Source organism: Schistocerca americana, unplaced genomic scaffold, assembly GCF_021461395.2.
Source record: "Schistocerca americana isolate TAMUIC-IGC-003095 unplaced genomic scaffold, iqSchAmer2.1 HiC_scaffold_52, whole genome shotgun sequence".
Classification (NCBI taxonomy): domain Eukaryota; kingdom Metazoa; phylum Arthropoda; class Insecta; order Orthoptera; family Acrididae; genus Schistocerca; species Schistocerca americana.
In genome coordinates, this window is record NW_025726258.1 from 1,218,201 (window position 1) to 1,362,379 (window position 144,179).

The following is a 144,179-nucleotide window of genomic DNA, read 5'->3' on the forward strand; positions in this document are numbered from 1 at the left end:
GCCCAGCGCGCCCGCCGCCCCCCTATATAGACTCTGGCCCGCCCTCCCCCCACCACGCGCAACCGAGGGCATATAAGCGCAGCACGGAGGCGCGCGGGCCCGTTGTCAAGGCAGCACCGGACGCCGCGCCGCACCTAACCTCCACGCACGCCGCTCCGCTACCGCTACCGCCATGGCCCGCACAAAGCAAACGGCCCGCAAGTCCACCGGCGGAAAGGCGCCGCGCAAACAGCTCGCCACCAAGGCGGCGAGGAAGAGCGCGCCCGCCACCGGAGGCGTCAAGAAGCCCCACCGCTACAGGCCGGGCACCGTCGCCCTGCGAGAAATCAGGCGCTACCAGAAGAGCACAGAGCTGCTCATCCGCAAGCTGCCATTCCAGCGCCTAGTGCGCGAGATCGCCCAGGACTTCAAGACCGACCTGCGCTTCCAGAGCTCCGCAGTCATGGCCCTGCAGGAGGCCAGCGAGGCCTACCTCGTCGGCCTCTTCGAAGACACCAACCTGTGCGCAATCCACGCCAAGCGCGTCACCATCATGCCCAAGGACATCCAGCTCGCGCGCCGCATCCGCGGCGAGCGCGCCTAAACCGCGCCGCGGCACCGCACCGCACAAACAAAAACGGCCCTTTTCAGGGCCACTAACATCTCTCCGTCGCGAGCAAACTTTGTCGGTCGCCTGCCTCTCGCCCCGCAACCCAAAAACAAAAACCACCACTTCCCGTCCGTCCGCCACACCCGCTCACTCTGCCTGCCTGCTAGCAGCGCGCAACAATCACACATCATCCCTCCCCGGCGCTCAAAGCGCACAATACCCAACGGCCGACGTCACACCGCACGGGTGGCTGGCCGGCCGCCGCTTTCGTTTCGAAAACAAAAAAACCCGCACTCCACTCCGACGGCCAACGGCCAGGCAGGCGCGCTCGCTCGCTCTACACGCCACCGAAATCCCCGCCGACTCCTTCCACATCTCAACGTGCCCCCCGTTGCAAAACATAACACACACACACACAAAGGAACAAAACAAAACAAAGACCAGACACGACTCGACTCGACAAGACAGACATCCGAGAAGAACGAACGCAGGCAAGCCAACCAACGTATTCAAACAAAACAACGTGACAGAAAACCAACCGTCGGCCGCCGCCACAAACACGGCGACAATCAACCACGACAACAACAACAACAACAACAACACCGCTTACCGCTACCGCCGCCCACACCCGCCACCGACCCCCGCAATCCAACCACCACGGCACGCAAACAGCATCCCCACGGGCATACAGAAACGCCAGACAGACACCCACACCAAACGCAACACGACAATCAAAACCTTCCCCGACGTGCTTTGATGGCCCTGAGAAGGGCCGTTTTGGGCCGCGCGTCTCTTGCGCGCCACTAGACGACGACGGGGGGTGGGGACGACGGAGTCAAGCGCCAAACCCTTCCTTTCTCCCATCTCTTTCTCCTCTACTCTACTTCTTCTTCTTGGGCGAAGCCTTCGCCTTAGACGGCGTCGTCGCCTTCTTCGGGCGCGGCGCCTTCGGCTTCTTCGTCGGAACCTTGGCGGCCTTCTTCGCCTTCGACGGCGACTTGGCCTTGGCCGGCTTGGCCGCAGCCGCCTTCTTCGCACCCGCGGGAGCGGCCGACGCCGCAGACGCCTTCTTGGCGGCGCCCGCCTTCCGACCGGTCGCCGCCTTCACGCCACCAGCCTTCTTTGCGCCGGCCGCACGGGCGCCCTTCTTCTCCTTGCTGGCCGGAGCGGCGCGCTTCTTCTTGGCACCGCCAGCACGAGCCTTGCCGCCCTCGGCCGCCCCCCCGCCGCCGGCGCCGGCAAGCTTGAACGAGCCGGACGCGCCCTTCCCCTTCGTCTGCACCAGCTCGCCCGCCACGACGGCCGACTTGAGGTACTTCTTGATAAACGGCGCCAGCTTCTCCGCGTCCAGCTTGTAGTGCGCGGCTATGTACTTCTTGATCGCCTGCAGCGACGACCCGCCGCGCTCCTTCAGACTCTTGATGGCGGCCGTCACCATCTCAGAGGTGCGCGGGTGCGCAGGCTTGGCGCGCGGCTTCTTCGCAGACGACGCAGACTTGGCCTTCTTCGTAGTGCCGGTGGCGGCGGGTGCCGCAGCAGTCTCGTTCGTAGCCGCCTGATCTGCCATTTCGACGACGCGCGTAACACACAGCGAGAGCGAGCGGGACGGCAGGCACGCAAGCACAGCACAGCAGCAGAGCAGAGAATCACAAGGCCCAGCCAGTGTCGCGGGCGGGCGCGGACGGCCGAGAGAGCGGCCGCCACTCTGCGCGCCGCCGCGCCGCGCCTCCCGCGCTTGCTACCGCCCAACGTCCGACAGCCTGTGCGGAGCAGCCCCAAACCTGCGCCACAACCGCCCGCGCCTTTCAAACCACCGAGGATGGGGCTACACACAGCCACACCACAGTCGCCAACCAGTCGCCACGGCAGCGCCGCAAACCACGGCCAAACTGCAGCTACCGCGCGCTACAGCCTGCGTCGGCCCGCCGAGAATCGCCGCCCCCGCCCAAATGCCGCCCCCACAGCCCCAGCCGACGACCCGCCACAATGGCCAAACCTTCGGCAAAACTCCCACACCGTCGCCGCGGCAGCCCGGCCAGCGCGGCCGGCGCCACAGCCACACAAGCCGAGGCGTGCGGCGATGACGGCCGTGCAAACGCGCCTCCGCCGCCCCATCGCCTTCCGTCGCCCTCCCGCCGTTTCCCGATCGGCCCGCAGCCGTCGGGCCACATCGCGCGCCGTCCTCCTCCTCTCGCCCGCCAACATTCACAGCCGTTTCTCAACAATTGCCCGCCGCAAACGGACGCCGCCTGCGCAACAGGCGCCGCCGCCCCTCGCCGCTTCCGACCCAACCCCTCGACCGAGGCAAACCGCAATCCGAATCTACAGACCAACCCAATCTGCCGTCAAGCACACACGACAGCCGACCTTACACGTTACGCGTTACACATTACGTTTACACGTCTACGTTAGGTTAGGTTAGGTGGACGTGGGTTAGGTTAAGGGGACTTGGGTTAGGTTAAGCGTCAAACTTAGGTTAAGCATTCAAACACGTCAGGCGTCAGAGGTTAGGTTAGGTTAGGTTAGGTTAGGTTAGGTTAGGTTAGGTTAGTGCTAGGTTGAGAAGCGTCAAACGTAGGTTAAAAAGGCGTTCAAACGTGAGGCGTGAGCCGGACAGCTTACCTTACGTAGACGTTAGGGGCTCACAGGCTGAGCTCACCTCGCCACACCACAGGTTCGGTTCGGTTCGCTCGGCTCAGCGTAAAGCGCCGAGGTCAGGGTTACGTTCGTTCACCTTCGGGCGCCACACTTTCGGTTGAAAGGTCGCGACGGGACGACGTCGGCAGGCACGCCGCAAACGAACAAAAACGTACAGACGACGTCGGAAACCGCCGACAGACGGGGGAGCAGCACGACCACGACCAGACACCGAGCGCGAACGAGACACACGCGAACCACCCCCACCGGCCAAAGGGCACCACACAACAACCCAGAGCACCACGTGTCGACACCAGAGCAACCCGCCGCTCACGCGACATGGCTGGCACCGAAGGGCAACCGCCCGCAACTGCGCTTTCCGCGCCGGCCCGGATGCACGTCGTGCTACAACAACACCACTACCGTACACAGCCGCTGTTCACAACATCACTATCAATGGCGCGCCCGCGGCTCGCCGCCGTCGCAGTCGCAGCCCCAACGCCAGCACTTTTGCACCACCATTCACACGCACCGCAACACAGCTCGCCGACACAGCCGAACAAAACAAACACCACACAACAACAGCAACAACGTCGCCGCCTCTACTTGTGCCGGCGACCCACCCCGCCGATGGCGCACCTTTCGCCAGCCGGCAATCGACACACACGCACCCACCCACCGGGGCCCAGTGCAAAAAACAAAAAACACACAAAAACAAAAAAACCAAACAACACAAACGACACGGGAAGCGCACACCGCCACTTCGCGCGCACGCCACCAACCAGTCGTCGTCTCAAAATAACAAACACAAACAAAATAAACTAACAACTAGGGCAACACAAAACAAAAAAAAAAACGCCTCGCACGAACCGCCCACAAAAAGGACAAGCACACGCACAGCCTCTGCTGACGACCACGACGCAGCGGCACGCTGCTCCTGTCCCGCGCCCCGCGCCCCACTCGATTCACAACTCACGCGACACCGTCAACGACGGGCTCGCTTCCCGCAACCTACCACCTTTCCGCCACGACGCACAGCCCCAGCCCCACCCGACGACGCCCGTGGCAACGACTGCACTTTCACCACCGCCTCCCCCTTCCCCCCCAAAAACACACACACACACACACACACAGCCAGCCAAAAACGCACTCGCGACCCACACATGCACGTGCATCGGCACACGCCAACCAGTCAACGTCGACAACCACACGCAAGGCTCGAAACGAAACCGGCGTCCTTCCACGTTGCCATCAAGCTACGCGACACAAGACACAAGGAACCAACACAACAGCCGGCCCCACTAATTCCCACTCTCACGCCGCAAAAAGCACACCGAAACCGCCAAACGCACGCACATTCCCCTTCGCACTGACACCACCGACCGGCTCGCTACCACACACCTCTCGGCAGCCGTTTCACGCCAATTCGCCACACCGCCCACACAGTCGACAAGCGCCCGCCCTGTACGGCACACGCAACGACGCAGCGCAGCAAAGGGCGCCCGCAACACATACCTCTCCGCCGCCCGACGCGCCAACCGCCACACCACACCGCCAGCCACTCGCAAATTGTGCACTGCCACCAGCCACACGTCCAACACGCCGCGCCGCCTCCGGCCACCCGCCAGGGGGCGCTCACGTCCGCGACAACAGCGCGGCCCGCCGGGCCGGGCCGGGCCGAACCGAACCGAGCCGCCGCTGCTCTGCACTCGGCACGGCCACACCCTGCTGCAGACCGGGCTCGTCCCTCTGTACGCGTCTGCCTGCGCATCAACACAACACGACCTTTTTTTTTTTTTTTTTTTTTTTTTTCTCTCTACCGCCATCCCTCCTTCTCGCGTTTTACTCGTTGTTGCAGCAGCGGCGCACACCTACACATCCACAGCCCCAGCCCCAGCCGAGCCGGCCTCACCTCAGGGCCCGCCGCCAGCGTCTCCTCCTCGGGCACAGGTGCGGTGCTGTGGCCGCCCATCCAACCGCATTGCTGGCCGTCCAGCCACCAGGCGTTCCCACTGCCGCGAGCCACGCCGCGCACCGACCCTGCTGCAGAAAACGAAGCATAGCCAGAGACCGACCGATACACAAAGCAAGCCGTCGCCTCGCCTCTTGTCCTTCCTGCCTTCCTTCCGCCCCCGCCCTTCTCACACCACCGCCTCTCCACTTTCGCCCCCCCCTCCTTTTTTTGTTTTTTTTTTTTTGTTTTCTTCTTTCTTTCTTTCTTTCTTTCTTTGGCCCTCTCTCCTTCCCGCCATGGCGGTTACGGCACCGCCTGCAGCGGCAGATTTTTTGCGCCCACACGCCTACTCCTACCACCATTAACCTTGCCCTGCCCTGCCCTGCCCTGCCCATCAACGTCGCAGTCGAACCGACGCTTGCCAACACACTGCCCACGTTCCTTTCTCTTTTCGGCCTACGCCCATTACGCGCCGCCGCCACAGCACCTTCCCTTCCCACAACACACCGACGTCATCACACGCACCCAAAACAGGGGCCACGACCGTGTTCCTCGCCCACTCCCATCCCGCACGGTACGCACATTCCCAACTACTAACCGCGCACCCTCCCTTTCCAATCTGTGTGTCTCTGTGTCTGTGTCCTGTCCGCGCGTGACGCCTCTCAACATCCGCCGTCCCCCGTCCCGTTTTCGCCCCCATGCCGTCGTCGCGCCGCCTCCTCCCCGTCCACCGCCGCCCCTGTCCGCCCCGCACCACACCATACACCGCTGCTTGTCCCGGCCGTTGCCACCAAAGGCGCCGACCGCAAACGCGCCACGCCGCAGCCCCCGTGCGTCTCGCGCTCGCTTGCATCTCCGTGCCGACGCTGCCTCTCTTCCCACTCGCACTCGACCTCGACAACACAGTCTTTGGCTCCGCCACTGCGTGTTCCGGTGGTACGCACGCTGCAACACGTATGTATTCATTACCAGAGCGATGGCGAGGCATGACAGCATCTCTGTCTGACCAGAGAGTTCTTTCTCGCTGCTAGTCGGCGCTTGGACCGCGCCAGACGACAGTAGTGGCACGCACCGGGTCGCCAGGAACAGTTGTTATATATATTGTAGCGCGAGTCGGGAGAGGTAGTAGTCGGTCGACAGTAGTAGCGGGTGGACGGTTGTACTGAGCGGGCGTCGGCGGCGTGCTCTGCTCGTCTCGCGACTCTGGTCACGGTTCGGGACGATGTATAGTATATTGTGTTACAATCAAAAGGTGGTGTGACGCTGCATTGCGCAAATCTGATAACGTATGTTCATTGTACTTATTTTGTTCAACAACAAAAGCCCCACTATTACTTTTTTTCTAAAGTAACTTTTGTCTCTTAACGAAAAACATTCACGTTTTAAAGACTACTTCCTATGGCATTTCCCTCCAAGGAGTGCAATTAATTACCAGCCAGCACTCATTCATTGCACACAGCTGTGTAAGGGGTATCTACAATTGAGGAGCGGATATAAATGCAATTTTTTGTTTTTTTTGTTTTTTTTTTGTGTGTGTGTTGTAACCTCCCAGCAAAATTTAAAACAATGGACAATGTTATTTACGGATGCTAATGGACATTGCGCTAATTGTAACCTCGCCCACAATGAGAGGTATTGAAAATGGCAACAAAAATGTGAAATTCGCAATCTGACTCAAATATAAAGTCTTCACACAACATTTAAAAAAGTCCGTTCAGTGACAAGAAACTTCAATTAAACCGAAATATCGGTCTTTGGCCCTGTGCAAAACAATCAGAATTAAAGTCTTACCTCCGAATAAATGGATGTCACATTTCTGCTCTGGTTGTTGCGCAGCGCTTGAAGGAACTGCATTGCAAATAATAATATTCTCTTTTTTTGTGATTTTAGTGGCATTTTTCTTCAAAGAAGTGGAATGAAATGTGAAGTGCAACGAACTCTTTAGTTCAATACAAAATTAAATGTTTGAAAAATGCTTTTGAAATAAAACCTATTATTGGGGAACTTGTTGGAGAATAATTACAATAAATACAATTTTTCATTATCTAATGATTATATTAATTAACAGTATACCTTATTCACCATCTTGACCAGTGTTGCCGACCGCCTACATCACACAACCGCACTCGGCTGCTACTACTGACCGACCGCTCTGCATGACGACTATTAGCGTACTGCACGCGACGACTACTGACAGAGTACAGCCCTCAACTACACAGAGCTACGGACTCGCAACGACTACTGACAGACTGACTGACTGACTGACTGACTGACTGAGAACCGCTCGCAACACTCGCGCAGTCCAGCGCAAACTCTCTGGTCACAGATGCTACAATGTCTCGCCATCGCTACTATGTTACATACGTGTTTCAGTGTCTTTTTCATTGGGGTAACGATCTTTGGCTCTTTTTATTCTGAATACAGGGCCAAAGGTCAACGCTGCTGCCCTTATACAATTTATCAGGTTTCATTATGTCTGTTGCAATGTTACATACGGTTCACTCTTTCATTAATATTATCGTTGGGTTTGTTTTGTAGGGACGTTAACATTCTGGCACATTTTTATTATCATCGGACTCTCTGCTATTTGTGCAGGGAGGTTATACCTGGGTCCATTTCCATTTCCATTTACATTTTAATATTGATAGACTTTTTGTTTTCTTTTTTGTTTCTTGTTGTTTTTCCTTCTTTTTTTTTGTTGTTTTTTTTTTTTTTTTTTTTTGTTGTTTTGTTTTTCCCGCTCTCACCACCACCGCCGCATCACGCCTTCCGTTTTCTTGGTTTCCTTTCTGTTCTTCAACTGCTTCAACATCACCGCGCCCCATTTCCACACCACAGCCATCAGCCTCCGAGACGGGCGGGCGCAGTGTGCCATTTCCGGCGCACAAGCACACCCGTACGGTACTCTCCTCGCCCCCACGCCACCAACAACACAGCGACCACGCGGCTTTCAGGCATGGCATGGCACGGCACGGCACCGGCGAAATGCGCCGCCCCCGCCCCTCCGCGCATCCGTCCGTCTCGCCACGTTCACTGACAGCCGCGTCTGCGGCTACAACACAACACCGCTCCCCTCCCTGGCAACTCACATTGTTTTTCTCCTCCTCTTTTGCACAAACCACAACGCCGAGCACAGGCGCAAGCCACCCACACCGCGCCCCTCCCCGTCCCGTCTTTGGCCGCCGCTCCTCGTTTCCTCGTTTGCCCCCTCCCATCTCCCGAAATGCCATGCCAGCAGCGTTACGCATGCCCCTCCCCTGTCCACACAACACTACCGCCTAACGAACAGCCTTTTCCGGGCCACATCCAGGGCACGCCCACCTCCAAACACTGCCAATTCACGGACGCACACACACACACACACACACACACACTCACTCACTTTCTCGACACCTTTCTGTACGGAGGGTGCGTCATCTCGACCGTGACAGAGTGACGGCAACTATCGACGATCCATTTCCCCCCACTGGTAAAACATGTCCACTAACACCTACATACATCATTCAAGTACACAGACAATAGCATACACACAATGGGAGGGCACACGAACATGGACGGCACGGCACTGTCATACACTCTTCCTCAGAACCATATCAACAAACGTTACGTACATCCGGGAAAGCGAAAGCGAACGCGAAAGCGAAAGCGAAAGCAAAGGCAAAGGCAAAGCCCAATGCAGCCGTCAAAGGTAACGTTCACCACGGCAGACACTTGCAGCCGCGCCGCCGTTAAACGCATTTCAGTGCGGCTCCAATACGCCTCCGACACGGGAACGTTCCGTTGCTCTACGAATGCGTTTCTCCCCTTTTTCCCTTCCTCTCTCTTTTGCCCCCCCTCCTTGCACTCTTGCCTCATTCCTCACGTTCTGCCCAGACATTCGACCGATCAAAGTCAACCTTTCGTTACCGTTCTCAGCGCGACGGTGTACAACAGTATGACGGGTGTGCCCAAGACTTCGGTTCAGTTGCGTGACGCCGGTCTATCGCGCCGATCGACAGTTACTCAGGGGGCGACGGATCGGACCACGTCACCGACACACAAAACACTTTCAAACAAACAAATACATACCGGATGGACACAGACAAACACGTGTACAGACATTCGCCAAACAAACGACCGCCGCCGTCGTCGTCTAGCGTGCATCTTGAATGACGACATCGGTGTGCGTGCGTCGTACGCAATCAGTCAGACACGGCTATCAAACATCAGAGTCGAATGGTACATCATCGTGCGTGTCGCCGTACACGTACAGTACAATACAACAACAATGCGTCTTAATGGCACGTTCATTTCAACGTCACTCACACACCTCCACGCTGCAGTTACGTCGCACCATTGTCAAACTCGGCGTACAGCAAAGGGAATAGTGGGCGGCAAAAAAAAAACCAAACAAAAACATTTCACATTTCACCCTCGCCATGTATGATGTGCAAAAAAAACAAACCCGCAAACGGCCGTCGTTACGGTGACACAAAAGTCGCCGATCGCACTGTCCCCCCTCGCAGACGGGTAACACACACACACACACACACACACCAACAACACCAATGGGTCAAAAACCACGCCAACGAGGCGTGCCACCATTCCACGCCACGGCGACCAACCTCGTGGCCGTACCCCGCGCAACACGCTTTGACGCGCCCCCCCACCCACAATCAAAATGCACACATACATCACAGCCGTCCACACAAACAACAACAACAACAATTCCGCCCTTCCCGCAAAAGGCAAGTTGGTGGCCCTGAAAAGGGCCGTTTTGCCGCTCTCGCAACGGAGGAGCCTTCTCCATCCTTCCTTCCATTCCAGAGCCACCTCCTTACTTGGAGCTCGTGTACTTGGTCACCGCCTTCGTGCCCTCGCTCACGGCGTGCTTGGCCAGCTCGCCAGGCAGCAACAGCCGCACAGCGGTCTGGATCTCGCGGGACGTGATGGTCGAGCGCTTGTTGTAGTGCGCCAGGCGAGAAGCCTCGGCCGCATTGCGCTCGAAAATGTCGTTCACGAAGCTGTTCATGATGCTCATCGCCTTCGACGAGATGCCCGTGTCAGGGTGCACCTGCTTCAGCACCTTGTAGATGTAGATGGCATAGCTCTCCTTCCTCTTGCGCTTCTTCTTCTTGTCGCCCTTCGAAATGTTCTTCTGCGCCTTGCCAGCCTTCTTGGCGGCCTTCCCGCTAGTCTTGGGCGGCATCTCGAACCAACGTACGGCAGCAGCAACACCAGTAGCAAGCGCTCCGCTCTAGTCAGCGTCTCCCCACACAGTGGCACCCGCCGCCAGCCGCCGCCGCACCTTTACCAGCTCGCCCTGTTGCGGCCGCCGACCAATGGGGCGCGCGCGCAACCGGCCGCCGCACCCGAGCCCATAAAGCACCCCCACCCCGGCTGCGCCGGCATTCGCTGCGTGGCAGTCTGGCGTCGAGCATCGTCTCCGTCAGTCTGTGAATAAAAGCGACAGTCCCCAACTATGTTACCTATCGCAAAGACAGGCCAACCCAAGGCGGAGGAGTGGCCATATACATAAAAAGAGGGATCCCCCACCACCAGGTATTCTTACCAGCTACCAATAAAATCGAAGCAGTGGCGGTGGAAGTAGCCACTGCCACTGGACCCCTAACTATCGTTGCAATCTACCGACCCCCACAAGACCAGATAGATGAGGGAGACATAGCTACTCTAGGGCAAATTGAAGGCAAACTCATAATAGGGGGCGACTTCAATGCCAAACATCCTGATTGGAATTCTAGAGTAACCTCCAGAGCAGGCGTCAGATTGCAACAACTAGCGCGCAACCACCACTTCGAAACCTGGGGTCCAGTCGAGCCCACACATTTTCCAAAAAATGGAAGCAGGCCCGACGTGTTGGACATAGCTCTCACTAGGAGGATTACGGGGTTTGTGACCGCGAGGACGATCAACAGAATGTCCTCCGACCACAACCCAGTGATCCTAGAGGTCGACGTGGGAGAATGGGTAGCACTCCCACGGTACCAGACGTCTTACAAACGTACAAACTGGGAGCGATATCGAGAAACTGTCGCCTCTGATATCGCTCGCGCCCCGCCACCTACTGCCGAAACAGTAGAACAAGCGCTACAAGACCTAACAGGCACCATCTTGCAGGCAGCGGAAGAAGCCACCCCTCCACAAAGGGATGGCCCGCCGCCGCAAATACAGCTCCCGGAACACTTGCTAGCTCAAATTCGACATAAGAACAGAGTGGCAAAAGAGTGGAAGATAACCAGAAACCAGGCCACAAGGAGGCTGCTCAATCGTCTACAGAGAGAACTGAAGGTAGCGCTCAATGAGCACAGAAACCAGCAATGGCAAAACCGCCTCTCAGCCCTCAAAGTAGACGATCACACACTTTGGCAAGCAACCAAACAATTCACAAGAAGACGCGCTAGGATGCCGCCACTGCATGGCGAGCGGGGTATGGCCTACAGCCATGCTGAAAAGGCCAACGCCCTCGCCGACACTTTCGAGAAGCAGTTCCAAGCGGCTGAACCCCAGGATGATGATCATGAAAGAGTGGTCCGTCGTCAACTGGCTGTCTTCCTCAATGCTGAGGAGGACCCAGAAGACGAACCCACAGTTTTTGCCCCCGAAGACGTGGCAAAAGTAATTAGGTACCTCCCCTCCAAAAAGGCGCCAGGACATGACAATGTCACCAACCAGTTGGTCAAAAACCTCCCACCCACGGCGATCGAACACCTCGCGAACGTCTTCAACGAGATTACTCGTACCCGCGAGTTCCCAGCTTGCTGGAAACACGCGGAAGTGGTCGCAATACACAAACCAGGGAAAGACCCTCTGTTCCCGCAGCACTACAGGCCGATTAGCCTCTTGCCAACTCTCAGCAAGATCTACGAGCGCCTCCTGCTAAGACCTATACAAGAACACATCACCAGAGAGCAAATTCTGCCGGATTTCCAATTCGGATTCCGGCAGAACCACTCTGCCCCACAACAGATCATGAGAGTGGTTGAAGCAGCCACTGAGGGCTTCAACCACAGAGGCTACTGCGGGATAGTGCTACTTGACGTAGCCAAGGCCTTTGACTCAGTATGGCATAGAGGGCTACTCTACAAGTTGTACACCCAAGGGTTCCCCGGGAGTATAGTTAAACAGATTAAAAGCTATCTCTCGAACAGAACTTTCTCTGTCAAAGTAGAAACGTCCACCTCCACCAGAAGGCGTATTCGTGCTGGGGTGCCACAGGGATCGGTCCTGGGGCCCGTTTTGTACAGTCTGTACACTGCGGACACACCAACGGCCCCCCTGGTGCACACTGCACAGTACGCTGACGATACAGCCTTCTACACAAGAAACGCGAACAAGGATCTGGTCATCCGTAGGCTACAAAGGGTTTTAGATGACACAGAAACTTGGGCCCGTCGCTGGCGAATCACCATCAATTCTGAAAAGACGCAGGCGATGCTGATCACCCGTAGGCTCGGAAGGCGCGAACCTCCTCAACGGCCCCCCCTCCACCTTCACCTAAACGGAACCCAACTCCCCTGGCGCAGAACCGCCAAGTACCTTGGCGTAACCTTGGACTCTCGTCTTACGTGGAAACCCCACATAGACGAGGTCCATAGGAAGGTCTGCGCCAGAATGTCCATCCTGTACCCAATCCTCAACTCATCCAGCTCCCTTTCCTGCTCAGTAGGAGTGAACGTGTACCAGGCCCTGATCCGGCCAGTCATGGAATACGCGTGTCCTGTCTGGGGATACGCGGCGAAGCAGCACCTGGACAAACTCCAGAGGCTGCAGAACCGCGCCCTCAGGAGGGCACTGCGTTTACCCCTTGGATTCCCTATCGACGATTTGCATGCCGCTGCGGAAATCCCACTACTGAGAGAGCGTTTTCAAGACTTGGCAAGGGCCTTCTATGAAGGTACTTCCAGGTCGGGAAACGCTCTCATCCACTCCCTAGGTCGGTATGACATGTCCCGCGATAAACACAATCGCCCCATGACGATCTTCGACGACTAAGTCGAAGAGAAAAAATCCCAATACCCATTCCCAAATCCTACTCCTACCCAAAATGCTACAACTATCTCGCCAAACCTCAGGCAAGTACCAGACTCACACAGAACAAACATCACATCTCACAGACATCAAAAAAGTACAGAAATAATCACACACACAAGTACACAGGGGAGTAAAAGCCGAAAGGCTACAAACTCCCCCTCACACTTCCCCAAAGAGGGGAAAGTATTAGATGTAAGCAGCAGCAGGCTGCGCCGGCACGCCCCCACATACAGGAGGCAAAGGGTAGGGCTGCAGGGCGTCTTCGTGTCCTGTACCCTCTACTCAACCCGACTTCGACGCTTCCCCCTCGCCACGGCATCACCCTATACCTGGCACTGGTTCGCCCGGTGCTGGAGTACGCTGCCGTGGTGTGGGGAAATGCGGCCGAAACCCACATTGTTGAGCTCCAGAGGGTGCAGAACCGAGCACTTCGGCTCGCCCTCCGTCTACCCTGGCGCTACCCAACTGCCCAGCTACACCAACAAACTGGTATACCTCTGCTGAGAGATCGCTTCCGACAATCAGCGCGACAGTTTTATCAAGAGGCCCACAGGTCTCACAATAGGCTCATCCAGGCACTGGGCCACCAAATCCACCACAGGCCGACCACACGTTGGCCCGACCTGTTGCAAGCATAAAAACCTTGCAACAACCAATGGATGCAACGCATCCGATAGGCCAGCCCGAAATAAGTCAGTTCCCTCCCACATCTTATAAGTAAATATTTGCAGGAATAGCACCCGATGCTCACCCTGCCCCTTCACGAGCAAAGGATCGCTCGCAAGTAAAAGTGAGTGAGTGAGTGCGCCGGCACGCACTCCGCTGCTCGACTCGCTGCCGCTCGCACCGGTCGTTTTCGTTTCCGTTTCGTGTGCACCGTCGCTAGCCCATCGCCATGTCCGGACGCGGAAAGGGAGGCAAAGTCAAGGGCAAGTCAAAGTCCCGCTCAAGCAGGGCTGGGCTCCAGTTCCCGGTCGGCAGAATCCACCGCCTCCTGCGCAAGGGAAACTACGCAGAGCGCGTCGGCGCCGGGGCGCCCGTCTACCTCGCCGCCGTCATGGAGTACCTCGCGGCTGAGGTGCTCGAGCTGGCCGGAAACGCGGCCCGCGACAACAAGAAGACGCGCATCATCCCGCGCCACCTGCAGCTTGCCATCCGCAACGACGAGGAGCTCAACAAGCTCCTGTCGGGCGTCACCATCGCACAGGGTGGTGTCCTGCCCAACATCCAGGCCGTCCTGCTGCCAAAGAAGACCGAGAAGAAGGCCTAAAGGAGGCCAGGCAATCGCAGCGCCGCGTGCTCCCCTGCACGCAACGCGCTTTGCCGGCTCGGCCCACAACAATCGGCCCTTTTCAGGGCCACCACACAAACCTACGTCCAAAGCAAAATTTCAGTCGTCCTCGCCGCACCTTGTTTTGTTTTAACTTTGCACTGTCACAGCACAGCCGCCGCCGGCGCACGTCCGCCATCTTGTCGTCCACACAGCCCGTGTGGCCCAACACACACACACACACACACATTTTGCACGGTCGCAGTCGCCTTCCAAACCGACAACGGCAGCAATAATGACCATTGTTAAAGGGAGGCGTGTCGACACACCGCCCTCCACTCCCGCGCGCAACGGCCGTCGACACGAACGAAACAGCTGATCCGGCCGCCTATGCCCACACGCCTTGCCTCGGAAACCCCAACGCCGCCGCAAACAAACACACAGAGCCAAACCACGCAAGCAAATAATCACCGCCTCTCGCACAACAACACACAGCCCGCCATCTCCGTCGCGATCGATACAAAGACACACAATAACAAACACACAAACGAAGCAGCTCCACACACAGCCAGCCACATGACACGTTTCCTTTCCTTCTCCCCTCCCAGTCACATCACGTCGCTCAAAACGGAAAGAAAGAAAGAAACAAACAAACAAACAAACAACACAGCGCACACACGCAGCAACAACACAGACTCTTTCGCACTTTTCAACTTCCGAACAGTGTGGTGGCCCTGAAAAGGGCCGTTTTCTAGTCTCTCCCACCCACAAGCACGGCCGCGGGAAGGCCAGCGCCCGCTGCGACGCAGCCTAACCGCCGAAACCGTACAGGGTGCGCCCCTGCCTCTTCAGGGCGTACACCACGTCCATGGCCGTCACAGTCTTGCGCTTGGCGTGCTCAGTGTACGTCACCGCGTCGCGGATCACGTTCTCCAGGAACACCTTCAGCACCCCGCGGGTCTCCTCGTAGATCAGACCAGAGATGCGCTTCACGCCGCCCCTGCGAGCCAGGCGGCGGATGGCGGGCTTCGTGATGCCCTGGATGTTGTCGCGCAACACCTTGCGGTGCCGCTTGGCGCCACCCTTGCCGGGCCCCTTTCCTCCCTTGCCGCGGCCTGTCATCCTTCCTTCCTCGGGCAAAGCAAAACGTGCACAAACAGCAGCTGCAGCGGCTGGCGAGTCGGCTACGGTCTGCGCCCAGCGCGCCCGCCGCCCCCCTATATAGACTCTGGCCCGCCCTCCCCCCACCACGCGCAACCGAGGGCATATAAGCGCAGCACGGAGGCGCGCGGGCCCGTTGTCAAGGCAGCACCGGACGCCGCGCCGCACCTAACCTCCACGCACGCCGCTCCGCTACCGCTACCGCCATGGCCCGCACAAAGCAAACGGCCCGCAAGTCCACCGGCGGAAAGGCGCCGCGCAAACAGCTCGCCACCAAGGCGGCGAGGAAGAGCGCGCCCGCCACCGGAGGCGTCAAGAAGCCCCACCGCTACAGGCCGGGCACCGTCGCCCTGCGAGAAATCAGGCGCTACCAGAAGAGCACAGAGCTGCTCATCCGCAAGCTGCCATTCCAGCGCCTAGTGCGCGAGATCGCCCAGGACTTCAAGACCGACCTGCGCTTCCAGAGCTCCGCAGTCATGGCCCTGCAGGAGGCCAGCGAGGCCTACCTCGTCGGCCTCTTCGAAGACACCAACCTGTGCGCAATCCACGCCAAGCGCGTCACCATCATGCCCAAGGACATCCAGCTCGCGCGCCGCATCCGCGGCGAGCGCGCCTAAACCGCGCCGCGGCACCGCACCGCACAAACAAAAACGGCCCTTTTCAGGGCCACTAACATCTCTCCGTCGCGAGCAAACTTTGTCGGTCGCCTGCCTCTCGCCCCGCAACCCAAAAACAAAAACCACCACTTCCCGTCCGTCCGCCACACCCGCTCACTCTGCCTGCCTGCTAGCAGCGCGCAACAATCACACATCATCCCTCCCCGGCGCTCAAAGCGCACAATACCCAACGGCCGACGTCACACCGCACGGGTGGCTGGCCGGCCGCCGCTTTCGTTTCGAAAACAAAAAAACCCGCACTCCACTCCGACGGCCAACGGCCAGGCAGGCGCGCTCGCTCGCTCTACACGCCACCGAAATCCCCGCCGACTCCTTCCACATCTCAACGTGCCCCCCGTTGCAAAACATAACACACACACACACAAAGGAACAAAACAAAACAAAGACCAGACACGACTCGACTCGACAAGACAGACATCCGAGAAGAACGAACGCAGGCAAGCCAACCAACGTATTCAAACAAAACAACGTGACAGAAAACCAACCGTCGGCCGCCGCCACAAACACGGCGACAATCAACCACGACAACAACAACAACAACAACAACAACACCGCTTACCGCTACCGCCGCCCACACCCGCCACCGACCCCCGCAATCCAACCACCACGGCACGCAAACAGCATCCCCACGGGCATACAGAAACGCCAGACAGACACCCACACCAAACGCAACACGACAATCAAAACCTTCCCCGACGTGCTTTGATGGCCCTGAGAAGGGCCGTTTTGGGCCGCGCGTCTCTTGCGCGCCACTAGACGACGACGGGGGGTGGGGACGACGGAGTCAAGCGCCAAACCCTTCCTTTCTCCCATCTCTTTCTCCTCTACTCTACTTCTTCTTCTTGGGCGAAGCCTTCGCCTTAGACGGCGTCGTCGCCTTCTTCGGGCGCGGCGCCTTCGGCTTCTTCGTCGGAACCTTGGCGGCCTTCTTCGCCTTCGACGGCGACTTGGCCTTGGCCGGCTTGGCCGCAGCCGCCTTCTTCGCACCCGCGGGAGCGGCCGACGCCGCAGACGCCTTCTTGGCGGCGCCCGCCTTCCGACCGGTCGCCGCCTTCACGCCACCAGCCTTCTTTGCGCCGGCCGCACGGGCGCCCTTCTTCTCCTTGCTGGCCGGAGCGGCGCGCTTCTTCTTGGCACCGCCAGCACGAGCCTTGCCGCCCTCGGCCGCCCCCCCGCCGCCGGCGCCGGCAAGCTTGAACGAGCCGGACGCGCCCTTCCCCTTCGTCTGCACCAGCTCGCCCGCCACGACGGCCGACTTGAGGTACTTCTTGATAAACGGCGCCAGCTTCTCCGCGTCCAGCTTGTAGTGCGCGGCTATGTACTTCTTGATCGCCTGCAGCGACGACCCGCCGCGCTCCTTCAGACTCTTGATGGCGGCCGTCACCATCTCAGAGGTGCGCGGGTGCGCAGGCTTGGCGCGCGGCTTCTTCGCAGACGACGCAGACTTGGCCTTCTTCGTAGTGCCGGTGGCGGCGGGTGCCGCAGCAGTCTCGTTCGTAGCCGCCTGATCTGCCATTTCGACGACGCGCGTAACACACAGCGAGAGCGAGCGGGACGGCAGGCACGCAAGCACAGCACAGCAGCAGAGCAGAGAATCACAAGGCCCAGCCAGTGTCGCGGGCGGGCGCGGACGGCCGAGAGAGCGGCCGCCACTCTGCGCGCCGCCGCGCCGCGCCTCCCGCGCTTGCTACCGCCCAACGTCCGACAGCCTGTGCGGAGCAGCCCCAAACCTGCGCCACAACCGCCCGCGCCTTTCAAACCACCGAGGATGGGGCTACACACAGCCACACCACAGTCGCCAACCAGTCGCCACGGCAGCGCCGCAAACCACGGCCAAACTGCAGCTACCGCGCGCTACAGCCTGCGTCGGCCCGCCGAGAATCGCCGCCCCCGCCCAAATGCCGCCCCCACAGCCCCAGCCGACGACCCGCCACAATGGCCAAACCTTCGGCAAAACTCCCACACCGTCGCCGCGGCAGCCCGGCCAGCGCGGCCGGCGCCACAGCCACACAAGCCGAGGCGTGCGGCGATGACGGCCGTGCAAACGCGCCTCCGCCGCCCCATCGCCTTCCGTCGCCCTCCCGCCGTTTCCCGATCGGCCCGCAGCCGTCGGGCCACATCGCGCGCCGTCCTCCTCCTCTCGCCCGCCAACATTCACAGCCGTTTCTCAACAATTGCCCGCCGCAAACGGACGCCGCCTGCGCAACAGGCGCCGCCGCCCCTCGCCGCTTCCGACCCAACCCCTCGACCGAGGCAAACCGCAATCCGAATCTACAGACCAACCCAATCTGCCGTCAAGCACACACGACAGCCGACCTTACACGTTACGCGTTACACATTACGTTTACACGTCTACGTTAGGTTAGGTTAGGTGGACGTGGGTTAGGTTAAGGGGACTTGGGTTAGGTTAAGCGTCAAACTTAGGTTAAGCATTCAAACACGTCAGGCGTCAGAGGTTAGGTTAGGTTAGGTTAGGTTAGGTTAGGTTAGGTTAGGTTAGTGCTAGGTTGAGAAGCGTCAAACGTAGGTTAAAAAGGCGTTCAAACGTGAGGCGTGAGCCGGACAGCTTACCTTACGTAGACGTTAGGGGCTCACAGGCTGAGCTCACCTCGCCACACCACAGGTTCGGTTCGGTTCGCTCGGCTCAGCGTAAAGCGCCGAGGTCAGGGTTACGTTCGTTCACCTTCGGGCGCCACACTTTCGGTTGAAAGGTCGCGACGGGACGACGTCGGCAGGCACGCCGCAAACGAACAAAAACGTACAGACGACGTCGGAAACCGCCGACAGACGGGGGAGCAGCACGACCACGACCAGACACCGAGCGCGAACGAGACACACGCGAACCACCCCCACCGGCCAAAGGGCACCACACAACAACCCAGAGCACCACGTGTCGACACCAGAGCAACCCGCCGCTCACGCGACATGGCTGGCACCGAAGGGCAACCGCCCGCAACTGCGCTTTCCGCGCCGGCCCGGATGCACGTCGTGCTACAACAACACCACTACCGTACACAGCCGCTGTTCACAACATCACTATCAATGGCGCGCCCGCGGCTCGCCGCCGTCGCAGTCGCAGCCCCAACGCCAGCACTTTTGCACCACCATTCACACGCACCGCAACACAGCTCGCCGACACAGCCGAACAAAACAAACACCACACAACAACAGCAACAACGCCGCCGCCTCTACTTGTGCCGGCGACCCACCCCGCCGATGGCGCACCTTTCGCCAGCCGGCAATCGACACACACGCACCCACCCACCGGGGCCCAGTGCAAAAAACAAAAAACACACAAAAACAAAAAAACCAAACAACACAAACGACACGGGAAGCGCACACCGCCACTTCGCGCGCACGCCACCAACCAGTCGTCGTCTCAAAATAACAAACACAAACAAAATAAACTAACAACTAGGGCAACACAAAACAAAAAAAAAAACGCCTCGCACGAACCGCCCACAAAAAGGACAAGCACACGCACAGCCTCTGCTGACGACCACGACGCAGCGGCACGCTGCTCCTGTCCCGCGCCCCGCGCCCCACTCGATTCACAACTCACGCGACACCGTCAACGACGGGCTCGCTTCCCGCAACCTACCACCTTTCCGCCACGACGCACAGCCCCAGCCCCACCCGACGACGCCCGTGGCAACGACTGCACTTTCACCACCGCCTCCCCCTTCCCCCCCAAAAACACACACACACACACACACACAGCCAGCCAAAAACGCACTCGCGACCCACACATGCACGTGCATCGGCACACGCCAACCAGTCAACGTCGACAACCACACGCAAGGCTCGAAACGAAACCGGCGTCCTTCCACGTTGCCATCAAGCTACGCGACACAAGACACAAGGAACCAACACAACAGCCGGCCCCACTAATTCCCACTCTCACGCCGCAAAAAGCACACCGAAACCGCCAAACGCACGCACATTCCCCTTCGCACTGACACCACCGACCGGCTCGCTACCACACACCTCTCGGCAGCCGTTTCACGCCAATTCGCCACACCGCCCACACAGTCGACAAGCGCCCGCCCTGTACGGCACACGCAACGACGCAGCGCAGCAAAGGGCGCCCGCAACACATACCTCTCCGCCGCCCGACGCGCCAACCGCCACACCACACCGCCAGCCACTCGCAAATTGTGCACTGCCACCAGCCACACGTCCAACACGCCGCGCCGCCTCCGGCCACCCGCCAGGGGGCGCTCACGTCCGCGACAACAGCGCGGCCCGCCGGGCCGGGCCGGGCCGAACCGAACCGAGCCGCCGCTGCTCTGCACTCGGCACGGCCACACCCTGCTGCAGACCGGGCTCGTCCCTCTGTACGCGTCTGCCTGCGCATCAACACAACACGACCTTTTTTTTTTTTTTTTTTTTTTTCTCTCTACCGCCATCCCTCCTTCTCGCGTTTTACTCGTTGTTGCAGCAGCGGCGCACACCTACACATCCACAGCCCCAGCCCCAGCCGAGCCGGCCTCACCTCAGGGCCCGCCGCCAGCGTCTCCTCCTCGGGCACAGGTGCGGTGCTGTGGCCGCCCATCCAACCGCATTGCTGGCCGTCCAGCCACCAGGCGTTCCCACTGCCGCGAGCCACGCCGCGCACCGACCCTGCTGCAGAAAACGAAGCATAGCCAGAGACCGACCGATACACAAAGCAAGCCGTCGCCTCGCCTCTTGTCCTTCCTGCCTTCCTTCCGCCCCCGCCCTTCTCACACCACCGCCTCTCCACTTTCGCCCCCCCCTCCTTTTTTTGTTTTTTTTTTTTTGTTTTCTTCTTTCTTTCTTTCTTTCTTTCTTTGGCCCTCTCTCCTTCCCGCCATGGCGGTTACGGCACCGCCTGCAGCGGCAGATTTTTTGCGCCCACACGCCTACTCCTACCACCATTAACCTTGCCCTGCCCTGCCCTGCCCTGCCCATCAACGTCGCAGTCGAACCGACGCTTGCCAACACACTGCCCACGTTCCTTTCTCTTTTCGGCCTACGCCCATTACGCGCCGAGGCCACAGCACCTTCCCTTCCCACAACACACCGACGTCATCACACGCACCCAAAACAGGGGCCACGACCGTGTTCCTCGCCCACTCCCATCCCGCACGGTACGCACATTCCCAACTACTAACCGCGCACCCTCCCTTTCCAATCTGTGTGTCTCTGTGTCTGTGTCCTGTCCGCGCGTGACGCCTCTCAACATCCGCCGTCCCCCGTCCCGTTTTCGCCCCCATGCCGTCGTCGCGCCGCCTCCTCCCCGTCCACCGCCGCCCCTGTCCGCCCCGCACCACACCATACACCGCTGCTTGTCCCGGCCGTTGCCACCAAAGGCGCCGACCGCAAACGCGCCACGCCGCAGCCCCCGTGCGTCTCGCGCTCGCTTGCATCTCCGTGCCGACGCTGCCTCTCTTCCCACTCGCACTCGACCTCGACAACACAGTCTTTGGCTCCGCCACTGCGTGTTCCGGTGGTACGCACGCTGCAACACGTATGTATTCATTACCAGAGCGATGGCGAGGCATGACAGCATCTCTGTCTGACCAGAGAGTTCTTTCTCGCTGCTAGTCGGCGCTTGGACCGCGCCAGACGACAGTAGTGGCACGCACCGGGTCGCCAGGAACAGTTGTTATATATATTGTAGCGCGAGTCGGGAGAGGTAGTAGTCGGTCGACAGTAGTAGCGGGTGGACGGTTGTACTGAGCGGGCGTCGGCGGCGTGCTCTGCTCGTCTCGCGACTCTGGTCACGGTTCGGGACGATGTATAGTATATTGTGTTACAATCAAAAGGTGGTGTGACGCTGCATTGCGCAAATCTGATAACGTATGTTCATTGTACTTATTTTGTTCAACAACAAAAGCCCCACTATTACTTTTTTTCTAAAGTAACTTTTGTCTCTTAACGAAAAACATTCACGTTTTAAAGACTACTTCCTATGGCATTTCCCTCCAAGGAGTGCAATTAATTACCAGCCAGCACTCATTCATTGCACACAGCTGTGTAAGGGGTATCTACAATTGAGGAGCGGATATAAATGCAATTTTTTGTTTTTTTTGTTTTTTTTTTTGTGTGTGTGTTGTAACCTCCCAGCAAAATTTAAAACAATGGACAATGTTATTTACGGATGCTAATGGACATTGCGCTAATTGTAACCTCGCCCACAATGAGAGGTATTGAAAATGGCAACAAAAATGTGAAATTCGCAATCTGACTCAAATATAAAGTCTTCACACAACATTTAAAAAAGTCCGTTCAGTGACAAGAAACTTCAATTAAACCGAAATATCGGTCTTTGGCCCTGTGCAAAACAATCAGAATTAAAGTCTTACCTCCGAATAAATGGATGTCACATTTCTGCTCTGGTTGTTGCGCAGCGCTTGAAGGAACTGCATTGCAAATAATAATATTCTCTTTTTTTGTGATTTTAGTGGCATTTTTCTTCAAAGAAGTGGAATGAAATGTGAAGTGCAACGAACTCTTTAGTTCAATACAAAATTAAATGTTTGAAAAATGCTTTTGAAATAAAACCTATTATTGGGGAACTTGTTGGAGAATAATTACAATAAATACAATTTTTCATTATCTAATGATTATATTAATTAACAGTATACCTTATTCACCATCTTGACCAGTGTTGCCGACCGCCTACATCACACAACCGCACTCGGCTGCTACTACTGACCGACCGCTCTGCATGACGACTATTAGCGTACTGCACGCGACGACTACTGACAGAGTACAGCCCTCAACTACACAGAGCTACGGACTCGCAACGACTACTGACAGACTGACTGACTGACTGACTGACTGACTGAGAACCGCTCGCAACACTCGCGCAGTCCAGCGCAAACTCTCTGGTCACAGATGCTACAATGTCTCGCCATCGCTACTATGTTACATACGTGTTTCAGTGTCTTTTTCATTGGGGTAACGATCTTTGGCTCTTTTTATTCTGAATACAGGGCCAAAGGTCAACGCTGCTGCCCTTATACAATTTATCAGGTTTCATTATGTCTGTTGCAATGTTACATACGGTTCACTCTTTCATTAATATTATCGTTGGGTTTGTTTTGTAGGGACGTTAACATTCTGGCACATTTTTATTATCATCGGACTCTCTGCTATTTGTGCAGGGAGGTTATACCTGGGTCCATTTCCATTTCCATTTACATTTTAATATTGATAGACTTTTTGTTTTCTTTTTTGTTTCTTGTTGTTTTTCCTTCTTTTTTTTTGTTGTTTTTTTTTTTTTTTTTTTTGTTGTTTTGTTTTTCCCGCTCTCACCACCACCGCCGCATCACGCCTTCCGTTTTCTTGGTTTCTTTTCTGTTCTTCAACTGCTTCAACATCACCGCGCCCCATTTCCACACCACAGCCATCAGCCTCCGAGACGGGCGGGCGCAGTGTGCCATTTCCGGCGCACAAGCACACCCGTACGGTACTCTCCTCGCCCCCACGCCACCAACAACACAGCGACCACGCGGCTTTCAGGCATGGCATGGCACGGCACGGCACCGGCGAAATGCGCCGCCCCCGCCCCTCCGCGCATCCGTCCGTCTCGCCACGTTCACTGACAGCCGCGTCTGCGGCTACACCACGACAACCACAACACCGCTCCCCTCCCTGGCAACTCACATTGTTTTTCTCCTCCTCTTTTGCACAAACCACAACGCCGAGCACAGGCGCAAGCCACCCACACCGCGCCCCTCCCCGTCCCGTCTTTGGCCGCCGCTCCTCGTTTCCTCGTTTGCCCCCTCCCATCTCCCGAAATGCCATGCCAGCAGCGTTACGCATGCCCCTCCCCTGTCCACACAACACTACCGCCTAACGAACAGCCTTTTCCGGGCCACATCCAGGGCACGCCCACCTCCAAACACTGCCGATTCACGGACGCACACACACACACACACACACACACACTCACTCACTTTCTCGACACCTTTCTGTACGGAGGGTGCGTCATCTCGACCGTGACAGAGTGACGGCAACTATCGACGATCCATTTCCCCCCACTGGTAAAACATGTCCACTAACACCTACATACATCATTCAAGTACACAGACAATAGCATACACACAATGGGAGGGCACACGAACATGGACGGCACGGCACTGTCATACACTCTTCCTCAGAACCATATCAACAAACGTTACGTACATCCGGGAAAGCGAAAGCGAACGCGAACGCGAAAGCGAAAGCGAAAGCAAAGGCAAAGGCAAAGCCCAATGCAGCCGTCAAAGGTAACGTTCACCACGGCAGACACTTGCAGCCGCGCCGCCGTTAAACGCATTTCAGTGCGGCTCCAATACGCCTCCGACACGGGAACGTTCCGTTGCTCTACGAATGCGTTTCTCCCCTTTTTCCCTTCCTCTCTCTTTTGCCCCCCCTCCTTGCACTCTTGCCTCATTCCTCACGTTCTGCCCAGACATTCGACCGATCAAAGTCAACCTTTCGTTACCGTTCTCAGCGCGACGGTGTACAACAGTATGACGGGTGTGCCCAAGACTTCGGTTCAGTTGCGTGACGCCGGTCTATCGCGCCGATCGACAGTTACTCAGGGGGCGACGGATCGGACCACGTCACCGACACACAAAACACTTTCAAACAAACAAATACATACCGGATGGACACAGACAAACACGTGTACAGACATTCGCCAAACAAACGACCGCCGCCGTCGTCGTCTAGCGTGCATCTTGAATGACGACATCGGTGTGCGTGCGTCGTACGCAATCAGTCAGACACGGCTATCAAACATCAGAGTCGAATGGTACATCATCGTGCGTGTCGCCGTACACGTACAGTACAATACAACAACAATGCGTCTTAATGGCACGTTCATTTCAACGTCACTCACACACCTCCACGCTGCAGTTACGTCGCACCATTGTCAAACTCGGCGTACAGCAAAGGGAATAGTGGGCGGCAAAAAAAAAACCAAACAAAAACATTTCACATTTCACCCTCGCCATGTATGATGTGCAAAAAAAACAAACCCGCAAACGGCCGTCGTTACGGTGACACAAAAGTCGCCGATCGCACTGTCCCCCCTCGCAGACGGGTAACACACACACACACACACACCAACAACACCAATGGGTCAAAAACCACGCCAACGAGGCGTGCCACCATTCCACGCCACGGCGACCAACCTCGTGGCCGTACCCCGCGCAACACGCTTTGACGCGCCCCCCCACCCACAATCAAAATGCACACATACATCACAGCCGTCCACACAAACAACAACAACAACAATTCCGCCCTTCCCGCAAAAGGCAAGTTGGTGGCCCTGAAAAGGGCCGTTTTGCCGCTCTCGCAACGGAGGAGCCTTCTCCATCCTTCCTTCCATTCCAGAGCCACCTCCTTACTTGGAGCTCGTGTACTTGGTCACCGCCTTCGTGCCCTCGCTCACGGCGTGCTTGGCCAGCTCGCCAGGCAGCAACAGCCGCACAGCGGTCTGGATCTCGCGGGACGTGATGGTCGAGCGCTTGTTGTAGTGCGCCAGGCGAGAAGCCTCGGCCGCAATGCGCTCGAAAATGTCGTTCACGAAGCTGTTCATGATGCTCATCGCCTTCGACGAGATGCCCGTGTCAGGGTGCACCTGCTTCAGCACCTTGTAGATGTAGATGGCATAGCTCTCCTTCCTCTTGCGCTTCTTCTTCTTGTCGCCCTTCGAAATGTTCTTCTGCGCCTTGCCAGCCTTCTTGGCGGCCTTCCCGCTAGTCTTGGGCGGCATCTCGAACCAACGTACGGCAGCAGCAACACCAGTAGCAAGCGCTCCGCTCTAGTCAGCGTCTCCCCACACAGTGGCACCCGCCGCCAGCCGCCGCCGCACCTTTACCAGCTCGCCCTGTTGCGGCCGCCGACCAATGGGGCGCGCGCGCAACCGGCCGCCGCACCCGAGCCCATAAAGCACCCCCACCCCGGCTGCGCCGGCATTCGCTGCGTGGCAGTCTGGCGTCGAGCATCGTCTCCGTCAGTCTGTGACACAAAGCCACAGGCCCCCGCTTGTACGGGAGACAAACAAGGGGTGATCTCGGATGCGTTTTTATTAAAACGTAGACGGGCACTCATTACGATCTGGCACCAGCACCTAAGACGGCGTCTGGTGGGCAATACTCGTCGTTGTGTTTAGCGGGCTGTTGTTGGCGCGGTTTGGTGCGCGCCTTTCTGTTGTCGCGCGCCGTTTTTCCGGCCACGTCGAGCGCCTCAGCCGCACAGGTACTCCTGCTGCCGCAGAGAATAGCTCTGCTCCTCCTAAGTTAGGGCAAACTGCACGCCAGGGCCTGGTCGATGGCCAGTTACCCGCGCGTGATAGGCTTGTTAGGGTCAGAACAACCTGCTGGAAACCTAACGGTGCCAACCAAGGCGGTGACTGACATTCCCTTGGCAGCCTCCCGTTTACGTCCGGACATGGAGCAAATGACACAGTCCCCAGTGGTCTTAACGGTCACAAGAAACACAGAGACGCCTGGCAGCTACGCGGTCCAAAGGACTGACCACACGGACTGCCAGGTCGAGATCAGCCCGAAGTCCAAGCTTTTGCTTGCTAACGCTATCGCGGGACTTACGGGAAAAGATAGGAAGAAATACGAACGGCGCCTCGAAAGAGCGCTGAAACCAAAAACAGCTAAAGAACAAACACCAACACCCACACGACCTCCGAAATCGAACAGTGGACCGCGGCAAATAAAGACCTCCACAAAAAAACCGCGCGGCTCGCCAAAAAGCAGAAAACAGAAGCAGACAGATACACGGACTCGCAAACGTAAAATCTCACACCTGCCAGCAGACCCGAGCGCGGAGCAGCAGGTAGCACAAGCGAGCGCTGGACTACACCAAACAAAGGCGGCCGCCCACCCCGGCGGCGGGGAGGGCGACCGCCCGCGCGAACAAAGCCCTCAGGTATGCGGCCGGCAGCCCGAGCCAGCTGAGTCACCCGACCACGTGCAGGAGCGGAGCTGCACAGAACGCGAGCCGCGTGGCGACGCGCCGACCGTGGCGGCGCGGGCGACCAGTGGGCCGCGGCACGATGAAGTGGCCGCGGCCGGCGGGCCGCAACGAGCCGTCACGACGGGCGTCGAAGAACTCGACCACGCCGACGTGAACACAACAACAGACGCAGACGAGGATGGCTTCATACTCGCCAGAAAAACAGCCAGTCGACTCACCACCCCCGTCACACACACACCAGTCACAACACACAATAGGTACGACACAATAGATGAACAAAACACAGAGACAACGGCACCGGACGACACACAAACTAACAACACAAAAACAACAGAGGAAGAGGTGACAAAATATCGAATCCCCCCACTAGTAGTTCAGTACGACCAATCGTATAAAACCATCCATGACCTGATTAAACAAACCGTAGGAGACGGAAAATTTACGGTAAAAACTACAGGGGAAGATAAAATAAAAGTAACACTACACACAGTAGACGAATACAAGAACGTCAAAACAATGTTACAAAACCACAAAGTCCACTACTATACGTTTCCAATAGCGGCTAAGAAACCCATTAAGGTAGTGTTCCGCGGCATGCCGCATAAAACTAACACAGCTGACATCAAAACATTCCTCGAGGAACAAGGCTTCGAGGTAAGCACGGTGGTAAAAACCCACCCAAAGAGGCCATGGCCCCTACACACTGTCACCCTCCCAGACTCCTCACAGAACAGAAAGATTTGGGAGGTGGAGAGAATCCTGGCAGTGGAAGTAACTCCCGAAAAACTGAAGAAGAAATCAGGGCCGGGTAGATGCTTCAACTGCCAGGAAATAGGACACCTAGCAAGGGACTGTGGCATGCCAATGAGATGCGTCAGATGCGGAGATGCCCACACATATGACGAATGCAGGGTGCCTAGGGGGGAAGGCAAGGAATCGTGCTGCAACTGCAGAGGAGCACACCCTGCCAGCTACCTAGGGTGCCCTGCATATCGGCACGCCAGGGATCGCCACAGGGGAAAACAAACCTACGGTGGCCGCTCTCAAAGACCGGCAAATAAAACGGCACCCCAACAACCGCCCCCTTACCGACAATTTAGGCAGACAACAACGAGAGTGTACGCATCGCGTACATACGCAGCAACCGTAGGCGATCCCAACAAACCACCCGACCCAAACCAGGTTCCTGGAAACGGAGAACTGCCTAGGGAAGCCCCTCAGCGCCCCCCCAAGCCCAGTCTGCATCAATCAACCGAGGACGCCACTGTACAGGGACTCGCCTCGTCGATCAAAATGCTGCAAGAACAGATGACCCACTTGGTCAACGTTCTTGCCAGCATCACGCGCCTTCCAGCCGAACTCGCTACGGCAGCTAAGCAGTCGCAACCTACAGCGACTACCACAGGAAACCCCACACCCCACCATGGATAGACGACCAAATATACAAGGTCTCAAAATCTGCGTCTTCAACGCAGACGGTCTATTCAATCAAGCCCTCGAATTTAGAGAATTCATAAAAGAGGAAAACATTGACGTATGCCTAGTAGCCGAAACACACCTTAAACCAGGGGTAAGGGCATCTGTACCAAATTACAATTGCTACAGACGCGATCGGCCCACTGCAGGAGGCGGGGTCGCAGTATACGTCAAACGAGGCATAGAGCACCACCAGGTGTACCCACCAGCAACCCAACAGGTAGAAACGGTCGCAATACAAATAGCCACCGTAACAGGACCCCTCACAGTCGTTGCAGCCTACCGCCCCCCTTCCCCAACGCTTGAAGAGGACGACATAGCTGCATTAAGCCAAATAAGAGGCAAGCTCCTAATAGGAGGAGACCTCAATGCCAAACACGCAGACTGGCACTCAAGAGTAAGTAATAGAGCTGGTCGACAACTGCAACGACTCGCGCGCACGCATCAGTTCCAAGTGTGGGGCCCAGAGGAACCCACCCACTTCCCGAAAAACGGGAACAGGGCAGACGTCCTCGACATTGCGCTCACAAAACACATCATGGGTTTTGTGTCCGCAAGTTCAATGAATAGAATGTCGTCGGACCACAACCCTGTCATTCTCGAGGTCGATATGGGAGAATGGCTCTCTATCCCACAGCTAAGAACCTCACACAAACACACAAATTGGGAACAGTTCCGCGCCAATATAGCTACAGAACTGACCCAAGCCCCGCCTCCAACAGCAGACACTGTCGAGCAAACGCTGGAAGACCTCACGAAAGCGATCCTGCAAGCAGCTGAGGAAGCCACGCCTGTGCCAGCGGGTCCCCCCCGCCCCAGGCAGCTTCCCCAGCACCTGCTTGCACAAATAAGACACAAAAACAGGATCGCCAAAGAGTGGAAACTCACAGGCAACAGAAACACAAGGAGGCTGCTCAACAGACTACAAAGAGAGTTGAAAGTTGCGCTCACTGAGCACCGCAACCAGCAATGGTCCGAAAGACTATCAACTCTCAACTTAGAAGACCACAGTCTATGGCAAGCCACAAAACAGTTCACGAAAAGACGCGCTAGAATGCCGCCTCTGCACGGCGAACGTGGACTGCAGTTCAGCGCCGTAGACAAAGCAAACGCGCTAGCCGACGTGTTCGAGAAGCAATTCACGCCAGCAGAGGCACAGGACAGGGAACACGTCGAAACAGTTCGCAGACAACTGGCCACCTTTTTAGCAGCAGAAGACGAAGATGAATACACGCCACTCTTCAGCCCTGAAGACGTGGCAGGAGCCATCAAGTCACTGCCAATAAAAAAGGCACCAGGCCACGACCAGCTCACCAACGAACTCCTAAAACATATCCCGCCACTGGCAATAACCCACTTAGCTGATATCTTCAATGAAATTACGCGATCACAAAAATTCCCGACCCAGTGGAAACATGCAGAAGTAGTCGCGATCGCAAAACCAGGGAAAGACCCGGTGTTCCCGCAGCACTACAGACCAATTAGTCTCCTGCCCACCCTCAGCAAACTGTACGAGCGCCTCCTCTTAACTCCGATTCAAGATCACATCAGAAGAGAGCAAATTATGCCAAAATTTCAATTCGGTTTCCAGCAACAACACTCCGCCCCCCAACAAATAATGAGGGTAGTTGAAGCAGCTACAGAAAGCTTCAACCGAAAGGGCTACTGCGGGATCGTCTTATTAGACGTCGCCAAGGCTTTTGATTCAGTCTGGCACACCGGAATCTTGCACAAAATGTACACCCAAGGCTTCCCAGGGACGATAGTAAAACTTATACAGAGCTATCTAACCAGTAGGACATTCTCCGTTAAGATCAATCGATCACAGTCGAGCAGGAGAAGAATACGCGCTGGAGTGCCCCAAGGGTCCGTACTGGGTCCTACCCTGTACAACCTTTACACAGCCGACATCCCTGTAACGCAGCACGTCCAAACAGCACAATATGCAGACGACACCGCCTTCTTCTCCTGCTCCACGAACAGGAACCTGGTAACGAGAAGACTACAAACGGCACTAAACAGGACTGACTCATGGGCCAAGAAATGGCGCATCTCATTGAATACTGAAAAGACCCAGGCACTTATGATAACAAGACGCATCGGGAAACGCCGCCCCCTAAGAAGACCCATCCAACTGCTGCAGCTACAAGGGCAAAATCTCCCCTGGAGAAACACGGCGAGATACCTCGGTGTGACACTGGACAAGCGACTAACTTGGAAGTGCCACATCGAGGAACTCCGCAAGAAAGCCCTTGGAAGGATGCAAGTCCTCTACCCTATATTGAATGAACGCAGTTCACTAGACCCCAGCACCGGAGTAGCGGTCTATAGAAGCCTTATTAGGCCGATACTGGAATACGCATGCCCCGTATGGGGCTATGCAGCCAGATCGACAATAGGCCGCCTACAAAAAATTCAAAACAGAGCTCTCCGGAGAGCCTTACACTTACCTCCACGATTCCCCACAGCAGATCTACATGCTGCGGCGGATATCGATACACTACAAACACGGTTCCGAAACCTGGCAGAACAGTTCTATGCCACAGCCGGTACCGCACATAATGAACTCATCAACACACTTGGCCAATACGACCAAACAAATGATAAATACAAGCGACCCAAATCAATACTCTCCTGAGTAAAACAACAGAACCACACACCTCTTACGAGTAAAACAACAGAACCACACACCTCTCACCACAACAGATAAAAACAAGAGAACAGTACATCCACAACACACAGCCACAGTGAAGGAAATGTCCCCAAGGGACAATAACCTTCCCAGCAACACCTTCCAATAAGAGGAAGAAATTAGAGAGGAGCGCGCGCGCTGCACCGGCACGCACTCCGCTGCTCGACTCGCTGCCGCTCGCACCGGTCGTTTTCGTTTCCGTTTCGTGTGCACCGTCGCTAGCCCATCGCCATGTCCGGACGCGGAAAGGGAGGCAAAGTCAAGGGCAAGTCAAAGTCCCGCTCAAGCAGGGCTGGGCTCCAGTTCCCGGTCGGCAGAATCCACCGCCTCCTGCGCAAGGGAAACTACGCAGAGCGCGTCGGCGCCGGGGCGCCCGTCTACCTCGCCGCCGTCATGGAGTACCTCGCGGCTGAGGTGCTCGAGCTGGCCGGAAACGCGGCCCGCGACAACAAGAAGACGCGCATCATCCCGCGCCACCTGCAGCTTGCCATCCGCAACGACGAGGAGCTCAACAAGCTCCTGTCGGGCGTCACCATCGCACAGGGTGGTGTCCTGCCCAACATCCAGGCCGTCCTGCTGCCAAAGAAGACCGAGAAGAAGGCCTAAAGGAGGCCAGGCAATCGCAGCGCCGCGTGCTCCCCTGCACGCAACGCGCTTTGCCGGCTCGGCCCACAACAATCGGCCCTTTTCAGGGCCACCACACAAACCTACGTCCAAAGCAAAATTTCAGTCGTCCTCGCCGCACCTTGTTTTGTTTTAACTTTGCACTGTCACAGCACAGCCGCCGCCGGCGCACGTCCGCCATCTTGTCGTCCACACAGCCCGTGTGGCCCAACACACACACACACACACACACATTTTGCACGGTCGCAGTCGCCTTCCAAACCGACAACGGCAGCAATAATGACCATTGTTAAAGGGAGGCGTGTCGACACACCGCCCTCCACTCCCGCGCGCAACGGCCGTCGACACGAACGAAACAGCTGATCCGGCCGCCTATGCCCACACGCCTTGCCTCGGAAACCCCAACGCCGCCGCAAACAAACACACAGAGCCAAACCACGCAAGCAAATAATCACCGCCTCTCGCACAACAACACACAGCCCGCCATCTCCGTCGCGATCGATACAAAGACACACAATAACAAACACACAAACGAAGCAGCTCCACACACAGCCAGCCACATGACACGTTTCCTTTCCTTCTCCCCTCCCAGTCACATCACGTCGCTCAAAACGGAAAGAAAGAAAGAAAGAAACAAACAAACAAACAACACAGCGCACACACGCAGCAACAACACAGACTCTTTCGCACTTTTCAACTTCCGAACAGTGTGGTGGCCCTGAAAAGGGCCGTTTTCTAGTCTCTCCCACCCACAAGCACGGCCGCGGGAAGGCCAGCGCCCGCTGCGACGCAGCCTAACCGCCGAAACCGTACAGGGTGCGCCCCTGCCTCTTCAGGGCGTACACCACGTCCATGGCCGTCACAGTCTTGCGCTTGGCGTGCTCAGTGTACGTCACCGCGTCGCGGATCACGTTCTCCAGGAACACCTTCAGCACCCCGCGGGTCTCCTCGTAGATCAGACCAGAGATGCGCTTCACGCCGCCCCTGCGAGCCAGGCGGCGGATGGCGGGCTTCGTGATGCCCTGGATGTTGTCGCGCAACACCTTGCGGTGCCGCTTGGCGCCACCCTTGCCGAGCCCCTTTCCTCCCTTGCCGCGGCCTGTCATCCTTCCTTCCTCGGGCAAAGCAAAACGTGCACAAACAGCAGCTGCAGCGGCTGGCGAGTCGGCTACGGTCTGCGCCCAGCGCGCCCGCCGCCCCCCTATATAGACTCTGGCCCGCCCTCCCCCCACCACGCGCAACCGAGGGCATATAAGCGCAGCACGGAGGCGCGCGGGCCCGTTGTCAAGGCAGCACCGGACGCCGCGCCGCACCTAACCTCCACGCACGCCGCTCCGCTACCGCTACCGCCATGGCCCGCACAAAGCAAACGGCCCGCAAGTCCACCGGCGGAAAGGCGCCGCGCAAACAGCTCGCCACCAAGGCGGCGAGGAAGAGCGCGCCCGCCACCGGAGGCGTCAAGAAGCCCCACCGCTACAGGCCGGGCACCGTCGCCCTGCGAGAAATCAGGCGCTACCAGAAGAGCACAGAGCTGCTCATCCGCAAGCTGCCATTCCAGCGCCTAGTGCGCGAGATCGCCCAGGACTTCAAGACCGACCTGCGCTTCCAGAGCTCCGCAGTCATGGCCCTGCAGGAGGCCAGCGAGGCCTACCTCGTCGGCCTCTTCGAAGACACCAACCTGTGCGCAATCCACGCCAAGCGCGTCACCATCATGCCCAAGGACATCCAGCTCGCGCGCCGCATCCGCGGCGAGCGCGCCTAAACCGCGCCGCGGCACCGCACCGCACAAACAAAAACGGCCCTTTTCAGGGCCACTAACATCTCTCCGTCGCGAGCAAACTTTGTCGGTCGCCTGCCTCTCGCCCCGCAACCCAAAAACAAAAACCACCACTTCCCGTCCGTCCGCCACACCCGCTCACTCTGCCTGCCTGCTAGCAGCGCGCAACAATCACACATCATCCCTCCCCGGCGCTCAAAGCGCACAATACCCAACGGCCGACGTCACACCGCACGGGTGGCTGGCCGGCCGCCGCTTTCGTTTCGAAAACAAAAAAACCCGCACTCCACTCCGACGGCCAACGGCCAGGCAGGCGCGCTCGCTCGCTCTACACGCCACCGAAATCCCCGCCGACTCCTTCCACATCTCAACGTGCCCCCCGTTGCAAAACATAACACACACACACACAAAGGAACAAAACAAAACAAAGACCAGACACGACTCGACTCGACAAGACAGACATCCGAGAAGAACGAACGCAGGCAAGCCAACCAACGTATTCAAACAAAACAACGTGACAGAAAACCAACCGTCGGCCGCCGCCACAAACACGGCGACAATCAACCACGACAACAACAACAACAACAACAACACCGCTTACCGCTACCGCCGCCCACACCCGCCACCGACCCCCGCAATCCAACCACCACGGCACGCAAACAGCATCCCCACGGGCATACAGAAACGCCAGACAGACACCCACACCAAACGCAACACGACAATCAAAACCTTCCCCGACGTGCTTTGATGGCCCTGAGAAGGGCCGTTTTGGGCCGCGCGTCTCTTGCGCGCCACTAGACGACGACGGGGGGTGGGGACGACGGAGTCAAGCGCCAAACCCTTCCTTTCTCCCATCTCTTTCTCCTCTACTCTACTTCTTCTTCTTGGGCGAAGCCTTCGCCTTAGACGGCGTCGTCGCCTTCTTCGGGCGCGGCGCCTTCGGCTTCTTCGTCGGAACCTTGGCGGCCTTCTTCGCCTTCGACGGCGACTTGGCCTTGGCCGGCTTGGCCGCAGCCGCCTTCTTCGCACCCGCGGGAGCGGCCGACGCCGCAGACGCCTTCTTGGCGGCGCCCGCCTTCCGACCGGTCGCCGCCTTCACGCCACCAGCCTTCTTTGCGCCGGCCGCACGGGCGCCCTTCTTCTCCTTGCTGGCCGGAGCGGCGCGCTTCTTCTTGGCACCGCCAGCACGAGCCTTGCCGCCCTCGGCCGCCCCCCCGCCGCCGGCGCCGGCAAGCTTGAACGAGCCGGACGCGCCCTTCCCCTTCGTCTGCACCAGCTCGCCCGCCACGACGGCCGACTTGAGGTACTTCTTGATAAACGGCGCCAGCTTCTCCGCGTCCAGCTTGTAGTGCGCGGCTATGTACTTCTTGATCGCCTGCAGCGACGACCCGCCGCGCTCCTTCAGACTCTTGATGGCGGCCGTCACCATCTCAGAGGTGCGCGGGTGCGCAGGCTTGGCGCGCGGCTTCTTCGCAGACGACGCAGACTTGGCCTTCTTCGTAGTGCCGGTGGCGGCGGGTGCCGCAGCAGTCTCGTTCGTAGCCGCCTGATCTGCCATTTCGACGACGCGCGTAACACACAGCGAGAGCGAGCGGGACGGCAGGCACGCAAGCACAGCACAGCAGCAGAGCAGAGAATCACAAGGCCCAGCCAGTGTCGCGGGCGGGCGCGGACGGCCGAGAGAGCGGCCGCCACTCTGCGCGCCGCCGCGCCGCGCCTCCCGCGCTTGCTACCGCCCAACGTCCGACAGCCTGTGCGGAGCAGCCCCAAACCTGCGCCACAACCGCCCGCGCCTTTCAAACCACCGAGGATGGGGCTACACACAGCCACACCACAGTCGCCAACCAGTCGCCACGGCAGCGCCGCAAACCACGGCCAAACTGCAGCTACCGCGCGCTACAGCCTGCGTCGGCCCGCCGAGAATCGCCGCCCCCGCCCAAATGCCGCCCCCACAGCCCCAGCCGACGACCCGCCACAATGGCCAAACCTTCGGCAAAACTCCCACACCGTCGCCGCGGCAGCCCGGCCAGCGCGGCCGGCGCCACAGCCACACAAGCCGAGGCGTGCGGCGATGACGGCCGTGCAAACGCGCCTCCGCCGCCCCATCGCCTTCCGTCGCCCTCCCGCCGTTTCCCGATCGGCCCGCAGCCGTCGGGCCACATCGCGCGCCGTCCTCCTCCTCTCGCCCGCCAACATTCACAGCCGTTTCTCAACAATTGCCCGCCGCAAACGGACGCCGCCTGCGCAACAGGCGCCGCCGCCCCTCGCCGCTTCCGACCCAACCCCTCGACCGAGGCAAACCGCAATCCGAATCTACAGACCAACCCAATCTGCCGTCAAGCACACACGACAGCCGACCTTACACGTTACGCGTTACACATTACGTTTACACGTCTACGTTAGGTTAGGTTAGGTGGACGTGGGTTAGGTTAAGGGGACTTGGGTTAGGTTAAGCGTCAAACTTAGGTTAAGCATTCAAACACGTCAGGCGTCAGAGGTTAGGTTAGGTTAGGTTAGGTTAGGTTAGGTTAGGTTAGGTTAGTGCTAGGTTGAGAAGCGTCAAACGTAGGTTAAAAAGGCGTTCAAACGTGAGGCGTGAGCCGGACAGCTTACCTTACGTAGACGTTAGGGGCTCACAGGCTGAGCTCACCTCGCCACACCACAGGTTCGGTTCGGTTCGCTCGGCTCAGCGTAAAGCGCCGAGGTCAGGGTTACGTTCGTTCACCTTCGGGCGCCACACTTTCGGTTGAAAGGTCGCGACGGGACGACGTCGGCAGGCACGCCGCAAACGAACAAAAACGTACAGACGACGTCGGAAACCGCCGACAGACGGGGGAGCAGCACGACCACGACCAGACACCGAGCGCGAACGAGACACACGCGAACCACCCCCACCGGCCAAAGGGCACCACACAACAACCCAGAGCACCACGTGTCGACACCAGAGCAACCCGCCGCTCACGCGACATGGCTGGCACCGAAGGGCAACCGCCCGCAACTGCGCTTTCCGCGCCGGCCCGGATGCACGTCGTGCTACAACAACACCACTACCGTACACAGCCGCTGTTCACAACATCACTATCAATGGCGCGCCCGCGGCTCGCCGCCGTCGCAGTCGCAGCCCCAACGCCAGCACTTTTGCACCACCATTCACACGCACCGCAACACAGCTCGCCGACACAGCCGAACAAAACAAACACCACACAACAACAGCAACAACGCCGCCGCCTCTACTTGTGCCGGCGACCCACCCCGCCGATGGCGCACCTTTCGCCAGCCGGCAATCGACACACACGCACCCACCCACCGGGGCCCAGTGCAAAAAACAAAAAACACACAAAAACAAAAAAACCAAACAACACAAACGACACGGGAAGCGCACACCGCCACTTCGCGCGCACGCCACCAACCAGTCGTCGTCTCAAAATAACAAACACAAACAAAATAAACTAACAACTAGGGCAACACAAAACAAAAAAAAAAACGCCTCGCACGAACCGCCCACAAAAAGGACAAGCACACGCACAGCCTCTGCTGACGACCACGACGCAGCGGCACGCTGCTCCTGTCCCGCGCCCCGCGCCCCACTCGATTCACAACTCACGCGACACCGTCAACGACGGGCTCGCTTCCCGCAACCTACCACCTTTCCGCCACGACGCACAGCCCCAGCCCCACCCGACGACGCCCGTGGCAACGACTGCACTTTCACCACCGCCTCCCCCTTCCCCCCCAAAAACACACACACACACACACACACAGCCAGCCAAAAACGCACTCGCGACCCACACATGCACGTGCATCGGCACACGCCAACCAGTCAACGTCGACAACCACACGCAAGGCTCGAAACGAAACCGGCGTCCTTCCACGTTGCCATCAAGCTACGCGACACAAGACACAAGGAACCAACACAACAGCCGGCCCCACTAATTCCCACTCTCACGCCGCAAAAAGCACACCGAAACCGCCAAACGCACGCACATTCCCCTTCGCACTGACACCACCGACCGGCTCGCTACCACACACCTCTCGGCAGCCGTTTCACGCCAATTCGCCACACCGCCCACACAGTCGACAAGCGCCCGCCCTGTACGGCACACGCAACGACGCAGCGCAGCAAAGGGCGCCCGCAACACATACCTCTCCGCCGCCCGACGCGCCAACCGCCACACCACACCGCCAGCCACTCGCAAATTGTGCACTGCCACCAGCCACACGTCCAACACGCCGCGCCGCCTCCGGCCACCCGCCAGGGGGCGCTCACGTCCGCGACAACAGCGCGGCCCGCCGGGCCGGGCCGGGCCGAACCGAACCGAGCCGCCGCTGCTCTGCACTCGGCACGGCCACACCCTGCTGCAGACCGGGCTCGTCCCTCTGTACGCGTCTGCCTGCGCATCAACACAACACGACCTTTTTTTTTTTTTTTTTTTTTTTCCTCTCTACCGCCATCCCTCCTTCTCGCGTTTTACTCGTTGTTGCAGCAGCGGCGCACACCTACACATCCACAGCCCCAGCCCCAGCCGAGCCGGCCTCACCTCAGGGCCCGCCGCCAGCGTCTCCTCCTCGGGCACAGGTGCGGTGCTGTGGCCGCCCATCCAACCGCATTGCTGGCCGTCCAGCCACCAGGCGTTCCCACTGCCGCGAGCCACGCCGCGCACCGACCCTGCTGCAGAAAACGAAGCATAGCCAGAGACCGACCGATACACAAAGCAAGCCGTCGCCTCGCCTCTTGTCCTTCCTGCCTTCCTTCCGCCCCCGCCCTTCTCACACCACCGCCTCTCCACTTTCGCCCCCCCCTCCTTTTTTTGTTTTTTTTTTTTTTGTTTTCTTCTTTCTTTCTTTCTTTCTTTCTTTGGCCCTCTCTCCTTCCCGCCATGGCGGTTACGGCACCGCCTGCAGCGGCAGATTTTTTGCGCCCACACGCCTACTCCTACCACCATTAACCTTGCCCTGCCCTGCCCTGCCCTGCCCATCAACGTCGCAGTCGAACCGACGCTTGCCAACACACTGCCCACGTTCCTTTCTCTTTTCGGCCTACGCCCATTACGCGCCGCCGCCACAGCACCTTCCCTTCCCACAACACACCGACGTCATCACACGCACCCAAAACAGGGGCCACGACCGTGTTCCTCGCCCACTCCCATCCCGCACGGTACGCACATTCCCAACTACTAACCGCGCACCCTCCCTTTCCAATCTGTGTGTCTCTGTGTCTGTGTCCTGTCCGCGCGTGACGCCTCTCAACATCCGCCGTCCCCCGTCCCGTTTTCGCCCCCATGCCGTCGTCGCGCCGCCTCCTCCCCGTCCACCGCCGCCCCTGTCCGCCCCGCACCACACCATACACCGCTGCTTGTCCCGGCCGTTGCCACCAAAGGCGCCGACCGCAAACGCGCCACGCCGCAGCCCCCGTGCGTCTCGCGCTCGCTTGCATCTCCGTGCCGACGCTGCCTCTCTTCCCACTCGCACTCGACCTCGACAACACAGTCTTTGGCTCCGCCACTGCGTGTTCCGGTGGTACGCACGCTGCAACACGTATGTATTCATTACCAGAGCGATGGCGAGGCATGACAGCATCTCTGTCTGACCAGAGAGTTCTTTCTCGCTGCTAGTCGGCGCTTGGACCGCGCCAGACGACAGTAGTGGCACGCACCGGGTCGCCAGGAACAGTTGTTATATATATTGTAGCGCGAGTCGGGAGAGGTAGTAGTCGGTCGACAGTAGTAGCGGGTGGACGGTTGTACTGAGCGGGCGTCGGCGGCGTGCTCTGCTCGTCTCGCGACTCTGGTCACGGTTCGGGACGATGTATAGTATATTGTGTTACAATCAAAAGGTGGTGTGACGCTGCATTGCGCAAATCTGATAACGTATGTTCATTGTACTTATTTTGTTCAACAACAAAAGCCCCACTATTACTTTTTTTCTAAAGTAACTTTTGTCTCTTAACGAAAAACATTCACGTTTTAAAGACTACTTCCTATGGCATTTCCCTCCAAGGAGTGCAATTAATTACCAGCCAGCACTCATTCATTGCACACAGCTGTGTAAGGGGTATCTACAATTGAGGAGCGGATATAAATGCAATTTTTTGTTTTTTTTGTTTTTTTTTGTGTGTGTGTTGTAACCTCCCAGCAAAATTTAAAACAATGGACAATGTTATTTACGGATGCGAATGGACATTGCGCTAATTGTAACCTCGCCCACAATGAGAGGTATTGAAAATGGCAACAAAAATGTGAAATTCGCAATCTGACTCAAATATAAAGTCTTCACACAACATTTAAAAAAGTCCGTTCAGTGACAAGAAACTTCAATTAAACCGAAATATCGGTCTTTGGCCCTGTGCAAAACAATCAGAATTAAAGTCTTACCTCCGAATAAATGGATGTCACATTTCTGCTCTGGTTGTTGCGCAGCGCTTGAAGGAACTGCATTGCAAATAATAATATTCTCTTTTTTTGTGATTTTAGTGGCATTTTTCTTCAAAGAAGTGGAATGAAATGTGAAGTGCAACGAACTCTTTAGTTCAATACAAAATTAAATGTTTGAAAAATGCTTTTGAAATAAAACCTATTATTGGGGAACTTGTTGGAGAATAATTACAATAAATACAATTTTTCATTATCTAATGATTATATTAATTAACAGTATACCTTATTCACCATCTTGACCAGTGTTGCCGACCGCCTACATCACACAACCGCACTCGGCTGCTACTACTGACCGACCGCTCTGCATGACGACTATTAGCGTACTGCACGCGACGACTACTGACAGAGTACAGCCCTCAACTACACAGAGCTCGGACTCGCAACGACTACTGACAGACTGACTGACTGACTGACTGACTGACTGAGAACCGCTCGCAACACTCGCGCAGTCCAGCGCAAACTCTCTGGTCACAGATGCTACAATGTCTCGCCATCGCTACTATGTTACATACGTGTTTCAGTGTCTTTTTCATTGGGGTAACGATCTTTGGCTCTTTTTATTCTGAATACAGGGCCAAAGGTCAACGCTGCTGCCCTTATACAATTTATCAGGTTTCATTATGTCTGTTGCAATGTTACATACGGTTCACTCTTTCATTAATATTATCGTTGGGTTTGTTTTGTAGGGACGTTAACATTCTGGCACATTTTTATTATCATCGGACTCTCTGCTATTTGTGCAGGGAGGTTATACCTGGGTCCATTTCCATTTCCATTTACATTTTAATATTGATAGACTTTTTGTTTTCTTTTTTGTTTCTTGTTGTTTTTCCTTCTTTTTTTTTGTTGTTTTTTTTTTTTTTTTTTTTTTTGTTGTTTTGTTTTTCCCGCTCTCACCACCACCGCCGCATCACGCCTTCCGTTTTCTTGGTTTCTTTTCTGTTCTTCAACTGCTTCAACATCACCGCGCCCCATTTCCACACCACAGCCATCAGCCTCCGAGACGGGCGGGCGCAGTGTGCCATTTCCGGCGCACAAGCACACCCGTACGGTACTCTCCTCGCCCCCACGCCACCAACAACACAGCGACCACGCGGCTTTCAGGCATGGCATGGCACGGCACGGCACCGGCGAAATGCGCCGCCCCCGCCCCTCCGCGCATCCGTCCGTCTCGCCACGTTCACTGACAGCCGCGTCTGCGGCTACACCACGACAACCACAACACCGCTCCCCTCCCTGGCAACTCACATTGTTTTTCTCCTCCTCTTTTGCACAAACCACAACGCCGAGCACAGGCGCAAGCCACCCACACCGCGCCCCTCCCCGTCCCGTCTTTGGCCGCCGCTCCTCGTTTCCTCGTTTGCCCCCTCCCATCTCCCGAAATGCCATGCCAGCAGCGTTACGCATGCCCCTCCCCTGTCCACACAACACTACCGCCTAACGAACAGCCTTTTCCGGGCCACATCCAGGGCACGCCCACCTCCAAACACTGCCAATTCACGGACGCACACACACACACACACACACACACTCACTCACTTTCTCGACACCTTTCTGTACGGAGGGTGCGTCATCTCGACCGTGACAGAGTGACGGCAACTATCGACGATCCATTTCCCCCCACTGGTAAAACATGTCCACTAACACCTACATACATCATTCAAGTACACAGACAATAGCATACACACAATGGGAGGGCACACGAACATGGACGGCACGGCACTGTCATACACTCTTCCTCAGAACCATATCAACAAACGTTACGTACATCCGGGAAAGCGAAAGCGAACGCGAACGCGAAAGCGAAAGCGAAAGCAAAGGCAAAGGCAAAGCCCAATGCAGCCGTCAAAGGTAACGTTCACCACGGCAGACACTTGCAGCCGCGCCGCCGTTAAACGCATTTCAGTGCGGCTCCAATACGCCTCCGACACGGGAACGTTCCGTTGCTCTACGAATGCGTTTCTCCCCTTTTTCCCTTCCTCTCTCTTTTGCCCCCCCTCCTTGCACTCTTGCCTCATTCCTCACGTTCTGCCCAGACATTCGACCGATCAAAGTCAACCTTTCGTTACCGTTCTCAGCGCGACGGTGTACAACAGTATGACGGGTGTGCCCAAGACTTCGGTTCAGTTGCGTGACGCCGGTCTATCGCGCCGATCGACAGTTACTCAGGGGGCGACGGATCGGACCACGTCACCGACACACAAAACACTTTCAAACAAACAAATACATACCGGATGGACACAGACAAACACGTGTACAGACATTCGCCAAACAAACGACCGCCGCCGTCGTCGTCTAGCGTGCATCTTGAATGACGACATCGGTGTGCGTGCGTCGTACGCAATCAGTCAGACACGGCTATCAAACATCAGAGTCGAATGGTACATCATCGTGCGTGTCGCCGTACACGTACAGTACAATACAACAACAATGCGTCTTAATGGCACGTTCATTTCAACGTCACTCACACACCTCCACGCTGCAGTTACGTCGCACCATTGTCAAACTCGGCGTACAGCAAAGGGAATAGTGGGCGGCAAAAAAAAAACCAAACAAAAACATTTCACATTTCACCCTCGCCATGTATGATGTGCAAAAAAAACAAACCCGCAAACGGCCGTCGTTACGGTGACACAAAAGTCGCCGATCGCACTGTCCCCCCTCGCAGACGGGTAACACACACACACACACACACCAACAACACCAATGGGTCAAAAACCACGCCAACGAGGCGTGCCACCATTCCACGCCACGGCGACCAACCTCGTGGCCGTACCCCGCGCAACACGCTTTGACGCGCCCCCCCACCCACAATCAAAATGCACACATACATCACAGCCGTCCACACAAACAACAACAACAACAATTCCGCCCTTCCCGCAAAAGGCAAGTTGGTGGCCCTGAAAAGGGCCGTTTTGCCGCTCTCGCAACGGAGGAGCCTTCTCCATCCTTCCTTCCATTCCAGAGCCACCTCCTTACTTGGAGCTCGTGTACTTGGTCACCGCCTTCGTGCCCTCGCTCACGGCGTGCTTGGCCAGCTCGCCAGGCAGCAACAGCCGCACAGCGGTCTGGATCTCGCGGGACGTGATGGTCGAGCGCTTGTTGTAGTGCGCCAGGCGAGAAGCCTCGGCCGCAATGCGCTCGAAAATGTCGTTCACGAAGCTGTTCATGATGCTCATCGCCTTCGACGAGATGCCCGTGTCAGGGTGCACCTGCTTCAGCACCTTGTAGATGTAGATGGCATAGCTCTCCTTCCTCTTGCGCTTCTTCTTCTTGTCGCCCTTCGAAATGTTCTTCTGCGCCTTGCCAGCCTTCTTGGCGGCCTTCCCGCTAGTCTTGGGCGGCATCTCGAACCAACGTACGGCAGCAGCAACACCAGTAGCAAGCGCTCCGCTCTAGTCAGCGTCTCCCCACACAGTGGCACCCGCCGCACCACCACCACCACCACCACCGCAAACTTGACGGGACTTTCGTCCACTTATGTGCCGAAGGATCGCCTTAGGCCTGCCTTCAGATTGAGTATTAGGTTCGAAATGGCTTTGTTATGTGTCTAGGTCGATAGAAATGATAAAGTTTGACAGATTAAAAAGATCGGTAGATACGCAACTGCAGTGAAACCGTCAGTTGGGACGGTACCGGCGCTGGAGTATCAGCGTCGGATGAGCGTAAGGTGTGTCTCCAACAGCACGACTAAGAACTGTGAGGTGATCATGAGGTGAGTTTTGTAGGAAGGTAAGGGTATTTGAGGCGCGAAGGCGGATTTGATGGACAAGGGGTGGAATGTGGAGAAGACGGCGGATGTCGTAGTTGGAGACATAACGTGGAGCGTTTAATATGATCCTGAGTGATTTGCTTTGCACTATTTGGACCTGGAGTACGTGAGTGTCAGCAGCTAGTCCCCATAGTTCACATCCATATAGCAGGAGTGACAGGACACAGGACGTCCAGATAAGCAACTTGGATTGTATCGAAAGGCCGGGGCTCTTCAGCAGAGGGTAGAGTTTGTGTATCATTCCGTAAGCCTTGTGGCAGGCGCCATCAACGTGGGGTTTCCACGTGAGGCGGCTGTCGAAGGTGAGACCTAGGTAGGTTACTGTCTGTGACCAAGGAATGTGTCGGCCTTCGAGTTCCACCAGGCGAGCTGGCGGAGTTCGTTTGTTTGTAAAGAGGATGGCCTGTGTCTTGTCTGCGTTAATTTTTATTTTCCATATGTTGCTCCATTGAGTGATCTGTTCTAGGTGGCGTGTAAGGTTCAGAGCGATAAACTGGAGGTTTCGGTGTGAAGTGAAGACGGCAGTATCGTCAGCATAGAGGGCCAGATGGTTGGGGACACGGGAGGGGATATCATTTGTGTAGATAGCGTACAAAATCGGGGAGAGGAGAGACCCCTGGGGCACACCAGCTTCCACGGCCCGGATTGAGCTTCGGCTTCGGCCTTGCATGACATAAAATGTGCGCCCAGTTAAGAAGCGTCGGAGAATGTGAATGATGTGGAGAGGGCAACCATATTCGTCGAGCTTATATAGTAAGCCCTCGTGCCACACTCGGTCAAATGCTTTTTCAATGTCTAGTAAGACCATGCCTGTGCTTTGTCGCTCCAGTTGCGCTCTGCGGATGGTGTCGTGGAGGCGGATGAGTTGGTGGACCGTGCCATGGCCCGCCCGAAACCCAAACTGTTGGGGAATGAGGGTAGAATGAGAATCGAGGAAGGATTGAAGGTGGGAGAGGATGATGCGTTCTAGAATCTTGCCGAGGAAGTTGAGGAGGGAGATGGGACGGTAGTTCTGTGGGAAGAGTGGATCTTTGCGAGGTTTCGGGAGGGCAATGACACGGGCCAGTTTCCATACGGGAGGGAAGTAGTTGTAGGAAAGGCAGCTATTGTAAAGATTAACCAGGTACGAAAGCGCAGCTGGAGAGAGGTGATGAAGAAGGGTCGGCCGGATACCGTCGGGACCAGGGGCCTTTCGGGCTGGAATACTACTAATGTAAGTCGCCACCACCGGGAGAGTGACCGGTGGAAAGGTGGTGTCTGTACGACGGCGAAGAAGCTGACGGACCCGACGATGAACGCGGGTCTCGTGGGCGTCAGCCTCGTCGTCGTCGACTTCGTTGAGGCGAAATTGCCGCTCAAGGCTGTGTGCGAGGGCCTCCGCCTTGTCTTGAGGCGAGTAAACCAGGCCTTGGGGACCATGGAGGGGCTGAGAAGGAGGGGGAGTGGTTGTAGTCTCCTTGACTATGCGCCACAGTCGGTCAGGACGGTCTGCGGCCTCTCGAAGGCGTTGGTTCCATGCCTGATCATGGACCTCTTGTAAGCGTACCCGAAGCTCTTGAGCCAGTGACTTCCAAATTCGCTTGTCGATTGGGTCGCGGAGGCGTTGCCACCGGCGACGAAATCGACGTTTGGTACGAATTAGTTCCTGGACGTCTGGCGGAAGGTCCAGGCGACGAGGAGGCTGGAGGACTCGTCGGGAAGAGGTGCGGTAGCATTCGGTGAGGATTTTTGCAAAACGGTCCGCCGACGGATCGATGTGGCTGCGGCGGGTAATGGGCGGAAGCTCGAGGACATGAAGGTCAACAAGTTGTTGGTAGCGCTCCCAGTCTGTGTTGATAACGTAAGCCGGACGGAGCTGGTCTTGTGGGCGAGCGTCTAGGAACTCGAGGGTCACCGGATTGTGGTCGGAATCAAGTTCCGAAATCACAGAGATCCGGTGGACCCACGGAATGTCCCGCGCCAGGAAAATGTCGAGGATGTCAGGACGGTAAAGACCGGTTTTGTGATAGTGTGTGGGAGAGTCTGGTGCAATAACACGGATAGCGGCGTTCAGTTCTAGGTACTGGAATAGCCGACGTCCATTTGCATTTGTGGTACGGCATCCCCACGTCCCGTGCTTGGAATTGAAGTCCCCTCCCACGAGGACCTTGGGGCCCAGGTGGAAGAGGATATCCAAGTCGGCCGGGAGTATAGCTCGAGCGGGGGAGTTGTAAGCTGCGGCGAGAGTCAACGACTGTCCATATATCTGTATATCTATAGCTGTGGCCTCCAAGTGTTGTAGTTGCGGTATCTGTCGAAGTCTGTGCGTATGGCACTGTTTGACTAGGACAAGAGTACCTCCATGTGGCCGATCCGCGCGGTCGGATCGGTATGCGTAATAATTAGGAACGGAAAACTGTTGATGTGGTTTTAAGTGCGTTTCGCAAATAAGGGCAATGTCGATCCCCCTGTCATCGAGAAAGCCCTCAAGAGAATGGCGTTGGCGGAGAACACCATCGGCGTTCCAACTGAATATACGAAATGGGCGGTGTAGATTACGGTCCATCGGAGAAGTAAGAGATGAAGGCAGACAGAATTATCATTAATTTACTGAACGGATCAGAAGCTGAATTGAGTTGTTGGATAGTTGAACGGAGTGTAGAAATGATTTTGCGGATGTTGAACTGCTGCAGTAAGGCAGCAAGATCTGCAAGATGGTTTGAAAATGGGAAGGAGAAGGTAGGGGGCGGGGGTGTAGAAGGCTCTGGGGATGGGTTTGTTTTTCCCCAAGCAGAGTGGGAAGCTGTCTCTGGGCGTGAAGCTGGACGACGCGGAGGCAAGGGCCCCGGGCCGGCAGCAGAGGAAGAAGGTGAGGGAGGGGCACGACGTGCTCGCAGGTTTGGAAAGTTGGTAGTATCAGCTGGTGGAGCAGCTGGCGTCGAAGGCGCCGAGGCTGCCGGAGTGGAAGAACTGCGAGAGTTCGCTAGTGCTTTTTGATATGCAGAGCATTTACGATAATTAGCTGGGTGAGCCTGACCGCAATTACAGCATTTGGGCGGTTCATTAGTCTTCTTTTGGCAGAGTCGTGTGAGATGGTCTCCGGCACACTTGACGCAACGCGGCAGACGGCCGCAGTTGCGGGAGCCGTGACCAAAACGCTGGCAATTAAAGCATTGTGTCAAGCCAGATTCATTTCGGTAGGATTCTACATCCACTTTCATGTGCAGAAGGAATTTAATTTTGTAGACGTCGTAGACATTCGGTGTACAATGCAGTACAGCGACGAATAGAGGCCACTTGACGTCGGTCAGTTTTCCCTGTGCGTCTGGCACTTGCTGGTGCATAACAGCGACAGATTGCACAGTGAAGCCCAGCTCCTCCAGCGCTTCCTTAACGTCAGCGGGAGGGGTGGTGGGCTCAAGGTGCCTGACGACGACCTTCAAAACTTTGAAAGGGTCGAGATCATATGTGTGGTACTGAATGGCACGAGTCTTGAGATAATCGATCATGTATCGATAATCTGATGGGTGTTCAAACTCGTAACGGATATTACCTCTTTTATATTGGCAGGAAAAGGAACCCTTCAGGTGCCCCTTCAGTTCCCTGACGCGATCGAGGTAGTTGACCGTGTCGTGAACTATAATAGGTGGCACCTTGGGGGCCTTGACTGGAGTAGGAGCCGGCATATTGTCTGGATTGTCTTGGTCAGCTGATGTGACATCATCTAAACTTTCAAATCTGTTCGACGTTGGAACTGTGACCTCGTAGTCAGTCGCCATGTCGACCAGACTGGAGTCGGTCGCCGCATTGGAAGCGGAGGCGTTCTGAGGCGAAACAGGGTCCTGACGGTCGGTTGATTGCTTCTTCCTGTCAGGCGCCCTGGATTCAGCTGATTCAGAGTCGGTGTGCGAAGGGGGATGCGCATGCTTACGTGAAGCATGCGAGTATGGAGCATCCCGCGCCTTCGTGGATTTCGTCGATTTTCGACGCGTTACAGGCGGTGCAGCGTCAGCGGAGCCGGGTGTAGGGGCGGCCAGGACGGCATCGTTGTCACCGTTAGGTATCCCGCCGGAGCCTGGCCCCACGCTACTCGGCCCTGGGCCGGATGAACCCAGCTCAACGCTGTCCTGCTGCATCTGATCGGTCGCCTGATTGACTTGTTCTGACGTAAACTGAATTGTAGGATCCGACAGCCGACGGTGGACTGATCGAGAGATAGGCAGACAAGACTCTGATGAATACGACAGCAATTCAGCGCATGACATGATATTCTTGCCAGACGAGGGAAACAAACCTCGAGAACCGGCTGAAGAACTGGCCATCGTGGCCTTTGACTCCGCCGCGAACGACGAAATCAACGCGCGCGACGACCAACACCAACGCAGAAATTAACCGCTCCGACTGAAAGACGACGCGGCAAAACGTAGAAAAAGAACGTTCGACTAACGCCGAATACACAGAATCGCGCGGAAAACACACTAAACTATCGCGACGGCAGCAACACCAGTAGCAAGCGCTCCGCTCTAGTCAGCGTCTCCCCACACAGTGGCACCCGCCGCCAGCCGCCGCCGCACCTTTATCAGCTCGCCCTGTTGCGGCCGCCGACCAATGGGGCGCGCGCGCAACCGGCCGCCGCACCCGAGCCCATAAAGCACCCCCACCCCGGCTGCGCCGGCACGCACTCCGCTGCTCGACTCGCTGCCGCTCGCACCGGTCGTTTTCGTTTCCGTTTCGTGTGCACCGTCGCTAGCCCATCGCCATGTCCGGACGCGGAAAGGGAGGCAAAGTCAAGGGCAAGTCAAAGTCCCGCTCAAGCAGGGCTGGGCTCCAGTTCCCGGTCGGCAGAATCCACCGCCTCCTGCGCAAGGGAAACTACGCAGAGCGCGTCGGCGCCGGGGCGCCCGTCTACCTCGCCGCCGTCATGGAGTACCTCGCGGCTGAGGTGCTCGAGCTGGCCGGAAACGCGGCCCGCGACAACAAGAAGACGCGCATCATCCCGCGCCACCTGCAGCTTGCCATCCGCAACGACGAGGAGCTCAACAAGCTCCTGTCGGGCGTCACCATCGCACAGGGTGGTGTCCTGCCCAACATCCAGGCCGTCCTGCTGCCAAAGAAGACCGAGAAGAAGGCCTAAAGGAGGCCAGGCAATCGCAGCGCCGCGTGCTCCCCTGCACGCAACGCGCTTTGCCGGCTCGGCCCACAACAATCGGCCCTTTTCAGGGCCACCACACAAACCTACGTCCAAAGCAAAATTTCAGTCGTCCTCGCCGCACCTTGTTTTGTTTTAACTTTGCACTGTCACAGCACAGCCGCCGCCGGCGCACGTCCGCCATCTTGTCGTCCACACAGCCCGTGTGGCCCAACACACACACACACACACACACACACACACATTTTGCACGGTCGCAGTCGCCTTCCAAACCGACAACGGCAGCAATAATGACCATTGTTAAAGGGAGGCGTGTCGACACACCGCCCTCCACTCCCGCGCGCAACGGCCGTCGACACGAACGAAACAGCTGATCCGGCCGCCTATGCCCACACGCCTTGCCTCGGAAACCCCAACGCCGCCGCAAACAAACACACAGAGCCAAACCACGCAAGCAAATAATCACCGCCTCTCGCACAACAACACACAGCCCGCCATCTCCGTCGCGATCGATACAAAGACACACAATAACAAACACACAAACGAAGCAGCTCCACACACAGCCAGCCACATGACACGTTTCCTTTCCTTCTCCCCTCCCAGTCACATCACGTCGCTCAAAACGGAAAGAAAGAAAGAAACAAACAAACAAACAAACAACACAGCGCACACACGCAGCAACAACACAGACTCTTTCGCACTTTTCAACTTCCGAACAGTGTGGTGGCCCTGAAAAGGGCCGTTTTCTAGTCTCTCCCACCCACAAGCACGGCCGCGGGAAGGCCAGCGCCCGCTGCGACGCAGCCTAACCGCCGAAACCGTACAGGGTGCGCCCCTGCCTCTTCAGGGCGTACACCACGTCCATGGCCGTCACAGTCTTGCGCTTGGCGTGCTCAGTGTACGTCACCGCGTCGCGGATCACGTTCTCCAGGAACACCTTCAGCACCCCGCGGGTCTCCTCGTAGATCAGACCAGAGATGCGCTTCACGCCGCCCCTGCGAGCCAGGCGGCGGATGGCGGGCTTCGTGATGCCCTGGATGTTGTCGCGCAACACCTTGCGGTGCCGCTTGGCGCCACCCTTGCCGAGCCCCTTTCCTCCCTTGCCGCGGCCTGTCATCCTTCCTTCCTCGGGCAAAGCAAAACGTGCACAAACAGCAGCTGCAGCGGCTGGCGAGTCGGCTACGGTCTGCGCCCAGCCAGCTAGAGCATCTTCTACAGGGTTCGCCCTCTAACCCTGGTTGCCGGAGTATTTGCAGGCTTCCCCTGCATTGCCTCCATATCATCTCTCGACTAGTAGTTTCTTGCTTCTTCACTTTTTGTTAGTGTCTTCTTGTTGCCCTTTTCAGGTTTTGTTGTCTTCTGTGCTGACCGCGTTTGCGGGCAGCGGTGTTGGCCCATGTCGAGCCGACTGCACTTCTCCCGGCGCGGACGGCGCAGGAAGCGCCTCACTTCGGCTGCTGTTTAGCGGCCGCTTGTGTGGCCGTCAGCATGGCCTCCGCAACTCGCTGTAGCGTGTCGGCAAGGCTTGCCACCTTGTCGATTGCCACAGACAGTGCGGAGACGGCTGCTGCCAGGATGTCTTCATTTGCTGCAGGTGCAGCGTCCCGCCTTGGCGCAGCAGACTGACGGGCGGTGGCAGTCGTGTTGCCACTCTTGCCACCGTCCGTTGTAGTGGCGTCCTCTTTGCGCAGTTTCCCCTTGTGGGGGGAAACGCGCTCAGCTTCTGGCGTGCCCTCTCGGGCACGTTTGTTGGCGCGGATGCGCCTTCTTCTGTTCCCCACCGTGGTGGGGGCGTTTGTAGCGCCTGCGGCTGTCCTCTGCGTAGTGGCTGTTGCCGGCCGCCTCGACGGTTTTGCGCCTGGGCGCGGACGGCCGAGGGAGCGGCCGGCAGACTTCTGTGCTGGCTGCCCACGCTGGCGAGCAATCGCGGCTTTGAAGACTTCACAGCCGCGATAACTCGCCACATGTGGGCCGCCGCAGTTTGCACACTTGGGAGTGTGCGTCCTCGGAAGTGGGCAGAGCCCACTTGCGTGGGGGCCTGCGCACTTCACGCATGCCTCGGGAAAGGAACAGTGGCGAGCCACGTGTCCCATCCCCTGGCAGCGGAAGCACTGGACGAGCCCCCTCTTCTGCTTGAGGCCCTCCGCGGTGACCGATGTGTTGGCCACCTTCTTCAGCTCGAAGAGCCGCCTGTTCTCCGGTGTATCGGTGGCAATCACCAGCAGGGAAGGCGACTCCTTGTGGCTGACGTGGGACTTGACCCGCGTCACGTTCCTGACGTGGAAGTCAAGGTCCGCCAGCTCCTCCTTCAACAGGTCAGGTTCTGCCGCCATGGGGAAACCCTTGACGACTACCTTCAGTAGCCTCTCGGGGACGGCGGCGTGCGTGTACCAGTGCAGGCCCTGGTTCGACGCCTCCGACGTCACCTTTACGTAATCCTGCGTGTTGCTGACTTGCAGCCGCACAAGGTTTCCAGAAGCAGCTCGCAGGGTGAAATCGGCAGTCGTCCACTGCCTGACGAGCTGCAGGAAGCCCTTGTAGTCCTTGGCCACCTCAAAGACTATCGGCGGCGGCCGTCGATGAGACAGCCCGGTGGTGGGGGCCATCTCTACTTCGTCGTCTGAGCAGCCAGCCCGTGCAGCGGTCGTGGGCACCGTCTGCGAGGTCGTTGGCCGCTCTGGCCTCTCGTCGTCTGCAAGCGCGCCGAAGCGGTTTGCAGTCGATGTAGGAGGCGGGGAAGGCGTCGCCCTGGGCCTGGCCGCCCGTCGGGACGAAACGGTCGTCCAGGTGGCGCCTGCCACGCTGTCGTCACGGATGGCGCGTCTTCTGCCTCACGTGGTAGAGACAGTCGGCTGCCTCTTCTTCTTAGCTGCCTTTCTGGCGCCTACTTGAGCAGCGGACATCGGCCGTTTGCGCCGCCCGCCATCTGCGAGGTGCGGTGCGCTGGCTGCCGTCCTTTGCCCGTTCTTCGTGGGCAGGAAATCTGCCAAGTTGACGATGACATCGTCATCTTCTCCTGACTCGAGGTCCGGGTCCCGTGGCCGAGTCGTCGTAGACGGTGGGTCAGACGGGGCCGCCGAGGGAGCACGCTCCTCCGGACGGCGGTCTGCCACACCAACTTCTCCAGTCGTCGTATTTGGGGGGCCGGATGGGGCCGTCGACCGAGCGGGCTCGGCCGAACGGCGATCCGCCACACCCATAGCTCTGCTCAGCGATCCTCGAAACTCCGGGCGCGCCCACGACATCTCTGCGTGCTGCCGGAGCGACGACTGAACGGGGAGGTCTGCGCCCAGCGCGCCTGCCGCCCCCCTATATAGACTCTGGCCCGCCCTCCCCCCACCACGCGCAACCGAGGGCATATAAGCGCAGCACGGAGGCGCGCGGGCCCGTTGTCAAGGCAGCACCGGACGCCGCGCCGCACCTAACCTCCACGCACGCCGCTCCGCTACCGCTACCGCCATGGCCCGCACAAAGCAAACGGCCCGCAAGTCCACCGGCGGAAAGGCGCCGCGCAAACAGCTCGCCACCAAGGCGGCGAGGAAGAGCGCGCCCGCCACCGGAGGCGTCAAGAAGCCCCACCGCTACAGGCCGGGCACCGTCGCCCTGCGAGAAATCAGGCGCTACCAGAAGAGCACAGAGCTGCTCATCCGCAAGCTGCCATTCCAGCGCCTAGTGCGCGAGATCGCCCAGGACTTCAAGACCGACCTGCGCTTCCAGAGCTCCGCAGTCATGGCCCTGCAGGAGGCCAGCGAGGCCTACCTCGTCGGCCTCTTCGAAGACACCAACCTGTGCGCAATCCACGCCAAGCGCGTCACCATCATGCCCAAGGACATCCAGCTCGCGCGCCGCATCCGCGGCGAGCGCGCCTAAACCGCGCCGCGGCACCGCACCGCACAAACAAAAACGGCCCTTTTCAGGGCCACTAACATCTCTCCGTCGCGAGCAAACTTTGTCGGTCGCCTGCCTCTCGCCCCGCAACCCAAAAACAAAAACCACCACTTCCCGTCCGTCCGCCACACCCGCTCACTCTGCCTGCCTGCTAGCAGCGCGCAACAATCACACATCATCCCTCCCCGGCGCTCAAAGCGCACAATACCCAACGGCCGACGTCACACCGCACGGGTGGCTGGCCGGCCGCCGCTTTCGTTTCGAAAACAAAAAAACCCGCACTCCACTCCGACGGCCAACGGCCAGGCAGGCGCGCTCGCTCGCTCTACACGCCACCGAAATCCCCGCCGACTCCTTCCACATCTCAACGTGCCCCCCGTTGCAAAACATAACACACACACACACAAAGGAACAAAACAAAACAAAGACCAGACACGACTCGACTCGACAAGACAGACATCCGAGAAGAACGAACGCAGGCAAGCCAACCAACGTATTCAAACAAAACAACGTGACAGAAAACCAACCGTCGGCCGCCGCCACAAACACGGCGACAATCAACCACGACAACAACAACAACAACAACAACACCGCTTACCGCTACCGCCGCCCACACCCGCCACCGACCCCCGCAATCCAACCACCACGGCACGCAAACAGCATCCCCACGGGCATACAGAAACGCCAGACAGACACCCACACCAAACGCAACACGACAATCAAAACCTTCCCCGACGTGCTTTGATGGCCCTGAGAAGGGCCGTTTTGGGCCGCGCGTCTCTTGCGCGCCACTAGACGACGACGGGGGGTGGGGACGACGGAGTCAAGCGCCAAACCCTTCCTTTCTCCCATCTCTTTCTCCTCTACTCTACTTCTTCTTCTTGGGCGAAGCCTTCGCCTTAGACGGCGTCGTCGCCTTCTTCGGGCGCGGCGCCTTCGGCTTCTTCGTCGGAACCTTGGCGGCCTTCTTCGCCTTCGACGGCGACTTGGCCTTGGCCGGCTTGGCCGCAGCCGCCTTCTTCGCACCCGCGGGAGCGGCCGACGCCGCAGACGCCTTCTTGGCGGCGCCCGCCTTCCGACCGGTCGCCGCCTTCACGCCACCAGCCTTCTTTGCGCCGGCCGCACGGGCGCCCTTCTTCTCCTTGCTGGCCGGAGCGGCGCGCTTCTTCTTGGCACCGCCAGCACGAGCCTTGCCGCCCTCGGCCGCCCCCCCGCCGCCGGCGCCGGCAAGCTTGAACGAGCCGGACGCGCCCTTCCCCTTCGTCTGCACCAGCTCGCCCGCCACGACGGCCGACTTGAGGTACTTCTTGATAAACGGCGCCAGCTTCTCCGCGTCCAGCTTGTAGTGCGCGGCTATGTACTTCTTGATCGCCTGCAGCGACGACCCGCCGCGCTCCTTCAGACTCTTGATGGCGGCCGTCACCATCTCAGAGGTGCGCGGGTGCGCAGGCTTGGCGCGCGGCTTCTTCGCAGACGACGCAGACTTGGCCTTCTTCGTAGTGCCGGTGGCGGCGGGTGCCGCAGCAGTCTCGTTCGTAGCCGCCTGATCTGCCATTTCGACGACGCGCGTAACACACAGCGAGAGCGAGCGGGACGGCAGGCACGCAAGCACAGCACAGCAGCAGAGCAGAGAATGAATGCCTTCTGTTTGCACTTTTGTAATGAAGTACCACTGGGCTGTGCCCGTCTGACTTCTAGGAATGCGCTAGAGGGTTCATGAAGTTGGTGGTTTGGTTTGTGTGCGTGTTTTTTTGAGTAAATGTTTGTTCTGGGTGTGTGTTTGTGTGTTTTAAATGTCCCTAAAGTGGCGCGTGAGGGTTAATTTAGGTCTCTTATGTTGAAGGTTTGGGTGTTCGCAGCCTAAATTTTGAATGAGGTGATGGGGCGATGCTTGTGTTCTCTCATAAAGTTTGGCAGATTTTTCCTTTATGAGGGAATAGATGGTGGGCTGTTCTAGGAATTCTCTGATATGTGTGTTCCGGACGTATCTGTCAGCACCTGAGATTACCCGGAAGGTTTTATTTTGTAGCCGTTGTAGCCTTAAGAGTGAGGTGTCTGACGCCATTGACCACACTTCCGAACCATACAAGATGACCGGAAGCATGAGTTGGCGCCAGAGAAGCATTTTGCATTTCAAGGTGAGTCCTTCACCCTTCAGAAGAGGGTATAGTTGGGACAGGAGCGCGCACCCTTTGTTTGCCGCTTTCTTAATGTGTTGCCTCCATGTGAGGCGGCTGTCGATCTCCATCCCGAGATATGTGATGCAATTTCGCCAGGCTAGGTCCCGACCCCCAATTGTTAGTTGCTGGTCAGGGAGTTTTAGCCTGGTTGTGAAGTATATGGCCTGGGTTTTGTTTGGATTGATTTTAATTTTCCATAAATTGCACCACTGCGTTATGGAGTCGAGGTGGGCTTGCAGCTTTCGTCGTATGAATTCAAGGTTGCGGCTACTCCTGTAGATGGCTGTGTCGTCGGCGTAGAGAGCGATCTCCCCGCCGACCTGCTTCGGTATGTCGGTCGTGTAAATGGAGTATAGGACTGGACCTAAAACCGAACCCTGGGGAACTCCGGCCGCAATCGGTCGCATCTGACTCAATCCCGTCCCATTTCTTACGAAGAAGTGACGCTCCGCAAGAAATGAGTCAATGATCTTTATTATATGTTCTGGGCACCCTATGTGATCTAGTTTAAATATTAGGCCATCGTGCCAGACGCGGTCGAATGCTTTCTCTATGTCCAGGAATACTGCTCCTGTGGATTCTCTCTTTGCCCTGGCCAGACAAGCGTGTTCAACCAAGCGCAGGCATTGTTGGACTGTGGAGTGCTCAGCGCGGAATCCAAACTGCTCAGGCAACAGGATGTTGTTGTCAGTAAGGAATTTCTGGAGGGTTGTGAGTATAAGCAGCTCAAGGATTTTACTCATGCCAGTGAGTAAGGAAATTGGTCTGTAACTTTCAGGTAGGAGAAGGTTTTTGTTAGGTTTGGGGAGGGTGATTACCTTAGCAGTTTTCCACGCTGAGGGGAAGTAGGTGAGTTTTAGGCAAGCGTTGAAGACGCTTACCAGAAATGTTATGGCGGGAGGCGGAAGGTGCTTTAGGAGTGGGGTGCGGATGCGGTCAGGGCCAGGAGCCTTGTGGTTTCCCTGTCGCTTGATGAGTGCACTTATTGTCGGTTCGTTAACGGGCACGAATTCTGTGTTTGGGCGCGAATTTCTTATCTGAGTCACTCGTCCGATGACTATTCTTTCCTGCCTCTTACTCTCGTCATCATCGATGACGTGAGTTCGGAATTGTGACTCTAGTGATTTTGCCATTATTTCCGCCTTTTCTTGGTCTTCATAAGCTAGTCCGTTCTCGCCGTGGAGTGGCCTGTTCTCTCTGGTGGGGGCTTTCCGCTGCCGGGCTATTTGCCAGATCTTGCGTTTACTGTTCTCTGTTTCGGCGGTTTGTAACATCTCCTCCCAGCAGCGGCTCCTGTGCTCCTGCAGTCGGAGTTTCACCTGGTCCTCAAGCCTCCGCAGCAGGCGGCGGTCAGTGGGGTCGCGGTGACGCTGCCACTGCTTACGCAGCCTGCGTTTGGCGACTATGAGGTCCCAGATGTCAGGGGGCAGGTCCCTGGCGCCCGGCTCTGTAGTGAGTCTGACGCTAGTAGCACGAGCACAGGCGTGGAGGACGTCTGTGAAGTTCGCTATTGCGTCGTCAATTTCTCCTGTTGTCTCCATCTGCGGGATTTCCTCCACGTGCTCACCCACCAGGTATTTATATCGGTCCCAGTTTGTTATAACTTCTGTTCTTGCCATCCTCCCGGCATCGTCTTCGACACTGGCTATGTCCAGAACGACCGGATTATGATCGGAGTTCAGCTCGTGGTGCACAGTGACCGTCGCATCGAGAGCAAAGTTTTTAACGACAAAAATATCCAGGATATCCGGGTTTTTTGTCGGGTCCGCAGGGATATGCGTAGGCTCGTCGGGTGCGATGACGCTGAGGGCGGCACGCCTCTCGACGAGTCTATGCAACCTCACGCCACTACTGTTCTCGGCGCGGCAGCCAAAGGCCCTATGCTTCGAGTTGAGGTCCCCCCCCACAATTACACGATCGCCAGTACCGAGCAGTGCCTGAAGGTCCTGTTGCAGTATAGTGGTGGCTGGGGGGTGGTACGCGGAAATTACAATGTATGTTGAGTTTCTGATTTTTATTTCTATACCGGCCGCCTCGATGCTGGGTGTCTGAGGTAAGTCCACGGTGCGAAAGCACCGCCTGCCTTTCACGAGGATCGCCACTCCGCCACGTGCGCGGCCTACGCGGTCGGCTCTATGTATGACATAGTTACGGACGGAGAAGCGGTCCTCGGGCTTAAGGTGGGTCTCTGTCAGGCACACAACATCGATGTCATGCCGGTCGAGAAATTCTTCTAGCAGCTGTTTTTGAGGTTTTACGCCATTGGCGTTAAAGTTTAATATTGTGACTTTTCTGGATCTAGGGGGATCCATTAAAAGATTCAAATAATGTCATAGCACCCTCAGCGAGGGCCATGAATTTGCTGAGGCCATCAGGCGCCGCCCGCACGCGCGCCATGGTGTCCCTAATTGTGTACATTAAGTTTGCTAGGCTGAAACCCGCAAACAGTTGGCGCAGCTCGTCAAAGACGCCGAGCGGCGTCCCTGGTTGCTGGCCAGCAGCCCACTGAGGCGGCGCGGCAGCCGCGGGCGCCTGAGTGCGCTGGTGGCGTGGAGGGGGTGGCCAGGCGGCGGCAGCCGTCGGGGCGCGTGGTGGGGGTAGCGAGGGAAAGGCCTCTCGCCCCGGCGCAGTCGCTCCGCGACTGCTGGTGGCGGCAGAGCTAGCTGTCGGCGCCTTGGCCGCAGAGGCAGGCTGCGCCGACCCCGCAGAAGCGCCCCGCGTCAGCGCCACGCCGTTTGCCGACCGGGGTGGACGGGTAGCCATTAGCTGTATGCGTGCGGGGCAGCGGCTGTAGTTCGCCGGGTGATCGCCCTCGCACAGCGCGCATTTTGCTGGGGTCTTTCGGCTCTTTTTGCACGCGTTTGTCAAGTGCGGCCCGGCGCACTTGACGCATTTTGGGGGGTGGTGGCATTGTTCCGCAGTGTGGAACAGCTGTTGGCATTGGTGGCACTGTACAGGGCCTTCAGGCTGTTGGTATTTTTCAATGGTGACTTTACAATTCATGAAGAGCTCGGTCCTTAAGAGCTCTCTATTCTTCTCGTCTGGGTGAAGGATCACCTTGAATTGCGCACGCTTTCTACGTCCCTCACCGGGGTTGTTGGGGTCAGAGGCGCGCGTTTCCTGCTTTACCTCAATAACTTTGAACTTGCGCTCAATGAGCAGTTCTTTTATTTCGGCGGGATCGGTGTCTCGCGGGAGACCCTTAATCACCGCCTTATATGCGTTTTTTTCCGTTACCGGAAATGTGTGGAAGGGGATTTTCTTTTGTGTGAAATACTCCACAAGAAATCTGAAGTCAGGAGGTGTCGACGGCTGAAATTTCACCGACGACCCTTTGCATGACGTATTGAGTCCCCCTTTTAATTGTGGGGCGACCTCTTTTATCAGTTTCATGGTCCCATTTTGGATAGTGGCAATAATGGGAGGCACTTTCTCCCGTCTCTGTTTTTGTTGCGCTTGCGCGCCAGAGGTCGAGGGACGGGCTGGCGTCGCTTCGACCGCTTCCACGCCGTCGGAAGCGATCGGCGCGAAGCTGTTTGAGGTGGGGATGTTGGCTACAACGGTTTCCCCCCCTACTTCCATGTCATCGCTGTTTGGGGTCTCGTTTTCCTCAGCGAGCCGGCTTGGGGCCGGACGCTTAGGTGCTGGCATTACGTCCGTATCTTGTAATCGTGTTTTTGCCTTGGTTATGCTTGTGGAGGATTGGCCGCGGGTACCCAGGGCCTGGGTGCCGCAGCGGACTGGGACTTTGGGCTTACCCAATATGTCTGATCTAGCGGTCCTAGAAGCCTGACATGCACTGCCAAGGGGCACTGGTTGCTCGCTCGTTGGCACCGTTAGGTTTCCCTGAGCAGTGCCAGCCCTAACATTGACTACGCGCGGGTTACCGGGTAGCACCACGGGCCCTGACGTAGGAATTTCCCTACTCTCGGGGGAGCAGGGAGGATGCCCTGCGGCAGTGTCTGAACGAATCACTACGGAGGCAGATCAGACGACGATTGAACAAGAAATCCACGGCCCTCGCCGCCACCGCGCCGCCAGTAGACCGGCGGCAGCTGCACGACAAAGGGACCAGGCCCGTGTCACCACACGACAATAATGCGACGCAATCGCTAAGCGTGCGCACCCACACACACGACAATTTTGCTTGCGTTACGCATGCGCAACGCACACAACAATTTTGCCCCGCTACGGCAAGCGTAGCGCGCTCGAAGTATCGTCCGGCAGCGTGCGGCAGCAACGCGTCCGCACTCGACCGGTCGTCCCCCTCGAATGGCAGAGAATCACAAGGCCCAGCCAGTGTCGCGGGCGGGCGCGGACGGCCGAGAGAGCGGCCGCCACTCTGCGCGCCGCCGCGCCGCGCCTCCCGCGCTTGCTACCGCCCAACGTCCGACAGCCTGTGCGGAGCAGCCCCAAACCTGCGCCACAACCGCCCGCGCCTTTCAAACCACCGAGGATGGGGCTACACACAGCCACACCACAGTCGCCAACCAGTCGCCACGGCAGCGCCGCAAACCACGGCCAAACTGCAGCTACCGCGCGCTACAGCCTGCGTCGGCCCGCCGAGAATCGCCGCCCCCGCCCAAATGCCGCCCCCACAGCCCCAGCCGACGACCCGCCACAATGGCCAAACCTTCGGCAAAACTCCCACACCGTCGCCGCGGCAGCCCGGCCAGCGCGGCCGGCGCCACAGCCACACAAGCCGAGGCGTGCGGCGATGACGGCCGTGCAAACGCGCCTCCGCCGCCCCATCGCCTTCCGTCGCCCTCCCGCCGTTTCCCGATCGGCCCGCAGCCGTCGGGCCACATCGCGCGCCGTCCTCCTCCTCTCGCCCGCCAACATTCACAGCCGTTTCTCAACAATTGCCCGCCGCAAACGGACGCCGCCTGCGCAACAGGCGCCGCCGCCCCTCGCCGCTTCCGACCCAACCCCTCGACCGAGGCAAACCGCAATCCGAATCTACAGACCAACCCAATCTGCCGTCAAGCACACACGACAGCCGACCTTACACGTTACGCGTTACACATTACGTTTACACGTCTACGTTAGGTTAGGTTAGGTGGACGTGGGTTAGGTTAAGGGGACTTGGGTTAGGTTAAGCGTCAAACTTAGGTTAAGCATTCAAACACGTCAGGCGTCAGAGGTTAGGTTAGGTTAGGTTAGGTTAGGTTAGGTTAGGTTAGGTTAGTGCTAGGTTGAGAAGCGTCAAACGTAGGTTAAAAAGGCGTTCAAACGTGAGGCGTGAGCCGGACAGCTTACCTTACGTAGACGTTAGGGGCTCACAGGCTGAGCTCACCTCGCCACACCACAGGTTCGGTTCGGTTCGCTCGGCTCAGCGTAAAGCGCCGAGGTCAGGGTTACGTTCGTTCACCTTCGGGCGCCACACTTTCGGTTGAAAGGTCGCGACGGGACGACGTCGGCAGGCACGCCGCAAACGAACAAAAACGTACAGACGACGTCGGAAACCGCCGACAGACGGGGGAGCAGCACGACCACGACCAGACACCGAGCGCGAACGAGACACACGCGAACCACCCCCACCGGCCAAAGGGCACCACACAACAACCCAGAGCACCACGTGTCGACACCAGAGCAACCCGCCGCTCACGCGACATGGCTGGCACCGAAGGGCAACCGCCCGCAACTGCGCTTTCCGCGCCGGCCCGGATGCACGTCGTGCTACAACAACACCACTACCGTACACAGCCGCTGTTCACAACATCACTATCAATGGCGCGCCCGCGGCTCGCCGCCGTCGCAGTCGCAGCCCCAACGCCAGCACTTTTGCACCACCATTCACACGCACCGCAACACAGCTCGCCGACACAGCCGAACAAAACAAACACCACACAACAACAGCAACAACGCCGCCGCCTCTACTTGTGCCGGCGACCCACCCCGCCGATGGCGCACCTTTCGCCAGCCGGCAATCGACACACACGCACCCACCCACCGGGGCCCAGTGCAAAAAACAAAAAACACACAAAAACAAAAAAACCAAACAACACAAACGACACGGGAAGCGCACACCGCCACTTCGCGCGCACGCCACCAACCAGTCGTCGTCTCAAAATAACAAACACAAACAAAATAAACTAACAACTAGGGCAACACAAAACAAAAAAAAAAACGCCTCGCACGAACCGCCCACAAAAAGGACAAGCACACGCACAGCCTCTGCTGACGACCACGACGCAGCGGCACGCTGCTCCTGTCCCGCGCCCCGCGCCCCACTCGATTCACAACTCACGCGACACCGTCAACGACGGGCTCGCTTCCCGCAACCTACCACCTTTCCGCCACGACGCACAGCCCCAGCCCCACCCGACGACGCCCGTGGCAACGACTGCACTTTCACCACCGCCTCCCCCTTCCCCCCCAAAAACACACACACACACACACACAGCCAGCCAAAAACGCACTCGCGACCCACACATGCACGTGCATCGGCACACGCCAACCAGTCAACGTCGACAACCACACGCAAGGCTCGAAACGAAACCGGCGTCCTTCCACGTTGCCATCAAGCTACGCGACACAAGACACAAGGAACCAACACAACAGCCGGCCCCACTAATTCCCACTCTCACGCCGCAAAAAGCACACCGAAACCGCCAAACGCACGCACATTCCCCTTCGCACTGACACCACCGACCGGCTCGCTTCCACACACCTCTCGGCAGCCGTTTCACGCCAATTCGCCACACCGCCCACACAGTCGACAAGCGCCCGCCCTGTACGGCACACGCAACGACGCAGCGCAGCAAAGGGCGCCCGCAACACATACCTCTCCGCCGCCCGACGCGCCAACCGCCACACCACACCGCCAGCCACTCGCAAATTGTGCACTGCCACCAGCCACACGTCCAACACGCCGCGCCGCCTCCGGCCACCCGCCAGGGGGCGCTCACGTCCGCGACAACAGCGCGGCCCGCCGGGCCGGGCCGGGCCGAACCGAACCGAGCCGCCGCTGCTCTGCACTCGGCACGGCCACACCCTGCTGCAGACCGGGCTCGTCCCTCTGTACGCGTCTGCCTGCGCATCAACACAACACGACCTTTTTTTTTTTTTTTTTTTTTTTCTCTCTACCGCCATCCCTCCTTCTCGCGTTTTACTCGTTGTTGCAGCAGCGGCGCACACCTACACATCCACAGCCCCAGCCCCAGCCGAGCCGGCCTCACCTCAGGGCCCGCCGCCAGCGTCTCCTCCTCGGGCACAGGTGCAGTGCTGTGGCCGCCCATCCAACCACATTGCTGGCCGTCCAGCCACCAGGCGTTCCCACTGCCGCGAGCCACGCCGCGCACCGACCCTGCTGCAGAAAACGAAGCATAGCCAGAGACCGACCGATACACAAAGCAAGCCGTCGCCTCGCCTCTTGTCCTTCCTGCCTTCCTTCCGCCCCCGCCCTTCTCACACCACCGCCTCTCCACTTTCGCCCCCCCCTCCTTTTTTTGTTTTTTTTTTTTTGTTTTCTTCTTTCTTTCTTTCTTTCTTTCTTTGGCCCTCTCTCCTTCCCGCCATGGCGGTTACGGCACCGCCTGCAGCGGCAGATTTTTTGCGCCCACACGCCTACTCCTACCACCATTAACCTTGCCCTGCCCTGCCCTGCCCTGCCCATCAACGTCGCAGTCGAACCGACGCTTGCCAACACACTGCCCACGTTCCTTTCTCTTTTCGGCCTACGCCCATTACGCGCCGCCGCCACAGCACCTTCCCTTCCCACAACACACCGACGTCATCACACGCACCCAAAACAGGGGCCACGACCGTGTTCCTCGCCCACTCCCATCCCGCACGGTACGCACATTCCCAACTACTACCGCGCACCCTCCCTTTCCAATCTGTGTGTCTCTGTGTCTGTGTCCTGTCCGCGCGTGACGCCTCTCAACATCCGCCGTCCCCCGTCCCGTTTTCGCCCCCATGCCGTCGTCGCGCCGCCTCCTCCCCGTCCACCGCCGCCCCTGTCCGCCCCGCACCACACCATACACCGCTGCTTGTCCCGGCCGTTGCCACCAAAGGCGCCGACCGCAAACGCGCCACGCCGCAGCCCCCGTGCGTCTCGCGCTCGCTTGCATCTCCGTGCCGACGCTGCCTCTCTTCCCACTCGCACTCGACCTCGACAACACAGTCTTTGGCTCCGCCACTGCGTGTTCCGGTGGTACGCACGCTGCAACACGTATGTATTCATTACCAGAGCGATGGCGAGGCATGACAGCATCTCTGTCTGACCAGAGAGTTCTTTCTCGCTGCTAGTCGGCGCTTGGACCGCGCCAGACGACAGTAGTGGCACGCACCGGGTCGCCAGGAACAGTTGTTATATATATTGTAGCGCGAGTCGGGAGAGGTAGTAGTCGGTCGACAGTAGTAGCGGGTGGACGGTTGTACTGAGCGGGCGTCGGCGGCGTGCTCTGCTCGTCTCGCGACTCTGGTCACGGTTCGGGACGATGTATAGTATATTGTGTTACAATCAAAAGGTGGTGTGACGCTGCATTGCGCAAATCTGATAACGTATGTTCATTGTACTTATTTTGTTCAACAACAAAAGCCCCACTATTACTTTTTTTCTAAAGTAACTTTTGTCTCTTAACGAAAAACATTCACGTTTTAAAGACTACTTCCTATGGCATTTCCCTCCAAGGAGTGCAATTAATTACCAGCCAGCACTCATTCATTGCACACAGCTGTGTAAGGGGTATCTACAATTGAGGAGCGGATATAAATGCAATTTTTTGTTTTTTTTGTTTTTTTTTGTGTGTGTGTTGTAACCTCCCAGCAAAATTTAAAACAATGGACAATGTTATTTACGGATGCTAATGGACATTGCGCTAATTGTAACCTCGCCCACAATGAGAGGTATTGAAAATGGCAACAAAAATGTGAAATTCGCAATCTGACTCAAATATAAAGTCTTCACACAACATTTAAAAAAGTCCGTTCAGTGACAAGAAACTTCAATTAAACCGAAATATCGGTCTTTGGCCCTGTGCAAAACAATCAGAATTAAAGTCTTACCTCCGAATAAATGGATGTCACATTTCTGCTCTGGTTGTTGCGCAGCGCTTGAAGGAACTGCATTGCAAATAATAATATTCTCTTTTTTTGTGATTTTAGTGGCATTTTTCTTCAAAGAAGTGGAATGAAATGTGAAGTGCAACGAACTCTTTAGTTCAATACAAAATTAAATGTTTGAAAAATGCTTTTGAAATAAAACCTATTATTGGGGAACTTGTTGGAGAATAATTACAATAAATACAATTTTTCATTATCTAATGATTATATTAATTAACAGTATACCTTATTCACCATCTTGACCAGTGTTGCCGACCGCCTACATCACACAACCGCACTCGGCTGCTACTACTGACCGACCGCTCTGCATGACGACTATTAGCGTACTGCACGCGACGACTACTGACAGAGTACAGCCCTCAACTACACAGAGCTACGGACTCGCAACGACTACTGACAGACTGACTGACTGACTGACTGACTGACTGAGAACCGCTCGCAACACTCGCGCAGTCCAGCGCAAACTCTCTGGTCACAGATGCTACAATGTCTCGCCATCGCTACTATGTTACATACGTGTTTCAGTGTCTTTTTCATTGGGGTAACGATCTTTGGCTCTTTTTATTCTGAATACAGGGCCAAAGGTCAACGCTGCTGCCCTTATACAATTTATCAGGTTTCATTATGTCTGTTGCAATGTTACATACGGTTCACTCTTTCATTAATATTATCGTTGGGTTTGTTTTGTAGGGACGTTAACATTCTGGCACATTTTTATTATCATCGGACTCTCTGCTATTTGTGCAGGGAGGTTATACCTGGGTCCATTTCCATTTCCATTTACATTTTAATATTGATAGACTTTTTGTTTTCTTTTTTGTTTCTTGTTGTTTTTCCTTCTTTTTTTTTGTTGTTTTTTTTTTTTTTTTTTTGTTGTTTTGTTTTTCCCGCTCTCACCACCACCGCCGCATCACGCCTTCCGTTTTCTTGGTTTCTTTTCTGTTCTTCAACTGCTTCAACATCACCGCGCCCCATTTCCACACCACAGCCATCAGCCTCCGAGACGGGCGGGCGCAGTGTGCCATTTCCGGCGCACAAGCACACCCGTACGGTACTCTCCTCGCCCCCACGCCACCAACAACACAGCGACCACGCGGCTTTCAGGCATGGCATGGCACGGCACGGCACCGGCGAAATGCGCCGCCCCCGCCCCTCCGCGCATCCGTCCGTCTCGCCACGTTCACTGACAGCCGCGTCTGCGGCTACACCACGACAACCACAACACCGCTCCCCTCCCTGGCAACTCACATTGTTTTTCTCCTCCTCTTTTGCACAAACCACAACGCCGAGCACAGGCGCAAGCCACCCACACCGCGCCCCTCCCCGTCCCGTCTTTGGCCGCCGCTCCTCGTTTCCTCGTTTGCCCCCTCCCATCTCCCGAAATGCCATGCCAGCAGCGTTACGCATGCCCCTCCCCTGTCCACACAACACTACCGCCTAACGAACAGCCTTTTCCGGGCCACATCCAGGGCACGCCCACCTCCAAACACTGCCAATTCACGGACGCACACACACACACACACACACTCACTCACTTTCTCGACACCTTTCTGTACGGAGGGTGCGTCATCTCGACCGTGACAGAGTGACGGCAACTATCGACGATCCATTTCCCCCCACTGGTAAAACATGTCCACTAACACCTACATACATCATTCAAGTACACAGACAATAGCATACACACAATGGGAGGGCACACGAACATGGACGGCACGGCACTGTCATACACTCTTCCTCAGAACCATATCAACAAACGTTACGTACATCCGGGAAAGCGAAAGCGAACGCGAACGCGAAAGCGAAAGCGAAAGCAAAGGCAAAGGCAAAGCCCAATGCAGCCGTCAAAGGTAACGTTCACCACGGCAGACACTTGCAGCCGCGCCGCCGTTAAACGCATTTCAGTGCGGCTCCAATACGCCTCCGACACGGGAACGTTCCGTTGCTCTACGAATGCGTTTCTCCCCTTTTTCCCTTCCTCTCTCTTTTGCCCCCCCTCCTTGCACTCTTGCCTCATTCCTCACGTTCTGCCCAGACATTCGACCGATCAAAGTCAACCTTTCGTTACCGTTCTCAGCGCGACGGTGTACAACAGTATGACGGGTGTGCCCAAGACTTCGGTTCAGTTGCGTGACGCCGGTCTATCGCGCCGATCGACAGTTACTCAGGGGGCGACGGATCGGACCACGTCACCGACACACAAAACACTTTCAAACAAACAAATACATACCGGATGGACACAGACAAACACGTGTACAGACATTCGCCAAACAAACGACCGCCGCCGTCGTCGTCTAGCGTGCATCTTGAATGACGACATCGGTGTGCGTGCGTCGTACGCAATCAGTCAGACACGGCTATCAAACATCAGAGTCGAATGGTACATCATCGTGCGTGTCGCCGTACACGTACAGTACAATACAACAACAATGCGTCTTAATGGCACGTTCATTTCAACGTCACTCACACACCTCCACGCTGCAGTTACGTCGCACCATTGTCAAACTCGGCGTACAGCAAAGGGAATAGTGGGCGGCAAAAAAAAAACCAAACAAAAACATTTCACATTTCACCCTCGCCATGTATGATGTGCAAAAAAAACAAACCCGCAAACGGCCGTCGTTACGGTGACACAAAAGTCGCCGATCGCACTGTCCCCCCTCGCAGACGGGTAACACACACACACACACACACACACACCAACAACACCAATGGGTCAAAAACCACGCCAACGAGGCGTGCCACCATTCCACGCCACGGCGACCAACCTCGTGGCCGTACCCCGCGCAACACGCTTTGACGCGCCCCCCCACCCACAATCAAAATGCACACATACATCACAGCCGTCCACACAAACAACAACAACAACAATTCCGCCCTTCCCGCAAAAGGCAAGTTGGTGGCCCTGAAAAGGGCCGTTTTGCCGCTCTCGCAACGGAGGAGCCTTCTCCATCCTTCCTTCCATTCCAGAGCCACCTCCTTACTTGGAGCTCGTGTACTTGGTCACCGCCTTCGTGCCCTCGCTCACGGCGTGCTTGGCCAGCTCGCCAGGCAGCAACAGCCGCACAGCGGTCTGGATCTCGCGGGACGTGATGGTCGAGCGCTTGTTGTAGTGCGCCAGGCGAGAAGCCTCGGCCGGAATGCGCTCGAAAATGTCGTTCACGAAGCTGTTCATGATGCTCATCGCCTTCGACGAGATGCCCGTGTCAGGGTGCACCTGCTTCAGCACCTTGTAGATGTAGATGGCATAGCTCTCCTTCCTCTTGCGCTTCTTCTTCTTGTCGCCCTTCGAAATGTTCTTCTGCGCCTTGCCAGCCTTCTTGGCGGCCTTCCCGCTAGTCTTGGGCGGCATCTCGAACCAACGTACGGCAGCAGCAACACCAGTAGCAAGCGCTCCGCTCTAGTCAGCGTCTCCCCACACAGTGGCACCCGCCGCCAGCCGCCGCCGCACCTTTACCAGCTCGCCCTGTTGCGGCCGCCGACCAATGGGGCGCGCGCGCAACCGGCCGCCGCACCCGAGCCCATAAAGCACCCCCACCCCGGCTGCACCCTCCCTGACTCAGCCCAGAACAGGAAGATATGGGAGGTAGAGAGAATCCTGGCAGTGGAAGTAACTCCCGAAAAACTGAAGAAGAAATCAGGGCCAGGTAGATGCTTCAACTGCCAGGAAATAGGACACCTAGCAAGGGATTGTGGCATGCCAATGAGATGCGTCAGATGCGGAGATCCCCACACATACGACGAATGCAGGGTGCCTAGGGGGGAGGGCAAGGAATCGTGCTGCAACTGCAGAGGAGCACACCCTGCCAGCTACCTAGGGTGCCCTGCATATCGGCACGCCAGGGATCGCCACAGGGGTAAACAAACCTACGGTGACCGCTCTCAAAGACCGGTAAATAAAACGGCACCCCAACAACCGCCCCCTTACCGACAATTTAGACAGCCATCAACGAGAGTGTACGCATCGCGTACATACTCAGCAACCGTAGGCGACCCCAACAAACCACCCGACCCAAACCAGGTTCCTGGAAACGGAGAACTGCCTAGGGAAGCCCCCCAGGGCCCCCCCAAGCCCAGTCTGCATCAATCAACCGAGGACGCCACTATTCAGGGACTCGCCTCGTCGATCAAAATGCTGCAAGAACAGATGACCCACTTGGTCAACGTTCTTGCCAGCATCACGCGCCTTCCAGCCGAACTCGCTTCGGCAGTCGAGCAGTCGCAGCTTACAGCGACTACCACCGGAAACCCCAATCCCCACCATGGATAGACGACCTAATATACAAGGTCTTAAAATCTGCGTCTTCAACGCTGACGGTCTATTCAATCAAGTCCTCGAATTTAGAGAATTCATAAAAGAGGAAAACATTGACGTATGCCTAGTAGCCGAAACACACCTTAAACCAGGGGTAAGGGCATCTGTACCAAATTACAATTGTTACAGACGCGATCGGCCCACTGCAGGAGGCGGGGTCGCAGTATACGTCAAACGAGGCATAGAACACCACCGGGTGTACCCACCAGCAACCCAACAGATAGAAACAGTTGCAATACAAATAGCCACCGTAACAGGACCCCTCACAGTCGTTGCAGCCTACCGCCCCCCTTCCCCAACGCTTGAAGAGGACGATATAGCTGCGCTAAGCCAAATAAGAGGCAAGCTCCTAATAGGAGGAGACCTCAACGCCAAACACGCAGACTGGCACTCAAGAGCAAGTAATAGAGCTGGTCGACAACTGCAACGACTCGCGCGCACGCATCAGTTCCAAGTGTGGGGCCCAGAGGAACCCACCCACTTCCCGAAAAACGGGAACAGGGCGGACGTCCTCGACATTGCCCTCACAAAACACATTATGGGTTTTGTGTCCGCAAGTTCAATGAACAGAATGTCGTCGGACCACAACCCTGTCATTCTTGAGGTCGATATGGGAGAATGGCTCTCTATCCCACAGCTAAGAACCTCACACAAACACACAAATTGGGAACAGTTCCGCGCCAATATAGCTACAGAACTGGCCCAAGCCCCGCCTCCAACAGCAGACACTGTCGAGCAAACGCTGGAAGACCTCACGAAAGCGATCCTGCAAGCAGCTGAGGAAGCAACGCCTGCGCCAGCGGGTCTCCCCCGCCCCAGGCAACTTCCCCAGCACCTGCTTGCACAAATAAGGCACAAAAACAGGATCGCCAAAGAGTGGAAACTCACAGGCAACAGAAACACAAGGAGGCTGCTCAACAGACTACAAAGAGAGTTGAAAGTTGCGCTCACTGAGCACCGCAACCAGCAATGGTCCGAAAGACTATCAACTCTCAACTTAGAAGACCACAGTCTATGGCAAGCCACAAAACAGTTCACGAAAAGACGCGCAAAAATGCCGCCTCTGCACGGCGAACGTGGACTGCAGTTCAGCGCCGTAGACAAAGCAAACGCGCTAGCCGACGTGTTCGAGAAACAATTCACGCCAGCAGAGGCACAGGACAGGGAACACGTCGAAACAGTTCGCAGACAACTGGCCACCTTTTTAGCAGCAGAAGACGAAGATGAATACACGCCACTCTTCAGCCCTGAAGACGTGGCAGGAGCCATCAAGTCACTGCCAATAAAAAAGGCACCAGGCCACGACCAGCTCACCAACGAACTCCTCAAACATATCCCGCCACTGGCAATAACCCACTTAGCTGATATCTTCAATGAAATTACGCGATCACAAAAATTCCCGACCCAGTGGAAACACGCAGAAGTAGTCGCGATCGCAAAACCAGGGAAAGACCCGGTGTTCCCGCAGCACTACAGACCAATTAGTCTCCTGCCCACCCTCAGCAAACTGTACGAGCGCCTCCTCCTAACGCCGATTCAAGATCACATCAGAAGAGAGCAAATTATGCCAAAATTTCAATTCGGTTTCCAGCAACAACACTCAGCCCCCCAACAAATAATGAGGGTAGTTGAAGCAGCTACAGAAAGCTTCAACCGAAAGGGCTACTGCGGGATTGTCTTATTAGACGTCGCCAAGGCTTTTGATTCAGTCTGGCACACCGGAATCTTGCACAAAATGTACACCCAAGGCTTCCCAGGGACGATAGTAAAACTTGTACAGAGCTATCTAACCAGTAGGACATTCTCCGTTAAGATCGATAGATCACAGTCGAGCAGGAGAAGAATACGCGCTGGAGTGCCCCAAGGGTCCGTACTGGGTCCTACCCTGTACAACCTTTACACAGCCGACATCCCTGTAACGCAGCACGTTCAAACAGCGCAATATGCAGACGACACCGCTTTCTTCTCCTGCTCCACGAACAGGAACCTGGCAACGAGAAGACTGCAAACAGCACTAAATAGGACTGACTCATGGGCCAAGAAATGGCGCATCTCATTGAACACTGAAAAGACCCAGGCACTAATGATAACAAAGCGCATCGGGAAACGCCGCCCCCTAAGAAGACCCATCCAACTGCTGCAGCTACAAGGGCAAAATCTCCCCTGGAGAAACACGGCGAGATACCTCGGTGTGACACTGGACAAGCGACTAACTTGGAAGTGCCACATCGAGGAACTCCGCAAGAAAGCCCTTGCCAGGATGCAAGTCCTCTATCCCATATTGAATGAACGCAGTTCACTAGACCCCAGCACCGGAGTAGCGGTCTATAGAAGCCTTATTAGGCCGATACTGGAATACGCATGCCCCGTATGGGGCTATGCAGCCAGATCGACGATAGACCGACTACAAAAAATTCAAAATAGAGCTCTCCGGAGAGCCCTACACGTACCTCCACGATTCCCCACAGCAGATCTACATGCTGCTGCGGATATCGAAACACTCCACACACGGTTCCGACACCTGGCAGAACAGTTTTACGCCACAGCCGGCACCGCACAAAACCAGCTCATCAATACACTAGGTCAATATGACCAAAGAAATGACAAATACAAGAGACCAAGATCAATACTCTCCTGAGTAAAGAAAGAGAATTACACACCTCTCACCAAAACAGCAACACAAAAGTACAGTATATACCAACACACCAAGTCAAAGTGAAGGAAATGTCCCCAAGGGACAACAACCTTCCCCGCAACACTTCCAATAGGAGGAAGAAATTAGAGAGGAATGCGCGCTGCGCCGGCACGCACTCCGCTGCTCGACTCGCTGCCGCTCGCACCGGTCGTTTCGTTTCCGTTTCGTGTGCACCGTCGCTAGCCCATCGCCATGTCCGGACGCGGAAAGGGAGGCAAAGTCAAGGGCAAGTCAAAGTCCCGCTCAAGCAGGGCTGGGCTCCAGTTCCCGGTCGGCAGAATCCACCGCCTCCTGCGCAAGGGAAACTACGCAGAGCGCGTCGGCGCCGGGGCGCCCGTCTACCTCGCCGCCGTCATGGAGTACCTCGCGGCTGAGGTGCTCGAGCTGGCCGGAAACGCGGCCCGCGACAACAAGAAGACGCGCATCATCCCGCGCCACCTGCAGCTTGCCATCCGCAACGACGAGGAGCTCAACAAGCTCCTGTCGGGCGTCACCATCGCACAGGGTGGTGTCCTGCCCAACATCCAGGCCGTCCTGCTGCCAAAGAAGACCGAGAAGAAGGCCTAAAGGAGGCCAGGCAATCGCAGCGCCGCGTGCTCCCCTGCACGCAACGCGCTTTGCCGGCTCGGCCCACAACAATCGGCCCTTTTCAGGGCCACCACACAAACCTACGTCCAAAGCAAAATTTCAGTCGTCCTCGCCGCACCTTGTTTTGTTTTAACTTTGCACTGTCACAGCACAGCCGCCGCCGGCGCACGTCCGCCATCTTGTCGTCCACACAGCCCGTGTGGCCCAACACACACACACACACACACACACACACATTTTGCACGGTCGCAGTCGCCTTCCAAACCGACAACGGCAGCAATAATGACCATTGTTAAAGGGAGGCGTGTCGACACACCACCCTCCACTCCCGCGCGCAACGGCCGTCGACACGAACGAAACAGCTGATCCGGCCGCCTATGCCCACACGCCTTGCCTCGGAAACCCCAACGCCGCCGCAAACAAACACACAGAGCCAAACCACGCAAGCAAATAATCACCGCCTCTCGCACAACAACACACAGCCCGCCATCTCCGTCGCGATCGATACAAAGACACACAATAACAAACACACAAACGAAGCAGCTCCACACACAGCCAGCCACATGACACGTTTCCTTTCCTTCTCCCCTCCCAGTCACATCACGTCGCTCAAAACGGAAAGAAAGAAAGAAACAAACAAACAAACAAACAACACAGCGCACACACGCAGCAACAACACAGACTCTTTCGCACTTTTCAACTTCCGAACAGTGTGGTGGCCCTGAAAAGGGCCGTTTTCTAGTCTCTCCCACCCACAAGCACGGCCGCGGGAAGGCCAGCGCCCGCTGCGACGCAGCCTAACCGCCGAAACCGTACAGGGTGCGCCCCTGCCTCTTCAGGGCGTACACCACGTCCATGGCCGTCACAGTCTTGCGCTTGGCGTGCTCAGTGTACGTCACCGCGTCGCGGATCACGTTCTCCAGGAACACCTTCAGCACCCCGCGGGTCTCCTCGTAGATCAGACCAGAGATGCGCTTCACGCCGCCCCTGCGAGCCAGGCGGCGGATGGCGGGCTTCGTGATGCCCTGGATGTTGTCGCGCAACACCTTGCGGTGCCGCTTGGCGCCACCCTTGCCGAGCCCCTTTCCTCCCTTGCCGCGGCCTGTCATCCTTCCTTCCTCGGGCAAAGCAAAACGTGCACAAACAGCAGCTGCAGCGGCTGGCGAGTCGGCTACGGTCTGCGCCCAGCGCGCCCGCCGCCCCCCTATATAGACTCTGGCCCGCCCTCCCCCCACCACGCGCAACCGAGGGCATATAAGCGCAGCACGGAGGCGCGCGGGCCCGTTGTCAAGGCAGCACCGGACGCCGCGCCGCACCTAACCTCCACGCACGCCGCTCCGCTACCGCTACCGCCATGGCCCGCACAAAGCAAACGGCCCGCAAGTCCACCGGCGGAAAGGCGCCGCGCAAACAGCTCGCCACCAAGGCGGCGAGGAAGAGCGCGCCCGCCACCGGAGGCGTCAAGAAGCCCCACCGCTACAGGCCGGGCACCGTCGCCCTGCGAGAAATCAGGCGCTACCAGAAGAGCACAGAGCTGCTCATCCGCAAGCTGCCATTCCAGCGCCTAGTGCGCGAGATCGCCCAGGACTTCAAGACCGACCTGCGCTTCCAGAGCTCCGCAGTCATGGCCCTGCAGGAGGCCAGCGAGGCCTACCTCGTCGGCCTCTTCGAAGACACCAACCTGTGCGCAATCCACGCCAAGCGCGTCACCATCATGCCCAAGGACATCCAGCTCGCGCGCCGCATCCGCGGCGAGCGCGCCTAAACCGCGCCGCGGCACCGCACCGCACAAACAAAAACGGCCCTTTTCAGGGCCACTAACATCTCTCCGTCGCGAGCAAACTTTGTCGGTCGCCTGCCTCTCGCCCCGCAACCCAAAAACAAAAACCACCACTTCCCGTCCGTCCGCCACACCCGCTCACTCTGCCTGCCTGCTAGCAGCGCGCAACAATCACACATCATCCCTCCCCGGCGCTCAAAGCGCACAATACCCAACGGCCGACGTCACACCGCACGGGTGGCTGGCCGGCCGCCGCTTTCGTTTCGAAAACAAAAAAACCCGCACTCCACTCCGACGGCCAACGGCCAGGCAGGCGCGCTCGCTCGCTCTACACGCCACCGAAATCCCCGCCGACTCCTTCCACATCTCAACGTGCCCCCCGTTGCAAAACATAACACACACACACACAAAGGAACAAAACAAAACAAAGACCAGACACGACTCGACTCGACAAGACAGACATCCGAGAAGAACGAACGCAGGCAAGCCAACCAACGTATTCAAACAAAACAACGTGACAGAAAACCAACCGTCGGCCGCCGCCACAAACACGGCGACAATCAACCACGACAACAACAACAACAACAACAACACCGCTTACCGCTACCGCCGCCCACACCCGCCACCGACCCCCGCAATCCAACCACCACGGCACGCAAACAGCATCCCCACGGGCATACAGAAACGCCAGACAGACACCCACACCAAACGCAACACGACAATCAAAACCTTCCCCGACGTGCTTTGATGGCCCTGAGAAGGGCCGTTTTGGGCCGCGCGTCTCTTGCGCGCCACTAGACGACGACGGGGGGTGGGGACGACGGAGTCAAGCGCCAAACCCTTCCTTTCTCCCATCTCTTTCTCCTCTACTCTACTTCTTCTTCTTGGGCGAAGCCTTCGCCTTAGACGGCGTCGTCGCCTTCTTCGGGCGCGGCGCCTTCGGCTTCTTCGTCGGAACCTTGGCGGCCTTCTTCGCCTTCGACGGCGACTTGGCCTTGGCCGGCTTGGCCGCAGCCGCCTTCTTCGCACCCGCGGGAGCGGCCGACGCCGCAGACGCCTTCTTGGCGGCGCCCGCCTTCCGACCGGTCGCCGCCTTCACGCCACCAGCCTTCTTTGCGCCGGCCGCACGGGCGCCCTTCTTCTCCTTGCTGGCCGGAGCGGCGCGCTTCTTCTTGGCACCGCCAGCACGAGCCTTGCCGCCCTCGGCCGCCCCCCCGCCGCCGGCGCCGGCAAGCTTGAACGAGCCGGACGCGCCCTTCCCCTTCGTCTGCACCAGCTCGCCCGCCACGACGGCCGACTTGAGGTACTTCTTGATAAACGGCGCCAGCTTCTCCGCGTCCAGCTTGTAGTGCGCGGCTATGTACTTCTTGATCGCCTGCAGCGACGACCCGCCGCGCTCCTTCAGACTCTTGATGGCGGCCGTCACCATCTCAGAGGTGCGCGGGTGCGCAGGCTTGGCGCGCGGCTTCTTCGCAGACGACGCAGACTTGGCCTTCTTCGTAGTGCCGGTGGCGGCGGGTGCCGCAGCAGTCTCGTTCGTAGCCGCCTGATCTGCCATTTCGACGACGCGCGTAACACACAGCGAGAGCGAGCGGGACGGCAGGCACGCAAGCACAGCACAGCAGCAGAGCAGAGAATCACAAGGCCCAGCCAGTGTCGCGGGCGGGCGCGGACGGCCGAGAGAGCGGCCGCCACTCTGCGCGCCGCCGCGCCGCGCCTCCCGCGCTTGCTACCGCCCAACGTCCGACAGCCTGTGCGGAGCAGCCCCAAACCTGCGCCACAACCGCCCGCGCCTTTCAAACCACCGAGGATGGGGCTACACACAGCCACACCACAGTCGCCAACCAGTCGCCACGGCAGCGCCGCAAACCACGGCCAAACTGCAGCTACCGCGCGCTACAGCCTGCGTCGGCCCGCCGAGAATCGCCGCCCCCGCCCAAATGCCGCCCCCACAGCCCCAGCCGACGACCCGCCACAATGGCCAAACCTTCGGCAAAACTCCCACACCGTCGCCGCGGCAGCCCGGCCAGCGCGGCCGGCGCCACAGCCACACAAGCCGAGGCGTGCGGCGATGACGGCCGTGCAAACGCGCCTCCGCCGCCCCATCGCCTTCCGTCGCCCTCCCGCCGTTTCCCGATCGGCCCGCAGCCGTCGGGCCACATCGCGCGCCGTCCTCCTCCTCTCGCCCGCCAACATTCACAGCCGTTTCTCAACAATTGCCCGCCGCAAACGGACGCCGCCTGCGCAACAGGCGCCGCCGCCCCTCGCCGCTTCCGACCCAACCCCTCGACCGAGGCAAACCGCAATCCGAATCTACAGACCAACCCAATCTGCCGTCAAGCACACACGACAGCCGACCTTACACGTTACGCGTTACACATTACGTTTACACGTCTACGTTAGGTTAGGTTAGGTGGACGTGGGTTAGGTTAAGGGGACTTGGGTTAGGTTAAGCGTCAAACTTAGGTTAAGCATTCAAACACGTCAGGCGTCAGAGGTTAGGTTAGGTTAGGTTAGGTTAGGTTAGGTTAGGTTAGGTTAGTGCTAGGTTGAGAAGCGTCAAACGTAGGTTAAAAAGGCGTTCAAACGTGAGGCGTGAGCCGGACAGCTTACCTTACGTAGACGTTAGGGGCTCACAGGCTGAGCTCACCTCGCCACACCACAGGTTCGGTTCGGTTCTCTCGGCTCAGCGTAAAGCGCCGAGGTCAGGGTTACGTTCGTTCACCTTCGGGCGCCACACTTTCGGTTGAAAGGTCGCGACGGGACGACGTCGGCAGGCACGCCGCAAACGAACAAAAACGTACAGACGACGTCGGAAACCGCCGACAGACGGGGGAGCAGCACGACCACGACCAGACACCGAGCGCGAACGAGACACACGCGAACCACCCCCACCGGCCAAAGGGCACCACACAACAACCCAGAGCACCACGTGTCGACACCAGAGCAACCCGCCGCTCACGCGACATGGCTGGCACCGAAGGGCAACCGCCCGCAACTGCGCTTTCCGCGCCGGCCCGGATGCACGTCGTGCTACAACAACACCACTACCGTACACAGCCGCTGTTCACAACATCACTATCAATGGCGCGCCCGCGGCTCGCCGCCGTCGCAGTCGCAGCCCCAACGCCAGCACTTTTGCACCACCATTCACACGCACCGCAACACAGCTCGCCGACACAGCCGAACAAAACAAACACCACACAACAACAGCAACAACGCCGCCGCCTCTACTTGTGCCGGCGACCCACCCCGCCGATGGCGCACCTTTCGCCAGCCGGCAATCGACACACACGCACCCACCCACCGGGGCCCAGTGCAAAAAACAAAAAACACACAAAAACAAAAAAACCAAACAACACAAACGACACGGGAAGCGCACACCGCCACTTCGCGCGCACGCCACCAACCAGTCGTCGTCTCAAAATAACAAACACAAACAAAATAAACTAACAACTAGGGCAACACAAAACAAAAAAAAAAACGCCTCGCACGAACCGCCCACAAAAAGGACAAGCACACGCACAGCCTCTGCTGACGACCACGACGCAGCGGCACGCTGCTCCTGTCCCGCGCCCCGCGCCCCACTCGATTCACAACTCACGCGACACCGTCAACGACGGGCTCGCTTCCCGCAACCTACCACCTTTCCGCCACGACGCACAGCCCCAGCCCCACCCGACGACGCCCGTGGCAACGACTGCACTTTCACCACCGCCTCCCCCTTCCCCCCCAAAAACACACACACACACACACACAGCCAGCCAAAAACGCACTCGCGACCCACACATGCACGTGCATCGGCACACGCCAACCAGTCAACGTCGACAACCACACGCAAGGCTCGAAACGAAACCGGCGTCCTTCCACGTTGCCATCAAGCTACGCGACACAAGACACAAGGAACCAACACAACAGCCGGCCCCACTAATTCCCACTCTCACGCCGCAAAAAGCACACCGAAACCGCCAAACGCACGCACATTCCCCTTCGCACTGACACCACCGACCGGCTCGCTACCACACACCTCTCGGCAGCCGTTTCACGCCAATTCGCCACACCGCCCACACAGTCGACAAGCGCCCGCCCTGTACGGCACACGCAACGACGCAGCGCAGCAAAGGGCGCCCGCAACACATACCTCTCCGCCGCCCGACGCGCCAACCGCCACACCACACCGCCAGCCACTCGCAAATTGTGCACTGCCACCAGCCACACGTCCAACACGCCGCGCCGCCTCCGGCCACCCGCCAGGGGGCGCTCACGTCCGCGACAACAGCGCGGCCCGCCGGGCCGGGCCGGGCCGAACCGAACCGAGCCGCCGCTGCTCTGCACTCGGCACGGCCACACCCTGCTGCAGACCGGGCTCGTCCCTCTGTACGCGTCTGCCTGCGCATCAACACAACACGACCTTTTTTTTTTTTTTTTTTTTTTTTTTTCTCTCTACCGCCATCCCTCCTTCTCGCGTTTTACTCGTTGTTGCAGCAGCGGCGCACACCTACACATCCACAGCCCCAGCCCCAGCCGAGCCGGCCTCACCTCAGGGCCCGCCGCCAGCGTCTCCTCCTCGGGCACAGGTGCGGTGCTGTGGCCGCCCATCCAACCGCATTGCTGGCCGTCCAGCCACCAGGCGTTCCCACTGCCGCGAGCCACGCCGCGCACCGACCCTGCTGCAGAAAACGAAGCATAGCCAGAGACCGACCGATACACAAAGCAAGCCGTCGCCTCGCCTCTTGTCCTTCCTGCCTTCCTTCCGCCCCCGCCCTTCTCACACCACCGCCTCTCCACTTTCGCCCCCCCCTCCTTTTTTTGTTTTTTTTTTTTTTGTTTTCTTCTTTCTTTCTTTCTTTCTTTCTTTGGCCCTCTCTCCTTCCCGCCATGGCGGTTACGGCACCGCCTGCAGCGGCAGATTTTTTGCGCCCACACGCCTACTCCTACCACCATTAACCTTGCCCTGCCCTGCCCTGCCCTGCCCATCAACGTCGCAGTCGAACCGACGCTTGCCAACACACTGCCCACGTTCCTTTCTCTTTTCGGCCTACGCCCATTACGCGCCGCCGCCACAGCACCTTCCCTTCCCACAACACACCGACGTCATCACACGCACCCAAAACAGGGGCCACGACCGTGTTCCTCGCCCACTCCCATCCCGCACGGTACGCACATTCCCAACTACTAACCGCGCACCCTCCCTTTCCAATCTGTGTGTCTCTGTGTCTGTGTCCTGTCCGCGCGTGACGCCTCTCAACATCCGCCGTCCCCCGTCCCGTTTTCGCCCCCATGCCGTCGTCGCGCCGCCTCCTCCCCGTCCACCGCCGCCCCTGTCCGCCCCGCACCACACCATACACCGCTGCTTGTCCCGGCCGTTGCCACCAAAGGCGCCGACCGCAAACGCGCCACGCCGCAGCCCCCGTGCGTCTCGCGCTCGCTTGCATCTCCGTGCCGACGCTGCCTCTCTTCCCACTCGCACTCGACCTCGACAACACAGTCTTTGGCTCCGCCACTGCGTGTTCCGGTGGTACGCACGCTGCAACACGTATGTATTCATTACCAGAGCGATGGCGAGGCATGACAGCATCTCTGTCTGACCAGAGAGTTCTTTCTCGCTGCTAGTCGGCGCTTGGACCGCGCCAGACGACAGTAGTGGCACGCACCGGGTCGCCAGGAACAGTTGTTATATATATTGTAGCGCGAGTCGGGAGAGGTAGTAGTCGGTCGACAGTAGTAGCGGGTGGACGGTTGTACTGAGCGGGCGTCGGCGGCGTGCTCTGCTCGTCTCGCGACTCTGGTCACGGTTCGGGACGATGTATAGTATATTGTGTTACAATCAAAAGGTGGTGTGACGCTGCATTGCGCAAATCTGATAACGTATGTTCATTGTACTTATTTTGTTCAACAACAAAAGCCCCACTATTACTTTTTTTCTAAAGTAACTTTTGTCTCTTAACGAAAAACATTCACGTTTTAAAGACTACTTCCTATGGCATTTCCCTCCAAGGAGTGCAATTAATTACCAGCCAGCACTCATTCATTGCACACAGCTGTGTAAGGGGTATCTACAATTGAGGAGCGGATATAAATGCAATTTTTTGTTTTTTTTGTTTTTTTTTTGTGTGTGTGTTGTAACCTCCCAGCAAAATTTAAAACAATGGACAATGTTATTTACGGATGCTAATGGACATTGCGCTAATTGTAACCTCGCCCACAATGAGAGGTATTGAAAATGGCAACAAAAATGTGAAATTCGCAATCTGACTCAAATACAAAGTCTTCACACAACATTTAAAAAAGTCCGTTCAGTGACAAGAAACTTCAATTAAACCGAAATATCGGTCTTTGGCCCTGTGCAAAACAATCAGAATTAAAGTCTTACCTCCGAATAAATGGATGTCACATTTCTGCTCTGGTTGTTGCGCAGCGCTTGAAGGAACTGCATTGCAAATAATAATATTCTCTTTTTTTGTGATTTTAGTGGCATTTTTCTTCAAAGAAGTGGAATGAAATGTGAAGTGCAACGAACTCTTTAGTTCAATACAAAATTAAATGTTTGAAAAATGCTTTTGAAATAAAACCTATTATTGGGGAACTTGTTGGAGAATAATTACAATAAATACAATTTTTCATTATCTAATGATTATATTAATTAACAGTATACCTTATTCACCATCTTGACCAGTGTTGCCGACCGCCTACATCACACAACCGCACTCGGCTGCTACTACTGACCGACCGCTCTGCATGACGACTATTAGCGTACTGCACGCGACGACTACTGACAGAGTACAGCCCTCAACTACACAGAGCTACGGACTCGCAACGACTACTGACAGACTGACTGACTGACTGACTGACTGACTGAGAACCGCTCGCAACACTCGCGCAGTCCAGCGCAAACTCTCTGGTCACAGATGCTACAATGTCTCGCCATCGCTACTATGTTACATACGTGTTTCAGTGTCTTTTTCATTGGGGTAACGATCTTTGGCTCTTTTTATTCTGAATACAGGGCCAAAGGTCAACGCTGCTGCCCTTATACAATTTATCAGGTTTCATTATGTCTGTTGCAATGTTACATACGGTTCACTCTTTCATTAATATTATCGTTGGGTTTGTTTTGTAGGGACGTTAACATTCTGGCACATTTTTATTATCATCGGACTCTCTGCTATTTGTGCAGGGAGGTTATACCTGGGTCCATTTCCATTTCCATTTACATTTTAATATTGATAGACTTTTTGTTTTCTTTTTTGTTTCTTGTTGTTTTTCCTTCTTTTTTTTGTTGTTTTTTTTTTTTTTTTTTTTTTGTTGTTTTGTTTTTCCCGCTCTCACCACCACCGCCGCATCACGCCTTCCGTTTTCTTGGTTTCTTTTCTGTTCTTCAACTGCTTCAACATCACCGCGCCCCATTTCCACACCACAGCCATCAGCCTCCGAGACGGGCGGGCGCAGTGTGCCATTTCCGGCGCACAAGCACACCCGTACGGTACTCTCCTCGCCCCCACGCCACCAACAACACAGCGACCACGCGGCTTTCAGGCATGGCATGGTACGGCACGGCACCGGCGAAATGCGCCGCCCCCGCCCCTCCGCGCATCCGTCCGTCTCGCCACATTCACTGACAGCCGCGTCTGCGGCTACACCACGACAACCACAACACCGCTCCCCTCCCTGGCAACTCACATTGTTTTTCTCCTCCTCTTTTGCACAAACCACAACGCCGAGCACAGGCGCAAGCCACCCACACCGCGCCCCTCCCCGTCCCGTCTTTGGCCGCCGCTCCTCGTTTCCTCGTTTGCCCCCTCCCATCTCCCGAAATGCCATGCCAGCAGCGTTACGCATGCCCCTCCCCTGTCCACACAACACTACCGCCTAACGAACAGCCTTTTCCGGGCCACATCCAGGGCACGCCCACCTCCAAACACTGCCAATTCACGGACGCACACACACACACACACACACACACTCACTCACTTTCTCGACACCTTTCTGTACGGAGGGTGCGTCATCTCGACCGTGACAGAGTGACGGCAACTATCGACGATCCATTTCCCCCCACTGGTAAAACATGTCCACTAACACCTACATACATCATTCAAGTACACAGACAATAGCATACACACAATGGGAGGGCACACGAACATGGACGGCACGGCACTGTCATACACTCTTCCTCAGAACCATATCAACAAACGTTACGTACATCCGGGAAAGCGAAAGCGAACGCGAAAGCGAAAGCGAAAGCAAAGGCAAAGGCAAAGCCCAATGCAGCCGTCAAAGGTAACGTTCACCACGGCAGACACTTGCAGCCGCGCCGCCGTTAAACGCATTTCAGTGCGGCTCCAATACGCCTCCGACACGGGAACGTTCCGTTGCTCTACGAATGCGTTTCTCCCCTTTTTCCCTTCCTCTCTCTTTTGCCCCCCCTCCTTGCACTCTTGCCTCATTCCTCACGTTCTGCCCAGACATTCGACCGATCAAAGTCAACCTTTCGTTACCGTTCTCAGCGCGACGGTGTACAACAGTATGACGGGTGTGCCCAAGACTTCGGTTCAGTTGCGTGACGCCGGTCTATCGCGCCGATCGACAGTTACTCAGGGGGCGACGGATCGGACCACGTCACCGACACACAAAACACTTTCAAACAAACAAATACATACCGGATGGACACAGACAAACACGTGTACAGACATTCGCCAAACAAACGACCGCCGCCGTCGTCGTCTAGCGTGCATCTTGAATGACGACATCGGTGTGCGTGCGTCGTACGCAATCAGTCAGACACGGCTATCAAACATCAGAGTCGAATGGTACATCATCGTGCGTGTCGCCGTACACGTACAGTACAATACAACAACAATGCGTCTTAATGGCACGTTCATTTCAACGTCACTCACACACCTCCACGCTGCAGTTACGTCGCACCATTGTCAAACTCGGCGTACAGCAAAGGGAATAGTGGGCGGCAAAAAAAAAACCAAACAAAAACATTTCACATTTCACCCTCGCCATGTATGATGTGCAAAAAAAACAAACCCGCAAACGGCCGTCGTTACGGTGACACAAAAGTCGCCGATCGCACTGTCCCCCCTCGCAGACGGGTAACACACACACACACACACACACCAACAACACCAATGGGTCAAAAACCACGCCAACGAGGCGTGCCACCATTCCACGCCACGGCGACCAACCTCGTGGCCGTACCCCGCGCAACACGCTTTGACGCGCCCCCCCACCCACAATCAAAATGCACACATACATCACAGCCGTCCACACAAACAACAACAACAACAATTCCGCCCTTCCCGCAAAAGGCAAGTTGGTGGCCCTGAAAAGGGCCGTTTTGCCGCTCTCGCAACGGAGGAGCCTTCTCCATCCTTCCTTCCATTCCAGAGCCACCTCCTTACTTGGAGCTCGTGTACTTGGTCACCGCCTTCGTGCCCTCGCTCACGGCGTGCTTGGCCAGCTCGCCAGGCAGCAACAGCCGCACAGCGGTCTGGATCTCGCGGGACGTGATGGTCGAGCGCTTGTTGTAGTGCGCCAGGCGAGAAGCCTCGGCCGCAATGCGCTCGAAAATGTCGTTCACGAAGCTGTTCATGATGCTCATCGCCTTCGACGAGATGCCCGTGTCAGGGTGCACCTGCTTCAGCACCTTGTAGATGTAGATGGCATAGCTCTCCTTCCTCTTGCGCTTCTTCTTCTTGTCGCCCTTCGAAATGTTCTTCTGCGCCTTGCCAGCCTTCTTGGCGGCCTTCCCGCTAGTCTTGGGCGGCATCTCGAACCAACGTACGGCAGCAGCAACACCAGTAGCAAGCGCTCCGCTCTAGTCAGCGTCTCCCCACACAGTGGCACCCGCCGCCAGCCGCCGCCGCACCTTTACCAGCTCGCCCTGTTGCGGCCGCCGACCAATGGGGCGCGCGCGCAACCGGCCGCCGCACCCGAGCCCATAAAGCACCCCCACCCCGGCTGCGCCGGCTCCTCAGGGGGTGTTGAAGTGGTTGGGGTGGTGGAGTGCTTTTTCCCCTTGGAGTGCTTCCCCTTTTTGTCCTTCCTGACACGCCGCTGCTTGGATGTGGTGGACTTGAGTGGGGGGGATTTAAGGAACTGGGATCGGGTAGGGGGTTGGGTGGCAGTTGCGGGTTTGGGAAGGATTTTTGTCGGTTGACTGGGCTTCTGCTTGCCATTTAGGTTGCGGATATGGTCAGCAAGGAGGCCACAGCTGCTGGCAAGCAGGAGAGGGCTGAGGAGAGGGGAGGGAGGGGCGGGATCGCAAATACTGACTACGTATTTGTTTGTTTGTGTTTTGTGTGGTTTTGCCATGTCGGTTGCGGAAAGGGGGCTTGCTGCCAGGTTGTTGTCAGTTGCAACTTTCGTTGGCACCGTTGGGTTTTCCGGTTGCAGTGCTGACCCTAGTAACACGATGGTAGACGCGGAATTCTGGACGGGGGCGGCGGAAAACCTCTCTGTGGTTCTGCGGCCCGCTTCCAGGTCCTGGCCTACTTTTTCCCTATTCTTGGGGGGGGCAGAGACTGACTCTGCGGCAGCTGAGGTGCTCGAGACGGCCGGCAGCGCGGCCCGCGGCAACAAGAAAGCGCGCCTCGTGTCGTCGGCGGAAAGAGACCGCCGCGACCCCAAGGCGCCACCCAAGCTCGACATTCCACAACGGCGAGGAGACACGACAACTCTGCCAGGCGACGCCATGCAAAATTTTCTCCAAGTGCCGTCCGTGCTAAGACCTAGGCGCAAGTGCCCGTCAATGTTTTAATAAAAACAGAGCCGGTGAACACTTCTGTTGGTACTCCCGTACAAGCGGGGGCCTATGGCTGACAGTACGCGAGTGAGAGGAGCGATGCTCAACCCTCGACTGCTACTCAGCGTCCCCGACAGCACCTGTCGTCGTCCTAGGAGGGGACCAGGAAACGCTGGCACTGGAAGGGAACCGCGTAACCGGGCAGGATTCGGATGGATTCGTGCTGGCGAGGAAAACCTTCCGCCAGCCGAAGCTCCCGCCGGCCCGGGGAGTGGAACCCACCCCGAACAGGTTCCAGGCGGTGGCCGATGAGCCTGAGACACCACAAGACACAACAACACAGACACAAAACCAGGTCACCCACCACCTCCCTCCGATCGTCGCGGAGTTCACTCGGAATTACGAGGAACTCTTCGAGATGCTAAAAACAGCAATCGGGGGAGGCAATTTCAAAGCAAAACCTGCTGGTGGTGACAACATAAAAATAACATTATTAACACTTGAGCACTACACCACAATAAAAACACTTCTGAACAGCAAAAACATACCCCACTACACTTTCCCCACAACGAAAACACGCAATAGAAACATTGTCATCAGGGACCTGCCGAGACGAGTGGCCCCCCAGGCGATCAAAACAGACCTGACTGCCCAGGGGTACATCGTCAAGGCGGTCCAACAGATGGGACACATAGGCAGCAAATGGCCGCTGTATCAGGTCACACTGCCAGACGTCCCACAGAACAAAAGGGACATTAAGACGATTCTGGCGGTCCCTGTGACCACTGAACCACTGCGCCGCAAAAACAGGACGGTGCAGTGCTTCAGATGTCAGGGCCTCAACCATATTGCGGCACACTGCCAAATGGCAGTGAGGTGCAGAAAATGCGCCGAGGCCCATGACACACGAACGTGCAACATTAAACACACGGACCCGCAAATAAGGTGCGCGCTGTGTGGCAAAAACCACACAGCGGGTTACCAAGGCTGCGAGGTCCATAAAAGACACACACAGCAGGCAAAGGGCGCAAAGGCCGCCCCCCACACACGAAAAGAAAACTCCATGAACCCACCCAGACACACAAGAAACCAAAACATGACAGCACACACAGACAAGGCCTGGGTAAAACCAAGGCCAGACACACCAAGGGCAACATATGCGGAAGTGGTTTCTCCCCCGAGGAACCACGAAAGCACTGCCCAACCACCACAACATCAGACACCAACACAAGAACAACACCGGGTAATACACAGCAACAACGACCAGGTCCAACTAGACGGAGAAGGCCCTAGGAAACCCCAGACACACTTCCCCCCCATGGATCAGTTGTTAGGCGTAATGGTGCAGACCATGAACCTCGTCATGGAAATGATGAAGGAATTCAGGGAGGCCCAAAAGCAGAACACACAGGTCCTCGCTGCCCTTCAGGCAACAGTCCAGCGGTCGCTCCCCTCTGCGACTTCCTCAGTAATATCAAAACCCCATCATGGATAGACGACCAAACATCCAAGGCCTGACAATGTGCGTCTTTAACGCAGACGGCATTGTTAATCAAGAGGTCGAGTTCCGAGAACTCATGAAGGAGTTCTCCATCGACATATGCATGATGGGGGAAACCCACCTAAAACCGGGAGTAAGAGCGACAGTTCCTAATTACGTTAGCTACTGTAAAGACAGGCCAACCCAAGGCGGAGGAGTGGCCATATATGTAAAAAGAGGGATCCCCCACCACCAGGTATTCTTACCAGCTACCAACAAAATCGAAGCAGTGGCGGTGGAAGTAACCACAGCCACTGGACCCCTAACAATTGTTGCAGTCTACCGACCCCCACATGACCAGATAGATGAGGGAGACATAGCTGCTCTAGGGCAAATTGAAGGCAAACTCGTAATAGGGGGAGACTTCAATGCCAAACACCCTGACTGGAATTCTAGAGTAACCTCCAGAGCAGGCGCCAAACTGCAACAACTAGCGCGCACCCACCACTTCGAAACATGGGGTCCAGTCGAGCCCACACATTTTCCGAAAAACGGAAGCAGGCCCGATGTGTTAGACATAGCTCTCACCAGGAGGATCGCAGGATTTGTGACCGCAAGGACAATCAACAGAATGTCCTCCGACCACAACCCAGTGATTCTAGAAGTCGATGTGGGAGAATGGGTAGCACTCCCACGGTACCAGTCGTCGTACAAACGTACAGACTGGGAGCGATACCAAGAAACTGTCGCCTCTGATATCGCTCGCGCTCCGCCACCTACTGCCGAAACAGTAGAACAAGCGCTACAAGACCTAACAGGCACCATCCTGCAGGCAGCGGAAGAAGCCACCCCTCCACAAAGGGATGGCCCACCGCCACAAATACAGCTCCCGGAACACTTGTTAGCTCAAATTCGACACAAGAACAGGGTGGCAAAAGAGTGGAAGATCACCAGAAATCAGGCCACCAGGAGGCTGCTCAATCGTCTACAGAGAGAACTGAAGGTAGCGCTCAATGAGCACAGAAACCAGCAATGGCAAAACCGCCTCACAGCTCTCAAAGTAGACGATCATACACTTTGGCAAGCAACCAAACAATTCACAAAAAGACGCGCTAGGATGCCGCCACTGCACGGCGAGCGGGGACTGGTCTACAGCAATGCTGAGAAGGCCAACGCCCTCGCCGACTCCTTCGAGAAGCAGTTTCAAACGGCAGAACCCGAGGATGAAGAGCATGAAGAGGTAGTCAGTCGTCAACTGGCCGTCTTCCTCAATGCAGAGGAGGACCCAGAGGACGAACCCATACTTTTTGCCCCCGAGGACGTGGCAAGAGTAATCAGGTCCCTCCCTACAAAAAAGGCGCCAGGGCACGACAGTGTCACAAACCAGTTAGTCAAAAAACTCCCACCCACAGCGATCACACACCTCGCGAACGTCCTCAACGAGATTACTCGTTCCCGCGAGTTCCCAGCTTGCTGGAAACATGCGGAAGTGGTCGCGATACACAAACCAGGAAAAGACCCTCTATTCCCGCAGCACTACAGGCCGATTAGCCTCTTGCCAACACTCAGCAAGATCTATGAGCGCCTCCTGCTAAAACCCATACAAGAACATATTACCAGAGAGCAAATTCTGCCGGATTTCCAATTTGGACTCCGGCAGAACCACTCTGCCCCACAACAGGTCATGAGAATGGTTGAAGCAGCCACAGAGGGCTTCAACCACAGAGGCTACTGCGGGATAGTGCTACTAGACGTAGCCAAAGCCTTTGATTCAGTATGGCATAGAGGGCTACTCTACAAGTTGTACTCACAAGGGTTTCCAGGGAGCATAGTTCAGCTAATGAAGAGCTACCTCGCGAATAGGACTTTCTCCGTCAAAGTAGAAACTGCCACCTCCACCAGAAGGCGTATTCGTGCGGGGGTGCCACAGGGATCGGTCCTGGGGCCCGTATTGTACAGCTTGTACACTGCGGACACTCCGACGGCCCCCCTGGTGCACACCGCGCAGTACGCAGACGACACAGCCTTCTACACGAGAAATGCGAACAAGGACCTGGTCATTCGTAGGCTACAAAGGGTTTTAGATGACACAGAAACCTGGGCCCGTCGCTGGCGCATCACCATCAATTCGGAGAAGACGCAGGCAATGCTGATTACCCGCAGGCTCGGAAGGCGCGAACCTCCTCAACGTCCCCCCCTCCACCTCCACCTAAATGGAACCCAACTCCCCTGGCGCAGAACCGCCAAGTACCTTGGCGTAACCTTGGACTCTCGTCTTACGTGGAAACCCCACATAGACGAGGTCCACAGGAAGGCCTGCGCCAGAATGTCCATCCTATATCCTATCCTGAACACAACCAGCTCCCTTCCCTACCCAGTAGCAGTAAATGTCTACCAGGCCCTGATCCGGCCAGTAATGGAGTATGCGTGCCCTGTCTGGGGATACGCGGCAAAGCAGCACCTGGACAAACTCCAGAGGCTGCAGAACCGCGCCCTCAGAAGGGCACTACACTTACCTCTTGGGTTCCCTACAGACGACCTGCACGCCGCAGCCGAAATCCCACTCCTGAGAGAGCGTTTCCAGGATCTGGCAAGGGCCTTCTATGAGGGTTCTTCCAGATCCGGAAACGCACTCATCCACTCCCTAGGTCGGTATGACATGTCCCGCGATAAACACAAGCGCCCTATGACGATCTTCGACGACTAAGTCGAAGAGAATAATCCCAACACCCAATCCATCATCCTGTTCCATCCCATATAACACCAAACTCTCGCCTACCCCAGGCAAGTACCAGACACACTCACAACAATCATCACAAATCACAGACACCAAAAACTATAGAAAAATCACACACACACGTTCACAGGGGAGTAAAAGCCGAAAGGCTACAGACTCCCCCTCACACTTCCCCAAAGAGGGGAAAGCAAAAGATGAGTGCAGGCAGGCTGCGCCGGCACGCACGCACCCGAGCCCATAAAGCACCCCCACCCCGGCTGCGCCGGCACGCACGCACACGCACGCACCGACGGACGGACGCGACGCACGCACGCGGCACGCGAACTCCGCTGCTGGACTCGCTACGGCTCGCATCGTTACGTCGCCCGCGCACGCCTTTGTTCGTTCCAACCAAAAGATATGGCAGGACGCAAGGGGAACAAGCTAGCAGCCGCGCTGGAACATCTCATCAGTGCTTTGGGGAGTTCCCGCGGCCGCAGGCGACCACAGAAGCCGAAGCACAAGCGGCGTTCACTGCAACACGTGCAGTGCTACAGGTGCCAGCAGTTGGGGCACGTGGCGGGTGTCTGCCGAAACGCAGCCGCGTGTTTGAAATGCGCGGCGGCACACGACACCCGTAACTGCCCCAAACCACGTGGAGCCGCCAACACATGCGCGAATTGCGGCGGACCTCACGCCGCCAACTCGCGCAGCTGCAGCTACCGCCGGCAGCACACCACAGCAAGCCCTGCGGTGCCTGCCGCCAAGTCGGCCGCACTGCCTCCCCGCTCCGGCGAGGGGCGCCCGTCGTGCCGCGTTGAAGCGGCAACCGACCAAGCGCTGGCCGACCTGCAAGCAGCCATCGCGGCCGAAAGGGCCGCAACGAAGGACGAGCTCGTGGCCGTCCACCGGCAGCTTCAACAGCTGCGGGAGGAGCTGCGGCTTCTCAAGAAGTCGCCGCCTGTGCCAGCTCCCCCCGCCCCTGTGAGGCACCCATTGCGGGTGGATGCCGCCACTCAGACGTCCACCGACCCGCCTCCTGCAGCAATGCAGGCGGCGTGTCGCATGGAAGTGGACGTCGGGACGCCTGCACCGTCTCCCCGCCTGGAGACAGAGGCAGAAGAAGAGCCATCCGACAACGACTTGCCGACCGCTTCTTCGCAAGATGAAGAAGAGGCGGAAACCGAAGGACTGCCCCTCCCGCTCCCCGACGAGCGGAGTGTGCAGCCCTTCCTGAAGAAGATCGTGGCGTCGCTGAAGGACGGGACGTACCCTCACGGGGACAATCCATACCCCTTCACGCCGGCGCCCGCGAAGCCACCTCGCGTGGCATGTTGCACGAAGCGATAACACGGAAGGAACTCAAACTGCTGAACAGCCACCCCATCTTCACCCCTTCGGACTGGGACCACATTACTGAGGCCACAGCGAAGTGGGTGCGGGAAGAGTTTCGCTCCGGCAGGCGTCAGCCTGCCCCAGAAGATCAAGCAGCAGTCGACTACTTCGCTAGACTAAACTCAGCGAGGTAGCCAGAGGCCAATTCCACCGAGAGGCCACACAGATGACAACAGCGCTGATAAAGGAGGAACAGCAGCCACGCTGCTTAGCCTCCCCCATCTCCAGACAGATGATGTCTGTGATTTTGAGTGAGTGAGTGAGTGCGCCGGCACGCACTCCGCTGCTCGACTCGCTGCCGCTCGCACCGGTCGTTTTCGTTTCCGTTTCGTGTGCACCGTCGCTAGCCCATCGCCATGTCCGGACGCGGAAAGGGAGGCAAAGTCAAGGGCAAGTCAAAGTCCCGCTCAAGCAGGGCTGGGCTCCAGTTCCCGGTCGGCAGAATCCACCGCCTCCTGCGCAAGGGAAACTACGCAGAGCGCGTCGGCGCCGGGGCGCCCGTCTACCTCGCCGCCGTCATGGAGTACCTCGCGGCTGAGGTGCTCGAGCTGGCCGGAAACGCGGCCCGCGACAACAAGAAGACGCGCATCATCCCGCGCCACCTGCAGCTTGCCATCCGCAACGACGAGGAGCTCAACAAGCTCCTGTCGGGCGTCACCATCGCACAGGGTGGTGTCCTGCCCAACATCCAGGCCGTCCTGCTGCCAAAGAAGACCGAGAAGAAGGCCTAAAGGAGGCCAGGCAATCGCAGCGCCGCGTGCTCCCCTGCACGCAACGCGCTTTGCCGGCTCGGCCCACAACAATCGGCCCTTTTCAGGGCCACCACACAAACCTACGTCCAAAGCAAAATTTCAGTCGTCCTCGCCGCACCTTGTTTTGTTTTAACTTTGCACTGTCACAGCACAGCCGCCGCCGGCGCACGTCCGCCATCTTGTCGTCCACACAGCCCGTGTGGCCCAACACACACACACACACACACACACACACATTTTGCACGGTCGCAGTCGCCTTCCAAACCGACAACGGCAGCAATAATGACCATTGTTAAAGGGAGGCGTGTCGACACACCGCCCTCCACTCCCGCGCGCAACGGCCGTCGACACGAACGAAACAGCTGATCCGGCCGCCTATGCCCACACGCCTTGCCTCGGAAACCCCAACGCCGCCGCAAACAAACACACAGAGCCAAACCACGCAAGCAAATAATCACCGCCTCTCGCACAACAACACACAGCCCGCCATCTCCGTCGCGATCGATACAAAGACACACAATAACAAACACACAAACGAAGCAGCTCCACACACAGCCAGCCACATGACACGTTTCCTTTCCTTCTCCCCTCCCAGTCACATCACGTCGCTCAAAACGGAAAGAAAGAAAGAAACAAACAAACAAACAAACAACACAGCGCACACACGCAGCAACAACACAGACTCTTTCGCACTTTTCAACTTCCGAACAGTGTGGTGGCCCTGAAAAGGGCCGTTTTCTAGTCTCTCCCACCCACAAGCACGGCCGCGGGAAGGCCAGCGCCCGCTGCGACGCAGCCTAACCGCCGAAACCGTACAGGGTGCGCCCCTGCCTCTTCAGGGCGTACACCACGTCCATGGCCGTCACAGTCTTGCGCTTGGCGTGCTCAGTGTACGTCACCGCGTCGCGGATCACGTTCTCCAGGAACACCTTCAGCACCCCGCGGGTCTCCTCGTAGATCAGACCAGAGATGCGCTTCACGCCGCCCCTGCGAGCCAGGCGGCGGATGGCGGGCTTCGTGATGCCCTGGATGTTGTCGCGCAACACCTTGCGGTGCCGCTTGGCGCCACCCTTGCCGAGCCCCTTTCCTCCCTTGCCGCGGCCTGTCATCCTTCCTTCCTCGGGCAAAGCAAAACGTGCACAAACAGCAGCTGCAGCGGCTGGCGAGTCGGCTACGGTCTGCGCCCAGCGCGCCCGCCGCCCCCCTATATAGACTCTGGCCCGCCCTCCCCCCACCACGCGCAACCGAGGGCATATAAGCGCAGCACGGAGGCGCGCGGGCCCGTTGTCAAGGCAGCACCGGACGCCGCGCCGCACCTAACCTCCACGCACGCCGCTCCGCTACCGCTACCGCCATGGCCCGCACAAAGCAAACGGCCCGCAAGTCCACCGGCGGAAAGGCGCCGCGCAAACAGCTCGCCACCAAGGCGGCGAGGAAGAGCGCGCCCGCCACCGGAGGCGTCAAGAAGCCCCACCGCTACAGGCCGGGCACCGTCGCCCTGCGAGAAATCAGGCGCTACCAGAAGAGCACAGAGCTGCTCATCCGCAAGCTGCCATTCCAGCGCCTAGTGCGCGAGATCGCCCAGGACTTCAAGACCGACCTGCGCTTCCAGAGCTCCGCAGTCATGGCCCTGCAGGAGGCCAGCGAGGCCTACCTCGTCGGCCTCTTCGAAGACACCAACCTGTGCGCAATCCACGCCAAGCGCGTCACCATCATGCCCAAGGACATCCAGCTCGCGCGCCGCATCCGCGGCGAGCGCGCCTAAACCGCGCCGCGGCACCGCACCGCACAAACAAAAACGGCCCTTTTCAGGGCCACTAACATCTCTCCGTCGCGAGCAAACTTTGTCGGTCGCCTGCCTCTCGCCCCGCAACCCAAAAACAAAAACCACCACTTCCCGTCCGTCCGCCACACCCGCTCACTCTGCCTGCCTGCTAGCAGCGCGCAACAATCACACATCATCCCTCCCCGGCGCTCAAAGCGCACAATACCCAACGGCCGACGTCACACCGCACGGGTGGCTGGCCGGCCGCCGCTTTCGTTTCGAAAACAAAAAAACCCGCACTCCACTCCGACGGCCAACGGCCAGGCAGGCGCGCTCGCTCGCTCTACACGCCACCGAAATCCCCGCCGACTCCTTCCACATCTCAACGTGCCCCCCGTTGCAAAACATAACACACACACACACAAAGGAACAAAACAAAACAAAGACCAGACACGACTCGACTCGACAAGACAGACATCCGAGAAGAACGAACGCAGGCAAGCCAACCAACGTATTCAAACAAAACAACGTGACAGAAAACCAACCGTCGGCCGCCGCCACAAACACGGCGACAATCAACCACGACAACAACAACAACAACAACAACACCGCTTACCGCTACCGCCGCCCACACCCGCCACCGACCCCCGCAATCCAACCACCACGGCACGCAAACAGCATCCCCACGGGCATACAGAAACGCCAGACAGACACCCACACCAAACGCAACACGACAATCAAAACCTTCCCCGACGTGCTTTGATGGCCCTGAGAAGGGCCGTTTTGGGCCGCGCGTCTCTTGCGCGCCACTAGACGACGACGGGGGGTGGGGACGACGGAGTCAAGCGCCAAACCCTTCCTTTCTCCCATCTCTTTCTCCTCTACTCTACTTCTTCTTCTTGGGCGAAGCCTTCGCCTTAGACGGCGTCGTCGCCTTCTTCGGGCGCGGCGCCTTCGGCTTCTTCGTCGGAACCTTGGCGGCCTTCTTCGCCTTCGACGGCGACTTGGCCTTGGCCGGCTTGGCCGCAGCCGCCTTCTTCGCACCCGCGGGAGCGGCCGACGCCGCAGACGCCTTCTTGGCGGCGCCCGCCTTCCGACCGGTCGCCGCCTTCACGCCACCAGCCTTCTTTGCGCCGGCCGCACGGGCGCCCTTCTTCTCCTTGCTGGCCGGAGCGGCGCGCTTCTTCTTGGCACCGCCAGCACGAGCCTTGCCGCCCTCGGCCGCCCCCCCGCCGCCGGCGCCGGCAAGCTTGAACGAGCCGGACGCGCCCTTCCCCTTCGTCTGCACCAGCTCGCCCGCCACGACGGCCGACTTGAGGTACTTCTTGATAAACGGCGCCAGCTTCTCCGCGTCCAGCTTGTAGTGCGCGGCTATGTACTTCTTGATCGCCTGCAGCGACGACCCGCCGCGCTCCTTCAGACTCTTGATGGCGGCCGTCACCATCTCAGAGGTGCGCGGGTGCGCAGGCTTGGCGCGCGGCTTCTTCGCAGACGACGCAGACTTGGCCTTCTTCGTAGTGCCGGTGGCGGCGGGTGCCGCAGCAGTCTCGTTCGTAGCCGCCTGATCTGCCATTTCGACGACGCGCGTAACACACAGCGAGAGCGAGCGGGACGGCAGGCACGCAAGCACAGCACAGCAGCAGAGCAGAGAATCACAAGGCCCAGCCAGTGTCGCGGGCGGGCGCGGACGGCCGAGAGAGCGGCCGCCACTCTGCGCGCCGCCGCGCCGCGCCTCCCGCGCTTGCTACCGCCCAACGTCCGACAGCCTGTGCGGAGCAGCCCCAAACCTGCGCCACAACCGCCCGCGCCTTTCAAACCACCGAGGATGGGGCTACACACAGCCACACCACAGTCGCCAACCAGTCGCCACGGCAGCGCCGCAAACCACGGCCAAACTGCAGCTACCGCGCGCTACAGCCTGCGTCGGCCCGCCGAGAATCGCCGCCCCCGCCCAAATGCCGCCCCCACAGCCCCAGCCGACGACCCGCCACAATGGCCAAACCTTCGGCAAAACTCCCACACCGTCGCCGCGGCAGCCCGGCCAGCGCGGCCGGCGCCACAGCCACACAAGCCGAGGCGTGCGGCGATGACGGCCGTGCAAACGCGCCTCCGCCGCCCCATCGCCTTCCGTCGCCCTCCCGCCGTTTCCCGATCGGCCCGCAGCCGTCGGGCCACATCGCGCGCCGTCCTCCTCCTCTCGCCCGCCAACATTCACAGCCGTTTCTCAACAATTGCCCGCCGCAAACGGACGCCGCCTGCGCAACAGGCGCCGCCGCCCCTCGCCGCTTCCGACCCAACCCCTCGACCGAGGCAAACCGCAATCCGAATCTACAGACCAACCCAATCTGCCGTCAAGCACACACGACAGCCGACCTTACACGTTACGCGTTACACATTACGTTTACACGTCTACGTTAGGTTAGGTTAGGTGGACGTGGGTTAGGTTAAGGGGACTTGGGTTAGGTTAAGCGTCAAACTTAGGTTAAGCATTCAAACACGTCAGGCGTCAGAGGTTAGGTTAGGTTAGGTTAGGTTAGGTTAGGTTAGTGCTAGGTTGAGAAGCGTCAAACGTAGGTTAAAAAGGCGTTCAAACGTGAGGCGTGAGCCGGACAGCTTACCTTACGTAGACGTTAGGGGCTCACAGGCTGAGCTCACCTCGCCACACCACAGGTTCGGTTCGGTTCGCTCGGCTCAGCGTAAAGCGCCGAGGTCAGGGTTACGTTCGTTCACCTTCGGGCGCCACACTTTCGGTTGAAAGGTCGCGACGGGACGACGTCGGCAGGCACGCCGCAAACGAACAAAAACGTACAGACGACGTCGGAAACCGCCGACAGACGGGGGAGCAGCACGACCACGACCAGACACCGAGCGCGAACGAGACACACGCGAACCACCCCCACCGGCCAAAGGGCACCACACAACAACCCAGAGCACCACGTGTCGACACCAGAGCAACCCGCCGCTCACGCGACATGGCTGGCACCGAAGGGCAACCGCCCGCAACTGCGCTTTCCGCGCCGGCCCGGATGCACGTCGTGCTACAACAACACCACTACCGTACACAGCCGCTGTTCACAACATCACTATCAATGGCGCGCCCGCGGCTCGCCGCCGTCGCAGTCGCAGCCCCAACGCCAGCACTTTTGCACCACCATTCACACGCACCGCAACACAGCTCGCCGACACAGCCGAACAAAACAAACACCACACAACAACAGCAACAACGCCGCCGCCTCTACTTGTGCCGGCGACCCACCCCGCCGATGGCGCACCTTTCGCCAGCCGGCAATCGACACACACGCACCCACCCACCGGGGCCCAGTGCAAAAAACAAAAAACACACAAAAACAAAAAAACCAAACAACACAAACGACACGGGAAGCGCACACCGCCACTTCGCGCGCACGCCACCAACCAGTCGTCGTCTCAAAATAACAAACACAAACAAAATAAACTAACAACTAGGGCAACACAAAACAAAAAAAAAAACGCCTCGCACGAACCGCCCACAAAAAGGACAAGCACACGCACAGCCTCTGCTGACGACCACGACGCAGCGGCACGCTGCTCCTGTCCCGCGCCCCGCGCCCCACTCGATTCACAACTCACGCGACACCGTCAACGACGGGCTCGCTTCCCGCAACCTACCACCTTTCCGAAACGACGCACAGCCCCAGCCCCACCCGACGACGCCCGTGGCAACGACTGCACTTTCACCACCGCCTCCCCCTTCCCCCCCAAAAACACACACACACACACACACACAGCCAGCCAAAAACGCACTCGCGACCCACACATGCACGTGCATCGGCACACGCCAACCAGTCAACGTCGACAACCACACGCAAGGCTCGAAACGAAACCGGCGTCCTTCCACGTTGCCATCAAGCTACGCGACACAAGACACAAGGAACCAACACAACAGCCGGCCCCACTAATTCCCACTCTCACGCCGCAAAAAGCACACCGAAACCGCCAAACGCACGCACATTCCCCTTCGCACTGACACCACCGACCGGCTCGCTACCACACACCTCTCGGCAGCCGTTTCACGCCAATTCGCCACACCGCCCACACAGTCGACAAGCGCCCGCCCTGTACGGCACACGCAACGACGCAGCGCAGCAAAGGGCGCCCGCAACACATACCTCTCCGCCGCCCGACGCGCCAACCGCCACACCACACCGCCAGCCACTCGCAAATTGTGCACTGCCACCAGCCACACGTCCAACACGCCGCGCCGCCTCCGGCCACCCGCCAGGGGGCGCTCACGTCCGCGACAACAGCGCGGCCCGCCGGGCCGGGCCGGGCCGAACCGAACCGAGCCGCCGCTGCTCTGCACTCGGCACGGCCACACCCTGCTGCAGACCGGGCTCGTCCCTCTGTACGCGTCTGCCTGCGCATCAACACAACACGACCTTTTTTTTTTTTTTTTTTTTTTTTCTCTCTACCGCCATCCCTCCTTCTCGCGTTTTACTCGTTGTTGCAGCAGCGGCGCACACCTACACATCCACAGCCCCAGCCCCAGCCGAGCCGGCCTCACCTCAGGGCCCGCCGCCAGCGTCTCCTCCTCGGGCACAGGTGCGGTGCTGTGGCCGCCCATCCAACCGCATTGCTGGCCGTCCAGCCACCAGGCGTTCCCACTGCCGCGAGCCACGCCGCGCACCGACCCTGCTGCAGAAAACGAAGCATAGCCAGAGACCGACCGATACACAAAGCAAGCCGTCGCCTCGCCTCTTGTCCTTCCTGCCTTCCTTCCGCCCCCGCCCTTCTCACACCACCGCCTCTCCACTTTCGCCCCCCCCTCCTTTTTTTGTTTTTTTTTTTTTGTTTTCTTCTTTCTTTCTTTCTTTCTTTCTTTGGCCCTCTCTCCTTCCCGCCATGGCGGTTACGGCACCGCCTGCAGCGGCAGATTTTTTGCGCCCACACGCCTACTCCTACCACCATTAACCTTGCCCTGCCCTGCCCTGCCCTGCCCATCAACGTCGCAGTCGAACCGACGCTTGCCAACACACTGCCCACGTTCCTTTCTCTTTTCGGCCTACGCCCATTACGCGCCGCCGCCACAGCACCTTCCCTTCCCACAACACACCGACGTCATCACACGCACCCAAAACAGGGGCCACGACCGTGTTCCTCGCCCACTCCCATCCCGCACGGTACGCACATTCCCAACTACTAACCGCGCACCCTCCCTTTCCAATCTGTGTGTCTCTGTGTCTGTGTCCTGTCCGCGCGTGACGCCTCTCAACATCCGCCGTCCCCCGTCCCGTTTTCGCCCCCATGCCGTCGTCGCGCCGCCTCCTCCCCGTCCACCGCCGCCCCTGTCCGCCCCGCACCACACCATACACCGCTGCTTGTCCCGGCCGTTGCCACCAAAGGCGCCGACCGCAAACGCGCCACGCCGCAGCCCCCGTGCGTCTCGCGCTCGCTTGCATCTCCGTGCCGACGCTGCCTCTCTTCCCACTCGCACTCGACCTCGACAACACAGTCTTTGGCTCCGCCACTGCGTGTTCCGGTGGTACGCACGCTGCAACACGTATGTATTCATTACCAGAGCGATGGCGAGGCATGACAGCATCTCTGTCTGACCAGAGAGTTCTTTCTCGCTGCTAGTCGGCGCTTGGACCGCGCCAGACGACAGTAGTGGCACGCACCGGGTCGCCAGGAACAGTTGTTATATATATTGTAGCGCGAGTCGGGAGAGGTAGTAGTCGGTCGACAGTAGTAGCGGGTGGACGGTTGTACTGAGCGGGCGTCGGCGGCGTGCTCTGCTCGTCTCGCGACTCTGGTCACGGTTCGGGACGATGTATAGTATATTGTGTTACAATCAAAAGGTGGTGTGACGCTGCATTGCGCAAATCTGATAACGTATGTTCATTGTACTTATTTTGTTCAACAACAAAAGCCCCACTATTACTTTTTTTCTAAAGTAACTTTTGTCTCTTAACGAAAAACATTCACGTTTTAAAGACTACTTCCTATGGCATTTCCCTCCAAGGAGTGCAATTAATTACCAGCCAGCACTCATTCATTGCACACAGCTGTGTAAGGGGTATCTACAATTGAGGAGCGGATATAAATGCAATTTTTTGTTTTTTTTGTTTTTTTTTTGTGTGTGTGTTGTAACCTCCCAGCAAAATTTAAAACAATGGACAATGTTATTTACGGATGCTAATGGACATTGCGCTAATTGTAACCTCGCCCACAATGAGAGGTATTGAAAATGGCAACAAAAATGTGAAATTCGCAATCTGACTCAAATATAAAGTCTTCACACAACATTTAAAAAAGTCCGTTCAGTGACAAGAAACTTCAATTAAACCGAAATATCGGTCTTTGGCCCTGTGCAAAACAATCAGAATTAAAGTCTTACCTCCGAATAAATGGATGTCACATTTCTGCTCTGGTTGTTGCGCAGCGCTTGAAGGAACTGCATTGCAAATAATAATATTCTCTTTTTTTGTGATTTTAGTGGCATTTTTCTTCAAAGAAGTGGAATGAAATGTGAAGTGCAACGAACTCTTTAGTTCAATACAAAATTAAATGTTTGAAAAATGCTTTTGAAATAAAACCTATTATTGGGGAACTTGTTGGAGAATAATTACAATAAATACAATTTTTCATTATCTAATGATTATATTAATTAACAGTATACCTTATTCACCATCTTGACCAGTGTTGCCGACCGCCTACATCACACAACCGCACTCGGCTGCTACTACTGACCGACCGCTCTGCATGACGACTATTAGCGTACTGCACGCGACGACTACTGACAGAGTACAGCCCTCAACTACACAGAGCTACGGACTCGCAACGACTACTGACAGACTGACTGACTGACTGACTGACTGACTGAGAACCGCTCGCAACACTCGCGCAGTCCAGCGCAAACTCTCTGGTCACAGATGCTACAATGTCTCGCCATCGCTACTATGTTACATACGTGTTTCAGTGTCTTTTTCATTGGGGTAACGATCTTTGGCTCTTTTTATTCTGAATACAGGGCCAAAGGTCAACGCTGCTGCCCTTATACAATTTATCAGGTTTCATTATGTCTGTTGCAATGTTACATACGGTTCACTCTTTCATTAATATTATCGTTGGGTTTGTTTTGTAGGGACGTTAACATTCTGGCACATTTTTATTATCATCGGACTCTCTGCTATTTGTGCAGGGAGGTTATACCTGGGTTCATTTCCATTTCCATTTACATTTTAATATTGATAGACTTTTTGTTTTCTTTTTTGTTTCTTGTTGTTTTTCCTTCTTTTTTTTTGTTGTTTTTTTTTTTTTTTTGTTGTTGTTTTGTTTTTCCCGCTCTCACCACCACCGCCGCATCACGCCTTCCGTTTTCTTGGTTTCTTTTCTGTTCTTCAACTGCTTCAACATCACCGCGCCCCATTTCCACACCACAGCCATCAGCCTCCGAGACGGGCGGGCGCAGTGTGCCATTTCCGGCGCACAAGCACACCCGTACGGTACTCTCCTCGCCCCCACGCCACCAACAACACAGCGACCACGCGGCTTTCAGGCATGGCATGGCACGGCACGGCACCGGCGAAATGCGCCGCCCCCGCCCCTCCGCGCATCCGTCCGTCTCGCCACGTTCACTGACAGCCGCGTCTGCGGCTACACCACGACAACCACAACACCGCTCCCCTCCCTGGCAACTCACATTGTTTTTCTCCTCCTCTTTTGCACAAACCACAACGCCGAGCACAGGCGCAAGCCACCCACACCGCGCCCCTCCCCGTCCCGTCTTTGGCCGCCGCTCCTCGTTTCCTCGTTTGCCCCCTCCCATCTCCCGAAATGCCATGCCAGCAGCGTTACGCATGCCCCTCCCCTGTCCACACAACACTACCGCCTAACGAACAGCCTTTTCCGGGCCACATCCAGGGCACGCCCACCTCCAAACACTGCCAATTCACGGACGCACACACACACACACACACACACACTCACTCACTTTCTCGACACCTTTCTGTACGGAGGGTGCGTCATCTCGACCGTGACAGAGTGACGGCAACTATCGACGATCCATTTCCCCCCACTGGTAAAACATGTCCACTAACACCTACATACATCATTCAAGTACACAGACAATAGCATACACACAATGGGAGGGCACACGAACATGGACGGCACGGCACTGTCATACACTCTTCCTCAGAACCATATCAACAAACGTTACGTACATCCGGGAAAGCGAAAGCGAACGCGAAAGCGAAAGCGAAAGCAAAGGCAAAGGCAAAGCCCAATGCAGCCGTCAAAGGTAACGTTCACCACGGCAGACACTTGCAGCCGCGCCGCCGTTAAACGCATTTCAGTGCGGCTCCAATACGCCTCCGACACGGGAACGTTCCGTTGCTCTACGAATGCGTTTCTCCCCTTTTTCCCTTCCTCTCTCTTTTGCCCCCCCTCCTTGCACTCTTGCCTCATTCCTCACGTTCTGCCCAGACATTCGACCGATCAAAGTCAACCTTTCGTTACCGTTCTCAGCGCGACGGTGTACAACAGTATGACGGGTGTGCCCAAGACTTCGGTTCAGTTGCGTGACGCCGGTCTATCGCGCCGATCGACAGTTACTCAGGGGGCGACGGATCGGACCACGTCACCGACACACAAAACACTTTCAAACAAACAAATACATACCGGATGGACACAGACAAACACGTGTACAGACATTCGCCAAACAAACGACCGCCGCCGTCGTCGTCTAGCGTGCATCTTGAATGACGACATCGGTGTGCGTGCGTCGTACGCAATCAGTCAGACACGGCTATCAAACATCAGAGTCGAATGGTACATCATCGTGCGTGTCGCCGTACACGTACAGTACAATACAACAACAATGCGTCTTAATGGCACGTTCATTTCAACGTCACTCACACACCTCCACGCTGCAGTTACGTCGCACCATTGTCAAACTCGGCGTACAGCAAAGGGAATAGTGGGCGGCAAAAAAAAAACCAAACAAAAACGTTTCACATTTCACCCTCGCCATGTATGATGTGCAAAAAAAACAAACCCGCAAACGGCCGTCGTTACGGTGACACAAAAGTCGCCGATCGCACTGTCCCCCCTCGCAGACGGGTAACACACACACACACACACACCAACAACACCAATGGGTCAAAAACCACGCCAACGAGGCGTGCCACCATTCCACGCCACGGCGACCAACCTCGTGGCCGTACCCCGCGCAACACGCTTTGACGCGCCCCCCCACCCACAATCAAAATGCACACATACATCACAGCCGTCCACACAAACAACAACAACAACAATTCCGCCCTTCCCGCAAAAGGCAAGTTGGTGGCCCTGAAAAGGGCCGTTTTGCCGCTCTCGCAACGGAGGAGCCTTCTCCATCCTTCCTTCCATTCCAGAGCCACCTCCTTACTTGGAGCTCGTGTACTTGGTCACCGCCTTCGTGCCCTCGCTCACGGCGTGCTTGGCCAGCTCGCCAGGCAGCAACAGCCGCACAGCGGTCTGGATCTCGCGGGACGTGATGGTCGAGCGCTTGTTGTAGTGCGCCAGGCGAGAAGCCTCGGCCGCAATGCGCTCGAAAATGTCGTTCACGAAGCTGTTCATGATGCTCATCGCCTTCGACGAGATGCCCGTGTCAGGGTGCACCTGCTTCAGCACCTTGTAGATGTAGATGGCATAGCTCTCCTTCCTCTTGCGCTTCTTCTTCTTGTCGCCCTTCGAAATGTTCTTCTGCGCCTTGCCAGCCTTCTTGGCGGCCTTCCCGCTAGTCTTGGGCGGCATCTCGAACCAACGTACGGCAGCAGCAACACCAGTAGCAAGCGCTCCGCTCTAGTCAGCGTCTCCCCACACAGTGGCACCCGCCGCCAGCCGCCGCCGCACCTTTACCAGCTCGCCCTGTTGCGGCCGCCGACCAATGGGGCGCGCGCGCAACCGGCCGCCGCACCCGAGCCCATAAAGCACCCCCACCCCGGCTGCGCCGGCATTTCCCGCTCACGCCGCGGAGAGTACACGTTAGTTCGTTGTCGCTGTTGGTTATCGTGATGTCGGGACGCGGAAGTGGACGCAAAGCTGCTGCCTTGGCTGAGTTGCTGCTCACGTTAGCAGGACCTGCCGGGAAGAAGAAGAAGAAGTCTACACCGCAGTGCTTTCGCTGCCAAAAGCTTGGCCACGTCGCCAAGCACTGCAGCGGAGCAGTCGCGTGTTTGAAGTGTGCGCAAGCACACGACACACGCGACTGCAAGAAGCCGAAGGACGCCCCCTGCACATGCGCCAACTGCGGTGGCGCACACGCGGCTAACGCCCGTTCCTGCGCTTACAGGAGAAATTGGCGCGGACCAGAGAAGACGCAGAAGCAAGTGACCACCACACGCGAAGAGGTGGTCACTCGATCAGAAGACGTCATCACCAGGCGCCTCAACGACGCCGTAGAAGAAGCCATGTCCGCCTTCAAATCCGCCATGGCGGAAGAGAGGGCGGCCATGCTGGCGGAACTGGGCGAGGCTCGGCGTCAGATTGCCGAGCTGACACAGGAGCTTCGCTCAGCAAAGGCAGCTTCCGCCACAGCGGTCGACACCGCCAGCCAGACGACTCCTCCACGAGAGAAGAAGTTTGCGACGGTGGCCACGCAGACCGACGTGCCTGCCGAAGGGGAGCCCAAGACGGACACCGAGGCAGCAGCGCACGAAGACGAGTGGGAAGAAGTCCCATTCCTCCCGCTTCCGGACATGTACAGCGCAAGCGCTGTGACGCAGAAGATCGCTGCATCGCTTCGCGACGGTACTTACCCCCACCACGACAACCCTTATCCCTTCGTTCCTCCTAACCATCCTAAACCACAACTCCCGCATCGCCCACTCGGGTATCCTGAAGGCCTTCTGGGTCTTTCTAGGGAGGAGTTCAATCTGATTGACTCCTACCCTATCTTCACAGATGCGCAGATGCGCTGTATCATCATCGCTCTCGTCAACGGGGAGTATGATAAAGCGGGATGCATTTTGCACAACATCCCAACCGAGGAAGGGCCCTCAACAACAGCCAAGAAGAAAAAGAAAAGTCGTCACACCGACAAATACAGAAAATAGGTTATCGGCACTCCTTGCCAGTACAGAACAACCTACAAGTCAAGAAAGAAGACTCATCAATCATCCCAGGGGAGTAAAGGCCAACAGGCCACAGACTTCCACCTGAACCTCCTCACAGTGAGGAAGTCAGAAAAGGAGCAGCAGGCAGGCTGCGCCGGCACGCACTCCGCTGCTCGACTCGCTGCCGCTCGCACCGGTCGTTTTCGTTTCCGTTTCGTGTGCACCGTCGCTAGCCCATCGCCATGTCCGGACGCGGAAAGGGAGGCAAAGTCAAGGGCAAGTCAAAGTCCCGCTCAAGCAGGGCTGGGCTCCAGTTCCCGGTCGGCAGAATCCACCGCCTCCTGCGCAAGGGAAACTACGCAGAGCGCGTCGGCGCCGGGGCGCCCGTCTACCTCGCCGCCGTCATGGAGTACCTCGCGGCTGAGGTGCTCGAGCTGGCCGGAAACGCGGCCCGCGACAACAAGAAGACGCGCATCATCCCGCGCCACCTGCAGCTTGCCATCCGCAACGACGAGGAGCTCAACAAGCTCCTGTCGGGCGTCACCATCGCACAGGGTGGTGTCCTGCCCAACATCCAGGCCGTCCTGCTGCCAAAGAAGACCGAGAAGAAGGCCTAAAGGAGGCCAGGCAATCGCAGCGCCGCGTGCTCCCCTGCACGCAACGCGCTTTGCCGGCTCGGCCCACAACAATCGGCCCTTTTCAGGGCCACCACACAAACCTACGTCCAAAGCAAAATTTCAGTCGTCCTCGCCGCACCTTGTTTTGTTTTAACTTTGCACTGTCACAGCACAGCCGCCGCCGGCGCACGTCCGCCATCTTGTCGTCCACACAGCCCGTGTGGCCCAACACACACACACACACACACACACACACATTTTGCACGGTCGCAGTCGCCTTCCAAACCGACAACGGCAGCAATAATGACCATTGTTAAAGGGAGGCGTGTCGACACACCGCCCTCCACTCCCGCGCGCAACGGCCGTCGACACGAACGAAACAGCTGATCCGGCCGCCTATGCCCACACGCCTTGCCTCGGAAACCCCAACGCCGCCGCAAACAAACACACAGAGCCAAACCACGCAAGCAAATAATCACCGCCTCTCGCACAACAACACACAGCCCGCCATCTCCGTCGCGATCGATACAAAGACACACAATAACAAACACACAAACGAAGCAGCTCCACACACAGCCAGCCACATGACACGTTTCCTTTCCTTCTCCCCTCCCAGTCACATCACGTCGCTCAAAACGGAAAGAAAGAAAGAAACAAACAAACAAACAAACAACACAGCGCACACACGCAGCAACAACACAGACTCTTTCGCACTTTTCAACTTCCGAACAGTGTGGTGGCCCTGAAAAGGGCCGTTTTCTAGTCTCTCCCACCCACAAGCACGGCCGCGGGAAGGCCAGCGCCCGCTGCGACGCAGCCTAACCGCCGAAACCGTACAGGGTGCGCCCCTGCCTCTTCAGGGCGTACACCACGTCCATGGCCGTCACAGTCTTGCGCTTGGCGTGCTCAGTGTACGTCACCGCGTCGCGGATCACGTTCTCCAGGAACACCTTCAGCACCCCGCGGGTCTCCTCGTAGATCAGACCAGAGATGCGCTTCACGCCGCCCCTGCGAGCCAGGCGGCGGATGGCGGGCTTCGTGATGCCCTGGATGTTGTCGCGCAACACCTTGCGGTGCCGCTTGGCGCCACCCTTGCCGAGCCCCTTTCCTCCCTTGCCGCGGCCTGTCATCCTTCCTTCCTCGGGCAAAGCAAAACGTGCACAAACAGCAGCTGCAGCGGCTGGCGAGTCGGCTACGGTCTGCGCCCAGCTTGTGCACCTCTTGTTGAAACTCCTTTGTGGGTTTCTGGTTTTCACGAAGTTTCAGCACGTAGTGTGCTCTTCCTTCCAATTTTTCTTCTTTTCTTGCGAGATCTTTAGTTTCCTAGTTTTCGGTTGTCCATGTTTTGGTGCTTTAGAATTTCGAGATTGATTGCTTCTTCGTCAGCGTGCCTGACGAAGATGGTGTGGCCAGCGCAGGTGCGCTCTCCACTCTTCTCGGCTGCCAAGTAGTCGTATTTTTACGTTCTGCGACGTTTCGGCGATGGTGTAAAATTTTACAGCCTGTTCTTCGATTCTTCTACGGAGTCTCTGGGTGTCCGCAATTTGATGGAGTTCCTCACTCGGGAAGTCCGTCGGCAGATGGAGTGCCCATTTCAGTGCTCTGTTCTGCACTGCCTGGATCCGTTGTAAGTTGGTTGGTGCCGTGTTTCCCCATACGACCGCGGCGTATTCCAGCACTGGTCGTATGAGGGATTTGTAGAGGACCACCCCTAGGTGGTCTGGTAATGAAGAGCGTGGGTTTAGGATGGGGTACAGCAAGTTCATGCGCCCCATTGCCTTTTTCCTCGTTTCTTCAATATGTGGGCGCCACGTTAGTCGTTTGTCTAGTGTGACGCCCAGATATTTGGCCGTTGCGCTCCAGGGGACCGGTCTTCCTCGTATTGTTATCTCCTGGAGGTCAGCCGGCACGTTTCGGTGAGCAATGACGATTGCCTGTGATTTGGCGGCGTTGTACGCCAGCCGCCACTTTGCCGCCCAGTCTTCCAAATTGTTGGCTGCGGATTGCAGTCGCCTTTGAAGGAGTTGCGGCTGCATGCTGCGGCAGTACACTGCAGTATCGTCCGCGTACAGGGCGAGTTGCACCCGATCTGTACGCGGAAGGTCGGCAGTGTACAGCGAGTATAGCACTGGACCCAGGACCGAACCTTGCGGGACTCCGGCGAGTATTCGGCGTTCTGTGGAGATTCCACAGTCTGCCCGTACGTGAAACGTGCGACCCGCGAGGTAACTCTGCAGGAGTTTCACGTGTGGCCCAGGAATCCCCAATGTAAATAGTTTATAAAGGAGACCTTTGTGCCACACTGAATCAAATGCACGAGACACGTCGAGCAGTAGCGCGCCGAAGTACTCGCGTCGGTCCAGGGCACAGAAGGCTTCCTCTGTCAGCCGCAGTAGTTGCTGGGTGGTGGAGTGTCCCTTCCGGAATCCAAACTGCTCGTCGGGCAGGATGCCTTCCGCGTCGATGTGGATTCCCAGCCGCCTCAGGTACAACCTCTCGAAGACCTTCGAGAGTGCTGGCAGCAGGCTGATCGGGCGGTAGTTGTTAGCCCGCCTGTGATCCTTCCCTGGCTTGGGAAGGGCCACGATCTCGGCGTGCTTCCAGCACTCTGGAAATACGCCAGTGCGGATGATGGAGTTGAAGATCTCCGTGAGGTGCCCGATTGCGATGGGCGGCAGTTGCTTGAGGAGCTGGTTCGTGACAAGATCGGGGCCTCCTGCCTTCTTGCCGTTGAGATATCGTAGCTGGATCTCGACTTCCGCTTCCTCGATCGGCTCGATGACGGTGTCGTTGTCCTCGGCCGCTAAGAAGACCGGAAGTCGCTCCTCAACCAGTGCCACGTGTGCCAGGTCGACAGGATCTTCCACCGGAGTGAAGTTTTCAGCGAACACGTCCGCGAGGGCGTTGGCCTTAGCGTCCGGTTCGCTGACGAAGACATTCCCGACTTGCAGTGGCGGTATTTTGGTGGTGCGGCGGATGAATCCCTTCACCGCGTGCCAGGCTGTTCCGTCCTCTGTTTTCAAGGAGGCGACTTTCTGCGCCCACTCTTCTATTCTGTGGGCGTCTGCGGCTGCTTTTATTTCCCGCTGCAACCTGTTTAGTTGCCGCTTCGTTGCGGGATTCCGTGTTAGCTGCCATTCGCGGCGAAGTCTATTCTTCTCCGTGATGGCAGCTTTGAGATGTTGCGGGAATTCACGGGCGTGTGGCTTCTCTGTTCTTCCGTTTGGAGTGGCTGCCGCCACAGCTTCTGCGACTCCTCGGGTGAGGTGCCGCAGCGCCGCTTCCGCACCATGTTCAGTCGGGTTCGGCGCGTCTCCGATTTTGGCCGCCATTTCTGTTTGGTACGTGTCCCATGTGATGCCCCTGATGTCGTGGCCACGTTTGGTCGTTTGGACGATGTCCGCATTCAGTTCAAAGACCACGGGGGCGTGGTCGGACGCCATCGTGGCCCTCGTTGTGGCGGAGATGAAGTGTCTCACCCCGCGGACGATGGCCACGTCTATGACGTCCGGTTGCGCACCTCTTCGTGTCGGGAAGATGGTCGGCTGGTGCGGTCCTATCACCGCCGCTCCGAGCTGCTCGGCCACCCGATGTAGACGGCGGCCGCTTGTGTTCGTGGTCCTGGAGTTCCAGATGATGTTCTTGGCGTTAACGTCGCCTCCGAGGAATGTGTTTCCAGGGAGGGAAATCAACGCCGCGAACTCATCCGGCTGCAGCAGTCCCCTTGGAGGTCGGTATATCGCCACAAAGTTTATCTGCCCCTGGTCCGTTTGTACGGCTACTCCCGTGGCTTCTATTGTGGCGAGTTGTGGCAGGTGAACCCTGTGGTGGCGCATCGTCCTCCTTACGTACACCGCCGTGCCGCCACCCGCGGTTGCCCGGTCGTCCCGGTAGCAGTGGTAGTTGGCCACTGCCACTTTCACGCCGGGCTTCAGGTGTGTTTCCGCGACGAGACAGATGTCTAGATTCTCGTCGCAGATGAAGCTTCTGAATTCCGCGTCCTGGCGACGCAAGCCGTTGGCGTTAAAGACGCCGATTTTTACACCACGGTCGTGTCTATCCATGATGTTTTGTGGAGATGGCCAAGGTGATCGTCTGTGTGATCTGCTCCACAGACGCCGCGTATTTGTTTGGAAGGTCCTCGATCACATGGAGGACCCTGTCTATGAGGCCTGCCAACAGTTGCAGCATTTGGGTGGCCTTGTCTTCCTCCTGTGGTTGTTTTGGAGGATGGGGCGCGTCGATGTGCCGCTGTTGGTAGCGGCTTCCACGCTGGCGCATTTCCGGGAAGTCAACGGGGCTGTCTAATCTCGGAGGGCGCCGCCCGGGGGCTGCGTCTTCGTTATTTGTGCGCGCTCGTTGCGCGCGCCCGGTAGCAGTAGCGGCTGCCGTCAGATCAGCTGATCGCTGCCGTGCCCATGCGTTAGCACGGGGTGCCGGCTGCGGCCGCGCGGTGCTGCCACCTGTGAGCGGCGCGCCTCTCTGGGCGCCACTTGCCGCTGGCTGTGTCCGTGAGGTGCTGCCACCACGCGGCGGGTTGCGGGACTCCGTCGTGGTAGCGGCCTCCGGGATTGTGTTGTAGGTAGCCGTGGCGGCTGCCTTACCGGCTGCTGGCTGCATCGTCTGCGTGCTGCTGCCCTCTGGTGGCGTCGAGCTGTACTCGGCGGCTGGCTTTCCCGGTTGCGTCCGGGAGGTGCTGCCCTCTCGCGGCGAGTTTTGAGACTCGCGCGTAGGGGAGGTGGCTGGGACTGCACTGCCGGTCGCGTCGCGAGCTGCCTTACCGACTGTTGGCGGCTGCCTCTGCGTACTCGGCCGGGAGGTGCTGGCCCCTGGCGGCGCTGGGTTGTATCCGGCGCGTCGACCTCCACGTGTCCGGCGGCGTCGTCGTCTTTGTGGCTGACCGGTTGCCGGCCAGTTCTGCGAGTCGCGGAATGCGGTTTTCCCGTTTCTGGCCGTCTTCCCTCCGCGCAGCTGTTGTCCTTGGGCGCGCTCGAGGAAGGCTATGTGCCGTTCACAGCCTCTATACGCGGCCAGCGCGCCCGCCGCCCCCCTATATAGACTCTGGCCCGCCCTCCCCCCACCACGCGCAACCGAGGGCATATAAGCGCAGCACGGAGGCGCGCGGGCCCGTTGTCAAGGCAGCACCGGACGCCGCGCCGCACCTAACCTCCACGCACGCCGCTCCGCTACCGCTACCGCCATGGCCCGCACAAAGCAAACGGCCCGCAAGTCCACCGGCGGAAAGGCGCCGCGCAAACAGCTCGCCACCAAGGCGGCGAGGAAGAGCGCGCCCGCCACCGGAGGCGTCAAGAAGCCCCACCGCTACAGGCCGGGCACCGTCGCCCTGCGAGAAATCAGGCGCTACCAGAAGAGCACAGAGCTGCTCATCCGCAAGCTGCCATTCCAGCGCCTAGTGCGCGAGATCGCCCAGGACTTCAAGACCGACCTGCGCTTCCAGAGCTCCGCAGTCATGGCCCTGCAGGAGGCCAGCGAGGCCTACCTCGTCGGCCTCTTCGAAGACACCAACCTGTGCGCAATCCACGCCAAGCGCGTCACCATCATGCCCAAGGACATCCAGCTCGCGCGCCGCATCCGCGGCGAGCGCGCCTAAACCGCGCCGCGGCACCGCACCGCACAAACAAAAACGGCCCTTTTCAGGGCCACTAACATCTCTCCGTCGCGAGCAAACTTTGTCGGTCGCCTGCCTCTCGCCCCGCAACCCAAAAACAAAAACCACCACTTCCCGTCCGTCCGCCACACCCGCTCACTCTGCCTGCCTGCTAGCAGCGCGCAACAATCACACATCATCCCTCCCCGGCGCTCAAAGCGCACAATACCCAACGGCCGACGTCACACCGCACGGGTGGCTGGCCGGCCGCCGCTTTCGTTTCGAAAACAAAAAAACCCGCACTCCACTCCGACGGCCAACGGCCAGGCAGGCGCGCTCGCTCGCTCTACACGCCACCGAAATCCCCGCCGACTCCTTCCACATCTCAACGTGCCCCCCGTTGCAAAACATAACACACACACACACAAAGGAACAAAACAAAACAAAGACCAGACACGACTCGACTCGACAAGACAGACATCCGAGAAGAACGAACGCAGGCAAGCCAACCAACGTATTCAAACAAAACAACGTGACAGAAAACCAACCGTCGGCCGCCGCCACAAACACGGCGACAATCAACCACGACAACAACAACAACAACAACAACACCGCTTACCGCTACCGCCGCCCACACCCGCCACCGACCCCCGCAATCCAACCACCACGGCACGCAAACAGCATCCCCACGGGCATACAGAAACGCCAGACAGACACCCACACCAAACGCAACACGACAATCAAAACCTTCCCCGACGTGCTTTGATGGCCCTGAGAAGGGCCGTTTTGGGCCGCGCGTCTCTTGCGCGCCACTAGACGACGACGGGGGGTGGGGACGACGGAGTCAAGCGCCAAACCCTTCCTTTCTCCCATCTCTTTCTCCTCTACTCTACTTCTTCTTCTTGGGCGAAGCCTTCGCCTTAGACGGCGTCGTCGCCTTCTTCGGGCGCGGCGCCTTCGGCTTCTTCGTCGGAACCTTGGCGGCCTTCTTCGCCTTCGACGGCGACTTGGCCTTGGCCGGCTTGGCCGCAGCCGCCTTCTTCGCACCCGCGGGAGCGGCCGACGCCGCAGACGCCTTCTTGGCGGCGCCCGCCTTCCGACCGGTCGCCGCCTTCACGCCACCAGCCTTCTTTGCGCCGGCCGCACGGGCGCCCTTCTTCTCCTTGCTGGCCGGAGCGGCGCGCTTCTTCTTGGCACCGCCAGCACGAGCCTTGCCGCCCTCGGCCGCCCCCCCGCCGCCGGCGCCGGCAAGCTTGAACGAGCCGGACGCGCCCTTCCCCTTCGTCTGCACCAGCTCGCCCGCCACGACGGCCGACTTGAGGTACTTCTTGATAAACGGCGCCAGCTTCTCCGCGTCCAGCTTGTAGTGCGCGGCTATGTACTTCTTGATCGCCTGCAGCGACGACCCGCCGCGCTCCTTCAGACTCTTGATGGCGGCCGTCACCATCTCAGAGGTGCGCGGGTGCGCAGGCTTGGCGCGCGGCTTCTTCGCAGACGACGCAGACTTGGCCTTCTTCGTAGTGCCGGTGGCGGCGGGTGCCGCAGCAGTCTCGTTCGTAGCCGCCTGATCTGCCATTTCGACGACGCGCGTAACACACAGCGAGAGCGAGCGGGACGGCAGGCACGCAAGCACAGCACAGCAGCAGAGCAGAGAATCACAAGGCCCAGCCAGTGTCGCGGGCGGGCGCGGACGGCCGAGAGAGCGGCCGCCACTCTGCGCGCCGCCGCGCCGCGCCTCCCGCGCTTGCTACCGCCCAACGTCCGACAGCCTGTGCGGAGCAGCCCCAAACCTGCGCCACAACCGCCCGCGCCTTTCAAACCACCGAGGATGGGGCTACACACAGCCACACCACAGTCGCCAACCAGTCGCCACGGCAGCGCCGCAAACCACGGCCAAACTGCAGCTACCGCGCGCTACAGCCTGCGTCGGCCCGCCGAGAATCGCCGCCCCCGCCCAAATGCCGCCCCCACAGCCCCAGCCGACGACCCGCCACAATGGCCAAACCTTCGGCAAAACTCCCACACCGTCGCCGCGGCAGCCCGGCCAGCGCGGCCGGCGCCACAGCCACACAAGCCGAGGCGTGCGGCGATGACGGCCGTGCAAACGCGCCTCCGCCGCCCCATCGCCTTCCGTCGCCCTCCCGCCGTTTCCCGATCGGCCCGCAGCCGTCGGGCCACATCGCGCGCCGTCCTCCTCCTCTCGCCCGCCAACATTCACAGCCGTTTCTCAACAATTGCCCGCCGCAAACGGACGCCGCCTGCGCAACAGGCGCCGCCGCCCCTCGCCGCTTCCGACCCAACCCCTCGACCGAGGCAAACCGCAATCCGAATCTACAGACCAACCCAATCTGCCGTCAAGCACACACGACAGCCGACCTTACACGTTACGCGTTACACATTACGTTTACACGTCTACGTTAGGTTAGGTTAGGTGGACGTGGGTTAGGTTAAGGGGACTTGGGTTAGGTTAAGCGTCAAACTTAGGTTAAGCATTCAAACACGTCAGGCGTCAGAGGTTAGGTTAGGTTAGGTTAGGTTAGGTTAGGTTAGGTTAGGTTAGTGCTAGGTTGAGAAGCGTCAAACGTAGGTTAAAAAGGCGTTCAAACGTGAGGCGTGAGCCGGACAGCTTACCTTACGTAGACGTTAGGGGCTCACAGGCTGAGCTCACCTCGCCACACCACAGGTTCGGTTCGGTTCGCTCGGCTCAGCGTAAAGCGCCGAGGTCAGGGTTACGTTCGTTCACCTTCGGGCGCCACACTTTCGGTTGAAAGGTCGCGACGGGACGACGTCGGCAGGCACGCCGCAAACGAACAAAAACGTACAGACGACGTCGGAAACCGCCGACAGACGGGGGAGCAGCACGACCACGACCAGACACCGAGCGCGAACGAGACACACGCGAACCACCCCCACCGGCCAAAGGGCACCACACAACAACCCAGAGCACCACGTGTCGACACCAGAGCAACCCGCCGCTCACGCGACATGGCTGGCACCGAAGGGCAACCGCCCGCAACTGCGCTTTCCGCGCCGGCCCGGATGCACGTCGTGCTACAACAACACCACTACCGTACACAGCCGCTGTTCACAACATCACTATCAATGGCGCGCCCGCGGCTCGCCGCCGTCGCAGTCGCAGCCCCAACGCCAGCACTTTTGCACCACCATTCACACGCACCGCAACACAGCTCGCCGACACAGCCGAACAAAACAAACACCACACAACAACAGCAACAACGCCGCCGCCTCTACTTGTGCCGGCGACCCACCCCGCCGATGGCGCACCTTTCGCCAGCCGGCAATCGACACACACGCACCCACCCACCGGGGCCCAGTGCAAAAAACAAAAAACACACAAAAACAAAAAAACCAAACAACACAAACGACACGGGAAGCGCACACCGCCACTTCGCGCGCACGCCACCAACCAGTCGTCGTCTCAAAATAACAAACACAAACAAAATAAACTAACAACTAGGGCAACACAAAACAAAAAAAAAAAACGCCTCGCACGAACCGCCCACAAAAAGGACAAGCACACGCACAGCCTCTGCTGACGACCACGACGCAGCGGCACGCTGCTCCTGTCCCGCGCCCCGCGCCCCACTCGATTCACAACTCACGCGACACCGTCAACGACGGGCTCGCTTCCCGCAACCTACCACCTTTCCGCCACGACGCACAGCCCCAGCCCCACCCGACGACGCCCGTGGCAACGACTGCACTTTCACCACCGCCTCCCCCTTCCCCCCCAAAAACACACACACACACACACACAGCCAGCCAAAAACGCACTCGCGACCCACACATGCACGTGCATCGGCACACGCCAACCAGTCAACGTCGACAACCACACGCAAGGCTCGAAACGAAACCGGCGTCCTTCCACGTTGCCATCAAGCTACGCGACACAAGACACAAGGAACCAACACAACAGCCGGCCCCACTAATTCCCACTCTCACGCCGCAAAAAGCACACCGAAACCGCCAAACGCACGCACATTCCCCTTCGCACTGACACCACCGACCGGCTCGCTACCACACACCTCTCGGCAGCCGTTTCACGCCAATTCGCCACACCGCCCACACAGTCGACAAGCGCCCGCCCTGTACGGCACACGCAACGACGCAGCGCAGCAAAGGGCGCCCGCAACACATACCTCTCCGCCGCCCGACGCGCCAACCGCCACACCACACCGCCAGCCACTCGCAAATTGTGCACTGCCACCAGCCACACGTCCAACACGCCGCGCCGCCTCCGGCCACCCGCCAGGGGGCGCTCACGTCCGCGACAACAGCGCGGCCCGCCGGGCCGGGCCGGGCCGAACCGAACCGAGCCGCCGCTGCTCTGCACTCGGCACGGCCACACCCTGCTGCAGACCGGGCTCGTCCCTCTGTACGCGTCTGCCTGCGCATCAACACAACACGACCTTTTTTTTTTTTTTTTTTTTTTTTTCTCTCTACCGCCATCCCTCCTTCTCGCGTTTTACTCGTTGTTGCAGCAGCGGCGCACACCTACACATCCACAGCCCCAGCCCCAGCCGAGCCGGCCTCACCTCAGGGCCCGCCGCCAGCGTCTCCTCCTCGGGCACAGGTGCGGTGCTGTGGCCGCCCATCCAACCGCATTGCTGGCCGTCCAGCCACCAGGCGTTCCCACTGCCGCGAGCCACGCCGCGCACCGACCCTGCTGCAGAAAACGAAGCATAGCCAGAGACCGACCGATACACAAAGCAAGCCGTCGCCTCGCCTCTTGTCCTTCCTGCCTTCCTTCCGCCCCCGCCCTTCTCACACCACCGCCTCTCCACTTTCGCCCCCCCCTCCTTTTTTTGTTTTTTTTTTTTTTGTTTTCTTCTTTCTTTCTTTCTTTCTTTCTTTGGCCCTCTCTCCTTCCCGCCATGGCGGTTACGGCACCGCCTGCAGCGGCAGATTTTTTGCGCCCACACGCCTACTCCTACCACCATTAACCTTGCCCTGCCCTGCCCTGCCCTGCCCATCAACGTCGCAGTCGAACCGACGCTTGCCAACACACTGCCCACGTTCCTTTCTCTTTTCGGCCTACGCCCATTACGCGCCGCCGCCACAGCACCTTCCCTTCCCACAACACACCGACGTCATCACACGCACCCAAAACAGGGGCCACGACCGTGTTCCTCGCCCACTCCCATCCCGCACGGTACGCACATTCCCAACTACTAACCGCGCACCCTCCCTTTCCAATCTGTGTGTCTCTGTGTCTGTGTCCTGTCCGCGCGTGACGCCTCTCAACATCCGCCGTCCCCCGTCCCGTTTTCGCCCCCATGCCGTCGTCGCGCCGCCTCCTCCCCGTCCACCGCCGCCCCTGTCCGCCCCGCACCACACCATACACCGCTGCTTGTCCCGGCCGTTGCCACCAAAGGCGCCGACCGCAAACGCGCCACGCCGCAGCCCCCGTGCGTCTCGCGCTCGCTTGCATCTCCGTGCCGACGCTGCCTCTCTTCCCACTCGCACTCGACCTCGACAACACAGTCTTTGGCTCCGCCACTGCGTGTTCCGGTGGTACGCACGCTGCAACACGTATGTATTCATTACCAGAGCGATGGCGAGGCATGACAGCATCTCTGTCTGACCAGAGAGTTCTTTCTCGCTGCTAGTCGGCGCTTGGACCGCGCCAGACGACAGTAGTGGCACGCACCGGGTCGCCAGGAACAGTTGTTATATATATTGTAGCGCGAGTCGGGAGAGGTAGTAGTCGGTCGACAGTAGTAGCGGGTGGACGGTTGTACTGAGCGGGCGTCGGCGGCGTGCTCTGCTCGTCTCGCGACTCTGGTCACGGTTCGGGACGATGTATAGTATATTGTGTTACAATCAAAAGGTGGTGTGACGCTGCATTGCGCAAATCTGATAACGTATGTTCATTGTACTTATTTTGTTCAACAACAAAAGCCCCACTATTACTTTTTTTCTAAAGTAACTTTTGTCTCTTAACGAAAAACATTCACGTTTTAAAGACTACTTCCTATGGCATTTCCCTCCAAGGAGTGCAATTAATTACCAGCCAGCACTCATTCATTGCACACAGCTGTGTAAGGGGTATCTACAATTGAGGAGCGGATATAAATGCAATTTTTTGTTTTTTTTGTTTTTTTTTTGTGTGTGTGTTGTAACCTCCCAGCAAAATTTAAAACAATGGACAATGTTATTTACGGATGCTAATGGACATTGCGCTAATTGTAACCTCGCCCACAATGAGAGGTATTGAAAATGGCAACAAAAATGTGAAATTCGCAATCTGACTCAAATATAAAGTCTTCACACAACATTTAAAAAAGTCCGTTCAGTGACAAGAAACTTCAATTAAACCGAAATATCGGTCTTTGGCCCTGTGCAAAACAATCAGAATTAAAGTCTTACCTCCGAATAAATGGATGTCACATTTCTGCTCTGGTTGTTGCGCAGCGCTTGAAGGAACTGCATTGCAAATAATAATATTCTCTTTTTTTGTGATTTTAGTGGCATTTTTCTTCAAAGAAGTGGAATGAAATGTGAAGTGCAACGAACTCTTTAGTTCAATACAAAATTAAATGTTTGAAAAATGCTTTTGAAATAAAACCTATTATTGGGGAACTTGTTGGAGAATAATTACAATAAATACAATTTTTCATTATCTAATGATTATATTAATTAACAGTATACCTTATTCACCATCTTGACCAGTGTTGCCGACCGCCTACATCACACAACCGCACTCGGCTGCTACTACTGACCGACCGCTCTGCATGACGACTATTAGCGTACTGCACGCGACGACTACTGACAGAGTACAGCCCTCAACTACACAGAGCTACGGACTCGCAACGACTACTGACAGACTGACTGACTGACTGACTGACTGACTGAGAACCGCTCGCAACACTCGCGCAGTCCAGCGCAAACTCTCTGGTCACAGATGCTACAATGTCTCGCCATCGCTACTATGTTACATACGTGTTTCAGTGTCTTTTTCATTGGGGTAACGATCTTTGGCTCTTTTTATTCTGAATACAGGGCCAAAGGTCAACGCTGCTGCCCTTATACAATTTATCAGGTTTCATTATGTCTGTTGCAATGTTACATACGGTTCACTCTTTCATTAATATTATCGTTGGGTTTGTTTTGTAGGGACGTTAACATTCTGGCACATTTTTATTATCATCGGACTCTCTGCTATTTGTGCAGGGAGGTTATACCTGGGTCCATTTCCATTTCCATTTACATTTTAATATTGATAGACTTTTTGTTTTCTTTTTTGTTTCTTGTTGTTTTTCCTTCTTTTTTTTTGTTGTTTTTTTTTTTTTTTTTTTTTGTTGTTTTGTTTTTCCCGCTCTCACCACCACCGCCGCATCACGCCTTCCGTTTTCTTGGTTTCTTTTCTGTTCTTCAACTGCTTCAACATCACCGCGCCCCATTTCCACACCACAGCCATCAGCCTCCGAGACGGGCGGGCGCAGTGTGCCATTTCCGGCGCACAAGCACACCCGTACGGTACTCTCCTCGCCCCCACGCCACCAACAACACAGCGACCACGCGGCTTTCAGGCATGGCATGGCACGGCACGGCACCGGCGAAATGCGCCGCCCCCGCCCCTCCGCGCATCCGTCCGTCTCGCCACGTTCACTGACAGCCGCGTCTGCGGCTACACCACGACAACCACAACACCGCTCCCCTCCCTGGCAACTCACATTGTTTTTCTCCTCCTCTTTTGCACAAACCACAACGCCGAGCACAGGCGCAAGCCACCCACACCGCGCCCCTCCCCGTCCCGTCTTTGGCCGCCGCTCCTCGTTTCCTCGTTTGCCCCCTCCCATCTCCCGAAATGCCATGCCAGCAGCGTTACGCATGCCCCTCCCCTGTCCACACAACACTACCGCCTAACGAACAGCCTTTTCCGGGCCACATCCAGGGCACGCCCACCTCCAAACACTGCCAATTCACGGACGCACACACACACACACACACACACACACTCACTCACTTTCTCGACACCTTTCTGTACGGAGGGTGCGTCATCTCGACCGTGACAGAGTGACGGCAACTATCGACGATCCATTTCCCCCCACTGGTAAAACATGTCCACTAACACCTACATACATCATTCAAGTACACAGACAATAGCATACACACAATGGGAGGGCACACGAACATGGACGGCACGGCACTGTCATACACTCTTCCTCAGAACCATATCAACAAACGTTACGTACATCCGGGAAAGCGAAAGCGAACGCGAAAGCGAAAGCGAAAGCAAAGGCAAAGGCAAAGCCCAATGCAGCCGTCAAAGGTAACGTTCACCACGGCAGACACTTGCAGCCGCGCCGCCGTTAAACGCATTTCAGTGCGGCTCCAATACGCCTCCGACACGGGAACGTTCCGTTGCTCTACGAATGCGTTTCTCCCCTTTTTCCCTTCCTCTCTCTTTTGCCCCCCCTCCTTGCACTCTTGCCTCATTCCTCACGTTCTGCCCAGACATTCGACCGATCAAAGTCAACCTTTCGTTACCGTTCTCAGCGCGACGGTGTACAACAGTATGACGGGTGTGCCCAAGACTTCGGTTCAGTTGCGTGACGCCGGTCTATCGCGCCGATCGACAGTTACTCAGGGGGCGACGGATCGGACCACGTCACCGACACACAAAACACTTTCAAACAAACAAATACATACCGGATGGACACAGACAAACACGTGTACAGACATTCGCCAAACAAACGACCGCCGCCGTCGTCGTCTAGCGTGCATCTTGAATGACGACATCGGTGTGCGTGCGTCGTACGCAATCAGTCAGACACGGCTATCAAACATCAGAGTCGAATGGTACATCATCGTGCGTGTCGCCGTACACGTACAGTACAATACAACAACAATGCGTCTTAATGGCACGTTCATTTCAACGTCACTCACACACCTCCACGCTGCAGTTACGTCGCACCATTGTCAAACTCGGCGTACAGCAAAGGGAATAGTGGGCGGCAAAAAAAAAACCAAACAAAAACATTTCACATTTCACCCTCGCCATGTATGATGTGCAAAAAAAACAAACCCGCAAACGGCCGTCGTTACGGTGACACAAAAGTCGCCGATCGCACTGTCCCCCCTCGCAGACGGGTAACACACACACACACACACACCAACAACACCAATGGGTCAAAAACCACGCCAACGAGGCGTGCCACCATTCCACGCCACGGCGACCAACCTCGTGGCCGTACCCCGCGCAACACGCTTTGACGCGCCCCCCCACCCACAATCAAAATGCACACATACATCACAGCCGTCCACACAAACAACAACAACAACAATTCCGCCCTTCCCGCAAAAGGCAAGTTGGTGGCCCTGAAAAGGGCCGTTTTGCCGCTCTCGCAACGGAGGAGCCTTCTCCATCCTTCCTTCCATTCCAGAGCCACCTCCTTACTTGGAGCTCGTGTACTTGGTCACCGCCTTCGTGCCCTCGCTCACGGCGTGCTTGGCCAGCTCGCCAGGCAGCAACAGCCGCACAGCGGTCTGGATCTCGCGGGACGTGATGGTCGAGCGCTTGTTGTAGTGCGCCAGGCGAGAAGCCTCGGCCGCAATGCGCTCGAAAATGTCGTTCACGAAGCTGTTCATGATGCTCATCGCCTTCGACGAGATGCCCGTGTCAGGGTGCACCTGCTTCAGCACCTTGTAGATGTAGATGGCATAGCTCTCCTTCCTCTTGCGCTTCTTCTTCTTGTCGCCCTTCGAAATGTTCTTCTGCGCCTTGCCAGCCTTCTTGGCGGCCTTCCCGCTAGTCTTGGGCGGCATCTCGAACCAACGTACGGCAGCAGCAACACCAGTAGCAAGCGCTCCGCTCTAGTCAGCGTCTCCCCACACAGTGGCACCCGCCGCCAGCCGCCGCCGCACCTTTACCAGCTCGCCCTGTTGCGGCCGCCGACCAATGGGGCGCGCGCGCAACCGGCCGCCGCACCCGAGCCCATAAAGCACCCCCACCCCGGCTGCGCCGGCATTCGCCGAGCGGCAGTCGGGCGTTGAGCAAGTCTCCGTCAGTCTGTTACGCGAAGCCATAGGCCCCCGCTTGTACGGGTGACAAACCAGGGGTGTCTTTCGGATGCGCCTTTATTAAGGCGTAAACGAGCACTCACAGCAGATTGCCGATGTCGAGCGATTCTTCGATTGCGATGCCAAGTTGCAGTGGCGCCTTGGGGCCCCAGCAGCCTGCTGCTGGTGGCAACGACGCCGTCTCTTCGTTTCCGCCGGTCGCTTTTCCGGTTGGCTCGAGCGCTTCAGCTGCCGCAGAGAATAGCTCTGCTCCCCCGAGCGTTAGGGCATTCACAGGTCAGGGCCTGGCCTCTGGCCAGTGTCCCGCGCCTGTTAGTGAGATAGGACCAAGTTCTGCCGCCGGAAACCTAACGGTGACGGCAACAAAGGCGGCGACTGGTAGTCCCACGGCAGCCATCGACTTTGCTTCCCTTACTTGCGTGCGACATGCAAACGGGGAATATACAACAAAAAGAAGTTCTTCTCTTCCACCCACCAGCGGTAGGATGTCTATGGCCACCCTGATGATCAGCACAGGGCAGGCACAAGCACTGGCGCAGCACCTCACCCCTGCGCAAAGGAAACACCTACCGGTCAGTATCCTCCCTAAACCAAACCCCATAGCCCTACCCAAAAAGACCGCTCCCGCTCCTAAACCCTCTCCTCCTGATCAAACCACGTCCCAACACCCATCTGCCCCACCCAAGCGCATCAAAGACGTGGTAAAAAGTGCCAGAAAGCACAAAACCAACGTCAGGCGCAAACAAACCAAAAAAGCGTCATCAATTCCACCGCCCACCACCAAGGCACGTACTCCCTCCCCCTCAGGGAGCGGAGACGAGTCAGACTGCCCCCTCGTCATCGACGAATCCCGCGCGACCACCTCCGCAGACACTACCGAGCCCCAAACATCAGGCACCGATGGCGATGGTTTTCAGAAAGCGCGGAAAACCGCCCGCTTACCCGTCACTCAGCAGGCGAGAGGCATTGCCTCCACAAGCAATAAGTTCCTGCCGCTGTCTGACGAGGACGAAGCGGTACCCGCGACCGCGAGTGGTGATGCGCCACAACCCACACACACACAAAGACACAGACTCCCCCCCATAATCGCCGAATTCAGCAACAACTACGAGGAGCTTCACTCCCTCGTCAGTAACTGCTTAGGCGAGAAGCAGTTTACTGCTAAGTCCGCCGGAGGGGACAAAATCAAACTCATGTTCAGAGAGCTGGACGATTACACTGCTGTGAAGGCCCTGCTCTCTGAACATAAAGTCCCCCACTACACCTTCCCCACAGCCAAGCAGCGACTGATGAAGCTGGTAATAAGGGACTTACCCCGCAAAGTTGGCACTGACGCTATTAAGAAGGACCTGCAGAGGCAGGGCTTCGAAGTTAATAGCGTCACCCACATGAGGGAAGTATACAGTGGTAACAAATGGCCACTGTATCAAACCAATTTACCTGACACCCCTCAAAACAGGCAGAAACACATTACACACGTCCTGTCAGTGCCTGTCACAGTCGAACCACTACGCAGGAAAAGTGGCAACGTGCAGTGCTACAACTGCCAAGGATTAGGGCACGTTGCCAAGCACTGCGACATGCCAACTCGGTGCATGAAATGCGCAGAAGGGCACCCCACATCCGAGTGCTCCTTAGAGAGAGGCGATCCGAAAAGCAAGTGCGCCCTATGCGGCGAATCTGGACACGGCGCCTTCTACCAAGGCTGCCGTGTACAAAAAGAGTACCGCCTACGCGCACAAAGCACCAAGCCCCCCGCCTCACAGAAAACCAACCGTGGCGGCGGTCCTACGAACTCGAGAGCGCCGGCCAATCCACCTACGCACTCGAGAGCGCCGGCCAATCCACATACGCGACCAACAACTACCCGTTCGAGACCGCGAGGTAGCGCAAGCTACGCGACAGTGGCAGGTACTGACAGGAGTCAACAAACGACTCCCACAATACACTTAGCCCAGCAGCCGATCCCCGCTAACGGAGAAACGTCCAGGGAAGCCTCCTCCCCTCAAACTCGTAAGTCCAGTCTGCAGCCAGTAGCGGCAGCTGAGTGCTCGTCACAAGGCCCTCAGCCCAGCACTTCTGAAGAGAGTGCAAATGCCCTACGGCCGTCAGGAGTTGTGGAGCAAACGTTAGGCCTCCTAACGCAACTGCTCCACGAAATCAGGCAACAGAACGCCCAAATTCTAACCGCCATCAATTTGGTGCTCCAAGGGTCGCATAACAATGCGACTACAGCAGAGAAATCCTCCCCCAAGTGATGGATAGACGACCCCACATCCAAGGACTCAGAATGTGCGTCTTCAACGCAAACGGTATCGTCGGACAAAACAACGAGTTCCGCGAGTTCCTACGCGATGAAAACATAGACGTATGTATGGTGGCCGAGACACACCTAAAACCGGGTGTAAGGGTGTCGGTACCCAACTACAACTGCTATAGGACCGACCGGCCCACCGCTGGAGGCGGGGTAGCAACATACGTCAAACGAGGAATCCCCCATCATCAGGTCCACCCACCAGCAACTAGGCAAATAGAAACAGCGGCAATAGAGATTGCCACTGTCACAGGGCCCCTCACTGTCGTTGCAGCATATCGCCCTCCCTCCTACACTCTGGAAGAGGACGACATAGCAGCCCTAGGACAAATCAGAGGAAAACTCTTCATTGGCGGCGACCTGAACGCCAAGCACGCAGACTGGCACTCGCGAAACTCAAACAGAGCTGGTCGTCAACTGCAACGACTCGCGCGCACCCACCACTTTCACATATGGGGTCCAGAGGAGCCCACCCACTTCCCCAGAAACGGGGGAAGGGCGGACGTCCTCGACATAGCGCTCACCAAAAGAATAACGGGATTTGTGACCGCGCAATCGGTTAACCGAATGTCTTCCGATCACAATCCCGTGATTCTCGAGGTCGACATAGGAGACTGGGTACCTCTCCAGCAACAACACACCTCATACAAGCGCACTAACTGGGAGCAATTCAAAGTTGACGTAACTTCAGTAATTGCCCAGGCCCCGCCTCCAACTGCAGATTCTGCAGAACAGGCGCTTAAAGATCTCACCAGCACGATCCTGCAAGCAGCAAAGGAGGCCACACCACGGCCTCCGGACGGCCCTCCCCCAGTTAAGCAACTCCCGCCGCACCTGCTTGCCCAAATTAGAAACAAAAATAGGATCGCCAAAGAGTGGAAGCTCACAAAGAACCCCGTAACTAGGAGGCTACTGAACCGCCTACAAAGAGAGCTCAAGGTCGCACTCACTGAGCACCGCAACCAGCAATGGTCGGCGCGACTTTCGGCCCTTCGCGTGGACGACAATAGCCTCTGGCAGGCGACCAAGCAGATCACCAAAAGACGCGCCAGACTGCCACCTCTGCACGGCGAGCGCGGACTTGTCTTTAGCACCGCAGATAAGGCAAATGCCCTGGCAGATGCCTTTGAAAAACAGTTCCGCCCCGCAGAGGCGCAGGACAGGGACCATGAAGCCGTTGTTCGACGTCAGCTCGCCACATTCCTCGCGGCGGACGACGCGGATGACGACGACGAAAACACACCGCTCTTCACACCCGACGACGTGAACAGAGTAATCAGGTCCCTACCCAACAAAAGAGCCCCTGGCCACGACCAGCTCAACAACGTAGTAGTGAAACACCTCCCACCCCCTGCCGTAGCCCACATCGCAAATATCTTTAATGAGATCACGCGTTCCCGCAAGTTTCCAAGGTGCTGGAAACACGCAGAAGTCGTCGCGATCGCGAAACCCGGTAAAGACCCGGTTATCCCGCAGAACCACCGACCTATCAGCCTTTTGCCAACCCTTAGCAAAATCTACGAACGCCTGCTACTTATTCCCATTCTCGACCACGTCAGAATACAACAAATCCTGCCTGACTTTCAGTTCGGTTTCAGGCAGGAACACTCCGCGCCCCAGCAACTAATGAGGGTCGTTGAAGCAGCTACTGAAAGCTTCAATCGCAAAAGTTACTGCGGGGTAGTGCTACTTGACGTAGCTGCTGCCTTTGACTCTGTCTGGCACACCGGGCTTCTCTACAAGCTATACTCCCAAGGCTTCCCAGGTCCGATAGTGAAGCTACTCGCGAGCTATCTCTCCCAAAGGACTTTCTCCGTTAGGATCGAGTCGTCGCTTTCAACAAAACGGCGCATCAGGGCAGGCGTGCCCCAGGGGTCGGTACTGGGCCCGGTACTGTACAACCTGTACACTGCCGACCTCCCGACCGTACCGCTGGTGCACACTGCCCAGTACGCCGACGACACAGCGTTCTTCACGCGTAACCCGAACAGAGACAGGGTTACGCGAAGATTGCAAACAGCGCTGGACGAGACCGGCCGCTGGGCTAAAAAGTGGCGCATCACCCTCAATGAAACAAAAACCCAAGCCATTATGATCACCCGGAAACTGGGCAAGCGGGCTCCCGCCCGTCAGCCGCTACTGCTCAAGCTGAACGGCCAAGAACTCCCATGGCGACGAACCGCCAGGTACCTTGGAGTCACCCTCGACACCAGGCTCACCTGGAGGGCTCACATCGAGGACTTGCGCCGCAAAGCTAGTGGTAGGATGCAAATGTTGTATCCTATCCTAAACACCCAAAGCACCCTAGCGGCTGACATAGGAGTCAGAACCTACTGCTCACTGATACGTCCACTAATGGAGTACGCTTGCCCTGTCTGGGGATACGCGGCGCACTGGCACCTCCGCAAACTTCAGTCAGTACAAAACCGCGCGCTCAAAAGGGCGCTACACCTTCCCTTCCGCTTCCCCACTGCTGACCTACATGAAGCGGCTGGAATACAAACGCTCCACGAGCGCTTCATAGAACTGGCCGAAAGTTTTTACGAAAACACGGCCAGATCTGACAACAGACTAATAAAATACTTGGGACAGTACGACACAACACTGGACAGACACAGACGACCAAAAAGCATGCTAACTAACACAGCCTAAAAGGCAGCACAGCAACACCAAAAACACTGCACCATAACATGACATACATGACAGCAAAGACAAACCACACACAAAGCATAGAGGAGGAAATGTCCCAGAGGACAACACCCTCCACCACACATGCTCTCCTCGAAAGAGAGGATAGCACAAATGCAGTAGTCGGCTGCGCCGGCACGCACTCCGCTGCTCGACTCGCTGCCGCTCGCACCGGTCGTTTTCGTTTCCGTTTCGTGTGCACCGTCGCTAGCCCATCGCCATGTCCGGACGCGGAAAGGGAGGCAAAGTCAAGGGCAAGTCAAAGTCCCGCTCAAGCAGGGCTGGGCTCCAGTTCCCGGTCGGCAGAATCCACCGCCTCCTGCGCAAGGGAAACTACGCAGAGCGCGTCGGCGCCGGGGCGCCCGTCTACCTCGCCGCCGTCATGGAGTACCTCGCGGCTGAGGTGCTCGAGCTGGCCGGAAACGCGGCCCGCGACAACAAGAAGACGCGCATCATCCCGCGCCACCTGCAGCTTGCCATCCGCAACGACGAGGAGCTCAACAAGCTCCTGTCGGGCGTCACCATCGCACAGGGTGGTGTCCTGCCCAACATCCAGGCCGTCCTGCTGCCAAAGAAGACCGAGAAGAAGGCCTAAAGGAGGCCAGGCAATCGCAGCGCCGCGTGCTCCCCTGCACGCAACGCGCTTTGCCGGCTCGGCCCACAACAATCGGCCCTTTTCAGGGCCACCACACAAACCTACGTCCAAAGCAAAATTTCAGTCGTCCTCGCCGCACCTTGTTTTGTTTTAACTTTGCACTGTCACAGCACAGCCGCCGCCGGCGCACGTCCGCCATCTTGTCGTCCACACAGCCCGTGTGGCCCAACACACACACACACACACACACACACACATTTTGCACGGTCGCAGTCGCCTTCCAAACCGACAACGGCAGCAATAATGACCATTGTTAAAGGGAGGCGTGTCGACACACCGCCCTCCACTCCCGCGCGCAACGGCCGTCGACACGAACGAAACAGCTGATCCGGCCGCCTATGCCCACACGCCTTGCCTCGGAAACCCCAACGCCGCCGCAAACAAACACACAGAGCCAAACCACGCAAGCAAATAATCACCGCCTCTCGCACAACAACACACAGCCCGCCATCTCCGTCGCGATCGATACAAAGACACACAATAACAAACACACAAACGAAGCAGCTCCACACACAGCCAGCCACATGACACGTTTCCTTTCCTTCTCCCCTCCCAGTCACATCACGTCGCTCAAAACGGAAAGAAAGAAAGAAACAAACAAACAAACAAACAACACAGCGCACACACGCAGCAACAACACAGACTCTTTCGCACTTTTCAACTTCCGAACAGTGTGGTGGCCCTGAAAAGGGCCGTTTTCTAGTCTCTCCCACCCACAAGCACGGCCGCGGGAAGGCCAGCGCCCGCTGCGACGCAGCCTAACCGCCGAAACCGTACAGGGTGCGCCCCTGCCTCTTCAGGGCGTACACCACGTCCATGGCCGTCACAGTCTTGCGCTTGGCGTGCTCAGTGTACGTCACCGCGTCGCGGATCACGTTCTCCAGGAACACCTTCAGCACCCCGCGGGTCTCCTCGTAGATCAGACCAGAGATGCGCTTCACGCCGCCCCTGCGAGCCAGGCGGCGGATGGCGGGCTTCGTGATGCCCTGGATGTTGTCGCGCAACACCTTGCGGTGCCGCTTGGCGCCACCCTTGCCGAGCCCCTTTCCTCCCTTGCCGCGGCCTGTCATCCTTCCTTCCTCGGGCAAAGCAAAACGTGCACAAACAGCAGCTGCAGCGGCTGGCGAGTCGGCTACGGTCTGCGCCCAGCGCGCCCGCCGCCCCCCTATATAGACTCTGGCCCGCCCTCCCCCCACCACGCGCAACCGAGGGCATATAAGCGCAGCACGGAGGCGCGCGGGCCCGTTGTCAAGGCAGCACCGGACGCCGCGCCGCACCTAACCTCCACGCACGCCGCTCCGCTACCGCTACCGCCATGGCCCGCACAAAGCAAACGGCCCGCAAGTCCACCGGCGGAAAGGCGCCGCGCAAACAGCTCGCCACCAAGGCGGCGAGGAAGAGCGCGCCCGCCACCGGAGGCGTCAAGAAGCCCCACCGCTACAGGCCGGGCACCGTCGCCCTGCGAGAAATCAGGCGCTACCAGAAGAGCACAGAGCTGCTCATCCGCAAGCTGCCATTCCAGCGCCTAGTGCGCGAGATCGCCCAGGACTTCAAGACCGACCTGCGCTTCCAGAGCTCCGCAGTCATGGCCCTGCAGGAGGCCAGCGAGGCCTACCTCGTCGGCCTCTTCGAAGACACCAACCTGTGCGCAATCCACGCCAAGCGCGTCACCATCATGCCCAAGGACATCCAGCTCGCGCGCCGCATCCGCGGCGAGCGCGCCTAAACCGCGCCGCGGCACCGCACCGCACAAACAAAAACGGCCCTTTTCAGGGCCACTAACATCTCTCCGTCGCGAGCAAACTTTGTCGGTCGCCTGCCTCTCGCCCCGCAACCCAAAAACAAAAACCACCACTTCCCGTCCGTCCGCCACACCCGCTCACTCTGCCTGCCTGCTAGCAGCGCGCAACAATCACACATCATCCCTCCCCGGCGCTCAAAGCGCACAATACCCAACGGCCGACGTCACACCGCACGGGTGGCTGGCCGGCCGCCGCTTTCGTTTCGAAAACAAAAAAACCCGCACTCCACTCCGACGGCCAACGGCCAGGCAGGCGCGCTCGCTCGCTCTACACGCCACCGAAATCCCCGCCGACTCCTTCCACATCTCAACGTGCCCCCCGTTGCAAAACATAACACACACACACACAAAGGAACAAAACAAAACAAAGACCAGACACGACTCGACTCGACAAGACAGACATCCGAGAAGAACGAACGCAGGCAAGCCAACCAACGTATTCAAACAAAACAACGTGACAGAAAACCAACCGTCGGCCGCCGCCACAAACACGGCGACAATCAACCACGACAACAACAACAACAACAACAACACCGCTTACCGCTACCGCCGCCCACACCCGCCACCGACCCCCGCAATCCAACCACCACGGCACGCAAACAGCATCCCCACGGGCATACAGAAACGCCAGACAGACACCCACACCAAACGCAACACGACAATCAAAACCTTCCCCGACGTGCTTTGATGGCCCTGAGAAGGGCCGTTTTGGGCCGCGCGTCTCTTGCGCGCCACTAGACGACGACGGGGGGTGGGGACGACGGAGTCAAGCGCCAAACCCTTCCTTTCTCCCATCTCTTTCTCCTCTACTCTACTTCTTCTTCTTGGGCGAAGCCTTCGCCTTAGACGGCGTCGTCGCCTTCTTCGGGCGCGGCGCCTTCGGCTTCTTCGTCGGAACCTTGGCGGCCTTCTTCGCCTTCGACGGCGACTTGGCCTTGGCCGGCTTGGCCGCAGCCGCCTTCTTCGCACCCGCGGGAGCGGCCGACGCCGCAGACGCCTTCTTGGCGGCGCCCGCCTTCCGACCGGTCGCCGCCTTCACGCCACCAGCCTTCTTTGCGCCGGCCGCACGGGCGCCCTTCTTCTCCTTGCTGGCCGGAGCGGCGCGCTTCTTCTTGGCACCGCCAGCACGAGCCTTGCCGCCCTCGGCCGCCCCCCCGCCGCCGGCGCCGGCAAGCTTGAACGAGCCGGACGCGCCCTTCCCCTTCGTCTGCACCAGCTCGCCCGCCACGACGGCCGACTTGAGGTACTTCTTGATAAACGGCGCCAGCTTCTCCGCGTCCAGCTTGTAGTGCGCGGCTATGTACTTCTTGATCGCCTGCAGCGACGACCCGCCGCGCTCCTTCAGACTCTTGATGGCGGCCGTCACCATCTCAGAGGTGCGCGGGTGCGCAGGCTTGGCGCGCGGCTTCTTCGCAGACGACGCAGACTTGGCCTTCTTCGTAGTGCCGGTGGCGGCGGGTGCCGCAGCAGTCTCGTTCGTAGCCGCCTGATCTGCCATTTCGACGACGCGCGTAACACACAGCGAGAGCGAGCGGGACGGCAGGCACGCAAGCACAGCACAGCAGCAGAGCAGAGAATCACAAGGCCCAGCCAGTGTCGCGGGCGGGCGCGGACGGCCGAGAGAGCGGCCGCCACTCTGCGCGCCGCCGCGCCGCGCCTCCCGCGCTTGCTACCGCCCAACGTCCGACAGCCTGTGCGGAGCAGCCCCAAACCTGCGCCACAACCGCCCGCGCCTTTCAAACCACCGAGGATGGGGCTACACACAGCCACACCACAGTCGCCAACCAGTCGCCACGGCAGCGCCGCAAACCACGGCCAAACTGCAGCTACCGCGCGCTACAGCCTGCGTCGGCCCGCCGAGAATCGCCGCCCCCGCCCAAATGCCGCCCCCACAGCCCCAGCCGACGACCCGCCACAATGGCCAAACCTTCGGCAAAACTCCCACACCGTCGCCGCGGCAGCCCGGCCAGCGCGGCCGGCGCCACAGCCACACAAGCCGAGGCGTGCGGCGATGACGGCCGTGCAAACGCGCCTCCGCCGCCCCATCGCCTTCCGTCGCCCTCCCGCCGTTTCCCGATCGGCCCGCAGCCGTCGGGCCACATCGCGCGCCGTCCTCCTCCTCTCGCCCGCCAACATTCACAGCCGTTTCTCAACAATTGCCCGCCGCAAACGGACGCCGCCTGCGCAACAGGCGCCGCCGCCCCTCGCCGCTTCCGACCCAACCCCTCGACCGAGGCAAACCGCAATCCGAATCTACAGACCAACCCAATCTGCCGTCAAGCACACACGACAGCCGACCTTACACGTTACGCGTTACACATTACGTTTACACGTCTACGTTAGGTTAGGTTAGGTGGACGTGGGTTAGGTTAAGGGGACTTGGGTTAGGTTAAGCGTCAAACTTAGGTTAAGCATTCAAACACGTCAGGCGTCAGAGGTTAGGTTAGGTTAGGTTAGGTTAGGTTAGGTTAGGTTAGGTTAGTGCTAGGTTGAGAAGCGTCAAACGTAGGTTAAAAAGGCGTTCAAACGTGAGGCGTGAGCCGGACAGCTTACCTTACGTAGACGTTAGGGGCTCACAGGCTGAGCTCACCTCGCCACACCACAGGTTCGGTTCGGTTCGCTCGGCTCAGCGTAAAGCGCCGAGGTCAGGGTTACGTTCGTTCACCTTCGGGCGCCACACTTTCGGTTGAAAGGTCGCGACGGGACGACGTCGGCAGGCACGCCGCAAACGAACAAAAACGTACAGACGACGTCGGAAACCGCCGACAGACGGGGGAGCAGCACGACCACGACCAGACACCGAGCGCGAACGAGACACACGCGAACCACCCCCACCGGCCAAAGGGCACCACACAACAACCCAGAGCACCACGTGTCGACACCAGAGCAACCCGCCGCTCACGCGACATGGCTGGCACCGAAGGGCAACCGCCCGCAACTGCGCTTTCCGCGCCGGCCCGGATGCACGTCGTGCTACAACAACACCACTACCGTACACAGCCGCTGTTCACAACATCACTATCAATGGCGCGCCCGCGGCTCGCCGCCGTCGCAGTCGCAGCCCCAACGCCAGCACTTTTGCACCACCATTCACACGCACCGCAACACAGCTCGCCGACACAGCCGAACAAAACAAACACCACACAACAACAGCAACAACGCCGCCGCCTCTACTTGTGCCGGCGACCCACCCCGCCGATGGCGCACCTTTCGCCAGCCGGCAATCGACACACACGCACCCACCCACCGGGGCCCAGTGCAAAAAACAAAAAACACACAAAAACAAAAAAACCAAACAACACAAACGACACGGGAAGCGCACACCGCCACTTCGCGCGCACGCCACCAACCAGTCGTCGTCTCAAAATAACAAACACAAACAAAATAAACTAACAACTAGGGCAACACAAAACAAAAAAAAAAAAACGCCTCGCACGAACCGCCCACAAAAAGGACAAGCACACGCACAGCCTCTGCTGACGACCACGACGCAGCGGCACGCTGCTCCTGTCCCGCGCCCCGCGCCCCACTCGATTCACAACTCACGCGACACCGTCAACGACGGGCTCGCTTCCCGCAACCTACCACCTTTCCGCCACGACGCACAGCCCCAGCCCCACCCGACGACGCCCGTGGCAACGACTGCACTTTCACCACCGCCTCCCCCTTCCCCCCCAAAAACACACACACACACACACACACAGCCAGCCAAAAACGCACTCGCGACCCACACATGCACGTGCATCGGCACACGCCAACCAGTCAACGTCGACAACCACACGCAAGGCTCGAAACGAAACCGGCGTCCTTCCACGTTGCCATCAAGCTACGCGACACAAGACACAAGGAACCAACACAACAGCCGGCCCCACTAATTCCCACTCTCACGCCGCAAAAAGCACACCGAAACCGCCAAACGCACGCACATTCCCCTTCGCACTGACACCACCGACCGGCTCGCTACCACACACCTCTCGGCAGCCGTTTCACGCCAATTCGCCACACCGCCCACACAGTCGACAAGCGCCCGCCCTGTACGGCACACGCAACGACGCAGCGCAGCAAAGGGCGCCCGCAACACATACCTCTCCGCCGCCCGACGCGCCAACCGCCACACCACACCGCCAGCCACTCGCAAATTGTGCACTGCCACCAGCCACACGTCCAACACGCCGCGCCGCCTCCGGCCACCCGCCAGGGGGCGCTCACGTCCGCGACAACAGCGCGGCCCGCCGGGCCGGGCCGGGCCGAACCGAACCGAGCCGCCGCTGCTCTGCACTCGGCACGGCCACACCCTGCTGCAGACCGGGCTCGTCCCTCTGTACGCGTCTGCCTGCGCATCAACACAACACGACCTTTTTTTTTTTTTTTTTTTTTTTTCTCTCTACCGCCATCCCTCCTTCTCGCGTTTTACTCGTTGTTGCAGCAGCGGCGCACACCTACACATCCACAGCCCCAGCCCCAGCCGAGCCGGCCTCACCTCAGGGCCCGCCGCCAGCGTCTCCTCCTCGGGCACAGGTGCGGTGCTGTGGCCGCCCATCCAACCGCATTGCTGGCCGTCCAGCCACCAGGCGTTCCCACTGCCGCGAGCCACGCCGCGCACCGACCCTGCTGCAGAAAACGAAGCATAGCCAGAGACCGACCGATACACAAAGCAAGCCGTCGCCTCGCCTCTTGTCCTTCCTGCCTTCCTTCCGCCCCCGCCCTTCTCACACCACCGCCTCTCCACTTTCGCCCCCCCCTCCTTTTTTTGTTTTTTTTTTTTGTTTTCTTCTTTCTTTCTTTCTTTCTTTCTTTGGCCCTCTCTCCTTCCCGCCATGGCGGTTACGGCACCGCCTGCAGCGGCAGATTTTTTGCGCCCACACGCCTACTCCTACCACCATTAACCTTGCCCTGCCCTGCCCTGCCCTGCCCATCAACGTCGCAGTCGAACCGACGCTTGCCAACACACTGCCCACGTTCCTTTCTCTTTTCGGCCTACGCCCATTACGCGCCGCCGCCACAGCACCTTCCCTTCCCACAACACACCGACGTCATCACACGCACCCAAAACAGGGGCCACGACCGTGTTCCTCGCCCACTCCCATCCCGCACGGTACGCACATTCCCAACTACTAACCGCGCACCCTCCCTTTCCAATCTGTGTGTCTCTGTGTCTGTGTCCTGTCCGCGCGTGACGCCTCTCAACATCCGCCGTCCCCCGTCCCGTTTTCGCCCCCATGCCGTCGTCGCGCCGCCTCCTCCCCGTCCACCGCCGCCCCTGTCCGCCCCGCACCACACCATACACCGCTGCTTGTCCCGGCCGTTGCCACCAAAGGCGCCGACCGCAAACGCGCCACGCCGCAGCCCCCGTGCGTCTCGCGCTCGCTTGCATCTCCGTGCCGACGCTGCCTCTCTTCCCACTCGCACTCGACCTCGACAACACAGTCTTTGGCTCCGCCACTGCGTGTTCCGGTGGTACGCACGCTGCAACACGTATGTATTCATTACCAGAGCGATGGCGAGGCATGACAGCATCTCTGTCTGACCAGAGAGTTCTTTCTCGCTGCTAGTCGGCGCTTGGACCGCGCCAGACGACAGTAGTGGCACGCACCGGGTCGCCAGGAACAGTTGTTATATATATTGTAGCGCGAGTCGGGAGAGGTAGTAGTCGGTCGACAGTAGTAGCGGGTGGACGGTTGTACTGAGCGGGCGTCGGCGGCGTGCTCTGCTCGTCTCGCGACTCTGGTCACGGTTCGGGACGATGTATAGTATATTGTGTTACAATCAAAAGGTGGTGTGACGCTGCATTGCGCAAATCTGATAACGTATGTTCATTGTACTTATTTTGTTCAACAACAAAAGCCCCACTATTACTTTTTTTCTAAAGTAACTTTTGTCTCTTAACGAAAAACATTCACGTTTTAAAGACTACTTCCTATGGCATTTCCCTCCAAGGAGTGCAATTAATTACCAGCCAGCACTCATTCATTGCACACAGCTGTGTAACGGGTATCTACAATTGAGGAGCGGATATAAATGCAATTTTTTGTTTTTTTTGTTTTTTTTTTGTGTGTGTGTTGTAACCTCCCAGCAAAATTTAAAACAATGGACAATGTTATTTACGGATGCTAATGGACATTGCGCTAATTGTAACCTCGCCCACAATGAGAGGTATTGAAAATGGCAACAAAAATGTGAAATTCGCAATCTGACTCAAATATAAAGTCTTCACACAACATTTAAAAAAGTCCGTTCAGTGACAAGAAACTTCAATTAAACCGAAATATCGGTCTTTGGCCCTGTGCAAAACAATCAGAATTAAAGTCTTACCTCCGAATAAATGGATGTCACATTTCTGCTCTGGTTGTTGCGCAGCGCTTGAAGGAACTGCATTGCAAATAATAATATTCTCTTTTTTTGTGATTTTAGTGGCATTTTTCTTCAAAGAAGTGGAATGAAATGTGAAGTGCAACGAACTCTTTAGTTCAATACAAAATTAAATGTTTGAAAAATGCTTTTGAAATAAAACCTATTATTGGGGAACTTGTTGGAGAATAATTACAATAAATACAATTTTTCATTATCTAATGATTATATTAATTAACAGTATACCTTATTCACCATCTTGACCAGTGTTGCCGACCGCCTACATCACACAACCGCACTCGGCTGCTACTACTGACCGACCGCTCTGCATGACGACTATTAGCGTACTGCACGCGACGACTACTGACAGAGTACAGCCCTCAACTACACAGAGCTACGGACTCGCAACGACTACTGACAGACTGACTGACTGACTGACTGACTGACTGAGAACCGCTCGCAACACTCGCGCAGTCCAGCGCAAACTCTCTGGTCACAGATGCTACAATGTCTCGCCATCGCTACTATGTTACATACGTGTTTCAGTGTCTTTTTCATTGGGGTAACGATCTTTGGCTCTTTTTATTCTGAATACAGGGCCAAAGGTCAACGCTGCTGCCCTTATACAATTTATCAGGTTTCATTATGTCTGTTGCAATGTTACATACGGTTCACTCTTTCATTAATATTATCGTTGGGTTTGTTTTGTAGGGACGTTAACATTCTGGCACATTTTTATTGTCATCGGACTCTCTGCTATTTGTGCAGGGAGGTTATACCTGGGTCCATTTCCATTTCCATTTACATTTTAATATTGATAGACTTTTTGTTTTCTTTTTTGTTTCTTGTTGTTTTTCCTTCTTTTTTTTTGTTGTTTTTTTTTTTTTTTTTTGTTGTTTTGTTTTTCCCGCTCTCACCACCACCGCCGCATCACGCCTTCCGTTTTCTTGGTTTCTTTTCTGTTCTTCAACTGCTTCAACATCACCGCGCCCCATTTCCACACCACAGCCATCAGCCTCCGAGACGGGCGGGCGCAGTGTGCCATTTCCGGCGCACAAGCACACCCGTACGGTACTCTCCTCGCCCCCACGCCACCAACAACACAGCGACCACGCGGCTTTCAGGCATGGCATGGCACGGCACGGCACCGGCGAAATGCGCCGCCCCCGCCCCTCCGCGCATCCGTCCGTCTCGCCACGTTCACTGACAGCCGCGTCTGCGGCTACACCACGACAACCACAACACCGCTCCCCTCCCTGGCAACTCACATTGTTTTTCTCCTCCTCTTTTGCACAAACCACAACGCCGAGCACAGGCGCAAGCCACCCACACCGCGCCCCTCCCCGTCCCGTCTTTGGCCGCCGCTCCTCGTTTCCTCGTTTGCCCCCTCCCATCTCCCGAAATGCCATGCCAGCAGCGTTACGCATGCCCCTCCCCTGTCCACACAACACTACCGCCTAACGAACAGCCTTTTCCGGGCCACATCCAGGGCACGCCCACCTCCAAACACTGCCAATTCACGGACGCACACACACACACACACACACACACTCACTCACTTTCTCGACACCTTTCTGTACGGAGGGTGCGTCATCTCGACCGTGACAGAGTGACGGCAACTATCGACGATCCATTTCCCCCCACTGGTAAAACATGTCCACTAACACCTACATACATCATTCAAGTACACAGACAATAGCATACACACAATGGGAGGGCACACGAACATGGACGGCACGGCACTGTCATACACTCTTCCTCAGAACCATATCAACAAACGTTACGTACATCCGGGAAAGCGAAAGCGAACGCGAACGCGAAAGCGAAAGCGAAAGCAAAGGCAAAGGCAAAGCCCAATGCAGCCGTCAAAGGTAACGTTCACCACGGCAGACACTTGCAGCCGCGCCGCCGTTAAACGCATTTCAGTGCGGCTCCAATACGCCTCCGACACGGGAACGTTCCGTTGCTCTACGAATGCGTTTCTCCCCTTTTTCCCTTCCTCTCTCTTTTGCCCCCCCTCCTTGCACTCTTGCCTCATTCCTCACGTTCTGCCCAGACATTCGACCGATCAAAGTCAACCTTTCGTTACCGTTCTCAGCGCGACGGTGTACAACAGTATGACGGGTGTGCCCAAGACTTCGGTTCAGTTGCGTGACGCCGGTCTATCGCGCCGATCGACAGTTACTCAGGGGGCGACGGATCGGACCACGTCACCGACACACAAAACACTTTCAAACAAACAAATACATACCGGATGGACACAGACAAACACGTGTACAGACATTCGCCAAACAAACGACCGCCGCCGTCGTCGTCTAGCGTGCATCTTGAATGACGACATCGGTGTGCGTGCGTCGTACGCAATCAGTCAGACACGGCTATCAAACATCAGAGTCGAATGGTACATCATCGTGCGTGTCGCCGTACACGTACAGTACAATACAACAACAATGCGTCTTAATGGCACGTTCATTTCAACGTCACTCACACACCTCCACGCTGCAGTTACGTCGCACCATTGTCAAACTCGGCGTACAGCAAAGGGAATAGTGGGCGGCAAAAAAAAAACCAAACAAAAACATTTCACATTTCACCCTCGCCATGTATGATGTGCAAAAAAAACAAACCCGCAAACGGCCGTCGTTACGGTGACACAAAAGTCGCCGATCGCACTGTCCCCCCTCGCAGACGGGTAACACACACACACACACACACCAACAACACCAATGGGTCAAAAACCACGCCAACGAGGCGTGCCACCATTCCACGCCACGGCGACCAACCTCGTGGCCGTACCCCGCGCAACACGCTTTGACGCGCCCCCCCACCCACAATCAAAATGCACACATACATCACAGCCGTCCACACAAACAACAACAACAACAATTCCGCCCTTCCCGCAAAAGGCAAGTTGGTGGCCCTGAAAAGGGCCGTTTTGCCGCTCTCGCAACGGAGGAGCCTTCTCCATCCTTCCTTCCATTCCAGAGCCACCTCCTTACTTGGAGCTCGTGTACTTGGTCACCGCCTTCGTGCCCTCGCTCACGGCGTGCTTGGCCAGCTCGCCAGGCAGCAACAGCCGCACAGCGGTCTGGATCTCGCGGGACGTGATGGTCGAGCGCTTGTTGTAGTGCGCCAGGCGAGAAGCCTCGGCCGCAATGCGCTCGAAAATGTCGTTCACGAAGCTGTTCATGATGCTCATCGCCTTCGACGAGATGCCCGTGTCAGGGTGCACCTGCTTCAGCACCTTGTAGATGTAGATGGCATAGCTCTCCTTCCTCTTGCGCTTCTTCTTCTTGTCGCCCTTCGAAATGTTCTTCTGCGCCTTGCCAGCCTTCTTGGCGGCCTTCCCGCTAGTCTTGGGCGGCATCTCGAACCAACGTACGGCAGCAGCAACACCAGTAGCAAGCGCTCCGCTCTAGTCAGCGTCTCCCCACACAGTGGCACCCGCCGCCAGCCGCCGCCGCACCTTTACCAGCTCGCCCTGTTGCGGCCGCCGACCAATGGGGCGCGCGCGCAACCGGCCGCCGCACCCGAGCCCATAAAGCACCCCCACCCCGGCTGCGCCGGCACGCACTCCGCTGCTCGACTCGCTGCCGCTCGCACCGGTCGTTTTCGTTTCCGTTTCGTGTGCACCGTCGCTAGCCCATCGCCATGTCCGGACGCGGAAAGGGAGGCAAAGTCAAGGGCAAGTCAAAGTCCCGCTCAAGCAGGGCTGGGCTCCAGTTCCCGGTCGGCAGAATCCACCGCCTCCTGCGCAAGGGAAACTACGCAGAGCGCGTCGGCGCCGGGGCGCCCGTCTACCTCGCCGCCGTCATGGAGTACCTCGCGGCTGAGGTGCTCGAGCTGGCCGGAAACGCGGCCCGCGACAACAAGAAGACGCGCATCATCCCGCGCCACCTGCAGCTTGCCATCCGCAACGACGAGGAGCTCAACAAGCTCCTGTCGGGCGTCACCATCGCACAGGGTGGTGTCCTGCCCAACATCCAGGCCGTCCTGCTGCCAAAGAAGACCGAGAAGAAGGCCTAAAGGAGGCCAGGCAATCGCAGCGCCGCGTGCTCCCCTGCACGCAACGCGCTTTGCCGGCTCGGCCCACAACAATCGGCCCTTTTCAGGGCCACCACACAAACCTACGTCCAAAGCAAAATTTCAGTCGTCCTCGCCGCACCTTGTTTTGTTTTAACTTTGCACTGTCACAGCACAGCCGCCGCCGGCGCACGTCCGCCATCTTGTCGTCCACACAGCCCGTGTGGCCCAACACACACACACACACACATTTTGCACGGTCGCAGTCGCCTTCCAAACCGACAACGGCAGCAATAATGACCATTGTTAAAGGGAGGCGTGTCGACACACCGCCCTCCACTCCCGCGCGCAACGGCCGTCGACACGAACGAAACAGCTGATCCGGCCGCCTATGCCCACACGCCTTGCCTCGGAAACCCCAACGCCGCCGCAAACAAACACACAGAGCCAAACCACGCAAGCAAATAATCACCGCCTCTCGCACAACAACACACAGCCCGCCATCTCCGTCGCGATCGATACAAAGACACACAATAACAAACACACAAACGAAGCAGCTCCACACACAGCCAGCCACATGACACGTTTCCTTTCCTTCTCCCCTCCCAGTCACATCACGTCGCTCAAAACGGAAAGAAAGAAAGAAACAAACAAACAAACAAACAACACAGCGCACACACGCAGCAACAACACAGACTCTTTCGCACTTTTCAACTTCCGAACAGTGTGGTGGCCCTGAAAAGGGCCGTTTTCTAGTCTCTCCCACCCACAAGCACGGCCGCGGGAAGGCCAGCGCCCGCTGCGACGCAGCCTAACCGCCGAAACCGTACAGGGTGCGCCCCTGCCTCTTCAGGGCGTACACCACGTCCATGGCCGTCACAGTCTTGCGCTTGGCGTGCTCAGTGTACGTCACCGCGTCGCGGATCACGTTCTCCAGGAACACCTTCAGCACCCCGCGGGTCTCCTCGTAGATCAGACCAGAGATGCGCTTCACGCCGCCCCTGCGAGCCAGGCGGCGGATGGCGGGCTTCGTGATGCCCTGGATGTTGTCGCGCAACACCTTGCGGTGCCGCTTGGCGCCACCCTTGCCGAGCCCCTTTCCTCCCTTGCCGCGGCCTGTCATCCTTCCTTCCTCGGGCAAAGCAAAACGTGCACAAACAGCAGCTGCAGCGGCTGGCGAGTCGGCTACGGTCTGCGCCCAGCGCTTTTTTTTATAAAGGATGGGGCCCCTCCACGCCCGCACCAACGTGGTGACCAACACAAAAGTTCTACTGTCACCTCCGTATGCATGTTAGTTTTGAATCAAGGCGTCACAGGATGCAGGCTGTGATGTTATCCATGCGTCTGGGTAAGGCTACTCATTAACATGGTCCATCAGGAGATAGTAGTGGTCGAAAGCGATCGAAGGGTAGCGGTTGTAAGAGCAGAGGAAAAAAAGTGCCAAGGCCAGCGCCAAGGGAAAAAAACCTCTGCGACAGTAGGACGGGAAGTAAGAGCAGTAGCGGTTTGCTAGCTGCGACAGAGCATGCAAGGTGAGGGGGGTTAGCGTGAGGTATCGTGCAACGTTACCTATGTACTGCGTGGTCGTTCGCTGGGTCAGTCCGGTGCCGCGGCTGGGCTCCCTCGTTGTCTCCTGGGCCGGCCGCAGTGGCTTACTCCCTGTAACACAAAAGTTCGGCGCGGCAGCGCGGCGACGCTTGCGCGATGAAGACTGCCCTGGCGGTTTTCTTCTTTGCACCTTTCACCTGCGGTGCTGCTGGGGCAACCGCTGGGACAGGCGCGCGAACGTCCTTCTGCGAGGTCGCAGGAGTGTTCGCAGGTACGACTGCACTGAGGCCTTGGGCGAAGACTGCACGCAGTTGCCTCAAGGCCTCTTCCTTCTCTGCAGCCACGGCGGCTGCGAAGGCAGCCCTCTCCACCGCCATTACGGCTTTGAGCGCTGCTGTGGCCTCCTTCACGGCGATGCCGAGCTCGAGGTCACATCTCTTCGCGGGAGGGCGAGCTGCGTCCTGGCGGCCCGTTTCCGAGCGGCCGTCCCCGCCCCTGGCAGGTGGATCTGCTGCTGCGCCATCCCTCAGCTGCACCGGGCTGTTCTCCGCCCTACGCCGTTTCCGACGTCGTCTTCTCTTCTGCTGCTGCGTCGGTGCGGCCGCGGCCGCTTCGCCGCCCCCGGCACGGCTGCGGCTAGAGAAAGCCGCGCAACCGCGCCAGCTGGCGACGTGCGGGCCGCCACACCGGACACAAGTCGGCAGAGCGTTGCTGCCGCGGTCGCAGGCGCGGCTGTCGTGCTCACCTGAGCACTTGACGCACCGCGCCGCGTTGCGGCAATACTTCGCAACATGGCCCTCGCCCTGGCACCTGAAGCACTGGGGCTGAGGATCCATGGCGGTCGGGAGAGCTTCCGTCGTAACCGGGAAGCCCAGCAACTTCCGCAAGTCGAAGATGTCGCTCCCGCCGTCGACCGTTTGCACGGTCACGGCATAGAGCGGCGCCCTCTTCCTGTTGGTCCGGTTGTGCAACCTTGCGGCTGCATTACCAAACCCGGCTCGCAGCAGCCCTTCCCGGACCGCTGCCTCGTCACAGCACCAAGGCAACCCCCTGAGGAGTGCCTTAGTCGTCTTCATCCTTCCTACGGAAGGTGCCTTCTCACGCGCCGGCGGCGCGTCGACGATGTGGTCGGCCACTGCGACCTTGATCGCCCTGTGGTCGGCCACGTTTGCGGCTCGAACGCAGATCAGCGAGTCTGTATCAACAGACTCGTAGACCACCTCGTTCCGAGCGCATTTCGTCATGGTGTCGAACAGCGCTGTCCACCCGCCTTTGCACTTGACGTACAAAGGGGGGACTGGCCGCGACTCGTCTTCACAGGAGTTCCTTGCACGGTCGGCAGACTCAGAGAGTCGCACAACCGAAGGACCCTTCGTAGCGGCAGGTTTCCTCTGCGCACCCTTCTTTCCCATGCTGCGAGGCGCGGAACACGACAATTTGCACGCGTTGTCAAAACAACGCACGACAATTTGCTCTCCGCAGCGCCCACAGCACAGAAAACCTCTTCACGAGCTCTCAACGGCCGAGTAAGCGAAGCGCGCGCCCGCCGCCCCCCTATATAGACTCTGGCCCGCCCTCCCCCCACCACGCGCAACCGAGGGCATATAAGCGCAGCACGGAGGCGCGCGGGCCCGTTGTCAAGGCAGCACCGGACGCCGCGCCGCACCTAACCTCCACGCACGCCGCTCCGCTACCGCTACCGCCATGGCCCGCACAAAGCAAACGGCCCGCAAGTCCACCGGCGGAAAGGCGCCGCGCAAACAGCTCGCCACCAAGGCGGCGAGGAAGAGCGCGCCCGCCACCGGAGGCGTCAAGAAGCCCCACCGCTACAGGCCGGGCACCGTCGCCCTGCGAGAAATCAGGCGCTACCAGAAGAGCACAGAGCTGCTCATCCGCAAGCTGCCATTCCAGCGCCTAGTGCGCGAGATCGCCCAGGACTTCAAGACCGACCTGCGCTTCCAGAGCTCCGCAGTCATGGCCCTGCAGGAGGCCAGCGAGGCCTACCTCGTCGGCCTCTTCGAAGACACCAACCTGTGCGCAATCCACGCCAAGCGCGTCACCATCATGCCCAAGGACATCCAGCTCGCGCGCCGCATCCGCGGCGAGCGCGCCTAAACCGCGCCGCGGCACCGCACCGCACAAACAAAAACGGCCCTTTTCAGGGCCACTAACATCTCTCCGTCGCGAGCAAACTTTGTCGGTCGCCTGCCTCTCGCCCCGCAACCCAAAAACAAAAACCACCACTTCCCGTCCGTCCGCCACACCCGCTCACTCTGCCTGCCTGCTAGCAGCGCGCAACAATCACACATCATCCCTCCCCGGCGCTCAAAGCGCACAATACCCAACGGCCGACGTCACACCGCACGGGTGGCTGGCCGGCCGCCGCTTTCGTTTCGAAAACAAAAAAACCCGCACTCCACTCCGACGGCCAACGGCCAGGCAGGCGCGCTCGCTCGCTCTACACGCCACCGAAATCCCCGCCGACTCCTTCCACATCTCAACGTGCCCCCCGTTGCAAAACATAACACACACACACACAAAGGAACAAAACAAAACAAAGACCAGACACGACTCGACTCGACAAGACAGACATCCGAGAAGAACGAACGCAGGCAAGCCAACCAACGTATTCAAACAAAACAACGTGACAGAAAACCAACCGTCGGCCGCCGCCACAAACACGGCGACAATCAACCACGACAACAACAACAACAACAACAACACCGCTTACCGCTACCGCCGCCCACACCCGCCACCGACCCCCGCAATCCAACCACCACGGCACGCAAACAGCATCCCCACGGGCATACAGAAACGCCAGACAGACACCCACACCAAACGCAACACGACAATCAAAACCTTCCCCGACGTGCTTTGATGGCCCTGAGAAGGGCCGTTTTGGGCCGCGCGTCTCTTGCGCGCCACTAGACGACGACGGGGGGTGGGGACGACGGAGTCAAGCGCCAAACCCTTCCTTTCTCCCATCTCTTTCTCCTCTACTCTACTTCTTCTTCTTGGGCGAAGCCTTCGCCTTAGACGGCGTCGTCGCCTTCTTCGGGCGCGGCGCCTTCGGCTTCTTCGTCGGAACCTTGGCGGCCTTCTTCGCCTTCGACGGCGACTTGGCCTTGGCCGGCTTGGCCGCAGCCGCCTTCTTCGCACCCGCGGGAGCGGCCGACGCCGCAGACGCCTTCTTGGCGGCGCCCGCCTTCCGACCGGTCGCCGCCTTCACGCCACCAGCCTTCTTTGCGCCGGCCGCACGGGCGCCCTTCTTCTCCTTGCTGGCCGGAGCGGCGCGCTTCTTCTTGGCACCGCCAGCACGAGCCTTGCCGCCCTCGGCCGCCCCCCCGCCGCCGGCGCCGGCAAGCTTGAACGAGCCGGACGCGCCCTTCCCCTTCGTCTGCACCAGCTCGCCCGCCACGACGGCCGACTTGAGGTACTTCTTGATAAACGGCGCCAGCTTCTCCGCGTCCAGCTTGTAGTGCGCGGCTATGTACTTCTTGATCGCCTGCAGCGACGACCCGCCGCGCTCCTTCAGACTCTTGATGGCGGCCGTCACCATCTCAGAGGTGCGCGGGTGCGCAGGCTTGGCGCGCGGCTTCTTCGCAGACGACGCAGACTTGGCCTTCTTCGTAGTGCCGGTGGCGGCGGGTGCCGCAGCAGTCTCGTTCGTAGCCGCCTGATCTGCCATTTCGACGACGCGCGTAACACACAGCGAGAGCGAGCGGGACGGCAGGCACGCAAGCACAGCACAGCAGCAGAGCAGAGAATCACAAGGCCCAGCCAGTGTCGCGGGCGGGCGCGGACGGCCGAGAGAGCGGCCGCCACTCTGCGCGCCGCCGCGCCGCGCCTCCCGCGCTTGCTACCGCCCAACGTCCGACAGCCTGTGCGGAGCAGCCCCAAACCTGCGCCACAACCGCCCGCGCCTTTCAAACCACCGAGGATGGGGCTACACACAGCCACACCACAGTCGCCAACCAGTCGCCACGGCAGCGCCGCAAACCACGGCCAAACTGCAGCTACCGCGCGCTACAGCCTGCGTCGGCCCGCCGAGAATCGCCGCCCCCGCCCAAATGCCGCCCCCACAGCCCCAGCCGACGACCCGCCACAATGGCCAAACCTTCGGCAAAACTCCCACACCGTCGCCGCGGCAGCCCGGCCAGCGCGGCCGGCGCCACAGCCACACAAGCCGAGGCGTGCGGCGATGACGGCCGTGCAAACGCGCCTCCGCCGCCCCATCGCCTTCCGTCGCCCTCCCGCCGTTTCCCGATCGGCCCGCAGCCGTCGGGCCACATCGCGCGCCGTCCTCCTCCTCTCGCCCGCCAACATTCACAGCCGTTTCTCAACAATTGCCCGCCGCAAACGGACGCCGCCTGCGCAACAGGCGCCGCCGCCCCTCGCCGCTTCCGACCCAACCCCTCGACCGAGGCAAACCGCAATCCGAATCTACAGACCAACCCAATCTGCCGTCAAGCACACACGACAGCCGACCTTACACGTTACGCGTTACACATTACGTTTACACGTCTACGTTAGGTTAGGTTAGGTGGACGTGGGTTAGGTTAAGGGGACTTGGGTTAGGTTAAGCGTCAAACTTAGGTTAAGCATTCAAACACGTCAGGCGTCAGAGGTTAGGTTAGGTTAGGTTAGGTTAGGTTAGGTTAGGTTAGGTTAGTGCTAGGTTGAGAAGCGTCAAACGTAGGTTAAAAAGGCGTTCAAACGTGAGGCGTGAGCCGGACAGCTTACCTTACGTAGACGTTAGGGGCTCACAGGCTGAGCTCACCTCGCCACACCACAGGTTCGGTTCGGTTCGCTCGGCTCAGCGTAAAGCGCCGAGGTCAGGGTTACGTTCGTTCACCTTCGGGCGCCACACTTTCGGTTGAAAGGTCGCGACGGGACGACGTCGGCAGGCACGC